The 109,817-nt window shown below is 40.6% G+C and overlaps 2 protein-coding genes across 4 annotated transcripts; one reads left to right on the forward strand and one right to left on the reverse strand.

Annotated features, from left to right (window-relative positions):
- Positions 1-18,430: 18,430 nt before the first annotated feature.
- On the reverse strand, positions 18,431-85,953 carry LOC133138366 (SLIT-ROBO Rho GTPase-activating protein 3-like). Of its 3 annotated transcripts, none has more exons than XM_061257023.1 (23): positions 85,673-85,953; positions 85,426-85,547; positions 60,504-60,699; positions 49,704-49,866; positions 47,597-47,659; positions 44,135-44,320; positions 41,577-41,705; positions 39,662-39,883; positions 39,320-39,421; positions 38,074-38,271; positions 37,521-37,605; positions 36,145-36,172; positions 33,564-33,594; positions 33,093-33,153; positions 30,043-30,120; positions 29,393-29,527; positions 29,087-29,192; positions 28,045-28,272; positions 27,103-27,176; positions 25,249-25,429; positions 23,436-23,585; positions 23,008-23,326; positions 18,431-20,613 (listed from the first exon to the last, which is right to left on the reverse strand). In XM_061257023.1, the coding sequence occupies exons 2-23, from the start codon at positions 85,490-85,492 to the stop codon at positions 20,215-20,217; spliced, it is 3,201 nt and encodes a 1,066-aa protein (XP_061113007.1). In that variant the 5' UTR covers positions 85,493-85,547; positions 85,673-85,953; the 3' UTR covers positions 18,431-20,214. The 3 variants fall into 3 exon arrangements, with proteins under 3 accessions (XP_061113007.1, XP_061113006.1, XP_061113008.1); XM_061257022.1 differs by lacking the exon at positions 33,564-33,594 and adding an exon at positions 34,404-34,506; XM_061257024.1 differs by lacking the exons at positions 33,564-33,594; positions 41,577-41,705 and adding an exon at positions 34,404-34,506.
- Positions 85,954-95,573: 9,620 nt separating this feature from the next.
- Positions 95,574-106,234, forward strand: ptgis (prostaglandin I2 (prostacyclin) synthase). The gene is made up of 10 exons (XM_061258214.1): positions 95,574-95,755; positions 96,130-96,253; positions 96,737-96,912; positions 97,383-97,529; positions 99,067-99,194; positions 99,467-99,636; positions 101,688-101,841; positions 102,960-103,141; positions 103,728-103,879; positions 104,833-106,234. Exons 1-10 carry the CDS (start codon positions 95,685-95,687, stop codon positions 105,002-105,004), a joined length of 1,476 nt encoding a protein of 491 aa, XP_061114198.1. The 5' UTR covers positions 95,574-95,684; the 3' UTR covers positions 105,005-106,234.
- Positions 106,235-109,817: the final 3,583 nt, after the last annotated feature.

Raw genomic sequence — 109,817 nt, forward strand, 5'->3', positions numbered from 1 at the left:
TTATTTTTAGTTTAGTTTATAATTTTTTATCAATGGTATCTTTAATTTATAAAATACAAAATGCAATATAAGTCAGTGAGTGGGTACTAAGGTCTGTGTTAAGGTCAGAGAAAAGGAGAGAAAGGGAATGACTTGAATAAAATAGCCCCATGAGACACCCAAAGCATTGTCATCAGTAGAAATACTGTATATCAAAGTCATTGTTATGTCATGTTATGCTATGTAGAGTAGAAGCTGATGGCACAACATTGTTTTTTCCAACCAGAGGCTTGTCTGAAAACATATTTTATAACTAAAAAATACTGTAATAAATTACCCCAGACCAGATAGTAACAGATAGTTGCTTGTTTACCTATTTGTAGAGCAAAATGTTTCACTCAGTATCTTCATGTCTCAATTTTGGCAACCCAAAAGTGAGAAGTAGCAGAAAAGAGTCTAGACACCCTCCATTTCACATCCAGCCTGACTCATATTCCTCTTCTCATTTGAGCTGTGGACATGCTGGATGGACACACTGGTAGCAGAGACATCCAACAGCTGCTTTCATAAGCGGAGCTGCAAAGCACAAGCTCTGAAGAATTCATATTTATTGAGCATTCAAGTGTTAGGAGAACCGGTCTGAACCACTTGCAGTCACCAAGATGTAATAACAGGCTTTACAAGGTACACAGGAAACAGGTCAATGTCCAGCAAACAGGGAAATACAGGGTAAGCAGTAACATGGTCAAGTCCAGGCAATGGGTCAAAGTCCAACCAACCAGAGCAATGAGGAGAAAGCAGAGCAATGTCCAAAAACAGGTAGAGGTCAGAGCCGGGAGGTCGAGCAGTGGGACTGGGGAACAGGAGGGTAGAAGGGCTGGAGACGGGTGCAGGAGTAGAAGGGGTGGAGCAGGGGACAGACAGGTAAGGCAGGCAGGAGAGCTGGAGCAAGATGGGATGAACACAGATAGCAATTAACCAGTGACAGGTAAGGCGCAGGCAGGACTAACCGCTGGAAGTACTAGGACACGTGTACGACTGCAGGACACAAGTCGGCTTTTATACAACACTGATGAAGAGACAATGAGAAACAGGTGAGATTACAAACCGAGGAAACACATATCAGGTGCAGGGGGCGTGGAAAGGTAATGGTGAGAAAGGGAAAACATGAAATGGAACATTGACACAGAGAATACAGCTTTGTCTTTGGTTTGATAATCCTGGGAGTGATCTCTCATTTTGCCATTCATGAGTGTTAGTCCTAAGTGTTTCAGTAAATGTAAGGCATTGAATTTACCTGCCCTTGAAAATAATATATCCTCAAGTCACAGGAATGATATTGCTTGTGGCCCAATTCTGACTAACTAATCAAGAGTGCAATCAAAAGCAGGCATGTCCTTGTACTAATCTTCCTAAATTTGTTTCCTAATCTATTGCTAGTGTATATTGAGTTCATTTAGCCAGACTGATCAGTTTACATGATAAAGAGGGCCTCAACAGTCAGGAAAATTGCACCACATACAAACAGTCACAATAACAATGCTGTCATATAATGGAATTAGTCTTCATCATACACTCAGTGATCACTTTATTAGGTTGATCTGTACATCAGCTCGTTAATGCAAATACTTAACCTGCCAATCATGTGGGAGCAACTAAGTGTAAACGTGATCAAGAGATTCAGTTGCTTTTCAGGCCAAATGTCAGAATGGGGAAGAAATGTGATCCAAGTATCTATGACCATGGAATTATTGTTGGTGCCAGACAGGATGGTTTGAGTATTTCAGAAACTGCTGATCTCCTGTGATTCTAACCTGTATGTATCCCTACCTCCCTGGTCAATGAAGACCATGATCATGCACCACCCTGTGGGGCTGCCAGCCACAGTCAGAACTGGTATGATTGGAATTCAATACCAGACCATGGGTACTCACCCACACACTGGAATAGTGTTTTACCAGGATTAGCCCGTTCATGTTTAGTTTTTTATTCATTTATTTATTGGTAGTGTGTATTTCAAATGTAGTAGTCAATTCCGCCATACACAAAACTTTATAGTTGCATACTGCAGTTTTTCATGACACTTGTGTTAGAGCTTTGCCAGTGAGCTGGGTACACACATATGTATTTATATTGGCCTTTGAGCTTTTGCCTCCTCCACTGCTTCTAATTACCAGGACACCACGGGTGAGGCTGAGATAAGCCCTTCAGAAACAGACCCCTCCTGAGCTGGAGATGCGTTTTGGAATTCTGAATTAGCACATTCTCATTCAAGTAGCGACTATGTGCATTAGCAGACAAGAGGATCACAGAGGTGATATAATTATAGCCAAGTGCTAAAGCTGGCTCAACAAATTGTCAAGGAGAAAAACTGATTTGAGAAGAATTTTGGGTTCAAGTTCGGAATAAATGGATAATAACGGTGCTAAAGATAATTTATTTTAAACAAGATTTTAATTTGTCCTACCCTAACTTAAGACATTAGCATAGGACAGGATGCTGTATGTGTAAATAGGTTAAAAGCACTTTTAGAAAAGGGGTCCATTTTATTAATATCCAGGTGGATAGTGATGCGCATATTCACCAGATTTTCTGGGTGTATCTTCCATATTGGCCCACTTATACACCTAGTAATGACTAAGATATCTTACAATGAACAAACAATTTCTGGGTGTATTTTCCATATTGGCCCATTTATACACCTAGTAATGACTAAGATATCTTACAATGAACAAACAATTTCAAACAAAGCCATTGTCTGCTGTCAGTGGCACACTGCTTTGTTAAGCAAGCTGTTACAATACTAAAGCTGTTGCAATACTAAAATTATACTCTGGTTGTTGGGACTTGTTGGGTGGTTCCATTACCTGATGCAGAGTGCTTTTTTGGAGGCACAGAATAAGTGGAAATGTTCACTAGCTAGAGGAAATAAAACGTTAGGCAATTAACTAACGTTAGCTCGCAAAATACTAGTAAGCAATTCATAGAAATATCATGCCGTATTCCAGACTTCCAGGTTATCTTTTCGACTATGCAAAGTGTAGCCTAACTCAATGCAATGTAGCCTACAGTAACATATCTTTGTCAGCAGGTCGGCTATAACCAGACTACTCGCATGATGCATTGCATTGTGTATATTGCATGCATCGAAATTTGTTAGATATTTTTGCTGTGAAAAATTCTGCGCATCTTTTCAATTTGATCTCGTTAGCAAGGTTATAAGAAAATAATTCACATCCACGTGACATGTCTCGGCCAAACAGAATGCTATATTCCTTAGCTGGTGCCGTGGTATAACACCAGTTAATTGCTCACATGCACTGTATTTTTAATAAAAATAGCAGAATTGATTCAGACATAACTGCCTTGATCTGAGCTTGTTAATTATGCCTTGCATGTAATAACAGAGCATGTATTCAAAACAGGGCTCTTGATATATTTTGAGTGAGCTGCAATATCCATTTTGCCTAGTTTCAGTCACATTATTTATCTAATTATATTCCAGGATCTGAATGTATTGAATAATTGAACAGATAACACATTTGTTTTGATAATGGCTAAAGGGAACAAAATCATTAAACAATTGATGTGGTAACCCAGCAATGATCTGCCTGTGTTTTTTTGTGCATTTTCTCACTTGCATCAAAATATAGCCAACAGTTAATTATGTTAGTGCTCTTGAAAAATGCAATCATGTAAAATAGCATAACATCTGACACCAACACCTTCCTGTAGTGCTTCTTCAAATGTTCCAATTCAATTCAGTCACAATGTTATTAAACATAAAATTCATACTTTGAAAAAAAATGAATGGACTGCATTCTTATCTTGTAATATCACAACAGAGCATTCAAAAATAAATTGTTGAACTGCAGAACTGATCAATGTGTCAAGACAGAAGAACCATGAACAGACTCAGGGATAAGAAATAAGGCAGGCTTTATTAATAAACGGGGCAGATCCAAAACATAATCCAGGGACAGGCAATAGTTAATATCCAGGCAGACAGGTCAGGCAGAGTGTAATCGTGAGACAGGCAGAGTTCAAAAACCGAGGAGACAGACCAAACCAGCAACAGTACAAAAACAAAATCCAGATAGAGTCCAAAACTAGGCAGAGAATCCAAAAAATCCAAAAACAGAGCAGAACCAGATGGAAAATAATGGGGCACAGGGCACAGTGTAGAGGAAGAGGAGGGGGAGGGGGAGGAGGAGGAGGAGGAGACAAGAACTGGGGTAGGGAACAGAAAGACGAACTAGCAATGAGAAACTGAAAAGGACAGGTTTAAATACATTACTAACAAGCACACAATGAGAAACAGGTGAACCGAATTACAAGAGACAGGAAGGAAGTACATATAAGGAGTGGGGAGGCAGAGACACAAAATTAGACACAGGGGGAACAAATGAATGAGAGACAATGAAACTGAAAACAGACTATGGTAAGAACAGAGGGTACAAATACACAGAAACCCTAAAGATTTCAACAAAAAAGGATAGAGAAAAACACAGAAACCCAAAAGGTCACAAATGGCAGAATCCATCAAAGTTTTTTTATTCTCCTGAGACTACATGAGGGAAATGCACCTACACTAATACACTACACTAATATATCCAATATTGGAGTACAAAGACTTTGCACATACCACTCAAGTGAAAAGACATCAACAATCATTTTTATATCAATGTTGTGGCCATAAAAAAGGGGGGATAAAAATATAGGCCTATAAACATGTTCCCCTTGATAATAGCATCAACATTTGCATTGTGTTGTACATGGATCTGATGTATGTACTACCCAAACCCAGTCTTGTTGCAGACTTTGAAATCTTCTACTACTGTACATTACCTCCCTGACATTTCATAAACCAACAAGGGGGCTAAAAAGATGAATAATTATAATTTGATCAATGCAATAATCCTTGTCACTTGAATAAAGGGCAAATGGTAATTTATTCAAATAGCTGCATCATATTTTAATGCCTCCATTGATTGTATTTGACCATGTTTCCAAAAATTGTTGGTGGTCTTTCCCAGAAGCTCCTGCATCACTATAAAGCCTGGCAGCATGGCACAATCACATTACACTGTGCTCTTTCCACAACATTGCTCTGCAGGGCACTGGCCAGGAGTCTGCCTGTTTCTCACTCTTGCATCAATCAAATCCCAGCCACCAGCCACCAAAATGCACTCAACCAAAAACAGATTTGGTTTGTGGGCTGAGTGGGGAGGGGGTATTTATTTTATTTCCTTTGTGTTTGGGTATGTATGTGATGTGTGTGTGTGTGTGTGTGTGTGTGTGTGAGAGAGAGAGAGAGAGAGAGAGAGAGAGAGAGAGAGAGAGAGAGAGAGAGAGAGAGAGAGTGTGTATGTTTATAGTATAGGCTGCAAACAAATAAAGTACATGCACCACAAGATAATCAATATGCACTCAGTGAGAACTTTATTAGGTATTTATTAGACTTATTTTTTTTTTACTTATTAAGTCTTCTGCTGCTGTAGGCTATCCACTTAGAGGTTTGATGTGTTGTGTTCAGAGATGCTCTTCTGCATACCACTGTTGTCACGTGTGGTTATTTGTGTTACTGTCACCTTAGTCACTTAGGACACATTTTTCCCCCATTTTGATGATTGATGTGAATATTAACTGAAGCTCCTGACCCATATCTGCATGGGTTTATTGCATTGCTTCCGCACGATTGGCTGGTTATATAATCACGTGAATGTGTTCCTAATAAAGTGCTCAGTGAGTGTATACAGGAAGACATGTTGCTTATGAGAAGAGTGAACAAACAAACGGGCCCCCTTTTTAAGGGAATGGATTTTATAATAAAAAGCAATTGTGGGAATATTTATATTTGATACCCATGAAATTGCTGTTTATTAAAGTTAGCAAATCCTATCATTATTGTGGTAACAGATCCCAGAAATCCACTTTGAGAAGACAGGGATATAATCTTATATAGTATCTATTTTGGTTCTTATTTGTTTCACACCATTTACAGGCTGAAAGATTTCACAATCCGTATTACCACATTCTATTTAAAGTAAGGTTATTTCTCTAGGTCCAACTGGCAATTGTTAGCTTCAGTTTTGAGAAACATGAATACATAGCATTGTAATATTTTAATACAATGGGGAAGTGTTCTTTCCTTTTCATGTTTATAATAGACTTAATTGATGTATTTGCAAAAGTACCCTGTGGGTATAGAGAGGCAATACTGAGATTTCTGCTGTTTGCCTTCTGTACCATGAATATGCTTTCCATATTTCCATTTCCTTTAGTCATGCTTCTCTGAGAACTCCCAAACCTGGCTCATTACAGCACTGATTTCACAGACTCCTTTTCACATCCAAACACTGATTCAGAATCAGTTAACCAAACCATCCCTCTCATTTATCGACATTTGAAACTGGTCCAGAGTAATTTACATATCCATATTATGCAAGCTCCGGGTTTGTTTGATTCCTTCCCTCACAAAGCAAGAGTTTCCCTAATGAAGCAAGATAAATAGATCAATCCTAAATAAGCTTTGAAGAGGGCAAATGACTAACATGACTACTTTGAACATGTGAATCAGTAAGTCAGCCACTGCCCCCCCCCCCACACACACACACACACACTTCTTATGATGTAAGAACCTTGTCTCTGATTCATACATTGGTACTGTTTAGAGGTCAGGTTCACTTCTGTTCACTTAGATATTAATTGTTAAAGGCTTTTTGCACACCACTGTAATACTGAATGCATTTTTCCACTACATTGGCAAAGGTTATACAATACATTGTAAGATGCGTTCAATACTACTATTTCATGTGGGGATATTTATGAAGTGCAATAAGTCACAGTCATGCTGTAATCTGCACATATCCATGAGTTACCCAGTTCCTGCTTGAATAAAGTGACATTCTGTACCCTCAAGTTCAGAATTGCACTTAGGATTGCAAAATAGTTTGACTTCTCCTTAAATCCATCCCTTACAGTGAGATATTTCTCAGTAAAAAGCCAGGGTTCACCTCAACCTTTGACGAATTACTTCCTCCTACGTCCTTTTATACAGCTGTCTCATAATCACCTCACACCTGCTTTTAATCACACCCAGATGCAACGCTTCCCAGTGGTCCTGCTTATTTCACTCATAAGAAACAGAGGCACACTTGTCAGTCTGTCTATGCTGAATCATTCCATTGTCATGCATGTATTTTTCCCATCATGTCATTTATTGCCTCAGAATTCATTTGTCTTATTGTGTTTGGCTTCCGATTGCCTGGAGGCTGAGCCTACTTGCGCAGTTCCTGATTAATGAGGACAGGGAGGGATTATGCGCTCTGTGCTTTCCCACCACATCTAGGACCACACTCCAGCCCCCTGATGCTGTCTGTGATGCAGGATTACAGACGCCCGCTCACCAGGGCCGCCCGCTCACTCCGACAGGCAATGTCCTAACCTCAGATTCAATTTGCCAAATTACCATCTGTTCCTCTGTCTCCGAGCTGCAGACTCACCATTTAAGTTTGACATATAAACAACTGCATGCACTTTGAATCTTTGAGCGACTTGAAAAAAAGAAAGAAAACAAAAGCAAGCAAAGCATACAATCTCATGACAAGGGAATAATTAGGGAACCTTTGAGTACCTCAAAGAACAGACACACAATATGCTTTCTCTTTTCTGTATCCTTCTCAAAGGAGGTTATTTTTCAAACATTATATACTGCCACGTAGCATTTACTGTAGCAGTCCCAAATTCTGTTTATTTCTGTTCTGTTGATTTAATTCTGAGAAGCATTTCCAGGTTACACCTTTTACACGTTAATGTATTTGCCAGTTATACTGAAAAATCTTTTATATATAATATAAAAGAAAAAAAAAATATATATACAGCATAGTATATGCATACACTCAGTGATCACTTTATTAGGTAGACCTGTACACCAGCTTGTTAATGTAAATATTTAATTAGCCAATCATGTGCAGCAACTCAATGCATAAAAGAATGCTGACGTGGTCAAGAGGTTCAGCTATTTCAGACCAAATATCAGAATGGGGAAGACAAGTGATCTAAGTGACTTTGACCGTGGAATGATTGCTGGTGCCAGACAGGGTGGTTTGAGTATCTCTGAAACTGCTGATCTCCTGTGATTCTAACCTACCTCAAACCTGTAGTGGTTAGGCTCCAGCAGCAGAACACCAATTAGTCTAAAGAATATGTTAAATAAATACCCAATAAAATGCTCACTGTATGTATATTGTCATTTTAATGCTGACATGCATTACCTCATTTTGAGGTAAACAGTCAATGGATAATTATTACACCTCCCATAACAGTGTTGAAATACATAAACCTTAGAAAACATCCCTATTGTGACAGACAGAGTTTTTTTTCAGGCACCATGCAGTCAGTAGAAATGGTTGTTACATAACAGCAATATACACCCAAGACAAGTGATGTAACTGATTTCCATTATCCAATCTAGTTAGGTTAATGTAGCAGTGGTAATTGTTATATACCACGCTGGGTATGAAACACACTGTGGCTGCCAGCAGCCCTATCTTCACAGTAAATTACCCTGGCACAAAACAGTGCTGGAGCTGAGGTCATTATTAAAAATGCAATGATTGACTTTAAAATGCTCATTACTCTTTTTGTTGCTTAAAAGCCTACTTACAGCTCGCTAAATACATCACCTGCCATCATGGATCACTGTGGTTGGAGGCAGAAATAGACCAGCTTGCATGCACTTACGGTCAATTACTTATGTTGGTTGTTATTTCAATAGGAAATGAGTCCCTCCTGGACTCACATGCACACAAGATGGCGTTGCTATCATTTCATCCACAAACTTTACACATAACCCAGTGCACATAAAACACCCACAATAAAAGCATGGAGGCAATCAGTACGGTATACAAAGAAATTAACTATGGTCCTTACTCAGATTGAATAAGGTCTACTAGTTATGAATGACGTTATAACCAGCTAATCGTATTTGCACAGGAAGAAATTAGAGTAATTGCAAGAAAAACACTCAGACATTGCTAAAACACCATCTGATGTATTATTATTGGGTTTCTCTTGTGCAGGAGAAAAAGAATATATGGAAGTATTTTCTATTTTCTATTTTTTAACATAATACGTATAAGTATATTGAACATTATTTTCTTTTTGAAAATGTTTTCACTGCAACATGTTTTTGTCATTCAAAATGCTTGTATTATCCATGATGTTTGGGACAAAGAGATATTTATTGATTTGGCTCGGAAGTGTTGCAATTTTAGATTTGCAAAAAAAGAATCACATGAGGTTAAAGTGCAAATTCACAGCCTTTTATTTAAGATTATACACTTTGCTATTTGATGTTTTCATACACTTTGGCTTCACCAAGTTCAAATTACACCCTAAAGCCTCCCTCATTTCAGGGCACCATACTGTTGGGGCTATATTAATGTAATGTAAATGAAAGCAGTTATTTTTAGTATTTTGTTGCATATCTATTGCAATAACTACTTGATGCCTGTGACCCATAGACATCACCACATGCTGAGTATCTTCTCTGGTGATGCTCTGCCAGGCCTACACTGCAGCCATCTTCAGCTCCTGCTTGTTCGGAGGGCTTGTTACCTTAGGTTTTCTCTTCTGCATTTTCAACATGTGTTTCATTGCATTCAGATTGGGCAAGTCAACAATTCTCCATTTGTTGCTCCATTTGTGAACCAAAACGTCTCTTGACAACACCTACAGTACATGCTGTGATTACATTTCTTTTAAATCAGATGTGAGCATTGAATGAACAGTCAATGACTTCATATTCCAGCAGCTGCTTTAGTTTATGGAACCTCAGCAAACCACCATGAGACCTGAGGATGAGAAAGACACAATGGCAGAAAAAAAACAATGGAGGAACGTGCCAGACAGAGGCAGAAATGAGGGTTGAGCTATAAGAGCGTTCTGAATGAAGACACAACCTTACAGTAACATGTAGGTGGTAATGCATACTATGACTCTCTGATTTAAAAACTGGCCTGGTATACAGTAGGTGTGTCATGCATTTGCTTACTATTTCGAGTTGACCTAAGAGTCAATAGCAGGTTTCTTTATGCAGGCAAACACCCTACGGTATATGCCTGGCCTTCACAGGTTCTAACTGCCCTACAGTGCAAGTCCCTGCCCATTGTTTCCACTTAATGTCACACTGTTAATGGAAATGTCACCCTCTTTCTTTTCTCATTTTCAGAGGATTAGAAACAAATAGACGTATGAGTGGGATAAGCCAGTGGATCTCCATTTTAGCTGCAAATTCGACCTTGGCCTGCGAACAGTGACTTTCGTGTTTGACAATCATGCCTGGCAATCACAGCCTGCTGCGCAGTCGCAGATCAATAACAACACGTCCAATCTAGAGGGAGCCTTCAGGATGCAGGGGCACAAACCCATTCATCAACTTACAACGCAGATGGAGAACCAGTCAGACACCACGCGGGGGATATATTGTGCTTCGCAAATAGAGTGCAAGGCCTCCACTCAGTTTTAAAAATCACAGGTGAGGCAAAAAAGGGATTAAGGTGGATTCCCACAGTCACTTTCTGTGACGGTTGTATAGCCTGGCCTCTCCTATTGTACACACTCCAATTTGGCTGGAGTCACATTGAGAAAAATCAACAAACCTTCTGTGAATGGAAAGGGAAAAGAAAAGGATTGTATAACAGGAACACACATCTTAGCCAAATTCAAATTCATATTATACTTCATATTGCTTATATGTATTTATTGTAACTGCTAAACTACTACCTCACTGGCTGTGAAAGTGAAGCTTCATTGAGTAAAGCTGTGTACATACAGTATTATGGATAAGTGCAATTTTTAAGCTTTAGGTACTCTGGATACCTGAACCTGTTCAGTTAGCTGGTCCTTTGGTACCTTTCCTTTTTTTCATTTCCTTTGCCCATGTTTAACTCCAGGGACTAGGCAACAGTCAGATGGTATATAATATTTTTTGAGACAGGATTTTCATATAAGTTAATGTCACTATTAATGTGATTTATTTTTGCTTCTTGTTTTTCTCTAATGTTTCATATTTCTTAAATTACAATAATGGTTCCTGCACCAACATACCAAAAGGCAATTACATTCAATCAATTACAGAGCGTTTTCTTGTTTTCAAATTGATATGTCAGGCACGCAGTTTTGTGGCCTCAGAGATTTGATGTTGCCAGATGATTTTTAACCATTAATTAGTGGCAATTTGCTTTTTGTTCCCACAATTGTTGCCAGCTTGAAATAAATGGGGTAGGATTTGTTAAATAATCACACTCAGAACTGCAGTACTCTACTGTGCATTCTGGGATTTGCAGTTGCCAGGGGTGTTTTACGGACTCAGATTTAGGTTTGGGACAGTAGGAAAGAAAATGAAATCTATGTTGATTCTCCATGAATGTTTAACTTTTCAACCCTTCACCCTTATGTAGTTTGACCTTTCTCTTTGGCTGTGTTTGGTAAAGATTAGACAACCAAAAGCTTGGTGTACATATTGGGGTTTCCCCCCATTTAGGAGCTATTCTCAGGAGAAACTCCATGCATGTTAAAAACAAATCTTTCTTATTAATTTCCTTCGTCCCGTCCCTGCTGAAAAGACACTTCTTGGAGACGAATGGTGCCATTCTAATAGGTAAAGGGTTCTCCTATGTATACCTTTTCTTACACTCCTGGCTCACTCTCAAGCTGTAATCATGTTAAGGAGGTAATTCCAGTCTAAAATATTTTTTCCTGCAACAGGACAGTGGGTAAATACCTTTTGTCGATTTGAAATTAAAGTTGGCTTCACTTTCCCTGGAAGAAAAGTATTCACTCTCAGTCCCCAGCACTGAGCCAGCTTTTCGAAGCTGCAGTTAATATCATCTCAGATATGCTCACCTCCGAACCATGACTGTGCAGTGTGAATTGCAATGGCTGAATCATTGGCATTTTTATCAAATGGTCACTGCTAGTGAAATTTCATCACAAACACCAGATGGGCAGTCACAGAGCTAAATAATTGTCAACCATTTTATCATTGTTTATCATTGTAGCCCATCTATTTGTTCTAATTTTCTGAACGCTGTCAAGCAAGCCCAGTTCCCTGATCATTGTGGCAGCGTAGCAACCTAGAGGTCGCAGGTAGCCAGGTAGCAAACCTAAATTTCTCCAGTGTATCCAGCAATAAAAATGTAACTGAATGTAACATCTGCAGGTAAGATGTGTATGTCACTCTGGGTAAGAGCATCTGACAAATGATTGAATCAAAAAAAGTTCCAATTCTGTTCCAAAATGCAGGAGGAAACCTGCATTATATATGAATATTTGACAGCCCATGTGAATTGAAAGATATGGAGCTAGGTATGTGGGTATTTTAGAAGCAAACAAATATATAAAACATTGAAATATGTAAATGATTATGTCCTAAGATCCAGGTGACTGATTATCTATGGACTTATGTCAGAGAGGATAGTCCCTGATTGGGTATACTGCAGAACAAAATGGTGATTATTATCATCATGACATCATGTAAAAACAACCCATTGAAAACTTCAGAATAAGCTTTTGGCCATCTGCTCAAGTGTTTTCCGTTCCCCTGTGCCTGAACCATAGCTCCTCCAGTGGTTTGAAGGGTTAGTATGCAAATTAGCAGGTGAGTAGAACAGTTATTAATGTGGTTTGTTCTCATTAGTATCATCTCTTAGTTTTACCATACCTCACTTGTAAAGCCTTATCTCTTTTGTGCTCGGGGGATGGATCATGTTGTTCAACCCTCCTCCCGTGCTGCGTTTGCTCTGCATATCGAGCCTCTTTCTCTTAGAAAGGGCTAGATGACCCTAGAGCTGAAGGATACAGGCTCTGATACAGGCGTAGTTGAGAGTATTGCAGCAGGTGATCCTATGGAGTCACCAGTACCAGTGAGGAAATGTCTGCTGATATACATAAGCCACTGTCTTATGGAGGCTCAGTGGGCTCGTACCAGCTGAGTCCGGGGTAGGCAGTGCCTTCTTTGATCTGAAGATCCACAATACCTAGGGTCTAAAAGCTGCCAATGACTAACACTTCAAAAAAACAGGTGATTCAAGTTTCTATTTGATCAGTTTCACTGTGTGCCGCAGAGTGGAAAGCTGTGACTAAGACAATGCATTAGCTTTGAACACTGAACACTGCTGTGACATCACATCTCCTGGTTATCAGGGAAAGATTAGGACACTGGGAGGGCTTGAGGGGTGACCTGCCACATTGATTCTGCCACTAGAGCTGACATCCAATTATTAATTGCAGCAACCTTTGAACTGTGGACAAATGCTTGACCAGCCTGGTATTAGTCTTGGGTGGCCTGTCCCTTTGGGCCTTCAGTGCACACCCAGCCAGGACCATAATCTAATTCTCACTTTCATCTCCTGGAAACACAGGCAAACTGATTAAACATGGCTGCTTTTAACCAGCCAACAAACAAGCAGCAGTACAGAAATCTAAAATGTCACTTTGATCATTAGATGAAACAAAAAGTATTCCCAGCTTCATATTTTATGGAGAAAGAAGTTAATTTTACAACTGCATAACTTCATGCTACCAAATTTGATGTGCGCAGAAAACAGCTGGCATTGCTATGTGATTCATCAGAACTACACAATAAACTACGCAAGACACAATACAAGGAATGTATTTTACTGTTTACAGAAACATAAATACTGAATATGTAAGCATGTTGATTTTTATAGGATATTAGCATGACATGCCATATTGTGCATTCTGAACCCTCAAGTTTTATTTGTTCCTCATGATGCAATTGTGCCACCTTGTGACTGCAAATGATATTGTCCAAAAGGCTTTTTCTTAAAAATAAAAGGTGAGTGGTTAATTCAGGGAAGTGAGCTGGTGCAGTGGGTAGTGCAGCATCACCTGACTGCTCTCAGGGTCTGGTTGGTCTGGTCTTCATCTTTCCACAGGCTCCACTGGCTTTGAGAAGAAAATCTGAAGAAAAATACATTGTCGAGTTAAGCTATTGCAAGCTAGCATCTTTCTTGTGTAATTGGTGCATATTTCTGTGCGTGTGTGTGCATGCATGCATATGAGCAGTTCATTCAGTGATAGATTTTCCTGGCATCCAGACTGTTATCCAATCTTACACCTGGTGCCTCATACAATAGATTCTGCTCTAGGCACTGAAAGATAGTGCCGCTACTGAAAATAGAGAGATAAATGAGTATTTCCATCAATAGAAAATTCAGCTACAGAAGAAACATTCTCCAAATCCGGTTTTCTAAAATAAGTCCATTAATCTTTTTGATTGTATTTGCCACTGTTGTAGGACATTAACTTGAGTTTTCAGTGTTTTGTTTTGATGCTTTATGGTGCAACTTGGAAAGAAATGCTCTTTGAGGATTACTTCTCAATTTATTCTTGGTGAATAACCCAGAGGTGACAGACAACAGCAAGGGGAAAAAAAATAAGCTTCTATTTATGAGGATTTTAAATCTCTGTTAAATGTAACAGAAAGCCTTCCTCATTTGGTAACAATGTTAAATAGGATTTTTCTTTGGATGCAGTGATGCCTGCCACCTCTGTTTCTGGAGTGCAGAAGATGTGTCTAATGTCTGGTGTCTGTTTCCGGAGTGCAGAAGATGTCTCTAATGTCTGGTGTCTGTTTCTGGAGTGCAAAAGATTTATGTGGTTCATGGGCAACATTAAGGCTTCAGCTTTCAGGGTTTAAAAATATTTTTTGAAGCTAGATCCAAATATTTCATCCAGCCTCATCAAAATGTACAACAGTAATAGACAGGCTTTTCCCTAACATTAATAATTAATTACAGTACTATTATTAACACTAATGGTAAATAAATTGTTTGATAGACCATTTGGTAATACTCCAACTTCGTAATGCAGATGTGGCTTATGTATAGTAGTCTCATAGTAGGCAATCCTTTTCTGGTAAAAGGGCTGGCAATGTCTTGAGTGGCAGGTGGTCATAGTGTAGTGCCATTTAAGGGACCCATTTTGGCTCTTATCATGACTACTCACAGAGATTACAATGTTTTTCATTTTCTATACAGAAATCTAACTTGATCTAAGCCTTTATGTCATATACACTCAGTGAGCTTTATTAGCTATTTATTAGACTTATTTTTTAGACTTCTACTGCTGTAGCCTATACACTTACAGTTATGATGCGATGTGTGTTCAGAGATGCTCTTCTGCATACCACTGTTGTAATGTGTGGTTATTTGCATCACTGTCACCTTCCTGTCAGCTTCAACCAGTCATTAACAATGCGTTTCTGCCCGCAAACTCTAGAGACTGGTGTGCGTGAAAATCCCGGGAGATCATCGGTTTCTGAGATACTCAAATCACCCTGCCTGGCACCAAAAATCATTCCCCGGTCAAAGTCACTTAGATCATATTTCTTCCCCATTTTGACATTTAGTTGGAAAAACAGCTGAACCTCTTGACCATGTCTGCATGCTTTTATGCATTTAGTTGCTGCCACATGATTGGCTGATGAAATATTTGCATTAACAAGCTGGGGTACAGGTCAACCTAATAAAATTATCAGTGAGTGTAGATTGATGCATTTAGATGCTGCCAAATCCCTCCACAATGCTGTGGACTCCCCAAGCCCCAAATGTCCTCAAATCCTAACAATGCCCCAATAGTCTGGTTCTTGCTCTGTTTGAACCCCCTAGTATTAGTCTTAGGAAATGCAGGTGATAGTACAGATTCAGATTAGCTGAATAGTCAGGCTCTTCAAACATGATCAGTAATACTCACAGAAGGAACCCGAGCAGCAGAAACAGCTCTGGCTCTCCTGAACCAGAATTTTCTATCCCGGCCTTACAGTAAAAGAATAACAGCAGCAAAGCCTCAGCCTGGCCCTGAGGCTGAACCGGGGTGCTTATGTCCAGATTAGATGGGTAATTCAGTTCTAACAATTCTATTGTTAGAATTTGCAGTGTGTCTCATACCTGTCAATGGCTGGATCACTGGCCGCCAGGCTGAGCATCTACTGTCCTCTTTCAAAACAAACCAACACAAAGTCAATTCACAGGCAATGCAGAATTTAAATGAATTATCTCAGCCTATAACACACACTTTAACATACATGAAATCATTTTTTGATACCTCGCGTGACTGAGGCAGGACATTCCTTGTTTCTCTTTTGATGTGTTTATCACTACATATTTAGACTCCATTAATGATAGCCATAAAGAAACACTGTGCTCATATTCAGTTGGATACACCCACTAGAAACGTAAATCTTACCTGCATTGGTGTAGTTTTTAACAGCAATAATGATACTCTATAATGTTATTACTATGCAAGAAACTATTTTATTGGCACCTTGCGCAGCGCTTCACAAAGTTGCAATACCAATGTTAGCCACCAGATGGTACAATAGTCCTGTGTTCTGCATCCTCCCTTTCTGTCAGGTCATTTACCATCACAAGAAATCAGTGTTGTGGACATGAGAAATGACATCATCTCAAAATAAGGCCCAAATCCAGATTTGGCACAGGAAATGCCACAGTCTTACCTTGAAAAGCTAAGCCTGTGGTACCTTCTTTTGTGTGACACTACTACAAATATTACTATTTTGATGGTTAAATCAATATAATATACAGTGCCCTACTTTTTTTTGCCCACCGAAAGACAACTTTATTTTTTATGAATTATTATTTTATACATACATATACTATATATACATACATATACACATATAATTATTTTACAGTATTAGAAATCACTCTAGAAACTACTTCCCATTTCAATTGCTCAGTTAGTGAGAGGAGAGGGGGAAAAAAGAGGAAAAAAAAGGAAAAACAATGCAAACATCACTTTATTGGTGAATGCTTCCCCAAAATGTTTTGTGGATGGGAAGAGCCAAGTGGCGTGATAGTAATGTAAGGTAATAAATTAAGTCTGGGATCTTTGTGACATGTATGTTGGCTAAAGCCATTTGGTGTTGGGTGAGGTGCCCTGTGTATAATTTTATATTGAATAAGTTGAATGTTAGTGTTGTTAGTCATTGAAAATGCAGAGGTCAGTGTTGAGGGACACGGATGGAGAAAAGTATTTTTCTCATTTTGTGCATGGCAGATAAATTGTTGTGTCAGTCTGGGAGTTTTGAAAATAATTTTGAAGGGTTTTCTCAGGAGTCGAAATGGCAATACTTTCCGCTATAAATGATAGCTGGAGCAGGTCATCTGTTATGTTAATTTTTTTATTTCAGTTGTAAGTATTGGAGATATTGTTCCCGCCCAACACCATACCTACGGATTAATGCCTGGATTGTCATGAGTCAGTTTTCTTGAAATAGGTGATGAAGGTGTGTTATCCATTTTTGTTTCCATGTGCTAAATAAGAGTTCTGTTGAGTTGGGATCTGTTGAGTGGGAAATTATCTTTGTGCCAAAGTGGGGTGTATTTACCGGGTGCCAAGGTGGAATTTGTGAGTTGTAAATCATTGATTTATCCGCAGTCGACGTGTTCTATTTCTAACCACGGGTTGTTTTGTAGATTTGACAATATAATGACGTTTCCATTCACAATTTGTTTCTTGTCTTCCAAGTATAATGCTGTCAGTGTGGAGTTGGTTTGTTGTCTTCCCAGTATAATGTTGTCAGTGTGGAGTTGGTTTGTTGTCTTCCCAGTATAATGCTGTCAGTGTGGAGTTGGTTTGTTGTCTTCCCAGTATAATGTTGTCAGTGTGGAGTTGGTTTCTTGTCTTCCCAGTATAATGTTGTCTGTGTGGAGTTGGTTTCTTGTCTTCCCAGTATAATGTTGTCAGTGTGGAGTTGGTTTCTTGTCTTCCCAGTATAATGTTGTCAGTGTGGAGTCTAATGATTGGAAGCAGATAGTGGTGGGTTGGACAGGGAGATTTGTAAGAAGAGGATTTTGGCGAGCATTTTTATTTTTACTGTTGAAATTCTTCCCATAAAGGAAAGAGCTAGATTCATTCAGTGTTCAATGTCATCCTTTAATGTTTTTAGTAATGGACTGTAATTTAAGTGGAATAAGTCAGACAGCCAGGTGGAGAGCTGTGTATCTGCACTGTAAACACATATGAATCGTTTGCTTACAAATCAAGAATTGTGTAGTACAGAGCCAAATTATGAATGCAATATAAATGTATAATTGTTCAAAACATTATGAGGGCACTGTATAAGTCTTAGGACATATGATACATAAAAGTACAACTCTCCTGCTTATTATTAATTACCATTTTTTAAATCCGTAATACCTATGCATTGGATTTAAGTCATGGCTTATTTCTTCTGATTGACCAGGAACAGTGTTGAACAATTAATTGCGTAAATATTACTGCGTTAATATGAGCCTCGGGGACTAAATTCAAACAGACATGCATATATGCATGCACATAGTATATACAGTATATACACATACAATTTAAATATGAATGAAATATGAATCAAACCAAGTTAATGGGTATTAAGACATTTTAATAAGTTTGAGGCAACCTTGAAAATCACATTTTTTCTTTTCTAAATCCTTGCATAACTAATTGCATAATTTAACTGTTTGAAATGGACTAACTGACATACTAATAATATTGAATGAAATGGAGTGGAAAGAAACAATGTATCCAAACTGGCCCTATTCATTGTGCCCTCTACTCCTGGGTTACTGTTGCTATGCCAATCTATTTTTGGGGAATGTTGAGAAGTGCATTGTCAACAAAATGGGGGAAAGATGACATAATAATGAAGAGATCTACTAGTTTTAAAAAATATATGATTTACATTCTGCTGATACACACACTGCAGATGAATTGCAGTGACACAAGTTAATAATCTTGCCGGCTAAAGCCAGTTTGCTATCACTGGCTAACGTAGCCAGCTAGCAAACAGAAGAAGGAAAAATGTACCCATAGTATCAGAGTAGCTAGCTAGCTAACATCATCACCTGCACTTAGAAAGCGAGTAACACTAGATAGCTAGATAATGTGTCACAAATAATGCCATCAGGACAGGATTCATGTGGAAATTACATGGAATTTTAATGTTCTATGATTATTCAAGTGATATCACCAGGAATAGGTCAATGAACCTGCTGCCAGTAATTGCCTGTGTAAATGGCCTAACTCTGCCTAATGCCACCACTTGGCAAACATAACTATACATTCAGTGCAGTGCAATTGAATTCATGGAATAACCCCAATTCAACTGCAAAAAAGGTAAAAATGCAGAACAATTATTTAAGTTCAGATAATACAGTCCAGTTGGTTTGTACGGTTCATATTTCATGCAAAATGAGTAAGAGAAATTAAGACATAATTGCACATACATTGGGTTAATGTTGTGATTGTATGTTGGTTTTTCATCAACATATTTCACTCATTTTTTGCCTGTTAAATCTTGGTCTGTTCAAGATTAGAACTTACAAAAATGTTAGCACTATCAATAATATACACATTAAACTACAAGTTCACCACATTGTCCTTATTATTAGTTTGTACATTGATTTCAGATTCATACTACAATCTGCATGTCCGATACAACTGTTTTTAATATTGTAATTTTACAGTGTATTGTAATTGTATTCCTTATACTATAAACATAAGGAATATCAGTTCAAGTAAGCATACTGTACCAAGTTTATATACTGTTACAAGTCTAAAGCTGCAAGTCATAAATTCCCACAGCATTAGAGGGGGTAACTAAACTGAATGTACCATCTAGCACATAATGACAGGATAAGAGGATAACCCATGGTCACTCTCCAAACAGAAGGCCTCTTGAGTCTGAGATAAGTTAAATGGTCGACCAGTGTGGGGTAGAAATGAATATGAACTATACTCCAGGACTTCTCATCGACAGTTAATTCATCCCAGTAGGATGCCAGCAACAAACAACAAAACTTATGCTGTCTTTTTTTCTGAGGTAAAAGGAAAAAAAATTAACGACTACTAAGTAAAATGTATTTTTTTCAGTTTCCATTCCTTCTCACATTTCTTCTATTCCAGTGTCTCTCAGTGGTATCGTGCCAGTCATTTTACTATTACTAGTACTACAGTACTCCTCCCGGTAAAGGACCTTCTCCTGGGCTGTTCACCCCAGTTATGAATTCATTCAAATCAAATGGTAAGTAAAGCTAAATATCCAGACTAAAGGTAAGGGCTGGTGTCCTGAGCTCCGGCGGTTGGACAGTCTTCAGGACCGCGGGGGCTGAGTGCGGTGCAGTGCTGGGGCCATGGGGACGGAGGCTACATGTCGGGGGACAGCTTGCTGGGGAAGAGCTTGTCGGTGGGGGTGACGGCCGGGCTGCCCAGGCCGGAGGAGCTGGAGCTGCTGGAGCGGTGCTGGGTGGGCGCGGGCCGGACCGGCCTGGCGGGCGGGGGCCTGAGCTGAGCGCCCACCAGGCGGGCCGACAGCATGGGCTTGAAGGTGCTCATGGTCTCGGGGGCGAAGCCCCCGCCCCGGCGCGCGGCCGCCTCCGGGTCGCGGATGGTGATGGTGTGCAGAGGGCTGGTGGGCTCCGAGCCGGGGGGCTGTTTCAGCGGCTCCAGCGTGTCCAGCACCACGTCCGGCGCCTGCTTGGCCGTGTTCTGCCTCTCCAGCTCCCGCAGCTCATGAAGAGCGGTGCTCATGGTCTTCTCTATGTCCTGTGAGAAAGGAAGGGGTGAATAACGTTAGTGCTGCATTCATATGGTGGGTAATGTTAGTGCTGCATTCACTTTGTGGGTAATGTTAGTGCTGCATTCATATGGTGGGTAATGTTAGTGCTGCATTCACATGGTGGGTAATGTTAGTGCTGCATTCACTTTGTGGGTAATGTTAGTGCTGCATTCACATGGTGGGTAATGTTAGTGCTGCATTCACATTGTGGGTAATGTTAGTGCTGCATTCACATGGTGGGTAATGTTAGTGCTGCATTCACATGGTGGGTAATGTTAGTGCTGCATTCACATTGTGGGTAATGTTAGTGCTGCATTCACATGGTGGGTAATGTTAGTGCTGCATTCACATTGTGGGTAATGTTAGTGCTGCATTCACATTGTGGGTAATGTTAGTGCTGCATTCACATGGTGGGTAATGTTAGTGCTGCATTCACATTGTGCGTAATGTTAGTGCTGCATTCACATGGTGGGTAACGTTAGTGCTGCATTCACATTGTGGGTAACATTAGTGCTGCATTCACATGGATCACGGTAGACGGCACAACAGATGTCATTATAGTGGACGAAAGCACAAAGGTAAAATGTGAGAAGGCAAAGAACTACTACTGCTACTGCAGACAGCACTTGCCGTTGATCTTTAAAATTATTTAACTTTTAACCATTGCACTCCACGGAATTCCAAATAGGATGCGACACAACGAAATGGACATGCATTTTTTCCCAACATATATAGAGAGCTATAAGAAACACAATCCTCCGTTTCCTACCCATGTTGGAAACTGCCTGTATTATAGGATGATTACTGAACAACATCACCATAGCAACGTATATTTTATTTGCTGCCGTGCTGTTCTGCCCTCTTTTCTGTCTACCGTGATCCATGTGAACGCAGCATGAATTCAGCTTCCCCTCTGACTGGACAATTGGCTACATAGAAGCATATAGTCTTAAATATTGTTTTCAGACACTTTACAGGAATATATGGCTCGGAAAGGCATATGGTATTTATATAAACGGCTCTTTGGTCAAACTGGATAAATGAAATACGGGACAACAACAACATAAAGTTGTTATGGCAGATAATGGGAGTCTGACCACTGGTCCAACAGAAAAATATACTCAACCACAAACAATCCAGAAAAATGTTGGCCTCTCTGCTGAGGTCAATCAAAAATGCATCATTACTGTAAATACTGGCCATAAGCTTTCAGCAACACTAATTACATGGGTTTCATCAATCCATATACATTTTAAATATGGACATTCTTGTGTGTTAGTGTAACCCTTCCTAGTTATCAGGCGTCCACAGTATGCTGGCAGTTCACTGCAGGTCGATTCCTTGCCTTTAGTGTCATCTGAGCTTCCCTTGAGCTGCATGACAGCTCCAAACAGTGCAATCCCTGAATTTGCACCGGCTGTGTAGAGATAGTACCAGCTCTTTATTGCTTCAGGTCATTTAAACAGATTTGCAGTATTTTCCTGTTCATTTCTGGGTTTCTGTGAGTTCCTGCCTGTAAGGCTGACCCAATCACTCTTAAAGCTAGGGACAATGGACATCAGCAGATAGGCTCTCTGAGATATGGCTTTTTAATGAGTCTCCCACAGAACATCTCACATCTAAATACCTAATTAATCAGAGACTGACAAAGAGCACACAAAGTAATTAGTGATTAGAAATAGGCAGTGTGCCCCCCGGTTTTCCCAGGCTCTTAACTTTGCCACAAATTGCATCTTGGCTCAAAACACGGTAGAAAAGAGAATATTCTAATTAGCCCAGAGATTATAATTCCATCCTATCACAAGCTGTCTCATCGCATGGGCAAATTTGTTTTCCATTAACCGCGGATGTTTCCCGACCTGGCCGTTATTAAACACAGGCGCAATTTACTCCCGGCTGACACCCACTTCATTATTATGGCACCAGATGAAATGCATGAAAATAAATTTCCAGCCAGCAGACACTTGTCTTCAAAATATTATCCAATTATGCGTAACAGCACATTATCTCAGACTGTTCCGCACCACCCTTTGCAGAGAAAAGAAATCCAACTGCATTTCAATGGATGGAAGGGATATAATGTTACATTAACATTACACTGTTAGTATGTTGATATCGCGATTTGTCTTGAATCTTGAGGGCAGTTACTTCTGATACCTGCAAAATTGTTCAAGCCTATTTTAGCCAGTATTACAACATAGACCAATGGATGTGTTGGTCACCTCCAGTTGGAGGGCTGCTGACTGACTTATCAACAGAAGCGACTGACCGTTGGTTTACGAGCAAGGCATATCCCCATAAGTTGGGCAAGGATGAAATGTTAGCGAGTTGCGCATCACTGTAAACACGGTGAGGCCCACAGCACTGGAAAGCGGGGCTACCTCAGCGAGTGCCTCCGTTTCCAGGGACTTCTGGTCGCCCAGGCTGCTGTGGCGGGTGGCGCAGGGCGCAGGCCTGAGCGGGTGGCCCTCGGGGTAGGCCTTCCTCTCGGGGTAGTTCACGTTTCCCGCGCTGCCGAACGTGCCCAGGCGGCGCTTGTCTGGGCTCTCCAGGCGCCCTCGGCTGACCGCCATCTTGTGGGGGCTGCTGGGGCAGGCCGCCGCCCGCGGTGGGGTGTCCATCCCCCTGGGGGGGCTGTGGGTGTCGGCATCGCCGCCACGGCAACGGGGGGTCACGGCTCCGTCGGACTGCAGCCTCACCCTGCAAAGACAAAAGGACGCAGTGTTCCAAATGACATCAGCACCTGTCACACTGTGTCAGAAGCACAGAAGCAGTGATGATTATGAGAAACTGGACTACGGTAGCCCACCGTCCCAGGACCCGTCCAAAGCTGTAGTCGAGTGGCGGCTCACAGGGGGACTGAACGTCATTTTTAGACGAGGACTTGTCATCCAGGAGGGGCCCACTGCTGGCCTCGCTGTCAGCCTTCTGACTGAGACTGTCTGAGAAAGCGTCATCACTGACGGGGGCAGGGGAGACAGAAGAGAGGGTATAAAGTCAGTCTGGTTAGCGAAAGGAAATCACATGGAACCAGTCTAGTTTACACATCAATTATTTTATGTTTTAGAAAAGTAACAATCAACGGCATTAGCCTGTGACCCATCAGCCAGGCCCTTCCACCACTTTTCTGGGATATTAAATATTAAAATGTATATAATGCTGTATACAAAAAAGCTTGATATAATAATTTCACAGTGCACACAAGACTCTCATAAGGAGGAGATCCATTTAGCTGATATTTATTTAGGAAGACAGCTGCTTTAATTGTAGAATTCCTCACTGTAATTCTTTCTTGATTCATGTACTGTTACAAGAAGCAAATCGTTCCGGTCTCCAAATAAACTGTAAGAGGAATCTGTTAACTTGTAATTGGAAGCTCAGGAGAATCTCATAGTAGGAATACCTGCAATCTTTCTTTCTGTACTGAGCATGACACGGAATATGACACGAAAGATATTACAAATGTTACATTATCGGACTTTATAGTGAATATATGACAATGAATGCTGTTATTGCAGGAATGCGTTCTTCTGTTCTGTCAGGACTAATTAAGAAGGACATACAAACCAAGTTCTGTTAGCTTTCTAAAGACCCAACACAATGTTAATCAATTGGTTGCAAATTAGGCAAAGACAAGCATGTATTTCAATTAGCAGATAATTATTCTGTCTTTACCATGATGGATGACAGAGATAGTGGGCATTAGCCAGGAGTAGATGGATAATACGGTAGACTTTGGTTAACCTTGGCTGTTGTCCTTAGTTTCAGAATGCATTCCGTTAAAATGAATTACCTTATAAATTAACATAGATTTATGTTATTCGCAGGAGTCATTATCAAAGGGTAATTAAGTGTTCAGACACATTGTAAGGGAATCCCAAGGTTTTGCCAGAGTATATTAGGGAACAAATCTACCGCAGTATTTAAAAAAGAAAACATTGCAGTCCCACGTGTTAATGATAAATCGTACCATTCTGGTCAGGAAGCCAGTGCACTAACCACTGGTCCACACTGTAGTGCAGCATCCTAACAAAGTGTCTCTGTAAACTGTTGGATTGCCCAAACACTATTTTTCCATCCTTGTTACACAGTATCTCCAGCCTCCAGCTCTACTGTGAGAGCACATGTATCCTGGATCAATAAAGGTCTGGCTTTCAGCAGTTTAATTTTATCGTTTCAATTTAAGGTGTCAGATACACTCAAAGGTCAATTGTGAAGTGGTAGTGTCCTACAAGGATGAATCCCATTTCTACATCATCAAAAGTCTTCTGAAAGCATATTAAAATGTATGAATCCAGATTCCACACTTAATCGTGTGTCACTCCAGGTGTACTCAACATAACAATACTAAAGTCAATTTCTGGAATAGGTTCTTACACAATCCTGAGAAATGCACCCTCCCCGCATTGATTGGGGGGTGTTTTATATTTATTTTCAGCATGCAATTTTAGTTTAACACAATCATTTCAGGAAATGATTTGGAATTCAGTTCATACAATTGAAGTTGCTGTAATAACACAACATTCGGTGCGGAGTTTCCAATTTGTGAACTGACGGAAGTGTTAGTCAACTCAGCTTGGCACAGGGGTAACACTTAAAAGGGAGAAAAGGTGTCAGCTCACAAGTCTTGGACCACGATGTACTGGTGAGGTATCAGCCCGTCCACGCCGTTGTGCCGGCCCTCCCACCAGTCCTCAGAGGCGCGGTGGTACAGCAGCAGTGACGCGCCCTTCTTAAACGACAGCTCCCGCGGCGTGCGGCCCATGTAGTCGAACTTGGCGATGGCCTCGATCTGCTCCACCTCTGTGTACATTCACATTCATGCATCATTCATACATACACACACAAAATGGTGTACATCACCGGCAGGGAACTGCCAGTGCATATGCAGGCTCCTGTCCCCACCTTTTACCACGGTTCAGATTTATACACTGAAATTGGTTACTGTGATGAAGAGACCGCGGCCCCATATTTCCTATGGGGTACGCAAGACCAGACTTCCGCTGCCTTTCAAGAGCATAAGCATTCATGAAAGGCTCCCTGATTAGCCCTCAGAGAGACTGTGATTGGAGACAGCGCCCTCTGAAAGGCCTTCATCTAAACACCCAGCCTTCCATGCTTCAGTGTTTCCAATTAATCTCCTGAGAGATTCAGAGGAGGGTTTAAGTACATGTGTGAATGGTCTCTTGGCAGGAAATTTCAACCTCAAAGCCCAATCCGTTCTATTGAGGCCTCCAGTGAGGGGTGAAATTGCTTACAGAGTGAAAAAAACACTTCACCAAAAAAATCCATCAGAGGTGCATAAGCCACACTAACTTAAAACTCGTTAGGGGAGTTGCTGTAAACAGAGATGGGTAAAATCTGAGTATTTAAACTTAAAAAGGTGAACTTAATAGCATAGCTTAATTTCGGTTACATATTGAAAGATATTCGGTAGGGGTCAGCTCTGGAGTATGCACGGTTTGGTCAAGTCATGGACACATCTTGGCAGTGCCATTACTGACTGTCGCTGGCAGCCTGGAGTGCAATGCCCATCTTGCTCTCCCAGGTATAGTAGGGATTCAGTCAGCCAGGATGACAGGCTCATCACGCACCAGTGACACCTGCAGGCCAATCACACAACTGGAAAATCCTCTGCTGAGCTGCACATGTGTCTTCCACAGAGTCATGTCTGTGCGAGCATGACTCAGGAACTGCGGTGTGATAAGGAGCAGTAGCTGACACATGCTTTGGAAAAGAGCACATGATTGTCTGTGTTTTCTCCAATGGAAAACAGAGGTTGCATTGAGCATTACAGTCTGAACATGATTGGAAATTCCAAATTGGGAAAAAAAGATGCCTGTTTTGTTTATGACTCCTCTGTAGAGTATTGAATAGACTATTGAAAGTACTCTTGAATGCCTCTACATATCAGTATAGATCCTGCAGATGACTATAGACTACTGTCTATTGTTTAGAACATTCCATGCCCATTTTGGTTGGTAACATGTTTGATTGGAAATTCTAAGTGATTGAATAGAGAAGCGCTTGTATTTGTCTCTTGTCTAGTTTCAGTGGGCTCTTAACTAAATGAGCCTGTCATGACATGAGGGAAAGATTGGAGAAGAAGAAAATGGCAGTGAAAAAATTGACTGCGTTGCTTTTTCCCCCTCACTGATTTTAAACCTTAAAAGGAGTGGCATAAGAGCCAATGCAGCTGAAGCATGTGCAATTTACATTTTGATGGTTTTATATGGCTTGTCATGGATGTCTATGGGTATAAGTTAGTACTGTAACTCATATTCACTGCTTTAGTGATTTTGCATATCGCTGGTCTGGGAATGTCGTTAGCCACGTCAGGCGCTGCTGATCGAATTACTCAGGTGAACGGACTTAAATTCCCTCGCACTGTAAATCCTAAAGGATGAGAGCGCCTGCTTAATGAATAATGAACTGAGACCTTCCCTTTGTGCTACTGAGCTGAAGCCTGGACTCACCATCATCACTGGTGTGTGGCCCTGTGCCATTGTCTACCTCCTCAATGGTGCCAGGCTCACTGTGAGGACTGTCACTGCAAGGGAGGAAGGGAGAGGGGAGAGGGATAAGGACAAATAACAGCGCACGGCAAAATAAATTCAGTATGCACCACATTTCTTTGAAAAGGGAGATAGAGAGTGAGGGAGAGAGAAAGAAAAGTTATGAGAGTGGGCTGAGTGTGGTTAGAGGACTGAAAAGACATTTATTTTCTAGTTCAGTGAAGGTCATAGCCAAGGAAAAACATTCACCTTCGGAATATGCAGTTTCTGGTCAACTGACGCATAGGTAAAATGACTGATGATTCATATTAATAAAAATAAAATGCATCTATACAATTATCTATACAGAAACTGAGGTGGAACACAAGCTACAGTTAGCTCCATAACATTTGGGACAGAGATTTTTCTTGTTTTGGCTCTGTACTTCACAATTTTAGATTTGCAATCAATGAGTAATGCTATGCCCTGTACTGCCACCATCTTCAGCTCCTGTTTGTTTTGGGAACTAGTTACCTTAGGTAACTCTCCAGCATATGAAATGCATGTTAAGAACTTCAACTTCAAACTGGGTGAATGACTTGGGCAGTGAAGAATTTTCCAGTTGTCCACTTCTTAGTTGCTTTAGCAGTATATTTGGAATCATTGGCTTGCTGTAGGAGCACCATCCAATGAGTTTGGAGGTATTTGCTTAAACTTGAGCATAAAAAACACTTCAGAATTCAAATTTGAACTATAAACATGGACACCTCCAAGGAAAACCAAGTTTATACTGGAAGAAGTGTGTTATTGGGCAGCAAGGGGATGCTCTGTTGGCAAAATGAAGATCAGAGACTGCATGCAAACTGCAAATGGAGTCCCTATAACCAATCATAACATGGCAGAAGGAAGACCGGCCAAACTAACCAGTACTCCTCCCCTCCAGTCATGCACTTCTCATAGACCGGCCCGTCCAGCTCTCGAAGGCTGGGGAAGATGGCCTCGTGGTGGACAATGATGGTCTTGATGAGCTCATTGACGTGGGCCTGACAGGACACTGGGTCCTGGCCGTCCGGAATGGGCATTAGGGTGGGGCCAAAGCAGATGGCCAGGTTATAGGGGTCCATCATGTTCTCATCACTGTACTGGGACAAACTGGGACAAAGAGCAGAGGTGTGTTTTTTCCTCAGAGAAAAAAAACGAAACCTTTGAAAATACTTTCTTCAAATCCCATGGGAACTTCTGAAGAGAACAGGGGACTTCTTAGTTACCTGTTAAAACCTAAGTGGGATCAAGCCTCTGAGTTCTGCACAGCAGAATTTCAGCATTCTTTAACATCTAATGTTTATCCATGACCCACAGACTGTTAAACTTAAAAAGGACTTTAAAGATTAAGACTTAAATGCTTATCACTCCCTGTTGTTTATTTCCCACTGCTATAGCATTATTGTTAACTGCTGTAAGACAGTTTATGTGTTTGGAAGACAATTTGAAACAAAATCACTATGAAATCAGATTGATTAAAGATTGATTGAAATCGCAATAAAATTGCGAAAAATTGTGGGAATGAATCCTTTGTACTGTAAAAACTGCACAGAGATAGCATCAGTAACAACAGTGTAGTAAAAAATGACAGGTATACTACATTCAAAAAGCATGAGCTTCACAGCTTACAAACAAGCTGCAATCCTCTGTTGTTAGACACTGGAGGGAGATCTTAATTCACTGAAAACACACTGAGATTAATTTAATTTTTCCTCAATCATCAGAGTGGATGTATTCTGGCATTCTGTCCAACACGTTTCTTCATAAAAAACGAATGAGCTGAATAGATGAAATGCTGCTATCCCAGTGAAAGATGAATCACACCACACATTAAATTGGCACCATGTCCACCCATTTGCAAATTGAGCTATGCATCAAACATAGCGGTAGCATCAAAGCAAGTAAAGCGAAATGTCAGACTCACTGATTGAGGAATGCGAACAGGTATCTCATGACAATGATGATGGTACGCGGAAGAGTCACAACGACCTGTTGGATGTGATGAGCTCTCTCAGCACCCGAATCCAGTTCTGAAAAAAGGTTAAAGGTGTCATAACCCTTGAGCAATGCCCCTGTCGTCTACATCGTATAGGGCCACATAGTATTCACCTACAACCTAAAGGAGAACAGCAATTGCTCTGTCTGTCTAGGGCTGGGTCTTAGGTTAGTTATCCCTGAGCATTGACCCCCACATAGTTTAAGCATGGTGCGAGGTAAAGAGAAAGCTCACTGATGGTCGCCAATAGGTCCAGAAAGCGCTCTTTTGGGAAGAGTGGGTTCTCCAGGCCCCTGAAGTACAGCTTCAGGACCCCTGCCACCGAGTTGATGTCATGGTCACTCTGAACGTCAGTCAGGGGGTCTTCACCTGGGAAACACAGGATGAATTTATAAACCAAGTCTCTATTCCAGCAACAAGCACCTATCAGTCATCCAGAGACCGTTTGAAATAACACCTCCTAAAAAATAATATCCTTGTGCATATTACTGGAATACCATTATTTGGTTAAAACAAGACAAGACAGAACAAGAGCTATTTCAGGTAAATGAATTACACTCTTAGCCTTTCTTTACATAAAAATACAAAGACATCGGTGGAAACATTTCACATTTTCTTTCTCCAGGCATATTATGGCCATTATCAATATTTAATATTTTTGAGAACTTCAATATTCATAAGAATGTACATGAATGTCAAAAGAATGTCAGCTTCTGTTTCACCTTGCACTTTCTCAGTATTGTGTTGTATTTTATTCACCCAACAGGCCTGCTACTTAATATATATTGACAGTCCAACAGGAAATATGTTGTTGGCGTAGGCAAACACAGAATTCAATTCAAAAACAATTAGGAGAGAAAATGGTTGGGCTCACGGGGACTGACCTCTTTCAAATGAATTTTTAATATCATTGACTTCGACCTGAGATCCAGGAACTCGGAATATACCCTGCTGTTGCAGCCCTGAAGGGGGAGGAATATGAACACAAACCCATTATTACCTTCACACTGATCAGCAACCGGACACACAGAAGCACGCGACAGGACAGGAAATGTTGTCCATTAAAAAAAGGCCCCTTGGTGTTGAAGCCAGCCTGTTGGGCACATGGTCTTCATTACCAGATGCCCTGTTCATTCCCCTGGACTTCAAACAATCTGGACTGAGTCAATGGCAAGCCGCCATCCTATTTTTGTACTATTTGCATTTGAGAAGTTCACATGGGACTTCACCTTCTACTATAAACAGAGCTAAACACTGTGCGGTCTTTCCCATTCATCATTATTAACAGTCTGCAGTGAACCGAGTGAAATCTTGTGTTGAAGTCCCACTTTCAGTACAAAGGAAGAAAATATTAATTCATGTGAGAAAGCAGTGAAATATAGCTATATGAAAATACATTCTGGGCTGTCGTGCTCACACTTGGATATGCTTTTGGAAGTTTTGCGTAAGAAGTATGGTAGTGATCGGACTCAATGTCCCACAGGCCACTAGTAGGTTGGTCAAACCAAGCTTCAAGCTATGTGCTGTGTGTTGTGCTGTCTGGTTAGCTCCAAATGTTCATTGACCATTCTTAATATAAGACCAAGCAAGCCTGATGTCATCTCAGCTCTGCTGTGCTCACTTGGATTGCCTCTGAAAAAAAGTAACAGCTTGCTACAAAAATCCTTTATATTCCTTTGTTCCTTTGATTAAACTGTGGAGGACAGCCCCAATCTCTTCACAGCACAAATGCAAACTATAGAAGCACAATTCTCAGATGGCTCACACTATGAAAAGCTTGTATCTGTAATGCTGCTGCTGATAATTCAGTGAGTAAAGGACTGCAGTCTGCTTTGCTTCGCCACTTACCATTTGCCGAACAAATGGAACTTGCGTCCACAAAGTATTAGGTCCAGATGGCACCGAAGCCCAGGGGCTCATAAAAATCATTTAGTACAGCTATGGTGCTATTCCTGCACTGTGGAAACCATCCGTTCTCGTGCTGATGGCCAATTTTCCGACAGGGCTAAGGCCCATTATCCTGGTGGAGCTTGCATCTTCCATTATGAAATACCTTGTAAAGGATTAGGCCCAGGAAAAATAACTGAGGACTGGGTTCACTGGGTTTTTTTATTAGGAAGTTCACCCTGTGCATCCTCTTCAATGCACCCCTAAACCCCGCACTGTCTGGGGTACAGAGGAGGAATCTCTCCTACGCAAGCAGCTGAAACATCTGGAAGCATCAAAGACCTACAGTATGTCTCAAGTTAAAATGATTCTTGTTCATATATTATGGAATTGTTTTTAATATTCTTAGATGCAATACATCTGCAGTTGAGCAACAAATCAGAGCTAATACAACGTATGTGTATGGCAATAACTTTTATTTTTCCAACCAAAACAGTCAAGATACAACTAAATCACTAGACCTGAAACACCAAAAGGGTTCCAGAAGTCCACTGCAGTAAAGCCTGTTTAATAGCTTATAGGGTATGACCCTGTGCACAACTAATTAAAAATTGCCTTTGAGTCTTCAGTACAGCTGCTTAAACTGCAAAAAAAGTCAACTACAGTAAGTTTTTTTTAGCTTCACCACAGTTCTTTTTATAAGCCTCCTGAATTAAAATTGAAGGACCTTTGTTTGAATTTGGAATTTGGTCACGAAGGCCATAGACAGTACTGTGGTTATTAGTTATGTTGCCTTACTGCATTGCACTTCTGGGACTTGTGTACTTTCATGACTACTATAGGCTCCTGGACAGCAGTTATAGTATTACCTACATTTACTCATTTCTGTACAAGGCATGGACAGCTGCAGATAAGCCAAAAATAAGTGGACAGACTATTTTCTTTGAAGGATAGAAACACAATCTACTCTTACTAAAACCTCTTCTGAAAAGCTTAACAGAGCACAGTAGCACATATTGAAATAAACCTGAAATTTCAAATAGCATCTAAAATAGCTGCAGCAAACCTTTTCAATAATCCATCATATTGTCATCCTTCCACAGCCCAGCTGTATTTGAGCATGCGGTTGCCCTGCTGTTTATCATGCCCTAAGGGGTCTTAAACTACAAACAGATGCATTGTGGGAATACAGTCAATTTCAAACTGGCTGCAGCACATTAAGTCCACAAAATGATTCTGCCCTAATGTTGATTTTATGGCAGATCCATATGTGCATACTATCCCCAAAGGTTTGAATGACAACTTGGACTTTCTTGACTCAATTCTCAAGTGTACAGCATGCATGCTTCATTAGAATGTCTCTCAGACAGTCAGTCAAAAGTTTAGATACACATTGCCCTTTTCGGCTTTTTCCTATTAATGTTTTATTTTCCAAAGCAGTTTAGCCAACAAATGTGTTCCATACTGCATAATTTACAGCTGAATCTAGTCCCACCCCCAATTCCCATTTGAGATCCTTTCAAATGCAAAAGTTATAGTATCACTTGTAGGACAACCTGAAAATAAGATATAGAGACTCTGGTGAGGTTGATAGGTCACAGACATCAGGAAGTCATGTTATGCAATGGATATGCAACCAAATACAAAAAATGACTATTTTACTTGATATTATGTTAATTTGTCTCAAACAATGAAATGGGGGGAGGGGGGTACATATAAAAAGTGCTGTAATTACTAAATGGTGAGACCAAAATGTATAAAAATGTGGTAAAAACTGAGAAACTGCACTTTGACCATATGAATTGTTTGATTACAAACAGTGGAAATAAAACATTAATAAAAAATAAAAAACAGAACAAGGCAAGGTGTGTCCTTTTACAGGTACTGTACATCTCCCCATTTTACTAGTAAGCTCATTGTCCACTTCAAGTCCCTATAAAAGTGTGACAGTACTACACACCCAGTTTTCTTTAACCAATGGGTTGGCAGCATACGACGAGACAAAACTATTTTTAAATTATTTGCATAAACAGTGTTGTCTACTTACCATATAGATTGATGTATCGAATGCAGCTCTCTACCACCAACGGTATGGCTTGGCCTGAATCCTGAATGAAATAGGCCTTGTTCAGTACCAGTACTATCATATCAAATATTTCTGCTTCCTGATTGTTAAAGCCATTTCTGTATTTCAAACTAAGCTTGTATATTTCTTAAAAAGAAATCTATATTTTTATGGAAAAATATGAAGCAATTCATTTTTGCAACCCACCCATCCAAGTGACTCTAGGCTGGATCTGTGCCAATTCTGGGCTGAAGTCAGCCAGAACCGGCGCAGATCTGCCAGGGGTCGCTTGCTATCTGGGAAGAAACAGGTGGGCTGGCTAGGGTTGCAGTTCTATACACTTTATTTGTGTTAGTGAGAGGTTGGAAAAACAGGGACATAGGGGTCATTAGTGTACAAGTTCCAAGCCTGGTCTTCTCAGGACCTGCACTCCCCCCCTCCCTTAGATAGTACCTGGCTCCGGGTACGCGCATTCCGTCTTCCCCTGGGATAGAAAGCAGCGAAGCAGGTGAGCAGAGTGGCAGGGAAGCAAGAAGCATAACTGTTAGAGAAAAGCAGGAAACAGGCCCACCCAAGAGGCCACGGCCAGAGGACAAGCCACACCCGTCATTGGCCAAACACACCAGACAGGCCACAGCTGTCATTGGCCAACACACCAGACAGGCCACAGCCAGCAGAAAGGCAAGGCCAACCATAGAAGTCAAGCCTACCAGAAACGTTTAGGGTAGCTTAGAAACTGCAGAGTCCTAATGCAGTGTAACAAAGAGTTACACTGGAGTCCCATTTTAGTTCACAAGGTAGGCAGTTGTGACAGGAAATACAACCACTGTATACCAATATAAACCCAAGACTCTGAGCCATATGGCCTAATCTACAGTGTGGGAAGAAATTATGGCCACTTCTGCTCTTTAAAGGCCTCGCTGTGCGTGTGTTAATAATGCTGGCAAGACTTCAACAGACTGAGAAAAGTTAATGGTCAGGGTTTAAGTGCAATGCATTGTAAGGTTCAACGGCCAGGCAGCATTTCAGTGGGTTTTCATTCTGCACAGCTAAGGGGGAAAAAATAACTAGACCTCAGCTGCACTGTACACTGCTACCTTGTCGCAATTCAGAATCCCCCCCCCCACCGAGGTGTTCTAACTCCCCTGCTGTCACCCTGATTGACTGCACCATCCGAGCCAGGAAAAAAGGAATTGAAGAGCCAAGGTGAGATGAATCAGGTTACAGCGAGCTTGCGTGTGAGAGAGCGGTGAAAGAGAGTCCGCTGGGCGCACACACCGAAGGGGAGAGTACCTTGATGAAGGTCTCCATGTTACCATTAAACAGCTTATGGTTATACACTGAGCGAGGCCTAGGTTTCCGCATTTTCTGGGGCTTAGGAGGGAGTGTGGGGGGCCTGGGAAACAAACATCAGTCACAGTCAGCAGGAGCCACACAGTCCTCACCCAACAGAACAGAGATCACCACGACGTCTGCGCCCCACACACCCTGCCTGCTTGTTGAGGGTTGATGGCATTGGCATTGGCAGGAATAAATGATCTGCACTCACAATGAGCTTCATGTGTGTTATTATTTCAAATTGGTTTGACTCCTAATTAACCCATAATTACCATTTCAGGTCCCTGTGTAAATATTTAGCAGGGCCTCCACATAATGACCTGTTACCAAAACGTTATTAAAGTTAATGGGGCATAAAAGGTAACAATGCAGATAAATCAGGACTATAGAAATATATTCTCTCATTGCTAAAATATAATAATCAATATTTAGACACTATTAACACTATGTATAGCCCTTACAAAGATGGGCAGGTGAACTTGTTCTGAAGAAACAATTGAGTTTTTAAGTAACTTTTCAAATATTTATAGCTTTTATTTTGCACAATTAACTGCCGTTATTTCATAAGCTTAAGCCGTGGAATGCATGCATTTTGATTAATACATTCACAGGTCAAATGCAGTCTATAGTCTATTGAGTATGTAACATATTCACTGGAGATGTGATGTGTGGTGATACTGCCCTCCAACAGAATAAGTTTATTAACTCTGAGGATTAACACTGAGGGGTGTGTAGAGGGATGTCACAGACAGAGGCTATCATAGAAAGAGACTGAGGAAACAAGGGGTGGAGTCCTCTTTCTGTTCGCATCGCATGATGAGATTAATTCCCTCATCTAGCTCTCGCACGCAAGATGCACTTAGCTACAGAGCCCAGTCAGGCCACAGACTGTAGTCCCTTCCGTCGGAAGTGGAGCACTCAATATTGTTTTTGGCTTTTTTCAGACAGACCACACAGTAAGACATTACTGCTCATCATCTGCTCTTATTTCCTGCTTTGTGGACCTGCTCATCATGCTTAACTGGAGACATTCCCCTCGCTGTTCAGTTGTAAGTCACCCTGCCATTTCGCTTTAGATAAGAGGTGTTGCTTTCCAATAGGAACACAGGTTGATCTCTATGTGTTACAGTAAAATCACAAACTTATATATTTTCAGAAGATTCCCCTCATTTTACATGTTTGAGTATGTTTAAGGTAAGGTACATTATGTCTTCCAAGGTTAGTGTACAGTTTTTCATCAGTATAAACACTCAATAAATGCACAGTCAAGTCATAACTATCATAGAAGCAATATATATTATAGCAGTTAGGTTATTATTCAGAAGTGAGGATAGTGAATGGAATCTGAGCTGCCACACCTCTACTTGACTGATAGCAGCATATCACATGACTGCATGCAGGAGCAACTGGGGGTTAATACAGAAGCTGCAGTCTCACTGGTCTGATGATATGATAATTGCATTAAACTGAGTTTGACACAGAGCGTAAATAGCTTTTGATGGCACTGCGACAAGGAGTAGTCAGATTTGCCTCAGCATTCGGGAACCCTTCACATTTCTTAGGCAGACCCAAAGTACTGTATATGTGTAATACCATCCAAGTTCACCGCTTATTGTAGACGACTCCAAACTAACAAATGTTTTTAATAGCAGGTTTTTTTGTTTTTTTAAATGTACATTTTCATGAAAAGTCTTACCTCGTTGTTCCGCATTCCGCCCTTTCTCCTGAAACGTTGGTGAAAGAGAGAGGAAGAGAAAAGACAGGCGTTAAGAAAGCGACAGAGTATGCATTGCTCCCACCTCGTTCCGGCCCTTGGCCCAGAGGACGTCCTGCGGGATATAATGGAGAAAATCAGGAGACTTCACAAAGCCAGTGAATGGAGCAAACGGTGGCACTGTTCCGGACACAATGACATTGAGCGGTCGCCGTAGAAACCTGGAAAGGGCCCTGGTGGGAGGCACTGTGGCCCCGAGCGGAAGGGGAGGCCCCCGGGGGGGCGCCAAGCGGGGGGATTAATCCTGGTGGCGCTGAGCGATGCATCTGCATCTCACTGAGCCCTTTGTCCCGGCCGGGCAGACTGAGTGGGAGCGATAAAGGACCTCAGAGGACATCCAAGAAGCATCGGGTTCAGGTCTCATCAGAATGTGAAGCTCTGGAAATCCACCATGTCAGCTCAACTTGGCTAGAGCACAGTCTTACACTCCAAAGCCAGCTAGCCAAAATACTGCTACAATATTATAACCTGTAATATTGTAACCTTTATTTCAATAATTGCATACTGGCTGTGCTTCAGCCTACTATGTAACAGAAAATATTTATGCAAGAGATTTGTGTCAGACACAAACTCATTAAAACTCATAAAAACATTTCAGTTTGAATTGTCAGCAGATGTACCACTTCAATTACATCTAACCGCAATGTAATTTGTCCTGGATTTTGAATTCTAGCATAGCCTTTTCAACGCTTTCATTTCAAAGACTGCCCACCCTGCTGTGCAATCATCTGAAAAATATCTACTGGAATTCTGAGCTAACAATAAACCAAATTTCTATTAGATTTTGCAGATAAGTGCAGAGTGTGCTATAACACAAAAGAAATGTCCAGGATTTTGCAGTCGATGTGATGAGACGGTGGCTAATTGGCCAGATGGGGGAAAGTCCAACTAGGCGGGGATGCCTGCATCTGTGTGTGAGGACCCAGCTGGTCCCAGTCATAGTCCCTCACCATTAGATTAGGGCCTGGTGTCCCAACAGCTGCTGAGGAGTCTCTGTAATGGTGAGTCTATCTGATTGATTGGGCCTTAACTGCACAGGGCAAGGTGTCAATCCCAAATGAAGCCAATTTCTGAGGTTGGAAACAGGAACCGATGTGCGTTTTCACTTCTATTTTCTCCGACAAAGGGACAAGCACCTGTTCCATAAAACTACCCCTCCCCAAAGACAGAGCCATCTTCCCTCTATTGTCTCTGTTCTTGCAGAATTATAGGTCAACAGAAGCACCGGGAACATGGCAGTGCCAGGAAATTCCACACAAACACAGCGAGGATGATGATGATAAAGAAGACGCTCTTACCTTCTCCCAGCGTCTGCTTGAGGAGGTCGTGTTTTGCTTGCAGTTTGGTTATGAGGTTACTGCCATTCAGGAATTCTTTGAATTTCTGTGAATAAAGAACAGAACCCATGTGCTGTAGAGGCAAAGTACATCAAATATACCTGGATTCTGGCATTTTAATTTCAGTACTCATTCGCTGATATCATTTCCAAATGCTCATATTCTGTGGTGCCAAGCAAGGTGTATGCTCATAATGGACTATGCCTGTTACTGTAAATGTTAATTGATGTAAAACCTCCATTTTAACTAAGGGTTACAGAGGATTTAATACATGGCTACATAAATCACATCCTGGTGTGTATACAAATAAATGCAAATGCAATAAAATAAAATAAGAAATGATAAGATAATTTGGATAAGAAAATACTTAATTTGACAAAAATGCAGCCGTGTAAGGCAAATATACATGAATGTACAGATAGTACAGTACAGAATGATAGCGATAGGAAGCTCTGAAAGGGGTAAAAGGCTTCAGGATATGATAGCTTGACTGAGTTGCAGTGCTGCCACTCACAGTGAAGTAGAACATCTCTGTCTCCTGCTGGTTGGCCCTCCTCTTGGAGATGTTGATTTTGCTCATGTAGGATTCGCAGGCGGCAGATCTGACGGACTCTGTGGAGCGGCTGTGCTGGAACGAGTCGGAAACGTCGAAGTCGTCCACCGTCAGCATGTCCTGCAGCGTCTGCATGGTGGCGTCCAGAGTCTTCCTCACCTGCGAAGCACCCAGACACCGTTCACATCAAAGGGCCACAGTCTAAGATGATGCTGAAGAGGATTGTGCTTGCAACTCATTGGACTTCCAGGCTTCATTCCCTGGTGCCACTGAACCCATGAGCACCGTACTTAACCTGAATTGCTTTGGTAAATAATATCTAGCTACATAAATAGATTGGAAAAACGTTGACTGTATGATATACTTTCGATAACAAAAACAGACCAAAAACAGGCCAGTTCCTTCTGACCCATCTCTCCAGTGCTTTGTTCTCCAGGGCTGAATGAAATTGTACCCAATAGAGAGGAAGTCTGCCAGAGAGCTGGAGGATCAATTCCAGAAATAAAACGACACATAAAACGCAGTAATGTGACCTTTAAATATCCTGGTCTGGGTCCTAGTCAGCCTTATGTGCCCTGAAGGCGATGCAATCATTCGGTGGCTGAACGTGAGATGACCCCTGGGGTCAGGCATTTGTCAAGCTAACGGGTGAATATGGAGGCTGTGTGACATCAACACAGGCTGTGTGCCTGGAGCTGCTGCAGGCACCGCTCCTACGGTGAAGAGACAAATACAGACTGCCCCAGCACCAAGCATTGCCATGGCATCATCCATTACCAGCCACTTCCAAGATCAAGCCCATTAATGTCTCTATATGTGTATGCTGATTCTCTTTGCCTGAAACGGTTTACACCTGGAATCACTTTTAGAAGGAGAGAGACAACCTGGAACTGTATGAACAGTAGGTTATATCTTAATTCCACACAATCAGACTTTTAGGTCTAATTCAAGACTACCGGCCTTCATTAAGTCCTTTAAATACAAGAGTACTGGCCTTCCTTAAGTCCTTTAAATACAGGACTACTGGCCTTCATTAAGTCCTTTAAATACAGGACTACTGGCCTTCATTAAGTCCTTTAAATACAGGACTACTGGCCTTCATTAAGTCCTTTAAATACAGGACTACTGGCCTTCATTAAGTCCTTTAAATACAGGACTAGCTTTGACAGAAAATACCCTCCCTCCATTGGGACTATGGAGATCTCACCTCCTCGTTCTCGATCCTCAGGGTGGCCAGGCGTGACTGCAGTTGGTGGTAGCGCATGAGAAGCTCTGTCTGCACTGGCTGCTGGGCGCTCACCTGGCACACCTGAGGTTGGGGGAGGGGGGGGGGGCACAGGACGGCATGCATGAGCACAGACACAAGAGGGATATAGAGGGCCTAGCCATAATGCCATGACCACATGAAAATGAGCATGCATTATTGATAGAAATATTCAACCTGAAAACGTGAACCAAAAATAAAGTACTCAGTGGAAAGGATTCTATGGCCACGCATAAGATACAGACCTGCATACTGTATGCCTGTGAGCAGCTACAGTGTACTCACCTCATCCCCCATGTGTGGCTGGTAATCAAAGCGTAGGGGAGGGCAGAAGACCTGGCAGTGCATGTCCATGATCTTATGCTTGTCGCTGCGGGAGTCCAGGTTATCCACCGCATTTTCGATGATGTCCAAGCCCTCGTGGCGAGATGTCTCCAGGTTGTACTCCGCCGACAAGTACGTCCTGAAGGTGCGTGCCAGGCTGGCATGGTAACCAAGGTCACAACACTTGGGAGATAAAAGACATGACTTCAGACTGTGATATGACCTTTGTAGCATGTAAAACTGAAGTCTCAGACAATCAGGTCAGTAACACATAGGGCTAAAGTTGTTCACTTACAGTGGATATCAGACTGCAGGATTTCAAACATTTAATTATGGACGATGACTCCATTTAAATACAAATTTAGAAATTATGAAAAACATACTAAAAATCAGTTTTACTGTACTGCTGTGCCATTTCTAAAAAGATGGAGGTAGTTACAGAATAATAAGACTAGGTTCCAATCAGAAGACTTAAAGTATATTGTATCTTGTACAATCTGTAAAATCATAAGAGTAATTGGATAAAAATAGATTTTCCCTTTTGGGATAATGTTAGAGGTAGCTACAGTTTACAATACTAATTGCTGGTATGTTCAGCTTGACATTTAATGATTATAAATGTGCCCTACCACTGAGTGATATTTGCATTCCTGTGACTAACATTGATGCTCTCTACTTTATTCCCTCTGGATAAGAGTGTCCACTAAGTGTTTTTAATGTACTCTAATGTAATATAAGAGTAACTCGAAGCACAGTTCTTCATTCCAATGAGCTACAGGTACCAAAATCCCCATTCATTCACTCACTAATGCGCTTTAAACTTAAATAAACAGTAGGGACTTAAACTCACATGGGCAATAAATTACTTTGCTAAAACATTTTAGAAAGATCAATGAGAGCCTGAACCGTATTCACAAGGCTGTCCAGTGGTTGGTCTGGCTCTACCTTTCGTACTTTGTGGTTATTAGAGAGGTAAATCACCAGATTTACTACAGCACTCTGACTTGGTAATTAAATCTGTCCTCTAAAGACAGCCCAGCAGATGCCTCAGAGACAAATTGGCCTGGTAAATTCCACAAATCTACCGGCTCCCCAGTGCTCAGGGAAAAGTTTGGCAGGCCTGGTGGTACAATACATACCTCAGCCTGAATTCTATTGACCCAGTTTTTCTTTTCCAAATTGGAATGTTTAAATTCCAAACCTTTTAAGTGTGAATGTATTCATTTCCAAATCTTAAATTCCAGACCATGTACTTTGGCCCACATTCATGAAAGCACTGCAAATGCTGTCTATATTATTATTAGGAGAACTTATCAAATGAATTTCAACAACAGAAACTTAAAATTATTACTTCACAGCTTCTGTGACTTCTATGGTTCTTTTTGCTTAAAATATATTACGATATAACCCCGTCACTGGCCCCTTGTCATTTTCACTGTAGCCATTACAGTTTGAGAAAACACACTGATGTTAACTCTAGACAATAAAAGGGCTAAGAGTAAAAGAGTAAGTGACCAATAACAATAACTTTAACTAGCCTGAATTAATTTTAAATATAAACAGCACATTTCAGTTTATATTATCTGCATGCTTCCACAAATGCCTGTCAAACCAATCCATACACTTCAATTTCAATACCCCTTGCCAGAATGAAGATAAAAAGGCAAATAAGCTCTTATGCATAATCTTGTATATCTTAAACTGTGCAGAGCAGAACTACTTGACCAATTTGGCAACAGAGAAGAACTGTTATATACAGTATACTCCACAGCTATCAAATAACCTAAGACAACTGGAAAAGCTGTTCCAGTGTGTTATAGCTTAAAGCTACAGAACCACTGGATGAGGCAAGGAGTATAATATTTCACGCACTTACATCTATCATATCGGAGACATCGTGGATATAATACTTTGCCACAACGGAGTTTGTAGCTGCCAGATTCAACAAATAGTCGTTTCGGGCTTTTGTGCATTTCAGCTTGTTTTCGGAGTACTTGGCTTGCCTCTGGAGGGGAAAACAGAAGTGAAAATACAATGTGTGGAAATATTTACTGCGAATGAAATTCTGCTAAAGAAACAGCAAGGTTGTTAAGAACATGAGTTTACATTGAATAGAAAATAGGTTCCAGGGTTTGTTCCCAAATGTACCTTTTAGCAATTGGGACAAACTTTATACATAAATACCCAGCTGTATAAATGTACCGCTAGAGTGAGCACCATAATGTTTGGGACAAAAATGGTTATTTTTCTTGATTTGGCTCTGTACTACACAATTTAAATGTATATTTGTAAACACTATTCACATTTGGTTAAAGTGCAGATTCTCAGCTTGTGTAAAGGGTATTTTTATACATTTAGTTGTTTTAGTGAAATGTTTTCAAAGGAGTTTCTGATTAGTCAGGCATGTTCAATTGCTTCCTTAGTTCATTCGTGCAGGTACAAGACAACCTTCAAGGAATCAGTCTACCTTTGGAATCTGTTACTGACATTTGTAGACATTTAAAGAGTTGTACCAATGAATGTCAAGGAAGCCATTATGAGGCTGAGAAATAATAATAAATTAATAAACAGTCAGAAACATAGGCCAAAGAAATTATAAAAACTGCTGTAATAAATACCAAAAATTGGAATGTGCACTTCAACCACATTGTTTGATTGCGAGTCTAAAACAGTAAAATCAAGAAAAAACTTGTATATTACATAATTAAGCAGTGTAACTTATCTTGGATAAGGGTAAATTTGATGCAGTCAGTCTTATCTATCATGGGCAGATACAATTTTAAAAAGGCATCCTATCTGTAAAAAACCCTTTTCTGCACACTATACTATAACTAATTGCAAAATCACACAGCATGCAATTGCAGGTGAAGCAAATATTTTTCACTAATCCAGAATGGAATTTTATGTTTAATTGAAGATTGAACAGGAAGTCCCATTGAGGTGAGGAATCTCTTTAGCAAAGGAGCAGTGGAAATTAAATGTCATAGCTCAGAATGAATTCTTGAACACAAAGGAAAGGTGGTGATAGTGTGCAGTTGTGTATGGACTTCTAGCCTCTTTCCATTAGTGGGTAATGAAATATAAATGATTAATGTGTCCAGGTCCACCAAGTGCTTTCGCTATCGACACACACCGTCTTAGACTTAAATTAAGGCAAGTGTTTTTCAGTGCAAACACTGTTTTTTTTGCCCACACACATTTCTTTTTTTCCTGAAAACTATAATCACTAAACAGAACTTACAAAGAAAACCACTTAACTTAATTTAACTGTCGAAGTTGAAGAAAAATGTTTACTTGAAAACAGGCCAGGCACATATATAAATTAACCAAAATGCATATTTTGTTTACTTCACTCTAAAACTCCAGAGGAAAATAAGAGTGATTGCTTATAAATTAAGAAACTATGCTGAAACTAGACTTGTCTAAACAATGCAAACTGGAGAAGTCATAAAGCATTCAATGACATACAGCTCTTCCCATCTGCAATGATGAAAAAATAATGTTGCAAACGGAAAATTAAATGAAGACAGTGAAATCAGTCATTTTCAGCTGAATTGCACAAATACAAGCTTGAAAACATCATATTCTATTTTAAGAACAATATAAGAGCAAATAAAACTTGTTTCAAACTGGCAATGTGGCAAAGAGATATGATTTGACAAAGTACTAAAGCTCTATGTGATTATAGCTTCATTATTTTGTAGCATTTCTCCATTTCTACCTCCCGTAATGTGAAAATCAGGTCAACTGCGTTTATAGCAAGATAAGAAATTTCATGGTGACAGAGGAGCCATTAATTGCAAGTAGTTATGCAGGTTTATTGCAGTTCTACCACAGACTGAAGGGGTGGAAATGCTGTGTGCCACTCATTTGACCATGAAATAAATAATTTGGCCTGCCAAATATTTACATGGCTTTACATCACTGTTGACCTGTTGAGCAAAGCCCTCCTTCCAGAACTGCTTCAGTAAAATGTCCAGTTTCATAAACGCACACTATGTACAGCTGGCTGAGCACAGTTATCACAAATAAGGCGTGTACTATTGAATAATGTATCTGTTACAATGCAATCATAGAACACCTCCACCAAACAACAAAAAAGAAACAGAGAAAACAGAACAAATACCACATGAACTCTGAGCTTCAACAAACCAGCTTTGACTTTTTCATGCAACAAAAAATGGAAAGAAATACTTCCTGGTATTAGTGTGAAATGTACCTTACCTCTTGCAATACTGAAGTAACATGAAACAGGTTCTGTGGTCCATTTAATCTGTAAACATTTCCTTTTTCTAATGCCACAATGTGGAAAGCCCAAGAGTATGCATTACTCATAAACAGTGCCTGTTCCCTTCATGTCCTACTCATAAACTGTGTCTGTTCCCTGCATGTCCTACTCATAAAACGTGTCTGTCCCTGTATGTCCTGCCTCACCTTCTCCTTCATCTTCTCGATCTTGCGGACGGAGCTGCGTCGCTGAGGTCGGTCCTCGTGACGGAGGAGGTGGACGTTGATATCCCCCGACTTGCTGAACTGTTTCTCCTCCTGCTTCTCCGCCTCCTTCAGCTTGCCCTCGGCACTGATGCTTTCCGTGTGGTACATGTGATATGTCTTCATCACCTGAAGACAAGACAGACACAGGCAGTTTATGACAGGTTTGCTCAATGTGATTAAAAATTTGATATTGTCAATATTAGGTTTGTACTGTTCTTGCACATACTAGTGCGATGCTACACACATTGCAATACATACACAAAATAAAAAAAGAATAAAACAGTCGTCAGATTTAAACCTCTAGGCCACAGATCAACACTGTAACAGTTGCTCCCAATCCGTGAAAAGTTCCCAGACCTGATAAGAACATGAATTATCCCATTTTGTACAATGGCAATGTTGACTACTGACAGATGGTGCAAAGAGAGAGGCCGAATTTAGAATAGTCTAGTACCCTAGCCTAGTTTTGGGCAACATTAAATTTGATCCAAATGATGTTTTATACACTTCTGGGGCTAAAAATTGGGCTAAGCATGTCCAATATCCACCCCAATTTGGTATGCCTAACCATAGCCACGTGCACAAACCCCAATGCTGATTCAAGAAATCCACAGCTCTCATCCTAAACATGTTCACACCGCAGACTACAGCTGAGCTTGCAGGGAGCCCAGTTGGAGGAAGAACTTTCAAATACAGCTTTAGCATGCAGTGCACTGACACCCGACAGACCAGCAGGGGTCACTAGATAGCGATGAGCGCGGACACCTGACCAAGCCCTCCCATACTCTATGGTATTACCAGCTACAGTCTAGCGACTGTAAAGTACACAGAAACACCTCAAAACTCCTTATGCCACAATGAATAATATAAAAATGTATGAGACCATTTCTTGGTCTTGTTGAGAGACTCACAGCACCACGGGGTTGGTTTCAGTATGATCTGTTTCAGCCAGCCTTGTAACCAATGGTAACAATACAAAAAAAATAAAACAATTTTTTACATGCAATTAATGTCTCCCTATGACATGTGCCGAATAATACAAGTTATTGTGTACAAACACAAGTGAAGTGGAGCCACACATGGCGGACATCGCCATAGCTTCCCGTTTCACAACGGCGCAGTCTCTGGCTCCAAATTGTACAACATGGCTGCACCCGAAAACTTCTGTGGTTTCAAATTGGATTCAAAGGCATTTTTTTCTACAGTAAATGGGTGTGACAATGCACATTTACAATGAACGTTTCCACCTGAATCACAACGAACAGCCCAAATTAACGATAATTATAAATACTATAAATATAAATAAAAAAACTGGAGACCACAGTACTGTGTTTGCAAGCTCGCTGGCCTGTTATGCGCAGCAGGTAGTTTTTCATCCTTTCCTTTTAAACACCAGCAGTACATAAAGCCATTACACTGTCTGTCAAAAAGACGTATGCTTAGGAAAGCCAGAAATAGATCCCAGCTCCAGCTCATCCATTTCACAAATTGCCTGTTCCCTGTCACAACACAGGAGCACACCAAATTGGACAGCTATGCCTTTCTGGGACTGGGGTAGTCCTGGAGAAGGGGCTGCACATTGTCACAACATGTCTGAGCAGGAACATATACAATAGCTATGACTGTTACAGAACATTTAAAAAAAAAGAAACGGAACAGCTTAAATCTGAGCTGCTGTCCTTTTACTAATTTAAGAATTAACGGTTTCTTTCTTTCGCTTTTCATTTCAGCTTCCGCACGTAATTAAACTCAGGGCAAGAAATCCCTTCCATCTTAAAATCAATAACATTACTGCTGCAATCGTGTTACACACTAACTAGTGTACCAGGTAGTACCGTAGACACTCGATGAACCTGCATCAACATTTACCTGAAGCAAGATGTAAGTCACTGCAGATCTGGAATTGTTCCAGTGTACTGTATACACGTTCAGTGGACATAATGGACAGACAGTATGGTATTCTGCAGTTTAATATAACAACTTCACTGTGTCCATGGCTAGGGATATTTAACAAGAGCCCTTTGAAGAAAAATAGAGAAGAAATAATAACATGCCAATTGCTGGTCCCTAGATCCCCGGAGCATTAACCTTCACTGAGCTTCAATAGCAACCTTGAAATGAGAACTGCTGCCAGCCCCGCAGGCTAGCGCGAGAACGCACACCCATATACCATCATACATTTAGCCTGGCGCTTTCATAAATAATACATTTCTATTCCTGAGGAAATTAATGGCTGGCTGAATGACCGACGCACACGTGCACAGAGTCTCCCATCCTTATCGGAAACAACACTTTCTGCCTTACGTTGGGTTGGAAACAAAGGGAGACTCCCCTGAAAGCCTAATCTGAAATTTCCATTTTCAGACTGATGAGACAGACATTAGAATACTATTGGAATAAATTAAACAATTCTTATATAAAGTGTCAATCAAGGAAAATACTGCATAACGCTGGAATTAACTTATTTTTATTGTATAACATGCACTTTGAAATATTGAAGACATTCCCCACCACATTCTTTTTAAAATGATATGGTTGATTATAAATAACCAACTGATCAACCAATAATTAGTTATATCAAGGTGTCTGATCCTTCAAAACACAGTCCAGAATATAATAAATATCTCTTTTCAACATCTGGATTGCTAGATGGATGAATGGGGCAAAAATACAAATCTTGCCAAAGAATAGTGTGCGAGCAGCTTTCTGCTCATGACATTAACTTATGATGTCATTTCTCCCTTGTGATGGACAGGAACCTGCAGAGGGACACAACAGCATAATTGGACTGGTGCACAACATCCCTGACAGTAAAATAAAACTGGCTGGACTTTCACTTCTTGGCCTGAGGACAGTGTCTGCGCCCTATGGTTTCCCACAATGTTCATAACATAATCCTCCTCTGGGAGGGAGAGATGGAGAATGAGAGAATGAGAGCCAAAACAGAAAAAGAAAAAAGAGGAAGAGATCTAAAGAGGCCTGGATTCAATCAGCATTTCTCCTTCGGTGCTAGTTAGCAATCACAAGAAAAAAAAACTTGGATTAAGAGTTAATTCAACCACAGATCTGGGCCAGAGGCCAGTGACGTGTAACTATTCCAAGTACAGGAGTTAAAATTAGTGTCTCTGCAGACCTAGGGTCTGGAACACCACAACACTGGTCTGGGCCAAAATCGGCCAATAAGAAATATGCAACAATGCTCCCCGTCATCGCCAAACAGCTCCCCAGACTAGACACAGGAGCTCATCCTGCCGCAAATGGAAAGGCTCGGAGGAGTGATTGCTTTTTCACACGGCCTAAGGCTGTGTGAATGAGACTGGCTAAGAGAACGAAGAACCGATGGGCCTAGGAAATGCTTCAGATCTCTACTGACAGCAAATGAAAGAAAACATGTTTACTCACAGTGTACAGTTCATTTGTAACCTTCACAAGCTCCTCGTGCATCTGTATCCCAATGTCTTTGCTCTGAAAATAAAGGGAGAATGAATTGTGAAAGCAGTTGTTGCCCATTTAACACAATATAGACTAGTCACGTCTGCTATTTGGTTTACTTCTGGCTTATACTAGGCTTATTTCGCCTGGAAAGCATTTCATACAATGCAAAATTGCAATCCCAATGAAAAAAATTAAAAAAGAATACTTCAGCGAGAGGAACAGATGACATAGACTAGGATATTCAGTGCTCCAGTGCTATTGGCAAAGAATAGAAAAAGTAACTTAATGTGCCCATACACATACATCCCCTGTGCTTGACTGACTGCACAATCACTTTTAGTCCACCTCCATTTCTCTGATATAAAGGTTTTCAGCTGGCCAGAAGTTCAAGTCAATACAACAGTTGATTTAACTCTAATACAGTCCAATAGGGGTCAAATGTACTATATCTGAGTTGATTTAACACTGAACATTTTACAGTGAAATGTGTACTTTAAAGTAGACTAAAATTAGTTTCCACTCATTCATTCTGGCAGTTTGAGTGTGGTATAACAGACAATGGCTGGACTTCCCTCATTTTTTTCTTTACGAAATGCAGCTATTGGAAGAAGGAATATGTTTTGGGCTTTAGGTTTCATGTTCACAATGGTCTTCCCTCTTTCATACACCTATCACTTCTGCATTTAGCAGCACACTTAGGAGTGTTGGATGTGATTAGACAAAAAAACACAAAACACAAAAGAGAAAGAGGGAAAAAAAAGAAAAAAGCTAGCACTGTTTGCTCAATGCATTTAATTTGAAAATGAAAAAGAATTACATAACTGCCAAAAAGATGAAGAATGAAAGGTCCTCATAACAATATATTACGTCCTGTGACCTTGTTCACAGTTCAGTGACAATTCACACAATTTAATGCACACTATTGTTCAGCAGCAAACTGGGACTGAAAACTACCCACTCAATGATGAAACCATTACATTACCAGATATATACACTACAGAACAGAGTATGGTGTTTCTGGGTTGTGTTCATTTGGACACAACAACCAGTTTTTCATTAGCCTTACAAGAACTAGTCAAATATATTTTGTTTTGTACATCCAACTAAAACTCCTTTTCACAGAATAACCTCAGGTACCCTTCAAACTCTTGTCCCATTAGGGTTATTTTACTTCAGAGATACTAAACATCATTAATGCTGCTTTTGTTTCCAAGATGGCTGTAAGGGAACCTCTCTCTCCCTCCAAGAACATTAATCATTTTGGACTTTAATTCATAACCGATCAATACAAGACCAGGCCCTGAGGTACAGTTGATGCCATCACAGTTTTGCAATCAGAAATAGCCTTCCTTATCATGCATTTGGAATGAGCATGTGAAATTCTGCATGTTGTAACAGCTTGAGAAAAAGTTATGATTGCACCCCCTTTGAGCAGTGTACCACTGTGTTTCTGTTTGTCTGATTTATGGTGAGCTGCACTGAGACATGGGGGAGGACAGTTTAAGGCCGATGAGCAGAGGGAAGCCATTTATAGTGAAACCCAGCCAGGTGAAAACATCACATAGCCGAGCTTGGCACTGAGTCACCTCTGTAGTATAATGCCCAGCCTGGTGAAAAAACCAGCCAGCCGTGTTTGGTAAACCTCCGCAGTGACCTCTGCAGTATACTGACAGTGCTATCGCCCTGCAGGAAGCATGCGAATGTCATGGAGTTGTATTCAGCAGATGCTTCACTGCCACAACCAGGCCAGGACACTGATCAGTAAGCTCTTTCCCTTCCCACCGTTACACCCACCTCAGCAGAAGTATTGCTTTGTCAGCTGAAATCTGGAAAAGTCTGAATTTAGAACTGGTCTCATTTTTTATCTACATTCGCGACATTTGAAGGACAACTGAAATGTTCAGACAGTACTTCTGCAGGAGGTATTTCTGAAAGATGCAAAAATAGTTTCAAAGATTCCTGATTACATTTTTTTCACAATTTTTCAGATATTCAGATTTCATTATTACTTGTAAACGGTCCCACCCCGGGTGTGGAATAGGAAAGGTAGAATAGTGACTTCCCCAGGCCTGACCTTCTTGAAGAGCCGGATGACATCCTCTCCCACCTGGGACAGGCGCACGATGACGTTGTTGGTGTAGATGTCGTTTAGCGTGGCGTGGTCGCGGCTCTCGCGCCGCGTCTGGTTCAGCACCAGGTACCAGCAGTTCACCGGGGACAGGAGGTGCTGGTCCTTCCTGAGAGAGGGCAGCAGGAAGGGGAAACGCATGCGTTTAGGTTCAACAGCCAGAACCAATAAAGACAACCATTTTAATCCTTCGAGGCCGAATTATGGAATTTGCATCAAAAAGCATTCCCTTTTTTGTTATGCAGGGGAGACTTGTGACTTTGAAATATTTGGAATTGACGGACACTAAAAGCGGGCTAGTGCTTCGCTAAACGTATGCTGTTAAGCTGAGGATGTTTATTTTCATGCAACTAATGACGATCTGCAATTAATAATGAACAGAAAATTAAATTCGAGCAAATAGTGCTACTATAATGGGCTGCAGTATGTGTCATTATCACGGTTTGTGTGGTACAGTACAAACATGAATATAACCATTGTTTTGGGGGCAATACATTAACTACCTTTGTAGGAAGAATGTCACCTGCTTCAGTAGCCTGTAATCATTCATTTCATGTATAACAACTATAGCAATTACAACATGGTGAAACCGATATGTACAAAAATGTGGGGAGAATCTGCAGTTTTACCACATATGAATTGTTTGATTACAAACATAAAAAATAAAACATTAATAGTAAAAAGCTGAAAATGCCTAAAATGTTCTAACTTTTGACTAGTACTATACTCAAGTGAACATATTTGTTTCAGTAAGTGATTTTATTTTTCTCATATAATGAGGACTACACTATCATTTTACGATTGGGACAGGTCTTTGCAAGTCTTTTTCAAATGAGGGGTTGCATGATGAGCGGCTATCTATTAGATAAACCAGTTTAATCTGTAAAAAACTGAAAACAGTGAAAAAATCACAATAGATCTCATAGGGTTAAACCTTGTGCTGATTGTTCTCACAGAACTGAGGAAAGCTTGTTTCCACCCAGCCTCCTGCATGTGGTGGCAATTTCCGAAGCGGCTGAAGAACACAGACATTTCCTGTGTGAAGTTTGACCTTACGACAGCTGCTGGGCTAGGGCGAACACCTTCACGGGCACATGACCGAGTGGAGTTTCCGAACAGTGCATTTCTTAATGTTATCGCTCTTATTCAAATCATAGCCACTTCTTGGTTTCACAGCTCACAATTCAAAAACAAGTGATCCAAAAATACCATTCCAGAACAACTTCCCTTGTTCTCTCTGTACTGAGGATTGATTCAAACCAGACACACTGCTCACTGCTGTTGCAGTCTGGATCTGTTACATAACTTTTGGTAAACAGTACCAAATGTGACTTTGCTATTGGCTGAATATAAACAGTGCTCAAGGACTTCTTTCACTTGAACTGTCTCAATCAGTCTGTGTCATATCTCCATAGGGGGAAGCTTAAATGTCCAGGGTTAGGGTTCAAGGGGAACACTAAACATTTAGCTAGTACGTTAAAGGGGTTTCCTCGTTTAACCATAGAAATAGAATAGAAATTTCCAAAATATCAGCCTTTAACTGTGGCTGACATTGTGTCATTGTATGGTAGTCATTTACTGGTCATCAGACTGTGATTCCCCAGCACTTCCAGACGTATATGGCCATGTCACAAACACACTCACATCAAACGACAATGGTAGTACATGCCCCCAGGCCAAACTATGAACACATAGCAAACACAGATAAGGACAAATATGGCATTTATTTCTCCCCATTTCATTTCAATACCTGACATACAGTACAGCCACATGCACAAGTTCAATGTTGCAATAGTACTAACACCTAAATGGGGAGCCAAGAAATGCTGCTTCACAGCACACCAATTTATACATCACAAAGCACACCGGCACATCCTATCAGCAACAGGAACACAGGATTTCAGACACATCAAGACAGGTGAGGGTGATATCTCACAGACAGCAAATGCTGGTTAACACTCAGTCTTATATGAAACAGACGAGCACAGCAAGCTGGCTCCAGCAAACACAGCCTGACATAGCAGCTGGAAAACCAGCTGACCTTTGAGGCATCTGCTTTTACATGAGGAAGAAGAAGTGAGACATATAAAAATGCAAAGATTTTAAAGATACGGGCTAGTAAGGGCTAGATCTTGCTGACCTTTGCTATGGAATGTTCACTTCAAACAGAGAAGGCTTTGCTTGCTGATATGGCAGTGTACACTTCCTATTTGAAAAAAGCATAACTGAACTGAAACTCTAATGACCAACAGTATTGTCTTGAGGTTAAGTAGACGGGCCTCTACCCTGAAAGTCACTTATTCAAATCCTGTGTGTTGCCACGATGGCTTCAGCAAACTCATCTGCAGTTTGTGTGAAGTAAGGACATGCTGACTGCAAGCAAAACAGAATTAAGTTTTACTTTCATTTACCAGAAATTAGTTTTCAGCCCGCCACTGAACACTGATATCTGACAGAGCCATAAGCGAACGCAGTCACTCACATTAGCTCAATTTATGACCAAACGCCACATTGCTGCTAAAATCCTCCCTCACTAATTGCTCAAACCTAAGTGGATCTCTCCATTAGAAAAATGCTGTGTAAGGATTGAGCCTGGACTGTAGTCAGTCATCAAGACATTCAGACGTACAACCCTGACAATAACCATGACAGATTTTCAGAAAAAAGGTAAAAGCATCCTTCAGTAATCAAATATTCAATATCATTCAGATAATTGAAGAAAACATCCAGAATTGAACAGCATTAATAAACATTTCTCTTCACAGAAAAAGACTGGATTAATTTTATTCTCTTGAACTCAACAGGAACTCATCATGTTTCTGTGAAACGTGGCTCGGACAAAGGACCCCCGACGAGGCCATAACACCGGCAGGCTACAGTGTGTACAGAGCCGACCGCAGCGCGGAGGAATGCGGTAAAACACGCGGGGGAGGAACAGCAATCTTTGTCAAACAGTCCTGGAGCACCGACAACACGGTAATATCACAGTCATGTTCTGAGGATGTGGAGTATATTACCGTGAAGTGCAGGCCTTTTTACCTGCCCAGAGAACTGCAGTGTATCATTCTGAGCACAGAGTACATCCCCCCCTCGGCTAACGAGGACACAGCACTCAGAGAGCTGCACAACATGATCAGCAGACATGAGAACTCATATCCTGATGCTGCTTTAGTTATTCTGGAAAATTTGAACCACTGTGATCTCCGGAAAAGCATCCCCAAATTCCATCAGCTTGTTAATTTCCCCACTAGGGGAGACAACACCTTGGACAAATGCTACTGCAATATTAAAGGTGCTTATGCTGCTGTCTCCAAGCCGCATTTTGGTAAATACGACCACCTTGCTATTCTGCTACAGCCCACCTACATCAAGAAGCTCAAAGCAGGCCCAGTCACAGTGAGAACTGTGAAGATGTGGACTGAAGATGCACTAGCAGAACTGCAGGGGTGTTTGGAAGCCACAGATATGGACACTTTTAAGGTAGCCACAGACAACATACATGAGTACACAGATACTGTTAGCAGCTATATTGACTGGTGCACTTCAATCTGCATTCCCACCCGGACTATTCGTGTGTTTCCCAATCAGAAGCCCTGGTTCAATGCGGATGTACGCAGCAAGATCAGGAACCGGTGTGCAGCTTTCAAGTCAGGCGACATTATGGAGTACAGGCATTCCCGCTATGAGCTCCAAAAATCCATTCGGGCTGCCAAGAGGACATATAAGGACTGGAGAGCTGCTATAGGGAAAACAACACAAGGAGCATGTGGCAGGGGATCCAGTCAATTACTAACTACAGAACAGATGCAAACAGAACTGTGATCTGGGATGCTGCTCTACCTGACAACCTCAACTGCTTCTACGCCAGATTTGACCAACAAAACAGAGACATTCCCTTAAAGGCCACCTGTGATCCAGAGGAGAAAGCACTTCAGCTGACGCACACACAGGTCCTCGGGGCTCTGAGGCGGGTGAACCCCCGCAGTGGGACCCGACCGAGTGGCACCGAGAGTACTGAGGGCCTGTGCAGAGCAGCTGGCAGGGGTATACACTAACATCTTTAATTCCTCTCTCTCACAGGAAACAGGCCCACGCACCTTTAAGTCCTCTGTCATTGTGCAGGTCCCTAAAAAACCAAACACAACCACAATGAATGACTTCAGACCTGTGGCACTCACTTCAGTTGCCATGAAGTGCCTGGAGAAGCTGGTGCTAGAACAAATAAACTCTGTGGTTCAAGACACTGTTGACCCACTTCAGTTTGCCTACCGCTCAAACAGATCAGTGGACGACGTGGTGGCACTAGCACTTCACTCCATATTGCAACACCTGGACTCTCATGACACTTATGCTCGGCTTCTGTTCCTGGATTACAGCTCAGCCTTCAACACAATCAGGCCGCTGAAGCTGACCGCAAAGCTGGCAGACCTGGGAGTACCCACACCCACCCGCAACTGGATCCTGGACTTTCTCACAGACAGGCCACAGGTGGTGAGGATGGGAAAGAAGGTCTCTGCTGAGCTCACAGTGAGTACAGGAACCCCGCAGGGCTGCTGCCTCAGTCCTAAGCTATTTTCACTCTACACATATGACTGTGCCTCCAATCAGGACAATAACACCATCATCAAGTAAGCGGATGACACGACCATCCTCGGCCTGATTAAAAGGGAGGACGAGTCATCATATAGAGACCTGCTTCCACAGGATCATTGCCTATGGGGAGGACAATGATCTGGTTCTAAACCTGGACAAAACAAAAGAACTCATTCTGGATTTCAGGAAAAAAGCCCCCTCTCTGCAGCCTCTCGTCATCAAGGGGACAGTGGTTGAGCGGACTGAGAGCTACAGGTTCCTGGGCCTTCAGATCAGTGAGAGCCTCAGCTGGGCAAAACACACTGCAGCTACAGTGAAAAAAGCTCAGCAGAGGTTATATTTCATCAGGCTGCTGAAGAAGGCCAGACTCGGACTCCAGCCCCTCACCCAAGTCTACAGAGGACTTGTGAAAAGTATCCTCACCAGTGGTATCACAGTGTGGTACGGAAACACCACTATGGCTGAGAGGAAAAAACTGCAACGGGTCATAAAGACAGCAGAGAGAATCATTGGCTCTGATCTCCCCTCTGTGGACACTATATACACCCAGCACTGCAGGAGGAGAGCACAGTGTATCCTCAAGGACAAACAGCACCCAGCACACACCCTGTTCAAATGGGTGGACTCAGGCTACAACCTGAGGCATCGCAGGCCTGTGAGCATCAAAACTCACAGGGCCCGCTTTCACAACAGCTTCTTCCCAGCCACTGTCAGGCTAGTGGCACAGGACATTAAGGAGGGATGGAAACATCTCACTCCCCACTGACAAAATTTTTTTAGTGCAATAAGAAATTTATTTTTGATTTTTGATTTTTACTTACTCTTGTCTTATATAGGATTGTATTGTATTGTATTGTTTTGTATGTACATCTGCACTGTTTTTACTTGCACTAGCCTCACCATTTATTATTTATGTGTATTTTTTTTACTTGCCTGACTGGAAGAGAACGCACAAGAATTCCAATGTACCTGTACTGTATTGTACCTGTGCAAATAGTAATAAAACTCTATTCTATTCTATTCAATGATTTCATATGTGATAGAATGATTAAGATCCAAAGCTATGTGAAATCTAGGGTATTGTAAAGTTTTTATATTTTGTATCTACAGTTCCCCAAAATGATAAGGATAAAGCCACAGCATTCAAATTTGGTGAGTGTATCATATTAACTATTGTTTCTTTTCTCATTACTTGACTTTTAAGGAAGCAAAATATTGCAGTTGTGCATTTCCCTGTTGTAACACCAGGTTTGTGAAGGAAGTGAAATTGAAATGGGACCTTAGTCACCTATGGCACTACTGTATTCTCTGTAACATAATACCATCATTCAGGGATTTAGAAAATATCGCAGTAGGCACATTGTTTTTATTGTCATGTTGTCATACATTGTGGCTCCACAATGTCAGAACTGCATGATTCTGAGAGGTTTCATGTGTTTAATGCTTTCACGTCTTGTGTTGTCATTAATAACTGTATTTTACAATGAACTGATAAACAAATAATCTATATGGACCTCTGCGTTCAACTCTTCTGAATTGGATGCTGATCCAGGTATAATGCAGCTCCGTTATAAAAAAATACAGATATTTGTGCCCATTGGGTGAATCTGCCAGGGCAATGATACCCACAGAGACACAGGAAGCAGATCTCTCCCATCAGATCAAGCATCTCTCCCATGTTTGTTTTGCCCTAGTTCAGATGGCAAGCTTCAGCATATCTGTGGAAGATGGGGGCTGGTATCAAAAGGATCATCAAAGTATGTGTGAACCCCAAGTGTGGCACATGCTGCCAGCATTGTAGGTCCAATGGGCTGAATTTCAGTCCTGCTTCTATGTATTTACATGGTGATCTGTGCCTCTGTGCCCCATTCAGGGTCCCTTTCATTTCTTATACAAATCAATCTCTTGGCTTGTCCCATAAATCACTCACAGACTTTCAGGATAGAAAGGTAGAGGGGAGAATTTCCAAGACGAACACCACTCCATGCCAGATTCACATTCATGGTCTGACTACAAACATGGGCCTGGATGAAAGCCTATCAGCTACTGCAAAGCACTAGATTTCATCAGCCATAAGGCAGCCTGAATAAGAACTAGCTTGCTGCATACATTTCTTCCCAAACAACACAGTCCCATATCCACATTCCACAATTGTATGGCGTGGCTGTGAATGGGAAGAGTACCATATAGTAGCTGAAATTGAAGCCTGTGTCAGGTTTGGCAGGCTCCAATCCTGATTTGATATTGATTAGAATACACTTGCAAAACAGTGCTATGCTCATCCTCTTGGTCAGTTTGTCAAAGCGGTTAAGTGTTAGAGGATTATTTATAAATAAATCATCCTCATTGCAGAGTGCATCATAGCGAGCTCACGCATGTCTTGGGAATTGTCTTAGTGTGAAAAGGTTGTGCATCTTTGTGAGCTGGCATAAATACATAGGAACCTTATTTATATCATAGAAAGCTTCAATGATTAAGATTGTGTAGGCAGAAAAAAGCAGTAAGAATGATTAAGAAATTTTAAAAGATGGCTTTTTTTTCAATATGTACCACTTGAACAGTTTATACGAGGCAAGCCTAGATACTGCAAGCTACAGTAAGTCCCTTCATAATGCATTACTATGTTATAATATACAGGATTTGATCTTTAAATAAGAAAATAAACAAATTAATGAAAAACAGATCTGTTTAATAGCACTGGGTTGTATATTCATGGGCATGCTTTGGGTGAAAAGTGAGCTTCCCTGACTTCTCCATGGAAAGCTCTTTGGCTCAGTCACAATTTGTTTCCAACATTTCAGTTTTTCAGTACAGTGACATTCGGAAAAAGACAGTCCAAGAATCCAGAAAACAGTTAAAAATAAACAGAAAAAAAGGTATATCTGAATGGAATGTTCCTCTCCAACAAACATTAAGCAGTCAGACTATGTCTGCTACCAAGAGATAAAGAGTAGCCTTTAATCCATTCCTCTTATCATCAGGGCCTAATTTCATTCATTAACATTTTATCTTTCAGTCAGGTCCAGTTTTTCTCCTGAATTACATGCAGTGATTTGGAAGCTAGCATGTTTTATGAGTGTGCATTTGCATTAGCATATTCCCTGTGGTCTGAAAGCAGATCAATATAGCTTTTGAGAGACTGAAAGGGAAAAACTATCAGAATCACAAAGCTACTTTATCATTTTTGTTAGGCAAACTCCATCATAACAGACATTACCCTTTATCAAAGGGTGCATTATTTATGTTATATTATGCACCTTCAAAAGAATGGCTAATTTGTCAAAACAGAGAATGATTATATTCAGACCCATTTGGTCACAAGAAGCATTCCCTTTTTGCCATCATTTTGGCTCTACATGACATCACACAGTTTTTTACACTAGCTGTAAAAAAATAGGTCTATCAAGCTATCAGTCAGGTTTTCAGTCATAAAAACTTCTCTTTTAATGAACGGGCTATAATAAACACATCATGCTTTCCTATCAGAAAGCACCGGATATCTGCCACAGTGTCCTACGCCAGACTCGACAAAACACTCCTTTCAACATGGCTTTGTGTGCAAATGCGGCAAAGCTCAGAGAGAAAAGTTAACATCTGCTACAATATGTTACATCACACATCGAGAAACTGCAAGAGCACAATTATTTCCCATTGCTACTAACCTCAGTCTTTAGCTCAGCATGCTGAACACATCTCTTTTTGTGTGTTGTGGATGTTTGTGTATCATTGCAAATATGTCAAGAGAACATTCTACCGTGTACACACCAGGTGTGTTCTGTTCAGCTCACACTTGACTTGTGTCTTTACAGCTGTAGATTGTGTGGCTGTTTCATACTGATAACATACCAATGACAACTGCAAGGGTCAGGTCAGGTTATTTTCTAAGCCATGAACAGTCTGAGGAGAATTTGTAAGTAAGCCACATTTATTCTGATCGTGCCTGTGAGACAGTAGAAAGTATGGGTGATAAGATTAAAGCATTGGATAACAACAGTATTAGGACCATATACAGAAGATTGGGGTGTATAAGTCTAGGGAGATAAGAGGCACAGCTCGGAGAATGGGTGAAGTGTATCTCTTTACATAATCTGTTAACCCTCATCTTAGACTTAACAGATGTATTACATCTCCACCTATCCATCCATCAGCCCAATGATGGAGGAAGGAAATGGATGGCACTCCACCTAATAAGGGGGCCCAGCACTGCACTATTTTGTTAAAATGAACTTTTGATCAAACAAATCTGCCTTGAGGCCCCATAAAGTCTGCCATAGTGTTTTTGTTTGTTATATTTGTTTTTAGAAAGATATTGTGCTACAGAAATTGACCAAGTTCCACAAAATGTGGTGTACAACCTACTCAGACCAAGCTCCATCAAAATCCCTTACAATTTTGATATTGATGAATAACAAGCCAATAAAAAAAATGATAAAGGATACCTCCCTACAGCCAGTGATTGGCATTCATGTTGAGTTCATGTTAAGTGGAGTGGCTTAACATTGGCTGTGAGCTTGGACCCCACATTTTGCTGCTTACATCTACAGTATATTTACAGGTTATTTTTTTACTATTGCATAATATATTGGTACATTTCATGACATTTCAGTTTATAGCTATAATTTTGCAAATAACATGTCAAATGTATTGGTTATGTTAGGCTACATATACACATTTCCACCACTGAAAATTATCCCCTGATTGATATAGTGCAGTTGTAGTTCAAGCCATTTAGCAGTCATGGTCCACTTCCATGTCACCCTAGTATCAAGGACAAATCTGCATCTAAATGCAAATGCTTTCTTTAACAGCCCATGGGACTGAGGAAGCAGTGGGAACAAGTAACTGTTTTCACAAAAGCCCTATTCAGATGGAACTAGTTTCTCCAGGGGGGGTTAGGTCATTTCATGCATCATAGGTGTACTCCGTGATATTAATCCTGTCTGAATCTATGATGTCTCTGTTTTTCACACACAACCTCGGTGAAAATTTGAGCAAATTACCTACTGTTTCCTTCAATTTGGGGGAACTCTGATCATTTTAATTCCATACGAATTGAAACGTTGATTTAAACCTGTGAGTTGGATACATTTATTTTCATACATACCTTTTGACTACTTGGGTAGCGTATGTTTATTATCATACCAACATGGTCCAACAGTCTGCGGATAGTTGAAACTACAGGGATTCCAATCCCATCCAAAATCATTAAATTACAGACATCCCTAAATAGCAATTATATCTCAGACATTGTTCGGGAAACAAATCCCTTCCGAATAGGGCTAAAGAATCAGAATCATCCAAATAGAATCACCATTAAATAATCCGTATAAAGTATTTCGATGATGCCATGTTCCGTGAAGATGTCATTAATGTTGAGCTCAAATCAGAATGCTATGATTTAAAGTAATATTGTCAACTCTTTTACTTTCATGTCAATCAGATGAATGAATGTCATATGGGGAGACAGGAAATCCATGTATATATTTGACATTAGTATATTTAATAATAAAAAAAATCACTTTATTTCTCATTTACACTTATGTGTAGGTTAGGCATAGAAAAGACTCTAAATTGTAATTGAGGCATGAGCTCAACAGCAGAAGCAAAGCAAAGAAAGAAACCAGGCATAATACAGTACATGTTATGTCATTGGCAGCTTTGTCATAAGTGTCAATGAATAAAATACCCAAGCTATGGCAACAAAGGAAAATGTGCTGGGCCAATTTTAAGACAGTAAATCATCATTGTGACCATGCTAGAAAATGATGTTATTGCTGTGTTGTAAAAGTATTGTGAGGACAGTATGTCTTTGTTCCTGATTACTGGCCATTGCCTTTAGAGATGCTGATAAAATGCCAAGGCACCTTTAAACAGGGATGACAATAATAAAGAGAAATTGTATCTGTAAATTCAATTCCGACAGTTTGGTTTCAGAAAAAGACAACTGTAAAAGAAATGCAACCACCCGTACTGCACATATAACTCAGCGGATGGCTGCGGATGAGTGATTAAAGAACTGGCCTTGTGACTATACAGCTGCAACTGCGTTGAGTAATGACGCACAACAAAACATAAACAAACGCACACAGACACAGAACAGCAAAGCTGATTGTGTGGTGAGTGGTAGGTTGGTTATCCTTAATCCTCCCTTACCTGAACTGATGGTGCTCCCGGGAGCTGCGTATCTTGGAGGAGAAGCGCTCGGCCAGCTTCTCCAGGCTGCGGGAGTACTCCAGCTCGATCTCGGCCTTGCGGCGGAAGAACTCCTGCAGGTCCTGGAGCAGTTGCAGGCGCGACTCCGACTGCTGCTCCAGGCATTTGAACTGCTCCACCAGCTGATTCCGGATCTCTGCCGGTCCAAGTCACACAGACAGAGCGGTCACACAAACGCACTGCTACACTGCAGAGAGCACAACACGCAACACCACAATCTGAATGTATTGTGGTGTGTTGTACCCCTGGTCATGTACAAAATTGATTTTTTCATAGATGGGTTGAATTATATCAAAGATATCATTTCAAACTTTGATTTCATCAAAACTAATGATTCCATCGAAAGTTATTTAAAATGATTCAGGGAATTTGGTGAAGAAATAGTAGCCAGCGAGCCAGGCAGTTATACTGTATTGTCAATGACCTACTGGGCATGGTCATTTTGTAGCTGTCATTGAAATCAACACACAAACAGATAGTTGGGTGCACTGACTGGTTAGCATGTAGTAGTCTGTCAAAGATATGTCCAATATGAGAAACGTTAATCTAGTCATTACTTAGGTAAACTGCCTTTACCCTTAAAATAAGAGGCATTGCACATGTTAATCTCTGATGAAAAGCAGTTAAAAGCAAGGCTGCTAAGGCTATCAATGGAAATCGATGGAAATGACAATCCATTCTGACAAAATGAACCAATTCCACTGTACTGTCCCTGCCAATGGTGTCTCCCCTCAAGCTAGCAAACAAAGTGTGAGAACAGTTTTTTATGATTGCATCTTAATTGGAAAGATGTAAAATGTTCTACATTTAGTGTGTCTGCAAACTAAAACATTATCTTTAATTTGCATCCATTTACCCTTGGACCAAAATGCACCCCTGAGATGCTAAATTACATTATTAGCAGCAGGAAAAGGCTGAGATTCCACAATTCAATAGAGCACAATCTGCAAGCTTATCGGCAGAATTTATGGATATATTTCAATTATCCAATCAGCATTCATGCTGGGAATATATCCATTTGGTTTAGTAAAATTAGCAACAATTTTGATCTTGAGGTCAGTGAGGTAATCAATATTTAGAGTATAGTTTAATATAGCTTCCACTGATCTGATAGCATATAATAAACCCATAGCAAATAAAAGCCTATTACCACTTGGCTTGCTGCTGCAGGCAACATTAAATCAATATAGAACTACCTTAGCATGCTATTTTTCCAGCTATGCAATTTGATTATCGGAGTAGTGAAATCTCATTAGGACTAAGAAACTGCTTCTTCAAAACTAATGTAACTAACGCACCCTGCGACAGTGCATTCCTCAGCCATCTCACTTTTTCAAACATTCACTGTATGTCCAGTAAACAAGGAACATACCATCTCCAAATGGCTTGAAGCACATTTGTTTCTTATTTGAAGTTTCACTTTGTTTACTCCAGCAAAGAATGATTTTCACATACTCTCAGTATATGACAACAGTTTCAGCATTTGCAGAGACATCTACAGTAATCATGTGCTAAAATGGCAGTCAGCAGGGTCTGCCTTGAGCACACAAGGACCAAAGGACCAGCCCCTCTGAAGAAACCATATACTTCCCCTTTTCCAGGAATCGCCGACCCCCAACCACAAAAGAAAACTACCCTCCCATTACAATAAATCAAAATCTCTTCAGCAATGCAGGTTAACACTGAAAATACTAGGACATATAGGATATATTCGATACCATCATTTCCTGATATACACCACTCCCCATTGTTTTTAAATGGCATGTGTAGACTCTGACCGACTGCCATTCAACTGCCATTCAAGTCTACTAAGAAATGTAAGATAGAAGTAAATTCATTTGAAATTCAGAGCATGGAAGGAGCATTTCCGAAAACATTTTTGTTTATTTTTATGATTTTTATGAATCATGCTTTGTTCTACATCACATTCTTGACATCGAGAACAATTCAGAAATAATGACAGAAACTCAGTATCTCAGTAACTGATCCAGTCAGTAGCTCAGTTAACAAACCATTCACAAAGAGGGAGAACTCATTTCTAAACAAAGTTACATGCCAGATTCTCACTACATTGCTACAGTAGCATTGCTATGGCATGATTATGTTTTTTACAATGTTACAGATCTGTTGGGAGTTAGAACGTGCCAGCTGGGCTTACACCCGCTGAAATAAAATAACCGTAAACCATTGCACTGGGTTACAAACCAGCTCATTTGCAGCACCGCATAAGCTGTGTGAGTGGTATATGTTTGACCCCTCAAAAGCTTGGACTTGTAATCTGCTGTCCATGAAAGGCTGGCACACAACCAGTGTGATATGTGGGGCCATAATATTCCCATCTCTTCCTCATGAACAGGGCTTCCATATCACACAGAAAATATGGAACTATACCTGCTGCTTTAAATCAACAGATGTCTCGCATGTTCCTGCTTCCCCATCCAGGACCATCCCAGCTTCCCAGGACAGTTACTCCAAATGCTCAGCTCGATACCAAAGGCATCCAGAAAACATTTATTTTAAAACTTTCAAACTCTTTTTCCCTCAGAATATATTCAGTGTGAAATCCGAGGGCACAGAATCACACTGCACCATACCCATCAGATACACACTCATTCAGACAAATGCCAGGCAGAGTAACTCTTAGGAAGGAAACGGAAGATTTAAATATGATGCAATAAAAAGGGATCTGACTGACAAGAAAATAGGTCAGACTGTGGAGGTGTTTCTGCACTCAGAAAGCTTCAAGAAAATCATACAAATGATTCAGAAATGCTTTGCATTCTTCAAATAGCTATTTATCGTGGACATTTTGAAATTCCTTTCAGCCCCATAAAGCCAAAAGAATCCTGTGAATTCTGGGCTGAAATTTGTGCGTGTGTTTGTGTTTTTTTTGTTTTTTTACAGATGGAGAAAAGAAGACTTGCAAGACTTAAAATTGGTTGAGAGAACACATACCACTCCCAAAACCCCACTAAGAGAACAGATAAAATTCTGATTTCATAAATCATCTAGTAATTCATCAATTCATGTGCTTTTATTGTACACATGGCAACTACAGGTACTGAAGAGCTAGGCATATGTAAATTAACTTGAAACCTTAAAAGCAATCGCTACTCAATAGGTACTATTATAAGCACAGGCATGAATACAAGGTTAATGATTTAACAAGGATAATAATAGTAGCATGGTTGAAGGCCAAAAGTTCAACCTGCAATTTAGAAGCCATCAATTCTTTTCATAATTTGATCAATTGGGAAACTGGGGCTGGGCAGGCATTTTGTCTCCTTGAACAACATGTTTTTATTTGGCCAGTTCCGGGTTTATTGTGGCAGGCCCTGCGATAGGATAGGCGGTCTATCTGGGGGCGAGGAGGAGCAGAGCCACTGCCAGGCCAGACACCTCCCTTCTCTCTCCTCTGCAGCTTCACCTGGACCAGAGCCAGCTGAGACAGAGGAGGGAACACAACACTCTCACTCAGCACAGAGCCAGGTAGGGAGAGGAGGGAGCGACACTCTCACTGAGCACAGAACCAGGCAGAGAGCAGGGAACACAACACTCTCACTCAGCACAGAGCCAGGCAGGGAGCAGGGAACACAACACTCTCACTCAGCACAGAGCCAGGCAGGGAGAGGAGGGAGCGACACTCTCACTGAGCACAGAACCAGACAGGGAGAGGAGGGAGCGACACACACACACAATAAGCTAGTCTGTGATTCAGTACTGCATTTCATCCTGTGATTTGGCAACATGCAAGTATAAGGGTAACTGCCAATAAAGCCAACTGAACTGAGAGAGTCAGAGTGTGTGTTTGTGTGTGTGTGTGTGTGTGTGTGTGTGTGTGTGTGTGCGTGGGTGTGTTTTGTATTTGGTGAGAGCGAGAGAGAGAGAGAGAATATGATGTAAAATGAATGACCTACAACTGGAGGGTACAGATGGGGACACTATGAATTCCCCAGATTACGAAGCAGCCCCTTACACAGTGCCCCCCCAACCTCCCCAGCTCGCCTGCTATACACAATGAGAATCCATGGAAGCCCGCCCTTCACCGCACAGCCTCATTAGAATTGACCGCAGCCTCTGCTTGGAGCATAAATCCCATTTCTGACTTGCAAGAGCGAATTAACATGGGCAATTACATGATACACATACTCATAACACTATAATTGCCATCTCTTCAGTAAAGAAATGCATGCAAAGGCTCCAGGGCATTACACATTCTAAGCCTTTTCATTTCCTCTACAATGTAGGCAAAACTAACAGCAAGTTGTATTTTCAGTTTCTTAAATGAAAGTATCTATGAAATATAGGTAGCATTTTTTTTTTTTTTTTTAGAAATACTGACAATACAGCAGTATTTGAAAACTAAAAGCCTCCAGAGTGGACAGCCTTATCCATAATGCAGTTGCACACACAGGAAATCCTTTGTGCAAGCCCATCGATTGTCCCTCCAAAAAATACAAAAAATACTCCCGTTTACATCTGAATGCATTTTCTGTGTGGACGAATAATGCATTACTAAAATAGCCTTGGTGTGCATGCTGGCACTGCAGTGCTGTGTGTAAATGTATCCTCCCCCCCCCCCACCCTTCAGACAGACGATGACCCTGTGTCTGCCAGGAAGCAGGAGTCTCCATGGATCTCCTCTTGTCTGTTCCACCTACTTTCACTCCGATTAGCATAACCACATCGCCAGGAACACAGCCTTCTTCAACATCAGCAGGAAAGGCAGCGACAAGAAAGAAGGTATAGGGAAGCGATTCTTGGTTTTGGGCTTTGATAAGAGACACCGCCAAACAATGTGTTTCCACGATCGTGCAGTTATCTAAATGAAGAGAGGGTGTCACGACTTAGTCATTAGACATTTCCAATACTCTATGACTTCCTTCAGAAAGACATGCCATGTTCAAATACATGGTGAATGGACAAATATTAGAATTTGGAACAATAATAACATTCTGATTCAAAATTATTGTTTAACAAACTGAATTCTGTAGAAAGTAATTGCCACATATTATTCAATAAATTCTAACTATACTGTAATGACCCAATCAATTATCTTGATTATGTAAGAATATAAGAGTATAGAGGCACAATGCCAGAAGTCAATGTATTAAATGTCACTGGGTTTATTTAATGCTGTACCTCTCATGAGGCCTAGCTGACCAATAGATCAGAGTTAGGCCCAACCCAAGAGTTAATTCAAGACTTGACACTGTAGCTCCCTCAAGTAATAAATCTAACTTAATCTGGGCTGTTTTTATCTTCCTCTGTGGTTTCCTACATTCACTGGGAAAATCGTCAACAGCTGGAGAATAAAATACTACAGGACGCATATTGTTCAAATCCATGTCAACCAAAATCTACAGTGCGTACACTGAAAGAAAAGTTCAGGCCTAATGTTGTTTACTTTTCCTCTCAAAAGGACATTTGATCCTTTACACCGACACATACTAGTAGTTAGTGTGCCCGTTATAATGAGAGCAAAAACAAATACAGTGACACAAAAAGTACCCAATGGCACACTCCAATTCTTGAAGAATGGTTTATGTTCTCATACATTAACCCTATTTGAGGCATGAAATAAGACTAGAAGGAGCCAGCGGGGCCCCAAAATACAGCATAGAAGACTAGGTGTTGAAAATACATTTAGCAAAGGATTAGCTTTCTTATTCTCACGTGAACACTTTCTAAATGACCTTTGTTTGGTCAGGACAAGTAACTGTCATCTGGACTTTCTATCTATATGACCTCTGACCTCAGGAAATTGAGATTTATATACGTACATGTATATGTACCTCCTCTTGTGTCTTTCTTGCCCTACTCAGGTGCTGTATTCAACTTAGCTGTTGGACTTCTTGTTTGATTCTGCTCTTGGCAACAGTAGAGCAAAGAAACCAAAAAAATATTATTTTGATGAACTCTTTTAGACATGAAACCACAGCCTGTTTTATCAGTATGCATGTAATCCTATTACTACTCTGAATCTGTATGGGATTCTAAATATATCAGGCAACATCAGAGCAAAGCAATAAAATACTCATCTCCACAATTTTGAATAAAACTAAATTAAAATATACTGTATTCATGTTTTGTTTAAAACCGCACACAAAAAAGTGTAGCACTGCTCAGAGGAATCTCATTTCACAGCTCATTTTGTATGACATTTAAAATGATACGATTGAGTCCTTTGTGCTATTCTGCCATTCAAAAATCTTACCAAGGCAAAGTTCTGAATATGAGCCGCCAGTCAATGCAGATTGTACATGCACTCCATTGAAATTAAATTAATTGAGAATCCAATCATTTTCTTAGTAATCTCATTGAAAATCTGAAAGGTATATACCACATTCAATGGCATTTGATAATAGGAAGGCAATGATATTTCAGATCATCTAAAATACACAGTGGTGTACATACATATATTATTGAGTATATCAAGTCATGTCAAACCTTTCATGTTTTATATAATCGAAGGTATGCTCTGAATCTTTTTTAATCCATTGTAATATCATGATAACAGTGCAAAATATTGTGATATGAATTTTAGGCCAAATAGCCTACCCCTAACCATCTGCTTTAATTTCACAGGCCTATTCATATGGTGTAACTCCTACAGCATAGTGTCAGGGAAATACAAAAAACACATATCAGCTTATTATGATTAAAGGGAACTGAACCAATGAACGATCCAGATGTTATAATGTACGTAATGTAAGAGTTCATGTTTCAACACACTGGTACTGGGACTCACCAAATCACAGCACTACATACAGTAAGAAAAAATGAAAAAGTAGGCCTAGCTAAATGGGAAGATGGCATGTGTTTTGTTGACAGAACAAAATGAGCATTCTGCATAATTAACCAATTAAGTCCAACCGCTACCACTTAAGAGAGGGTCTAAACATTTTTTATTGTTTTTTTTAGTACCTCACTTAATGCACTCCATTAGTATGATGTAAATACATAAACCCAGCATCACTCTTGTAGATTGAATAACCCATGGAAGCAGAAAGGAATAATGCATCCACATTACGAAAGGATAAATGAGCAGGGATTTAATTCCACAGTCCTCTCCGTTGCTTTGATATTTTTCCTATGCTATCATCATTACTGTTGCAGTGTGTTATACGAGCCTGACGCTCAAGGCAACCCAAGGCCCCCAGTGCACCAGACCCTTTAAATCAATCAGTCAGCCTTGACTGAGCGTGAGGCCAAAAAACGCTGTCGGCTGGAGGGTTTTCCACTGTGAGATCACCGCGCGTCAGCCCCCCGACAGCACGGTCCTGTACACCCCCACCCGCCACCACGGGAAGGCCTCACAGCTGAGGCAGAGCCAGGCAGACTGGGCTCACAGGGTTCATGCAAAGAGATGGTATGTTTACTTTAACCCTTCTCTTTTCGGTTTGACTCTGAAAAACGTGCCGTTTTGACTACACGCTATTACTACAGAGCTCAGAGGCCTTGTGCCGTAAAAACAATGAAGGCAAATATCTTTAGAATGCTATCTTGGAGGGCACTGGGTGTCCTGTGTTAACAGAAAATACAGCTGCATTTTACTGATGTGACATCACACAGCCTCTACAGTAAGTAGTATATATTACACAATACGGTTATAGAATACTACTGTAACTTTCCCTCACAGTTTCTAATAACCTGTGTACTTTTAAGAGGCACCTCTTAGTGGTGCTTTTAGCTTAACATTTAAGAAACAGATTTTATTCGACACAGGTAACTTACTGTAACAAGGTGATTTAAGTGCTTGGCCTGAATACTTTCCCTGTTTTCTCCTCATAAACACACTTTTTCCCCACCAAGAGTCGCACTGGCATTTGTCCCAGAATCACAGATACATGGTAGCATCACCCATCCATTCTCCACGACCTTGCTTATGTTCAGTCAAATGACGCTCCATTGAGGAAGACCCAAACCTTTTTTTTTTTCTCTAGAGGGAGAAATCGTGCTGAGCTGAGAGCATGTGGTAAAGGAGTTGGCTTTTGCATTAGAGGGACAGGGTGCAGGCCATCTGTTAAAGCTCTTGAGGACTGCCATTTCAACCAGGGCCCTGACCAAACCGTCAGGGCACTTTACGACACTGCCAAGATACACGCAGGCAAGACACCTCTGAACAGAACCCTTAGCACCTGGAAAAAGAGGTTCTGAAAAACATTGACACAGCAAGAGCACATGAAATTGCCGATTCATGATGTGCACAGACCCTAAATCAGGGCAGTTTATAGTTTACACTTTACACATTGCTAATTTATAAAACTGGATATCAAATGTTGCAATATTTGTTACATACAATGGACATGGCTGCAATGGTACTGTAGTGCCCAATCAAGAATTTAAATCGAGTTGAACATATCCATTATCCAGTGCTCCACACTACCATCTTACGTGGATTGTTCATGCAGCCAGATGTCTCCCCTCCTCATGAACTACCCATTAAAAGTTAATTTATAGAGCCCTCACCCCAGACTCCAGCTACATCGCCGGGGGTGGGGTGGGGGCAGGGGCAGGAACCAAACCATGAGCAGCTAAAGAACCGACAGCACACTGCATAGGGAAGGGCTCAGAACAGCGACATAAACAACCACTCAACAAAGAACCAGAGCATGAGTCTCTACACATAAACATAATGTACTGACATCCAAACAAACATGCCAAAAACCAATATGGTGCCATTTAGTGGTGTGGCTTAATCTATAACATTTCTCAATTTCAGCAAACAAAACAAAATAAAGTTTTACTATGGGCTTTGCCTGGTATGTAATTGTATGTGTTATTATTATTTTTTGTTCATGGGGTTTTGAAGCTGGGATACGCATCCACTGCAGAAGCTGAGAAAGGCTTTGAGGGCCTCATTGGTTATTGTTAATACTGTTTTTCTTTCCCATCTGTTATCTGCACTAGGTTATCGCCGCAGCATTTGTTCAAGACTGGACAATCTGGCCACAGTAACACTGACCACACTCTGGAACCATATTAGTCTGGCCAATCAGAGTAACCAAAACATGCAGCCGAAAATAAGAGCATAGTGTCACATACAAATGCTCACTGCTTACGTGTCCACACATCTGAGCCAGGACACAACATTAAAGAGACCATAAACAAACTAAAGCATTTCTCAAACTGCCAAAAAAAAACAAAAAAAAAAAACATAAAGAATAAAGACAAATCTTTTTTTCTACATAGTACCAGAACACTGACATATTCCAAATCCTCCATCATCATCATGTATTCAGCAACAGCAAAGGCTTTTTATTATTATTTTATTTATTTTTTTAAACTGCACTCTCGGGCACATTCCTCAGTCATACTACACAACTGAGTAAAAAATATGCGCTTGTTCATCGTTTATCCTTTGTTAAGGAAAACAGACTGCACATCCAAGGCATCATTAATTATTTACAACAGCTCTCGTGCCAAGAATGACTTAGGACCTGGGTAATAGATAGCTGGGCTAAGGAGAGAGCAAGCAGTTCCCCAGCTAAACTCTTACCAGATGTCAGTCCGTAGGAATGTTCTGCCGCCAAACAGGACCATTTAGCCATTGCAGATGGAAAGGGAAGCTTGCGCAAAGCCTTGAATGACAGGACCCCAACATACGCTATGCAACAGGGGTCTTTTCGAGGTCTGCACATGCCAATAAAACAGAGTTGGCAAGTCCACCACCAAAATGTCCATCACCCTCACTGCAGTAGACATGCTATTACACTCGATTTGAATATCCCTCGGTAAACTGCCTAGTGACTCAGATATTACATCATCACAGCATAGTGAAAAGTCTTTAATGAATTACAGCATTCTAATTTTAATTTAATTCAAACCAGAATGGAATAGTGAAAGGAACTTTATTTCGGATGAAAATAAATCTATTTTGCTAGTAGGATATTTCACGTATAATCGTACTGCTTACTTGAATAAACTTTCTGTTAGGGCTGAGATATGGAGCAACCCTCATTGCCAAACACCTAAAAGAATCATGACTCAGGGAAACTATTCTTTGCACTCAGCAGGGATTTCAAACGTTCCTCCCTCCCTGCAGGCAAGTTTTTAGGCCAGCTGAGGTTCTAACACGAGTACAAACCGCGCACTGGGACACATCTCGACATCTGTTATGTTACCACACAATATTATTTCATTAGATAGGCCCAGTTGTTGCTAAGCGACTATTAATGATTTTGTAACATGCACTTTTTCTCTCTGGCACATTAGTTCATGTGTTTCAAAGGCAGTCTGGGTTCAGTTGTGTTTCACAGCTGCCAGTCTCTATACAGCCTCTGGTGACAGCTAGTTAAACAATGAAGAAGCCCTTCTGTGTTGCCTGCTGAAGCCCATTGGCTGGAGGACCAGTGCGGCGGGAACAGCACAACGTGAGTGGCTGATCTCCAGCTGTGTCAGATCTTCATGCTCACTGAGGGATGTGGTTTGTCTCCATTTCTTTTTGAGGCAAAAGGGGCTTTTTCCTTTTCTTGCTTCAAAGCTGCCCGCAAACACATAATCACAAAGAATCACCAAAAAAGAGAACAGGTAACGAGGACAGGAGCCTGATACTGTATGTAAACTACACATAAAAAAGACCCACATTCATTTTTGTTTTAGCTTATATTAAGACAAGAGATTCAAAGGTTTTTACTGCATTGGATAGTGACATATGCAATTCTGTAGACAATGTCAACAGAACGTGCGCAGGTTGTTGTGGACTTACCTATTAGAGCCTCTATTTCAGGAAGGACTGTTAATGAGTTTCTCAATAGTGCGATAAGACATTTTATAGACATGGACTGCTTTTTTAAAGCCCATAAGTCCAAACCTCAGAAGTCAATTTCTTATCTATCATCACAGTAATTCATAATATGATAAATGAAACAGAAATTAACACACAAACACACATACACACAGACACACACACACAACAATCGCTTATGAGACCATTACAAGGCTAACAACAAAAGATGTTTATATGTTATGTTTATATACACACCACACCATCTAGCAGTCTTAATCATTTTTGATAGTGATCAGATATACTGCTTGCTACAGTCTATTAGAAAGACATTTGTTTCAGAAGGCTACACTAAGGGAAATTAGGATAATTGTATTTCAACCCTTATAATACTCTAGCTGTGAGGGAACATTAGGGAGACCATTACTTATATTTGTATCCATTATACAACATTAATAGAAATGTATCTGTACCTTTGGAGAGGATTTGAATGTTCCAATGTAATGTATAACCCTTTAATGTTCTGCTTCACTGTTTGGTAGAGCACATCATAATTTTTCCTTAGCTTTTTTCTTGATGAGGACATTAATAGGTTAATGCATATTATGTGTTTTGTTGATGGAAACAAAATTGCGATCCATCATTCAGCCAATCCTGATTTTTAACAGGTACTGTGCGTTCCATCAGCAGTGAAGCCTACACGTGAGCAATGTACCTTGCAGGACTGTCGGTTTGGTTATAGAACAAATAAAATGGAACTGTATGTTCTGCTTGAACTCATTGGGAAAGACAAATAAAATTCACTTCACAACCTGAAGCCATTTCTTGAAGGTAGTCGTCTTGTTAAATTGCAGGAATGCACAAAAATATTGTCTGCAATATAAACTATTTTGGAATGGTCAGCCTAGTTTTATAGCATGGCTATTAAATTGTTAAGGAAAAGCAAAGCTTTTGGCACAGCTGAAACGGTGTCATTAGTGAACACAGCAGCATGTTCCTGTGTACTTTTGCTGGTGCCATTATGGGGGGACTCACACACACAACCGTCAGATTTATCCTTGCAAGTGGCCTCATAAGTATGGTAATTACTCCTCCACAGCTCTCCCATACTACCTTTCTCACACAAAGTGTGACACCTCCCTCCCTGTTTGTTTTCGGCTCACCATGTGCTTTGACCCAGGATGAAATTAAGAACACATATGGTATGTATGGTCAACAGATTTTATATGCGATATGAACAATTTATTAAAATGACATAACCAAAGCTTTGGTAAGCAGACTGTTGCCCTGGAGAGAGAAAATTTAGAAATGTAATGCCAATATCTACTCAGGTTCAAACACTGCTGGACAACGTAGGGGTTAGAAGTTATGCAGTAGTGAAGACCAGAAATATTTAAGAAAGTTCACATTGGTCTGGTGCTCATACAACCAGATTTGTGAAGTGATAAGAACAATTTGCAAACAGCTTGCAAATCCCATTTTGCCTAACTGCTGTCAGGCTATCTTGGTATTAAAAAAAGAGCAGGTAATGCCAGAAATTGGTAGTTGGCTATACCAGGATACCCAACAGAAGAAAAGCTTGTTTAACAATACTCTCATGAATACACTATGCCAGCTGGCTATCTAGATAGATAGCACATGTTAGACCTGCATGATTTGGTGTTTTGTGTTGCCAATCTTACACATTACGGGCCAGTTTCACAGACTCTAAACTCAATTTAGTCCAGGACTAAGATTAATCCATGTGTGAAACCAGCCCTATATGTATGTCAATAGGCAGCATTAGTTGTGATAAGAATGGATTTTCAAAGGATTTTCAAAATCCATAAGACACATGACATCCTATTCAAACTTTAATTTTCAATATTCAGCAATTGGTAAATAAAATTATTGCATGCCTACAGGTCACTGCAGGACTCTGTGGAATCTTACTTGCAGCAGTCTGACAATTATGGGGGCAAAGGCTTAGAGGCTACGTAATAGTCAACTCAGTAATCCATGAAGGCAATTTCCCTATAGATATCATAAGATAAAAACTGGCCTTGCTGAAAAGACTGATGCATATACATTGGTGGGGGGAGTTAATGATGTGTTACACTGCGGTCATTAGAGGGTCCATTGCACTTACTGAATCAGTAAGGGAGTAAAACCATGTGTCCTAGTCATATTCCCAAAACTCATTTCAAAGCTCAAAGCATAAATGTCAAAATTATTTAAATTCCAAACTAACTGGTAGCACAAGAGCTCCCAGCTTACCTAACCGCAGTTACTTCTAGGGTTAGTTTAGTCAGCAATCTCAGGGCAAGTAGGACATAGGATGCTCATCCTTACAACTGCTTATTCGAGGTGCTGTTACTCTGTATTGCAGAAAATTAAAATCATATGAAATAGAAATCCATGGGGATACATTCATGATATTTCAATAAGCAGAAACCCACTTTCTGAGAATAGCAATTAGGGAATGATTACGTATATTATGATGTATATTTTCTCTTAAATGAAAATAGCTTGAGGCTACATTGCTCACTCAACAAAATCTTAATGAGTTCCCAGTCAGCCAATACTGAGAAGTCAAGATCAAAGTAGAGAAGAAAGCAAAGTGATCTCAATCCTTTTGCCATCTATAATAAATGGAGCAATGGATGAATCCAAGAAAGACTACAGTCAATGCCTTGGTTTCAGTACGACAACTACAACACCAGGTCAGTTCTGAGTAGGAGTCCATGGTGAAGGAGTAGCCAGTGATCCTTGACTAAATCCTGATCAACACACAGCCAGCATTCAAGAACCGAGGACAACATTCAGTCATGTGGCACTGGTTATAAAAACTCAAACCATAATACTTGATAGCATACGATTGTGTTTGTAAATATATAGGTCTACATCAGTAATGCAAGTAGCAACTGTTTACTGAGCTGAAATGACAATGCTAAAATCTTACTTACTATTAATGTCAGTGAAATGTTTAATAAAGTAGTAATATATTAACACATGAAACTTCAGCCGACAATTTCCTTCTCAGTTTATATGATTTGCCTTGTCAGAGTTTTTCTAGGTGTTAGGTAATGGCTTGCTTCCTGGGAACAATTTACTGTGATTTAGTGAAACTGATGAAGAGCAGGCAATGACCTCCGAGCACTGGGGATCACATCTCCTCAAAGAAGTTCAGATATGACTGGTGAGATGACCTGCTGAACAGATCCATCATGTCCATGCTGGGATGTCATCCCCAATGGGATGTCATTCCATCCATCTGATTACCCATGCTAGTTGTTCTGCCCATAAATACACAATTTAGCTATAGTCTCTCGTTTCAGAATGTAAAAAAGAAAAAAGAGCAATGTGACACAAGATTAGTCATCAAAGTGCACCGAAATTTCCCAACAAATTCCCAGCCTGACTTAATTCAGCCTGGTTATTTCTGATCTTAAAAAAACAAAAATAAAAGAAAACACAGACAAACACAAACAAATGTATGCAACAATTACAAACCACTGCAAATACGCAAAGCAAAAAAAACAAAATGTGCTAAAGGGATTTTTAAATGTGAGCAAGGGACAATATCTTGTGCATGAAGATATAATAAACACACTTCAGAGAAAATACTTTAGTCTTTAGTCACAGTCGGCTGAAAACACAGCAGATAAAGAACTCCTACCGCCAACCCTTCTACTCAGATGTGGGTTTGATTGGCCTGCCTGAGGGCATGCAGCCAATGGGGCAGGCAACCTGCTGTCCTCACGCCCGTCTCAGCAGGGCATGGAAGACAAACAATGGACAGATCTAATAAAACCATGCAACGAACTGCCACCATGCCATGCCAGGCGCACCATATGGCCAGGATGCACAACTGAGCGCTTTAGAGATTAGAGAGACAACAGCAATGACATTAACATCACAGAGCAAATGTTTCAAATGAAATCAAGATATACCCAGTCAATTCCACCATTGTTATCCACTTATCTGAACATAAACCACGGATTGGGATTATCAATTATTTTCTCTCATCAATGGTTACCTCTTCCCTTTATACAAATGGCCTCACTTTACACTGTTATACATGCACAGTAAGAACCCTGAAAGACATTCCGTAGCAATGGCCAACCCGAGGCCTTCATGGACACAGCTCTAAAGTTGGAACAGGATAGGAAATGTTGGTTCATTTGCCGTTTGTCCTAGGGATGGGCATGGTTAATCGATTAACTGGTTCACCGAAATGAACACTTGACCGAGATGGCCAACGTCTTAACCGGTTAGTATTTTATTTTGTTTTATTATTCATTCCTGCATTTTAGCGGTAGCTATAACTAGGCCTATTATTATATATTTTTTTACATTTATAAAAAAGCATGCCACTTGTATAATTACTAAGGATAGGTTGCCTCTTAATTTAGCTACTGTTGAGCTAAATAAAGGCTTTCTTGACCCCATGGAGCCAAAATATACCATCGTGCAAAATATACCTTGCACAGTGTCCAGAAAAACATCTGATCCAGAGAAACATCACACCACTCCGCAAGTCGTCTCTGCCCTAAAACAGGCACATCAGTGCTAAAGGAACTGTGGAAAGCACACAATAAGAAAGACTGAACCTATCCCAAGGCTTGCCCATCATGTATTCACAACCTTGCCTTACAGGATGTTCCTTTCCTTGGGAGAAGGGGAGAGAAAACCAGAGAATGGCATGCAGGAATTGTAGATGCCTGTATTTTCTCTCAGTGCTCTTGCGTTCCTGCAATTTGCCTGCTCTACACACCGGCCATTTTCTCAATAGTTTACTCGTTTCTGATTAATACTGATGGTTTGTCTGCAGCTTACAGCTTCTCCTATATTTGTGGCAAATATGGGAAACATTTCGAACAGCTGGAAGGCAGAAAGTGGAGAGAGTTGCAAAAAAAACATGATTTTTTCTTGAAATGTCTATTTGCCCTTTATTAAGGGCAATTAAACATTGTAACTCAGAAGACAGCACAGGCCTAATATTAAAACAAAGTTTTATCTTAAATAAATCAAATAATTTTCCACTTTGGCAGTGTTCAAACAACACTTAGTCACGTGAATGTGAATATGGTTTAAAATCCATGTTTTTTTTAACCCCCTGCTTGATGGAAAATTACCCATCACCAAACTTTCAGGACATAAGACAAGAAGAAACAGCCCTGAATCACTAATATCAACTGAAAGTCTTCCAAAGGCATGTTCAGTCACACACAATGTGGCACACCCTGTTTGAACCTTCAAGACATTTTTACTGAAATTGACATAAAAAATATATACAGGACATTGACAGACATCTTTTCTGAAACCACATCATCACTGGAGTGGCACAGATGTTAAGTCACGCCAGGGAGTGCCATCAAATGTTATTTTAAAGTCAATGCTGCTGGGAGGCTAACACAAGCAGACATTTCTGTGCCAGATCCACATACAGAACACATTCCTCCATTTCACATGTGAGGTGAATAGTGCATTAGAGCACATTTCAGCTGAGGAGAGGGGAAAAGTTTTCTGATTTCATCTGAACAATAGTTGCAGCCAGCAGCCTCTACCGTGACTATTTATCAACACCTCTGTTGCCATGCCTTTCTTTGTTATTTTTAGAAAATAAGAGCAGAACTACACAGAATTCCCATCATGTGATCCATTCCTGTACACCACTTAGAATTCTCCACAGCTCACACTTGTGTAAGGAAACACTACGAGCAAGTGTAAATTGCCATTCATGTGATACCATGATAAAATAAATTTCAGTTTGTGTGAAACCCTGTGGTATTAGAACACTGAAGCACTTGCACTTTCATTAAATTCTCATTATGTACACTCCAGGCAGGGACGTGGTGTGTTCTCTGGCATTCAATCATGAAATACTGACCTACATTTATAGTTTGGGGGAAATCACAGGATTCGAATGGTTCCCCAACCGTCAGTTTGAAGTCACATCAGTTACAGATGTGTGGATCTACTGGTCGATCATTGAAACATCAGGCTTTAGGAAAAAATACTTCTGCAAAGGATGTGCTCGTGTTGCCTCACGAGAAAGGAAAGTTTAGGAGTTCTTCACTTCCATTTCCAGCTTCTATTTAACAGGTTGGAATGTCCTTAAAAATGGCAGACATCGATCAACTGCTGGGTTAGGAGAAATAAAAGAGGAGAAAAATAAGCGATCACACTGTTGCACCTGAGATCAGAACATAATGGAGAAGTAAAATGACTACCTCATTTTTTGTGCTTATGGGAGCTGTTAAAGGCTGATAATCAAGGATCAGTGTGCATAAACAGCATTAAAACAGATTGAATGTGCCATGGCATAATTTTGATGGGGTAATTTGACTTAATTGCTTAAATAAAAAATCGTAATATGACTTTTCTTAAAACCGCCAACGTTGGCAGCAACAACAGAATGATAACAGGATGAATGTCTTATATAGTAATTCATTACAATAAAAAAGCACAAATCATTAAAAAAAAGAAATTGACAGTCAAGAAATAATAGGCTAATTATTGTGCTTCTGTACTGAACTTCCTGACACCCTGATGAAGGCAAGTATTGCCAAAGCAAAGTGGTATTCGACTGCAACGTGTTTTTTAATAGGACTACTTTGGTTTCCTTGACAAATTTCTTGGTTATGCTTTCTGATTTAGGCTAAAAGTTCAAGAGAGTGCCCTTTTAAAGAGAAAAGAAGCATTCCACCAGCTTCACCTGTCACAATTATTTTGAATATAAATTTTGCCTAGGTGTGCCAGGGAAGAAATACCATACAAAAGGCTTACAATACTTTACTGTTAAACCCTTACAAGCACCAGAAATAAATTAGCTACAATTCAGAAAGCAGAAGTGTAAGAAGTAATGTAACAGCACTACCAGGGCAGAAATGCAATGATGCAGGCATACTAGCTGTGGGTTCATGAAACAAAAATGCTTATTGTCTGTGGAGCAGCAATATCAGACAGGCAGCTGGTGGCAGAGAGCACAGACGTGTTCAGACTGATCAAAAATGCAATTATGTGAATCGTCATCTGCCAGATTTACCTGTGTCAGCTGTAAAAGCTCTGCGTGGAAGGGGAAATAGAAATTATATCACTAAGATGTCTGCATCTCTAAGGTCAAGGAACAACAGCATACACAAAGATTGTTTAAGGGACGAATTCCCAAACTGTGGGTCATGGAGAGTTGCCTGATATGAGGATGGTGTTGCCTGAAAAGTTGAATAAAGTAAAAGAAATGTAAAAGTTAAGTTTTCTTGTTGAACATATCGAAAATCACAATAACCCAACTACTGGTATAATAAAGCAAAGAGGTGTGAGATGCATTACAGTATGTCGTCAATGTAGTCATGGCTAAAAGATGTTGATATGCACAAGGAGTGTTAAAAAAGGATACAATTGCCATTGCTTCCCATGAATCTATACTCAATAACACATCATGACAAAGTGAAAGCATGTTTAGACATTTTTGCTAATTAATTCAAAATCAAAAACTGAAATCTCACCCTTAATTCAGTATTTTATAGAAGCCCCTTTGGCAGCAATACCAGCTTCAAGTCTTCTTGGATAAGTCTCGACAAACATTGCACATTGGATTTGGGCAGTTCATCCAATTCTTTTGGAGGCTTTTGTGTACTGTGGGGGAGTGAGGTTAGGACCCGGCAAAAAGAAGGCGAGAAATCTTAACAGAAACAGAGTGAGTGAGATCACCAAATCAACACTCAGCCTCTCGCTCCTCCAGTAATCCCAGGAGAGCGCAAACAAGACCCAAACAGGTAGACAACGCAGCTGCCTAAATCCAGCCCAGCCCATCACAGAGAACAGAAAACAGCAGACAACAAGGACAAAAAGATAGAGTTAACAAGGACATCCTAGCCCCTGATTCTAGCCCAGGGCCAAGGGAAGTTCCTGCGTTCCTTTTGATAGAAAGGAAAGCAGTCCTCCGGCTCACTTCTACCTAGCTTGGTGAACGTGGCAAAAATGACGAAAGACGTACACAAGGCAAACTCAGCCTCTAGTTCTACTAGCAGTGAAAGAGCTATCATGCTAGAAGGTAATAGGTACACAAATGAGTACACCACGGAGACTAAGACACAGCACAGGATGAGAACAGAAACAGACAGGGGTGACATGGAAATCTTAACCTCTAATTCTAGTCCAAAGCTGAGGGGCGTTCATACATTGCTTTCCGTAGAAAGAAAGGCAATCCTCTGATATCCGAATCCCCAACTTTGTGAGTAAGGAAAATAGTGATGAAGGGAATAAACAAAGCAAACTCAGCCAAAAGCCCTCCTAACACTGATAACATGTGGCGAGAAGGAAATACATACAGAAGGCGTCTGCCAAAAGTAGGCGCAGCACACCACAGAGAACTGAACACAGCACAGGACGGGAACAGAAACAGACAGGGGTGAAATGGAATCTTAACCTCCAATTCTAGTCCAAGCCTGAGCGATGTTCCTGGGTTGCTTTCAGGAGAAGGGAATGCAGTCCATCTTTGTAAATACACAAAGCATACTCAGCTTCTAGCTCTATCAGCAGAGAAAAAGCTATCAAAACTAGGCAAGAAGGGAGTAGGTACCCAACGGTGTACGGTATACCTGGCTTTGCAAATAACAGAAAATAGTGAACAAGACATAAACAAAGTAAAGTCAGCCTCCAGCTCTACTAACGATAAAAGAGCTGAAGGAACTGCGTAAACAAACACGATTGCCGAAATTGCCGGTCTCCGTGACGTGCCGCATCAAATTTCGGCAAACAGTAGAAGGTGAGAACAAACAGACAGGGGTGAAAATGAGAATCTTAACCTCTAATACTAGCCTAAAGTGAAGGAAGAATGGATTGCACTAAATATCAAGACATTCTAGAGGCTAATGTTCAAAGGTCAGTCCAGACATTGAAGTTGAAGAGACGTTGGGTATTCAAGGCAATGATCCAAAGCATACCTCAAAATGAACCATGAATTACCTCTAGGAATGAAAGATGAAGGTTTTGCAATGGCCACCACAGTCCCCAGACTTAAATATTATTGAAAATCTGTGGAGAGATCTCAAACATGCCTAAAAAAACCAAATAATCCTCCTTTAAAATTTGAACAAATGCATCATGTTTAACATTGTACCATTGAGAGGTCAGGTTTGCTTGTGTTCACCAATATATTAATCGTAAAAGGTTTTTTGACCAGGGGTGCCCAAATTTTTGCATCCAACTAATTCTGGGCTTTGGCTGGGCCACTCAAGGCCAGCATTGTCTTGGCTGTATGCTTGGGTCATTGTCGCGCTGAAAGATGAACCGTCGCCCCCGTGTTTGAGGTCACATGCACTCTGGGGCAGGTTTTATTCATGGACCTCTCTGTATTTGGCTGTACTTATCATTCTCTCAATTCTGACCTCTCCCTGTCCCTGCAGCTGAGAAGCACCCCCGGAACATGATGCTGCCACCACTATGCCTCATCGTAAGGATAGTATTAGCCAGGTGATGAGCAGTGCCTGGTGTTCGCCAGACATAGTGCTTTGAGTTCTGCCCATTCAGGCAGAACTCCAAGCGTGCCATCATATGCCTTTTGCATTTGTTTAGCCACTCTATTATAAAGGCCTGACTGATGGAGTGCTGCTGAGATACAGTAGTTGTCTCTACAGAGGACTTCTGAAGCTCTGTTAGTGACCATTGGGTTCTCCCTGACCAAGGCCCTTCTTGCTCGGTTACTCAGTTTGGCCGGACAGCCAATTCTCTGGCGGTTCCAAACTTCTTCCATTTCACAATTATTGAGGCTTGGAAACACTCAAAGCTTTAGAAACAGTTTCATATCCTTGCCCTGATCTATGCCTCACCACAACTTTACTGTAGAGGTATATAGAGGGGCGGCCTGTAGCGTAGTGGTTAAGGTAAATGACTGGGACATGCAAGGTCAGGGGTTCAAATCCCGGTGTAGCCACAATAAGATCCCCACAGCCGTTGGGCCCTTGAGCAAGGCCCTTAACCCTGCATTGCTCCAGGGGAGGATTGTCTCCTGCTTAGTCTAATCAACTGTACGTCGCTCTGGATAAGAGCGTCTGCCAAATGCCAATAATGTAATAGAGAGTTCCATGGACTTCATGGCTTGGTTTTTGTCCCGACATGCAGTGTGAATTGTGGGTGTGTGCCTTTCTAAACTATGTCCAATCAATTAAGTTTGCCAAAGGTGGACTCCAATCACATTTTAGACATCTGGAAGGATAATTAAAGGATAACAAACAGGAAACAATTGACCACAATTGCCACAGCAAAGGGTCTGAATACTTATGTGAATGAAAGATTTCAGTTTTTGATATTTAATAAATAAAACAATGTTTTCATTGTGTCATTATGGGTTACTGATTGTAGATTGATGGGCATTTCAAATCACATCTACAACACAATAGTGTGTGAAAAAACTGAAGGGGTCTGAATACTTTCTCAAGTCACTGTACTTGATTATGCGCATAATACCATAAATGTGAGAGAAGTTTGATAACGTTGACTTGACTTGGGAAGACTCACAGGACAAGCTCCCCAAAGGAGCATGAACCTAAGTAAAGCTTGGTTCAGAGGAGAGACTCACTGAGACTGTAAGGAGTCAGTTACATGACTCAACTGCTATTAGTGTGGAAATACTGGATGAAATCATATGCAAAAGAAGCAGACAGAAACCTACATCCAACTTTCCATTCAGGAACATTGATAGGGTTAATTGCTTTCATAGTTTTCCAGCGGCCTTTCAAGAACCCTTGCTTAGTTCTTGTCGCTACCACTTACAGTCATCTCCTTTCCTATATTATTCATGTCGATAGCTTACATTATTAACAACCGTTTTCCTGCTAAGTACGCATAGTACCTGGCACTTTGTTTTTGAACTTGAATTGCTTCACTGCCTCTATGAAATGCAGTGACTTCATTATCAAGGGAAAGGGAAGTCAGCTCCCTTTAACAAATAAATTTCAGCGATCATGGTTTTTATCAGAGCATAACTGATCAGGACTTGTCTGCTGAAAAACACAAGCTTATGAATACACAGTACAGGTTCATTCTTGCATTATTTCCAATTGCATCTTCCAATTGCAACATTTTAACACTAAATTACCTAATATCTGCTCTGTGAAACATGTTCTTAAGTACTGTCCTGGAGTTCAATCAATGAAATACAGTCCGCTCCAGAATTATTGGCACTGTTAATAAAAATATGTTTATTATATGCATATAATAAACAACACAGATAATAATCAATAATAAATAAATATGTTTACATGTTTATTTACAGCCTGATGGACCTGCTGTGCACATAGTCAGGTGTAGAAAGAATAACAGATTTTAAAGGTCCTGAACCTCAAATCCTTGACTGCATGGGAGTGTACAAAACCATAATCAAGGGATATGGCTTTTTTATATTCTATGTCTTTCCGTCTGTAAATCTATATATTTGCAACATCAGGTTTTCTAAATTAAATTGTCTGCTTAGAGCAGATGCTCAAAAATAAGCAAGAAATATCCAGCAAGTTCTGCTTCTGCTGAGTTAAGTATAAAACCAACTTCCTCTTTTTCCCCCCCTAAGTGTTTCTTTAGAAAAATATTACTATGTTAGCCATATGTGAGTTCTGCTTATCCTACAGGCAGGCTAATGCCAGACACTATGGGCATTATGTACAAGAGAAAGTACATATGCTATTGGCCTAAATCTCTAATTCTAACAACATTCATCAACCCTTTGTGTTGGTGTGGACATTTTGACCAATAAATGGCATAATTTTAAGAGCAGTTAGCTACCTTTTCGTCTGGATCAAGCTCATTGCTGTATGCTAAACTGGTATGACTATGCTTTTCTCTCCTCCACAACCCCAGAATGACTAAGTTGTTCTCTTCAATCAAATCACACATCCTAATACACATCAGTTATCCTTCAGCAATTTTAGGAACATTTCCACAGAGTGGACTCATGGACTCAAAAGCTTACCGATTTCTCCCAGAACCAGAAGCTCCATCTGTTTGCCATTTGGAAAGGTTTCTAAGTCTGGTTTCATCAAGTTTCAGCAAATGTTATGTTATAGATCAATTAATTTTTGTCAACGCCTCCAAAAGGAGCCCCACCAACATAAGATAATGATTTGTCAGAATAAGTAACTAAGCATTGATTTATTTGCAAAGAATGTCCCCAGAAATTCAGCAGACATACCTCACATGAGAGGAACAACCTGGTCAGGCTCATGGTACTCTAAGATTAACCAGGTAAGTGTACCAACAAAACACTGAAGTCCGGAAAACACTGAAGCCACTAATGGCATGAAAACAATTCCAACCCTGTGATTGTGACATACAACATTTTAAATATGTGAAAATGAGTCCACATGTAGACATTAAATAATTTAAACTTCAATTGTCATCTCATATCAGCTATGTGAATAAGTAAGGTTTTACTACATTATAAGTAGATGTTATGACAGCAACATACCAAGCAGACAAATGCAGCATTTAAAGGATTGGACTCTTAAATATCTGGCACGAGTGGAGGAGGAGGTCATAATCTATCCATTACTAAACTTTCCAATTCACAGCCCAAAGGACTGATGTGTAGCTGCAGACAATAAGCCTTCAGCCACACAATTTCTGGTGCCTCTTGAGGACACTGTCAACAACGATCGCTCATTGCAATGCAGTGGAATTTGTATCTGCTGTCAAGATTGTGGGAAGCCTGTCACCTTGTTCATGAAATTTCAATCAAGTTCTGTGGCAACACATGTTCAAAGCTTAGCCTCAAAAGCTATCAGTGACAAAGGCTGTTGAGATACCATGTATATACGTGACTGACCCCATGCATCATAACTTATCATGATGTATATGGGAGCTCTGTCTGCATTTCAAAAAGTAGCTATACACACACACACACCATACATAGCCTATGCCTTTAGAAAAAATATTTCAAAATAACACCAAAAACTGGATGTTATTTCTGATTTCAGATGTATTTCTGATTTCTCATTGAAAGAGACCTAGTGTTATGTTTCTGCTGAGACCTTGTTGGCAGATGTTTGATTTATAAACAATTTTCGAGTTGCATCAACCTAATCGAAAACTTCAACTGACTGCAGCTGTTGTCCAGATGTGACAGTTTTGCTGGAATTGTTGTGGTTGGTTTTACATCCAGCGTAATGTTTACGAACAGACCGCTAATGCAATTCTGTGCCTCTGAGGTAAACGTCTGATTTGTTCCGTATTTCTGGAAGGAATCTATGAAGCGAGTCCAAGTCCACCCCATCTGTCCGCACCATCGAGATATCCTCACGCTCTTCCTTGCGTTACGAATGTTCCCCTGAACAAAGCGTGCGCGAGCAGCATGACGCTCGCATAATTGACAAATTGCAACCATCAGCCGTGCATGTTAAATTCAGTGAAAGCTATTCTGTGAGGATACACATACGCTATTTGTGAAACTGCACCTCTAGAGTCAGAGTAATAGAAATCGTTACTTTAGCTGGCAAAGTAGTCTCCGCACATGTATCTCTAACTTTATAACTCTGTAATAACAATTTCAGATACTGCATTTGGTAGGCAATTGTGGTGATGTGAACAAACAATTTAGCATTAGAGCGTGAGCTATATTTCTTCATTCTATCTTGCATCTAATCCTGTCATTTTACTTTGCAATGTCTACAGCTCTTCTGCAATCAACACAGGCCATAAGATCATTAGTAGCTACGCACTCATGACATTAACCATCCTCAAACTGAATGGAAGGTCGCCCTGCCTAGATTGGCAGTAGTTTACCACACTAAACGTATGACTGCTTACTGGAACAATTGTTTCAAAATCAGACTAGCATTAACAAGACAGTACATCCCACTCAATTTGAGATAAGTAACCGGGCACAGCAGATTAGCTGATATTTTCCATGCCTGCACTGCCATAATTTGGGAGGTAGGCTAGCTGGCTTTTTTGCAGAATATAACATCCCCTTGTGATTTTTTCTTGGGAATCCCGACTCTGCAATGCAGCCTCGAAGACAAGAGTAGTAGCTGCAACCCGTTAGGTAATTGTTTATGAGAAGTTTCTACAATAGTCGATTGTTTTAACCCTGCATTTCTTAAGTGATTTACAACCGTTTACACAATAGCCCAAACCGCAGAAATAAACGCTGCAAACCTTTCACTTGTGTCTCGTACTCCCCGATGATCTCCTTGTCCTTCTTATATTTAGTTTGAGATGACATGTTTCCTGAGGTATGAAAAGATGAGCGTAGTGCGATGTCCAATCTCACGGAATTCCTGTTAAATCATACGTTATATTCTCAGTTGATAGGCTGTACAAACATTACATTTTTCACTTCACAACAAGGAAAGAAAATCGTGAGTGCGTGCAATAAACTTCGAATATAAATTGTTATGCTTACCTGCGTTAGGATTCTAGGCTACTTGCTTACGCGCAAAGCAATGCTATTCAGTGCTGCAAGAAACGAGGGCTGAGGGCTCCTCCTATCTTGCGATTGCATGCCACCCAAAAACCTCAAACGCTACGGAGAAAAATCCTTGTTTAATACAAGAAAACAAATATTTTGCGAAGGATCCGATTGCATACATCCTATATAACAGCTATAATTTGCTTGGATTTCGTTAAATGCTAGCGTCTGAGAGTAGCCACAGTAAGAGTATTGCAACCACTACTCCTCGCAGTCTGCACATGAAGTTTTTCTGCTGCAGAATCAAGATGACATGAGGCGGGCGTCACACAAGACTCCGCCCCATGTGCCTCTCCTTTCTTTCAGGTCCTGTTCAGCTCATCTCAAAACTATAATTTCATTATCATGGTTTGCGTTAAAATTCCCATTTGGTTGCCGGGTGTGTCAAGTGGAATGTTTTATTTTGCGGGGCCGAAATCTTGCGGAATCCTTTAAAATAACCCGTAGAAACCCAAGCCTAAATATAGCTTATGAATGGTACGTGTGTGCCACCGAGCTTTAGAGTAAGCACACAACAGAGGCGCAATCTGTCTATTTTGTGGTGCCATCTATGATCCCCTGATTGTTATTTTCATTTTGTCCAATAAAGGGAAAATCATTTATCAAGATGTTCTGCCCCATTAAGGGGAGCAATGAGCCTTCCTGTCAAGGCAAAGGATTATGCATTGTCTTTCTGGGTAACTATTTTATCTGACTGCTGTCATTTGGCCCCCTGGTCAGGCCATTATATAAATGAGAATGTGTTCTCAATTAACTTGTCTGTTTAAAGATTTGGTAGATTAAAGATACTATGTAATATATTATGCATCTAAAAATATAGGAACATTATTGAGTCACAAGGTTGGTTGTGCATGTTGTAAAGGTCTACAGCACTTCACACAACACATCTTTAGGACAATGCAGTTGCAACGAGCCTCTTCAGATAATTTCTCTTGCCACACTGAAATTTAAGACAATATTGGCCTTGTCTATATGCTCCTTTTTAAATTTATTTTAAACCCCATTAGTTATTGCACATGCAGCAGCTAGTCCGCAGGGAATGTGTGAAAACGTGCCATTAAGGAACATTACTATCAATGGTATAAATGTGAGAAGTGTATAAAACACATGAAAAATGATATATATAAACATAAGATTACATAGAATTCTATACTACAACAACTACTACTAGTACTACTGCTACAAACTTTGACTTTCATTCAAAAGTTTAGAAAAGCAATTGAGGTATATTCATGTTTTTGAAAGAAATTGATAGTTTTATTCACAAAGGCAGCATAAATTGTTCAACAATATAGCCAGACATTGATAATATTACTAATTACTATTACAAATCAATCTTTACATATGACAGTAAAGCCCCATTTTCAGCAGCAGCATTTTAACTCCAGTGACCTAAAAATAACCTGTGTTATCTCATCCTTAAGGACTCTAATGCTAACTGCTAATGTGCTAATTTGGTATGAGAGAAGCCACTCATTATAATAATCACAGATGAAAACAATTGTGTTGTTAAATGAAGCTAAAAATAGATTTATTTCCGTTGCTACACTATCTAGTACACTGGCATTTCTACAGTTGGGATTGTTGGCAGGTTTGGTGTTATGACATTGAATAAAAACAATACAATTAATGCAATGTGACAATTGGTTTGGGAAATTATTGACATTGACTTGACTGCCTAAAAGTTTTGGCAACATTGCTTTAAACAGCATGATGAGAATGTCATTTGTTCTGCCCTCTGTCAAAACTCCTGCTTTTAAAGGTATTTGTTGAATGTAACTATTCAGGCTGATTTAGAAAGTGGTGGTGAGTGGATTTACACTTGTAGAAAAGACTCATCATAGAACATTAAAAAAGCATTGATCTATATTACTGTTTCTATTCTGCCAAATGAAATACGTGGTTTCTATTTTCTCAGTCCAGGGGAAGTGAAAATCGCCACCACACCCACTAAATATGACTAAGGCCCACATAATATCTCACCAAATTCATCTGTTATGAGTAAACCAACATTCTTAAGTATATGTTACGTTTCTCTGTAAATTTATTCTTTCATTTAAAGATGCATCACACAGCAGTATGCCTGAGGGCCCTGTTTTCACCGTCAATGCACAATTGGCTGTAGGTGTGGTGGAGATTTGGTTTCATTACAACCAAACAGATCAGCCAATTTCTTTCATTCTAATACTACTGCCTCACAGCACACTGTCATTCATGTCAGATATACTTGTCTGGGAAATGCAGTCACCATGTGCACATTCATGGAACCTCAAAAAACTGTCCTGAGGCAAATTATGTTGTCGAATTATGCAGAATCCTCACCAAAATGATTACCCCAAACTTGGGGATCTGCAGCATAGCTCTCAACTGTTTTGCTTCCTGCCTTGATAGTTGCTCTTTGATGGGAGAAGCTACTGCATTAACCACTAAACTAAATCAGCAGAGTAGTTAAGCCCTCTTGAGCAAACAAGCCTGTTCTCCCTTCAGTCTCCTGACAGGAAGTCTATGCTTCCCTTTAGCACCCCCAGTGGACATTTCATTTTCAAACTGCAGCAAAGTGTACCTGGGAGAACATACTTGCGGTTCTAAAAAGAAGTGCTGAGAGGTACAGAGGGCTCCAGAATTATTGGCACCCTTGATTAATATTCACAAAAAGTGCTGTAAACTAAAAAATAATAGTAATTGACATAAGACAATGCATAAAACCACACAGATACAGGTCAGGAGGGTCAGTTAATGTTTGCATCAACCATCACAATGGGGAAAAATGTGATTTAAACTGACTGGCATGACCGTTGGTGCCAGATGGGCTTAATAAGTCGAAAAAGGGTTGTATCTGCTTGGAGCCTAGTCACTTCGACGCTGTATATTTGAAGCTCAATATCACAAAACACTGATAGAACCTAATAATTCCCAGGTCATGATTTTGGTAAGGCATGTGAAAAACCATAGGGTTAAATAATAATAATAAAATTATTGGCATTTGGCAGACGCACTTATCAAGAGCAACGTACAGTTGATTAGACTAAGCAGGAGACAATCCTCCCCTGGAGCAATGCAGGGCTACGGGCCTTGCTCAAGGGCCCAACGGCTGTGCGGATCTTATTGCGGCTACACTGGGATTCGAACCACCAACCATGTCCCAGTAATTTACCTTAACCGCTATGGTACAGGCCGCCCTAATAATAATACATGTAGCGCTTTTCAAGGTATGCTTTACATAAAATGAATTTTACTCTATGGTTTAAGGGTAATGGAAAACATTACAATTAGCCATTGATATTTTATTTATGGGCACAGGTGACTTTACCAGAAAGGAATAAAATGAAGAAGGCGCTATATACTGTGTATTATGATTACATTTTTTTGACCATATACTTAAATTTTGCTTTCAATAACTATACTTCCTGTGAGTATATACTGTATTTCAAATACCGGTATGTATGGAGAACTATGATATTTAAATTCAGACAATGACTATGTACCAGTATATGCATGTGAGACAGTAAAATGGGGACTGGACAGGGGTTTTTCACTGTTGGGGGAAGGTGTGTCAGATAAAAAAAGCAATGCCATTGAATGTCTTTGAAATTCAATTAATCTCCTGCATATAAGAGTGCCAGGAAAGAGTCACTTTAAATGTCTTTTTATCAAGACTTCTGTACAGATCTCAGTAATTGAAGGGCATGTAATCGAAGGTACAAAGAAGTTTTTTGAGTAGGTGCCCTCCAATTTTGCCGCATCATTCTCATTGCTAATTAGAGTCAGTGTTTTTGGGCTGACTAATGGGATGATAATCTTTGGTAGGGTAGGGAGCAGCTCAGAAAACACAACACTTCCCACCTGACCCAGCCCACTGGGTGATACTGACTCTGAGAAATCAAATGCTGGGGACTTTGTGGAATCATTACAACTTACACATGTCTGCAAAATATGTTTTGTCCTCATTTTATTCGTAAACAATTTATTAAAAATGTTTCTTGCACCTTCTGTGGGCAGAAAAGATCATTACGATTGGACTCGGATGAAGGAATGAAATGAGGTTTCCCTTAGGATGAGGAGCTAAGGGTGCTTTGTGAAGAGGTGGGAGCTAACTACTAAATGATTTCATGAAAAGATGCTGACCCCCCAAAGTCATGCACCGCACCCTGTCCCATCTCCCCAAGTGACAGAAATATTAAAGACAAACTATAGTCAATTTTGAACAAAGTTGAACATGATTGAACATGAACACGGTGCAAGAAAATCATGATTTTGATATCAAAGCCTTAATTGCCAAGTGGTTTACAGGCTATTAATGTGACGAACATTTCAGCTTCATGGCTACCTTTCTAAAAATTTGAAAATATATTTTGGGGGAAATACATTTTTCATTTAAAAAATGTAACTAAATCATAAATAAAGCACACTACTTTATATCTCTAGGTCAATAAAGCTTATTTTAATCACTCTCTTTTAGTTTATGTTATTTACTGTGCATATTTATCAAGGGTGGCAATAATTCTGGACCTGTCTGTAGTAGTGAGTGGAAATATGTCAGTTTCTCTTCCTTACAAAATGTCACACACGTCACACACAGGCCTAGCTACCCAGAGAGCTGTGTCAGATGAATCCCTCAGGCCCGATATCAGTGCCCCGCTACACTTCTGTGGCTTCTATCACAAGCATGCAGCAGCGGTCCGAAGTGAGCATGTGCAGTCTGGCAGCCATGGTCCGGGATAAACACAGAGACGAAGGAGCTTCATGTGTTAGAGCTATTGGAGCCCCAAATCTCACCACCCACCCAACAAACAGGCCTTCATCTGGGCCACAGAAAGTCATGTGACCCATGAAGCCTTACTGCTAATTATTATATGACTCTATAGTTTTTCCCCTCAGAAACTCCTTTAAAACATCTTCATATCCAGAGCTCAACCAGACAAGGTGGCAAGCTTAACCCACTTATCGCCTGCTCCTCTGGCTCTGCTGCATTTTATTTGGGAACCCTAGCAGAAGCTTGCTTTCTTTTATAAGCTACTGACCTCCTTTCCATTTACTTTCCCTCCGCAATTGAAACAAAATGGATTCCAACTTCCAAAAAGCACTATCTTTTATCAAAGAAAAACAAACAATCTGAAGCACAATTTTACAGCAGGGGAGAATCGAGTGTACAAAAGCTGTGGACATGGCACTTCTAAGAGCAAGCAGACAGTGAATCAATCTGATATAATGGAGCAATGTGAAACATATGAAATCACAATCATTACAATTTCAAACATTACAATGAAATGTTTTATATGTGCAATATTCACTTTACAGAATATACAGGTTTGTGTATACACTGTTGGTAAACAAGTATTACTATTTTGGGTCCTTCATTGTATGTCGCTCTGGATAAGAGCATTTGCTAAATGCCTTTAATGTAATGTAATGTAATGTAATATCTATATTGGAGCAATTATAGCACCAAATACATCAGATTCAACATCAATAAATCTTCAATATCCATAGAGATGAAAAGGTATGTATTTTTATTTGTATTTTATTGTGTAATCCTTTGGACTCCACACTGACTTTTCAAACTGTTAATTTTCCTCACAAGGTGTGATACTTTAGTCAATTCAATTCAATTTTAAACCTTTTCCCCAAGTGTCAGTGCATTGAGAGTTCTTATTGCTGAGGTTCAAAGCAAGAAATGCGGAAAAACTTCCTAATAGAAGTAAATGCTTGATCGATCAACCACTAATTTTTCCAAGTAAGCATTTTTTCAATTGCTCACTAGCTCTGGGAAAAATTTTATGTGATGAGGTCAGGATTAAAGATTGAATAAGGTTAACAGTTAAAAATCATAATCACTGTCTTTATATGCTTAGAGCCATGCTTCTGTACTGTATGGTCACTTTTGTTGACTTCCAATCTAATAATGATTACAGAGATGTTTTAAATTACACTTCATACAACTTTTCTCCTTACAGTATGCTAGTTACAAAGTAATATAATCTGAGTCGTATAGTCCAAGACTTCAGAAAAAAACATAACCCCCCTTTATATTGACCAAATATAAATACGAGTATGTTTTTATTTCAGTACTCTGAGATAAATATTCAAGTCTTTTAGCGCCCCCTGTTGAAATGTTAGAAAACAGCAATACAGTCATGTCAAATGAAGAACCAGGATTAACCTTTTACTTGTACAACAAACTATATTAAATAATCAAGTGTGTGTATGTGTGTATGCATGCGTGCATGTGTGCTTGTGTGTGCGGGTGGTCATGCATATGACTGGCCAAGTCAGTCACCCGATCTGAATCCAATTGAGCCTGTTTACCTGTATGCTGAAGAGAAAACATCAGGCAATTCTTTAGGGCAAATGCAAAAAAATGCCATAAAACGCTGTCAATATGCACATTAACCATATTGTTGGTTTACTAATCTGAAATTGTGGAGTACAGAGCCAAATTAAGAAACATATGTTTTTATGGACAGTGGTTTTATAAAGTATTCAGACCCCTTCACTTTTTGCACATTTCATTGTGTTGTAGATTTAAATTTAATTGGATAGCATTGCCATTTTTGCCCATCAATCTACACTCAATAGCCCATAATGACAAAGTGAAAATATGTTTTTAGATTAACCTTAATTCCCTTAATTCAGTACTTTGTAGAAGCCACTCTAGGGCAATTACAACTTCTAGCCTTCTTGGGTGAAAACTGTTATTGGTAAATTATTTCCCAAAACCAAACCAAATACAAAACTTTTGTGTGGTGAATGATAGCAAAATGAAGCTAGTGGGCAAGAAGAAATTTAGATATCCAGAGGGGTAATTAGCAGCAAAATATTTAAATGGGTTTCCTCCGGGAACTCCGGTTTCCTCCCACAGTCCAAAGACATGCAGGTTAGGCTGATTGGAGAGTCAGGATAAGCAGGTTAGGATAATGAATGAATGAATTAATTAATATTTAAATGTAAATATTTCAAATTGATAGCTTGTATGTACTTAAATGTGTGCAAAAATGTGGGCACCCCTGTTAAAAAGCCTTTTACAATTAATATCTAAGTAAACAGAAGCGAACCTGACCTCTAAATGGTACAACGTTAAACATGACACATTTATTCAAATTTAAAAGCAAGATTACTGGTTATGAAACTTTTTTTTACAGTTTAAAAATAATAAAAACAGGAAAAAGGCCGGAAAAAGTTCGTAACTCCTCCTCAGGCAACTATAATAGCTTGTAAACACTTCCTTTAGCCAGCTAAGCCTTTCAATTCTCGCTTTTGGAATTCTTCTTGGCAGAACCCCTCTAGCTCAGAAATATTCTTTGGCCCCCTTGCATGTACAGCATGTTTGAGATCTCTCCACAGACTTTCAATGCTATTCAAGTCTAGGGACAGTGGTGGCCATTCCAAAACATTCATCCGTCTTTCTTGGAGGTACTTCACGGTTGATTTCGAGATATGCTTTGGATCTTACTGGGATATCTATCCTCTCTTCAACATGTCTGGACTGAGCTTTGAATATTAACCTTAAGAATTTCTTGATAAATGGTGAAATCCATTCACAGTCTACAGTTTGTAGAGAAGAACAGCAAGGTGTTCTTCTCTACAAAGGCTTCACTCTTTTTTCTCCAAAAGTATCTTCTTAGGTGGTGGCCAAAAAGTGTAATTTTGGTTTTGTCAGTCCAAAGCACATTGTTCCAAAAGGCTTCAGGCTTCTCAATGTTTTCTTTTGCATACTTCAGACACTTAATTTTGAGTTGATGCTGTCGTTTCTGGTCTTCCAGACCTTGCCTTGACTTCAGTTGTTGAACCAGTCAGGAATCGGGACCAGAGGAACCATGTGCAGACTCAAAGATAACCAGAAAATAGCAGGTTTATGAAGCAGGAAGACAGAGCGTAATCCAGACAGGCAATGTTCAAAAATTGGGTGGTCAGTCCAAACAGGGCAGAGGTACAAAGATAGCAATTCAAAGACAGAGACCAAAAAGCCAGGCAGGGGTCAAAAACAGAAATCCAGAAATCAAAACAGACGGAACAGAACAGAGTATAAAAGAACATCAAACAGAGGCTAGAACAGAGAATGCAGATGATACCCAACTCTTCATCTCATTCCCACCATCTGATACACAGGTTTCAGCCCGTATCTCTGCTTGCCTGAGTGACATCCAGAGCTGGATGGACAACCACCATCTAAAGCTCAACCCAGGCAAGACTGAAATGATATTCATCCCTGCCATTACCTCTCCCCATCTAGATCTCTCCATTTCCCTAGGGGATACCACACTTACATCATCACCCAGTGCAAGGAACCTCGGCGTGGTGATGGACAGCAGACTGTCCCTCTCCAAGAACATTGCGGTGGTGACCCGGTCATGCAGGTTCTTCCTATACAACATACGGAGAATCCGCCCCTATCTCACCCCCTACTCGACCCAGCTCCTGGTCCAAGCGATGGTTCTGTCCCGCCTGGACTACTGCAATTCCCTCTTGGCTGGCCTCCCAGAGTCTGCCATCAGACCCCTCCAGCTTATCCAGAATGCAGCAGCTCGTCTGGTCTTCAACCTTCCGAAATACTCACATGTCATGCCCCTGCTGACTTCCCTCCACTAGCTGCCTGTCATGGCTTGCATCAAATTCAAAACATTGGTGCTAGCCTTCCAAGCAGTTAAGGGGTCTTCCCCAGCTTACCTACAAAAAATCATCAGACCCTACACCCCTGCCAGACCTCTTCGTTCAGCCTCCACAGGCCGCTTGGCACCTCCCCCTCTCCGAACTTCCACCTCATGCTGGCTCCACGGTGGTGGAACGAACTCCCCGTTGAGGTCAGAACTGTAGAATCTCTTCCCACCTTCAAGCGCAAACTGAAGACGCACCTCTTCAAGCTGCACCTCTCCAAGCTGCACCTCTCCCTGTCCCTCCCTACCTCCCTGTAAACGTTAATTGTTGTCTTTCTGTGATTTACTTTTTTGTGTATCAGTATTTTTAGTTTGGCTAGGTAAGCAGTGTTTGGCTAGTTAAGGGGTTTGGTCATACTTTTGCGTTTTGTTTGTTCAAATTGGCCCTAGTCCTTATCTTTGTTGTACTGGTAGCAGTTGAAATTGTACTTGCCTCTAGGGTCTTTCAGCGCACTTATCCCTGGTTATGGGTATGCACTTTGTTGTACGTCGCTCTGGATAACTGCATAACTGCTCTACTGGCGACCTGTCCAGGGTGTATTCCTGCCTTTCGCCCAATGTATGCTGGGATAGGCTCCTGCGACCCTGTTCAGGATAAGCGGGTTAGGATAATTAATTAATTAATTAATTAAATGCACAAAGCAAGTACCATGGGTTCGTTTTTTTAACGACATAGTTTCGGAAGCAAACACGACGCTTTCTAGTGCTCTAACTGTGTTTTGTTTGTAAAAGGGTTTTCCGAGATCTCGCTTATAGCTACCTAACGTTAAATATTGTGGAGCCCATACCATTAGCTGATGTCAATGCTCTAGTCTTTTGTTAAATGTGCGCAATGATAGCCACATTAAGGCGAACATGTGTGTCGCATCATAGCTACTGTATTGTGCAATATAGACTCATCTATTGTTTCCAAAAATAATAATATTAAAGTTGCATAACTTAACGTGCATTACTTGTCACGCTTGGATGACTACCTTGTCCAAATCAGATTCAACGATCTACAGCGAAACTGAAACTTCGTCTGACAACATGGATAGGGAAGAAAAACAATGCAATGATGTTTGATTGCCTCATCATTTAAAATGTAAAAACCACGTGTGAAATATAGTATCATGCTCCTCCTAGTTTCGGCTTGTTTCGACTTGAGTGTACAAATGTCTGAAACGAGATGCCACACCCCTCGTCAGACACCACACCTCCATAATTTGTTCAAAATAGACGCCACCGAAAGATTACATTTTAGTCATCAAGGACAGCACACAGAGAGCGTATTTATCTTCCCCAGGCATAGCGGTATGATTTTTATAACAGTTCTCCTAATCTCTGGACTCCTCGTTCTCTTTTTGTTTGCTTCCATTCGGTCGAGGTGAGTAGGCGATTTGGTTATTTTAGTTAAGTGCAGGTCTAATATTATTACAAGGTTTGAAAACAATCAAAGTTTTTGCTGATGCGCTTGAAGCGTGTGCAATAATCTCGTCAGAAAGTGAGCTGTCTAACATGGAGTATATGCTAACAATAATCTGTGATGTCACACGTGTTTCTAACTGATGTAAAATGTTTTATACAGTATACACTGGTTGAAATATGTTGTATTCCTCTGTAACGAGCAAGTTTTCAGTGTTATGATACTACAGTTCTTTGATACGATATTAACTGTGCAACCCTTTAAGTTTTTCACCAGCTATGACCAGTTCTCTGTTGCTACATTTATTAAGTATCACATTTGTTTATTAATACCAGATCAAAGAATGAACCACCTTTAGACAAAGGCTTTATTCCTTGGCTGGGCCATGCCCTTGAATTTGGAAAAGATGCTGCCAAGTTTCTAACGCGAATGAAGAATAAACATGGTGACATTTTCACGGTAAGACCTTACAAACTGTGGACAATGACGACTGTTATCAACCTACTGTCCAAATTCAAAAACCTTTCAAATATGTAGCCTGCATTTTCATATGCAAATACTGAATGACAATAATCATGCATAGAATGAATACGGACACAGAACACGGAAATCAGACCCATCTGATGTTGTGCATGATTTGCATCATTCAGTGATGAAGTACAGTATTGTTAGTTGAGTCACACACAGAGGCCCAGGGAGGAAGGTAATTGTGAGTACTATAGAATCCTGGTTCCTGTAACTGAACAGTGCTGGGCGGTCACAGTGAAACCCTTGGTTTGGGTTTGAGTTTGAATCCCTCCTGCAAAACTACATGTAATAAAGAGAAACATCTTTATCTGTATCATTCACTGTCATTATTATAATCTTAAAATTACACTCACAGCCACATTAGAGTCATAATAACAATAACAATAACAATAATAATTGTGCTGTGTCCCTTAGGTGTGTGTTGCTGGGAACTATGTGACCGTGCTGCTGGACTCGAGCTCCTACGATGCTATCCTCCAGGACACCATTTCACTGGACTTTAACCGCTATGCCCAGGTGGTGATGCAGCGGATCTTCTGCCTGCAGCTGCCCAGTGACAACCCTGCTGCACAGAGAGCCTGGATGGAGCAGTAGGTGTAACAGCCTTGCAGGAATTTCCAGAACAATAAGCACAGTGCATGTTGGGGTTGTCCGAGAGATATTTTACACATGGTGTTTATTTAGCATTTAATGCTATTTGCACTGCAGCACGAGAAGCAGGTTCCCATGGGGAAACAAGTTACTTTGTTTTGTTTGGAATATCTAAGGTATTTTTCATTACATTACATTAATGGCATTTGGCATTTTTTCAAGTCTGAGAATGTAAATAATCAAAGGCTAGCCATTTATGTGACAGCATTATGTTAAAGTGCAAGATGCAACAATGTCCACCTAACATTAAATGGTTTTATTTGTCATGTGCAAATAAGAGAGCCTGCTCCACATTCTCTGTGGTCATATGAGGACAAATGAGTCATGAGCAATTTTGTGCTATACCACGTGACAGTAAAATCTCAGAATGCTCACACTGCTGTGTGTGTTTGTTTTTGTGCGTACTCAGACACTTTGAGGGAGAAGGTCTGGCTCGTCTTGGAAAAATCATGCAAGGAAACATCCGTGCTCTGTTCTCCTCACCCGAGATTATCCAGAACCCGACAGACTGGAAAAAGGAGGGCCTCTTCAGCTTCTGCTACAGACTGCTCTTCAAGTATGATCCTCTAGCCCCCAGGGCAATGTCTTAGATGCTATCTGTATGTCAGCAAACACAGATTGAGCAGAACAATGTCGGCAAAACAAAAGTTAAAAAGTTAAGAAGTTGTTGAATACATTTGGCTGTGCAACCAACTTTGAGCTGAAGCAATTACCTTCAGGCTTCATAGTGTTATAAGGACAAAGCACATTTGTGCCATGTACAATTTAAATGTTGAATTCTATCACTGTCATCTAAGTTTTTTATACTGTTCATTTGATCTAGGGGCAGATACAGTACAAATATATTTGTCAGGATACAGGAAGCATCTGCCCTTCCTGCTTTTTTTGTAAAACACAATTGCCCTTTAGCAGTGCAGCCAGTACCAATGTTGTACCAAAACATTTTGCATTTCTTTTATTGTAGTGAATTTATCATATAGTTTATTACTATGCATTTTTTTCAGTTAATGTTCACAGTTGTTGCAAAAAAGATTAATTATTCAATAACTGTCCCCTTTACAAATGTATTCACTCCCAGAGTCAATACATAGGCCATTTATACCGGCATGTGTCTGTATGAACTGCACATTTAGATTTTGGATTTGAAATTCCTCCCTGCAATTTTCAGGTCATACCAACACTTCAGTGCTATTCAAGTCTGGGCCATTCCAAAATAACTGACCTTCTTGCTTTCAGCCCATTACTTTGTACTTTTACTGGCTGCTTTGGGTCATGTTCCTGTTGGAGCATGAGTCTTTACCCTGAAGCCGGTTTTTCTCAATGACTGGCTTGTATTTGGTTCATCCACCTTTCCCTTGATGTCAGCAACCAGTCCCTCCTGCTGAAAAGCAACTCCATAGCTGGTGATGTTGCCATTAACATACTTGATGGCACCAATGTTATTTAGGTTGTGCAAAAAATAATGCACTTTCTGAGGCCCCTTGTCAGACCATAAAATTGTCCTCCAGGAGGTCAGATGGATTCTGCAAAACTCCAGGCATGATTTAATGTTGGCCTTTTCCAGAAATCGTTTTCGTCACTCTCACAAAGAAGCCAAATCTGGAAAAGGCTGGAGAGATTGTTGTTCTCTGGACATTTTTTCTTTTTGCTCTCGTCAGAAAATGACATTTTGGGAAATAAGCAATACAATTCTATATTAACTATCAATAACTCTGATGTTGAGTGCACAACAAAACATTTTGTGGGCCATAGAAAGACATTTCTGACTGTTTTCTCAGCCACGTAATGGCTTCCTTGACTGTCATTACCACAAGAAGTGATTGAATACACCTGACTAATCAGAAAGAGCTGTCCAATTACTTTTGCTCCCATAAAATGGAGGGTCTTAATTCCTACAGTATGGATGTAAATAACGTCAAATTAAAGGTGACAGTCTGCACTTTAACCTCAATCCAATGTGCAGAGCCAAAAGAACATAAATTGTACCATTGTTAAAATACTTATGGACTGTAAGTGAACCTCCACTCCTCCACGCCCCATCTGAGTCTCTCTTTCTCATGCTCTCTCTCTCTCTCTCTCTCTCTCTCTCTCAGGGCTGGATATTTCACCTTGTTTGGCAAGGAACATGGCAACAACCATGAAGAGCTGAATACAGTCTATAAGGAATACCGGAAATTTGACAGCCTGCTAGTAAAAATTGCACGGTCGACACTAAAGTCAGGTATAGTAATCAGTTATGAGTAAGTATATTCCAGCTGTAAAATATCGATACAGGAATACAAAAAGTATTTTATTTCATTCAAGGACAAAGGTTGGATGTACTGTTGCCTAAGGAGGGAGCAGGCAATGCGTCCCTTGCTTGCTTAATTTGTTCAACGGCATCTCAACCACAACAGCCGTGCAAGGAGCACAATCTAGTGACTATGAGTGACGCCTGTGCGCTCCTGATCACACCTGTCTGACTCCTGTCTCCTCCTCCTCCGCGTTTACCAGGAGATAAAAAGGTGGCCAGTGAATTGCGCGAGAAGCTGTGGGTCCTCCTATCGGCAGGGAAAGCGAAGTCCGGCTCCTGGCAGGAGAGCTACCGGCAGTTCCTGTGGAAGGAGCAGGCAGATGAGGAGACGCAGAGGAGGGCAATGCTGCTGCAGCTCTGGACCACACAGGTGAGTCACGCCAGCCTCAGGCAGGTGGTAGTACGTGTGCATCACATAATGAGATCATCAGCCCTCCCAGAGCTTCATCCCGTCCTCTGACAGGGTTCGGAATTCCCTCCCTCCATTTTGGTGGAGAAATGAATAGGTCTCTTGTTCCTCCCTTTGTGAGAGGTGAAACCTGATACAGGTAGTTTTTGTTTCCATGACAGCATAATAATCTACTGCGTGAGCTTCGTGTGAAATACGCTGGGTCACAGCATTGCTGTGTAACACACCTTACTATGAGGAAACGCTTGGCTGGCTGCCTTTTTCACACAGTAGCTCATACTTCTAAATTCAACAGTTACTAACAACAAGATAGCGGGAAGACAAAGTTCAATAACACTTGTAATATTTCGAAGGAGAATATTGCAAATAAGTTCTAATATAATGAAAACAAGCCCTTAAATGCGAATTGAGCCAATTCAGGATTCATTGATTTAGCTTGCTGCTATGCCACGCTGTAGCTTTTCTTCCTCTTTTTCATGGCTGAATCTCAGATAGTTGTTTATGCATAGATTGGATAAAACCACTGGGAACTGTATCAGTGACTGAGTAGGGATCATTTTTGAGGTTGTCTTTGGTTATTACATTTGCTCTTATGCAAAGCAGTCAAAGAAAATATCAAGCACCAATAAGGTAACAGCAAGTGTCAGAAGAGAAGAGATGGTATCCTACAGCAGTTTAGCAGAAAGCTGATCAGTCACTATGCAGTTTGACATGAGATATTTCATGAAACTATCTGAATGTGATTCTCAATAGTCATCACTGTCACATAGTTTACAGACAGTAGTACACAAGCACACAAGCTTAAATGGGCCTCAGTTTAATTGTGAAATTTTCAAGATTTGCAAGATAGTTGTGAAATGCTCTAGTCTTAGAAATACGGAACAAGGTCACATGAATTCATGAGCTCACGCACGCACACACACACAGACACACACACGCACAGAGAAACACACACACACGCACACACACGTCTTTCCCATACTGGTGCAATGATAAAGATGACCCAAAGACACCAACTTGCAATCGATACAAAATCACAGTTGTACTGTATTCTATCAATGTCTTATTATCCAATTTTGATCAAGTTAAAACTTATTTGATCAAGTTGAATTCCCATTTGCAATATATCTGTCAGCCACAAGAGTGCAGCGCTGGCTTCTCTTACACAATGTACTTGCACATTTGCAGAAACTGTAGCCACAAATTGCATTGCTGCAATATAATTAAAACATTGTGAGAATGCAATACTGTATGTTTTTTCCCCAGTGGTGAAACACCTTCAGACATCTCAAGAGAGCTACTTATCTGCTTGTAACAACAGGCCCTCACAACCTGCTTTAAACAATAAAGATGGAAGGTGTGTCATATTTTAAAAAATCTGCCTTTCAAATTTTCTACAATATTACAAATATACAACTGTGCAGCCCCAGCCTGGCGTCCTCAAATCAATAAAATATCGATAGAGGAATTTCTTGAACATAAATTCAAGGATTTTTTTGGAGCACCGATAATGATATGAACTATAAAATACTTGAAGTTGAGATACAGCTTGCAGCACCCAGACACACAGAAACCCACTCAAGCATGCACATGGGTAATCTCGATGCTACTGCTGATAAAGAATAAACCTGAAAGTCCGCAGTTACACAATGATCAGGCAGTCTGAGGTGCTTTGAATAATTGTCGGTAATGCAGACTGAAAAGGGAAGTGAAAGAATTTCTACATTTCCGTCAGTGGTATGGACCTCCCATTTTGAGTATTATCTCGTGGTTAATGGAGGGATTTTGCACAATTCTTTGCTCCATATGTCTTTATATCTAACTTTTGTAATCATCCTAGGCTAAATATCCCAGCACACTTTAAATAGACTCACAATATTTGATATAGTGCTCACCCATATTTATGCTGGAAGTGTATGCGTAGCCAGTCCTAATGTAATCTCATATCATTCTGAAAATGAGATTTGTTTTGGAAGGTTGCAACAGGCAGTATAATTGTGTGTTGTTGTCAGTGCAATGCAGGACCTGCTGCCTTCTGGTTTCTGGGATTCCTGCTGACCCACCCTGAGGCCATGGACGCAGTGATGAGAGAAATCAACAGTCTCTCGCCACCGGTGGGAACACAGCGCCTCCCCTTGGACAAGCTACAGAAGACACCAATATTTGGTGAGACTCATCTGTACCTCCCTGGTAATCATATTGTGTTGTTTTCATGGGCATCTCTGTTAGTGCAGATGGTGTTTTTATAGATTCACTTAGGACTCACTAAGCAGCTGAGTGACCAGCAGCTCCAAGTGAGGTACGCCTCGTAAGACATTTGGTGAATGAGTTTCTCACTAAGCAACACATACATTCCATTTTACACAGTGCCCCTAGTCTGTCTGTCTCTCTCTCTCTCTCTCTCCCTCTCTCTCTCTCTCTCAGTGCTTACCATGCACTTTAGGTGCATTGTGAATCATGCTCTAAGGGTGAAATTGTAGCTTGATGTAATAGAGCAGATGAGACAGAGCAGGAGGGGGCCGGGGGCTGCAGGTGAGAGAGAATAATCAGAGACAAAGAGGTTCACTCTGCTCCTCCTCCAGGGCCCACGGCCTTTCAGCTAGTGAATGACTCAGGCCAGGACTTAACAGGTGATCTGACCCACTGTCCAAGCAGCTAGTTCCATTTACTAAATAAGGGCAAAATGCAATAAAGGCCTGGTTTCACCTGCATGGAAGGGCCTCACCAGTAGCCAAGATTAAAAAAGGTGTTCAAATAAAGATATTTATTGTTGTGGTTAATGAATGGTTCTGCAAAGATAAGTATATCATCTTCAATTAGCGGGGCCCATAACTTTAAGAACACAACGGTAATGTACAAAAAATGGCCATGAGTTCATAACTGATATCAGTGAACAATATTTCAGCAGTTTCAGAGATTTATTTCTTATCTAACTAGGTATCAGGCAAAGTACACGCACAACAGAACTACCCATAAGGCTGCTTGAGCCTGAAAAATTGACTTCCTAAATGTCATGCCAAATAAAAATTTGCATACCTTTTTTATTTCAGTTTTCAAATTTGCCTATTTCATTTTGCATGGGTGCACTATGTAAAGACGATCACAGTGACAATAAGCTGTTGGTTTCTAAGCGCAGACACTGTGCCCCTGCAGGGCTGTTCGCGCCCTACCACACTGCCCTTTCACAGACAGTGAAAGTGTGGAAGTGTCTTTATTAACACTATCAGTGCTAAAAAACAAGGCTTTTGGGACGAGACCTGATAGCCTGCTGTCGTCCTTCACAGACAGTGCCCTGAGCGAGACGCTAAGGCTCACCGCCGCCGTCACCATCAACAGAGAGGTGCTGCAGGCCAAGACCCTGCGCATGGCGGACGGCCGGGAGTACAACCTCAGACAGGGGGACCGCGTCTGCATCTTCCCCTACATCAGCCCCCAAATGGACCCAGAGATCCACCAGGACCCAGAGGTACGTACCTGGGCCTGCCCCAGAGCGCTGCACTGCACCCTGACGGCCAGCAGAGGGAGGCAAAGAGGTTAGACACACATTTACAGCAAGCTTGCCGCTTCTTAACTCTCTGACTGTGATGCCTACACAGTGAGCATTTCAACCCCCCCTTCCCCCACCAGAGGATCACCATCAACCTCAGCCCTGTGGAAAAAGACTGGATTGACCCGATTGATTGTACATAACAAGAGCCCTGCGCTGACTGTATGCTCACAAGCGAGAATAGTTTAAATAGATCTGGGATTATGGCTGGAAAGGTTCAAAGTTAAACTGCAGGATACTGTGGGATTAACTGGGTGCCTCTCTAATAGAAACAGAGATAACAGGTGTGGGAAATTGAGCTGGATGACTGTGTCGCAAGCCTCTGCTACCGTCCCTCATGCTTAAAACTGCTTACACAGCCACAGAAACCAATACGGGGAAAGGACAAAGTAAATACTTACAACGCAATCCTATTTTTCATGAATAAGACCGATGGTTCAAAGAAGGCCCTGAGAATGACTGGTGGTTTATTCCGATTTCATGGTGCAAATGTTTCTGCTCGTAGAAATTCAAGTACGACAGGTTCCTGAACGCAGATGGGACAGAGAAGACAGACTTTTTCAAGCACGGGCGGAGATTGAAGTACTACACCATGCCGTGGGGCGCCGGGACTAATGTTTGCGTTGGCAGACACTTTGCAGTCAGCGGAATCAAAGAGTAAGTGTCCCAAATCCTCTGCCCATCCCCATACCCACAGTACAAGCTGTGAGATCACCAGGTTTAATGCCAGACTGTTGGGTTCATGAGGAAGGTTAGAAACTAATCCTCTCATTTTCAGGAAGTGAAAAGGCCATTATGAAATACGAAAGCGCAATTCAGTCCATGTCCTCAGATAACATACAAGAGCTTGTTCTGCGAGTCATTCTATGATTGGGATGTCATGTTATTTTACATATTCCCGATGTGGCTGCTGCACATTGGAATTCATTATTTGCATGCAGCACATGAACTTGAATTTATTATTAATTTGACGAGTGATCTTCATAAATTTGAATAACTGGAATATGTTCATTTTTGCCTCAGATGGCACAGCGGCAGGAAATATCAAGAGTGACAAACAGCAGGATAAAATAGATCAATGTTTGACCAAAGGACAGTTGAAAGATTTTTAGTTGGGAAAACTTCCACAGACACACCCTTGAACCTGTCCCTGGCACGCTATTCATTCTATTCATATGTGTAGAGAAAAAGGAAAGAATGTGCATGCTGTTAAGAACATCCAGGGTGAATTTTTACACAAAACTAATATCTGATAAAGCTAATAAAGATCAAGGCTGAACACTTTTTTTAAAACAGGTTAGTTGGAAACATTTAAACAGGGTGTGGTTTGTTTTTTGTATTATTTCTATTATCCCGCTCCTGGTTCTTCAAAGTGCACACAATGGCCTTTTTAAAGGAGGGAGAGGAGTATGGGTTTGGAATGGACCTTGGACATATTGAAGAGGGGTTTATGGCTGGGTTAGGGGGGCTAAAGCCTACTTCTATGCAGATGTGATGTGATAATAGAAATCGGCGATGCATTGAAAAACGAAATGTTGAGGGAATCCTTTTCAATGAAATGTAAGCAATTTACTGAGGCACCAGTTTGTTAATGATATCTTTCCTTGAAGGTTCATGTTCATGGTGCTGACCTGCCTGGACTTGGAGCTGTGTGACCCAGGCTGTTCTGTGCCACCAGTAAACGTCAGCCGATACGGATTTGGCATGCTTCAGCCAGACGGAGACATTGAGATCCGCTACAGGATGAAAAGACACAGGAAAACCACAGAGGAATTAACATAAAATGTTAATCAAGTGAATTAAAGCATCAGAAGAAATTATAATGGCTAGTGCATATTTGTCATAAATTCAGTGAGTTTGCGGTCTTAAAATACCAATTGATGAACAATCACTTGGTTAATGAGGGCACTTGTGTTTGATATTTCTGATCTGAAACTTGCGTGTGATAATTATGAGGATGTTAATTTAAAGAACGTGAGAATTTGCCCAGTTAAGGGAGAAATATAAAGGCACTACATGACAGGAAAGTCTGATAATTTCATTTTTTTTTTACAGTTTTTACGCATGAAATACTGTCATTATTTTTATATTATTATACTATTATTACATATAAGGATATTGTTGTTTTCCATGTGATTGATTCTGAAAATGAGAATTTGTTGTTAAACACGGATCTACAATATGATCCATACATTATAATGAACAACAATCAGGTTTTGTTTTTGTATAGTTACAATCAAACTGTCACACTGGGCTGCGTAAAAGACCTTTTTTCAGATGGAATTAAATTTTTAAAAGTGAAATTGAAATAATGAATCATTCAAGGATCCGATGGCATTCTAGGATACAGTACATGACTCAGGAATGAAGATAAAGTTGATAAAGCTTAGGACACCCCCAGGAGGACATTTCTTAGAAGCTGTGGTACAGGACATGACTCCAGGGGAGTCCGCTCAGTGAATGGTCAGCTGCAGCATTCTTTCCAATCATTACATCAGTAACTGAGACAATTGATGCACTACAATGAGACAATGGCTGATGATCACTGGAGTGGATTTATGACATTTTATTAGCATTGTTGTCACTAGAAGATGTGCCATTAGACATTGCTTTGCATGCATTCTTAATAGGATGATGGCCATTTTCCTCCAACAATTCAAGTGATGTTCTAAACCACTGCACAGTGGTTCTCGTTGAGAGAATACTGAAATAAATATTTAAGAGATTTATTCATGGGTATTGTTTGATATGCTTTGTTATACCCTTGTTATACCCATGTGCCTTTTTGGTTAACAAAATAAAATGATTGCCGTGTCTGTTCTAGCACAACCACGGAAGGAGAGTGTGATTCAGTTGCATGACTTTCTCCTTTGAGAGCAGGCTTGTTGCTTTAACTAGACAGGTTGTCTCAGCATGGTGTACCCTTTCAGAAGCCAGAAAAGATTTTAACAAGTATTCCACAATCAGTTTTTTCCTTTCAATGCCCAACATTAAACTTGAACATGAAAAATACTGTGGTGTCCCTATGAGCTGAGACAAATCATCAAATTAATAATCAGATTTCTATGAACACAAGTCACAGGGAATTACCGTGGGCCAAGAAGCATTATTCTTGTCATGTAAACCTGCTAAATTTACCATAAATGGAAATGGTATAATCTACTACTAATCTTGAAATTAGACTCTTGTAATAGTACCCCATCTGCTTGATAACATGGTTGCCTCAGCAATTACAACAGAATATTAATTTCACAAAGGCACTACCAACCTGTGATTTCACAACCCATTCTCTGTACTGGACATCATATCGTTGGAAGCCATTTTGTAGACACCATTTTAGAATAGGCCGAAAGAAAGGTTAACACAGAACAAAACACAATGTTGCTCCCTCATGACCAGCAAGCAGTGATCAAATGCACCCTGTGCATTACATGTCAGCATTTAGCAGATTGTATGGAGATTATTTACAGCTAGCTATTTTGAAGTAATTGTAGCACAGTGCTGGAGTGGCCAATGTGTCACATAGAAACAGGCAAGACAGCCCCTAAAAAATGTCTGCAGGTCAGGCATCAAGGTCAGGAAATGTTTATGTGGCAAAGAAAAGGGGTCTCCTTTCAGTCTCAAAGCTCTTTTATAGGGTCTCCTTTCAGTCTCAAAGCTCTTTTATAGGGTCTCCTTTCAATCTCAAAGCTCTTTTATAGGGTCTCCTTTAAGTCTCAAAGCTCTTTTAAAGGGTCTCCTCAGTCTCAAAGCTCTTTTAAAGGGTCTCCTTTCAGTCTCAAAGCTCTTTTAAAGGGTCTCCTCAGTCTCAAAGCTCTTTTATAGGGTCTCCTTTCAGTCTCAAAGCTCTTTTAAAGGGTCTCCTCAGTCTCAAAGCTCTTTTATAGAGCCTGTAATCAGCCAATGGGCAGCTGTGTAATGTCGATCGGCTGCAGCTGGCACCTTCTCCGGGGGTAAGGCTAGTGTAGTCCATTGTCCTGCTGGTAGTTGAAGCTCTAGTGGTGCTGGATAGATACCGTTCTCTCAGCCCACAGCCCACAGTGCTCCACACAGTTCAGACTAAGTGTCTTGCTCAAGGGTACAATGGTAGCACCCCATATAGGAATCAAAAGCATTACAATCCCATTATCCTATGCAATATCCAGCACTGCCACCCTTCACTTGTTTGTCTTTGAATGTACTGTATGTGAACGATGTTTCTTTTTTTGTCAGTGTTTACTCGTCATCACTTCTGTGCTGACTGAATACAAATACCAATACAATGTGATCCTGTAATATGATGCGAGGCCTTTTGCAGACCGGACTGCTTGTGTCCTCGTCAATACCATGTGTGGTGCACAATTCTGCCTGTAAAATAGATATGTCCCGATGTGTTGTTGTTTTGTTGTTTTGGGCTGTCTATATTCTATTTATATTCTACAGCGAAGCCTATAAATATGGTCTTCACTTCACTTGTAATGCCATAAGAGTTGGTATGGGAATGTATATTGGCTTGCCCTGTTTGCAGACTATAACCTATTTCACAGTTACATCGGGATATGTATCTACCTTCTCCGGAAGTACAACATTGACAGATGAATATATTGCTTTTATAGCAGCTTTCTTTGAACCTGTTATATGTGGTCAAGGGCGGCTTCAGGAGGCGCCCTATTCTCAAGAGATCCTGGTCCCCTGCTCCGCAAGGGTTAAACATGTCGCCGTGGTGAAGCCGTTTGGTGGAGCTGCAGCGAATCAGCCCTCTGCGCACAACGCAGCGGTGTGTGTCGCCCTTCATGCGGAGCCTGGCGAAATCAGGTAGAGAAAAAAACATGTGGATTCACAACATTTGTCTACTTGTTGATCGCCTCTTTTAGAGACGAGCTAGGCGGACTGGTGAGAATAGATAACGATATAGGAAGCGCTTTCAAAGATGTCTGGAGAAGACGGGAATAATTCGGAGAAAAGCAATGAAAAAGCGGAGCTCGAGCCATGGAATAAAAAACAAATGACATTATTCTCATTTTTCATCTTCGTCTGAGTGATTCCGTGTTTCTCCTCCTTCATTGAGCTCATCACAAAAAGGTATGTGCAAAATCGTGCATGTTTGAAAATGAAATGGGAATTCATGCTTTATGGTATGTAGGACGTGACACAATGTCTTAATAATAATAATAATAGTAATAATAATAATAATAATAATAATAATAATAATAGATGTTATAGTCGTTGTTGTTGTTGTTTTTGTTGTTGTTGTTGTTGTTGTTGTAGTTTTTGTTGATAAAGACTAGCGCTTCACAAACGCCCTTATCCAGAGTATATCATGCATGGGACATAAATCACACCAGAAAACAATTGGCTGACACTGAAAAACGGGTTATGAAAATCAGCACTACTGTCATAATCGCGGTAGTAAGATACTATACTATACTATACTAAACTATACATGATTTTTTTTGTTTTATGAGTATACTATTTTTCCCCTGTGACAACGGTTCATTTATTTACTGATATGCAGCCCAGTTAAATAAGCTTACAAATGCCATAGGCCTACCATTTACAACAACTACAGCGCAATGCTGTTTAAATACTCTATATTGTATTGACATCTTATTCATTTAAAAGATTTTTGAAGAAAGACTGTGCTTGCCTTATGTTCCCAAGTAGTTAGTTTCACAACACTCATGTACTGGGGATGCCAACAAGAAAAAAAGAGAATAACGAGCGAATAGGGGAATAATATGCTATAAGATGATAGTATTCGTTTACAACCGATAAAGGAATAGATAAATGATCAACTGTCAATGATTACGTGGTCCCAAAGCAAAGTAGGTAGGCCAGTGCCAGTTCTCTACAAACAAATGGACAGCGATAGAATTGCTCCAAAATTGGACCAATCCATTACGTTCAAAATCGAATAATAGGCTATACCAGTCATTGCAGACAGAATGAGCGCTTTTGCTCAGAGAATCATTACAGTTTAAAGAAATCTCAAAGTTGACTCGATTTATAGGCCTATTCGTTTTTTTCTCGGAACTGTCCGGAATTCCTCTTTAGTCTTGGTCAGTGACTTGTTACAAAACAGGTCACTACCAGTTGTGTAGAACCACCCACCTAAACAAGCAGCTTAAAATAAACCCTGGCTTCAAAACTCCTTCGTGTAGGAGGTGTTTCTACTTGTTATAGTATAAGATGGCTACTTATTTTTAATAGTAGTGACCTGCTTTCGGAGAAGACATGAGAATGGCAAGGGACTCGAAATTAAGTCTCTCTCTCTCTCTCTCTCTCTCTCTCTCTCTCTCTCTCTCTCTCTATCTCTCTCTCTTTCTCTCTTTCTCTCTCTCTCTGCAATGACGACCTCTGATTGTAACTGGAGAATTTAAATGGTTTTACCACCAAAAAAGGAAGGCGTCGCTGGAATGAATTGATTGTTTCCAAGAAGGACAGAGCGAACTCAGTATCAAAACAAGGGAGGGCAGCTGCTTCAGCACTGTTCGGGTGGACAGCGCTCAATCGGGAGCACCGTTCATGGCTACGCATCCCCCACCCACTGCACTGTACGAGAGCCAGAAAAGCTGCTGGGCGTCCTAAAGCAGATTAAATTATCTATTTGCTACTC

Source organism: Conger conger, chromosome 10, assembly GCF_963514075.1.
Source record: "Conger conger chromosome 10, fConCon1.1, whole genome shotgun sequence".
NCBI lineage: Eukaryota > Metazoa > Chordata > Actinopteri > Anguilliformes > Congridae > Conger > Conger conger.

Excerpts from the sequence above, each read along its gene's own strand:
- LOC133138366 (XM_061257022.1), bottom strand. The coding sequence starts at position 85,492 with ATGTCATCTCAAACTAAATATAAGAAGGACAAGGAGATCATCGGGGAG. Across the intron at positions 27,177-28,044 it reads ACTGGAGGGGAGGAGTACTG|TGACAGTCCTCACAGTGAGC; the intron begins GTTAGTTTGGCC and ends CCTCCCTTGCAG. Across the intron at positions 23,327-23,435 it reads TTTGGACGGGTCCTGGGACG|GGTGAGGCTGCAGTCCGACG; the intron begins GTGGGCTACCGT and ends TTGTCTTTGCAG.
- ptgis (XM_061258214.1), top strand. The coding sequence starts at position 95,685 with ATGATTTTTATAACAGTTCTCCTAATCTCTGGACTCCTCGTTCTCTTT. Across the intron at positions 95,756-96,129 it reads TTTGCTTCCATTCGGTCGAG|ATCAAAGAATGAACCACCTT; the intron begins GTGAGTAGGCGA and ends TATTAATACCAG. Across the intron at positions 103,142-103,727 it reads AGATCCACCAGGACCCAGAG|AAATTCAAGTACGACAGGTT; the intron begins GTACGTACCTGG and ends TTCTGCTCGTAG.